Source organism: Semicossyphus pulcher, unplaced genomic scaffold (genome assembly GCF_022749685.1).
Source record: "Semicossyphus pulcher isolate SPU_LCO1_2020_fin unplaced genomic scaffold, fSemPul1.0.p SCAF_19, whole genome shotgun sequence".
NCBI classification, from domain to species: domain Eukaryota; kingdom Metazoa; phylum Chordata; class Actinopteri; order Labriformes; family Labridae; genus Semicossyphus; species Semicossyphus pulcher.
The window spans coordinates 20,104,008-20,248,186 of NW_027211692.1; the positions used below are offsets into that span (position 1 = coordinate 20,104,008).

General features: G+C 41.5%; 2 protein-coding genes across 2 annotated transcripts; both read left to right on the forward strand.

Moving 5' to 3' along the window:
* The first annotated feature begins 6,307 nt into the window (after nt 1-6,307).
* Nucleotides 6,308-15,103, forward strand: slitrk3a (SLIT and NTRK-like family, member 3a). Its single transcript, XM_069668740.1, has 3 exons — nt 6,308-6,634; nt 7,305-7,392; nt 9,238-15,103. The coding sequence occupies exon 3, from the start codon at nt 9,296-9,298 to the stop codon at nt 12,008-12,010; it is 2,715 nt and encodes a 904-aa protein (XP_069524841.1). The 5' UTR covers nt 6,308-6,634; nt 7,305-7,392; nt 9,238-9,295; the 3' UTR covers nt 12,011-15,103.
* Nucleotides 15,104-37,311: 22,208 nt separating this feature from the next.
* On the forward strand, nt 37,312-99,913 carry si (sucrase-isomaltase). The gene is made up of 47 exons (XM_069668250.1): nt 37,312-37,435; nt 38,377-38,462; nt 38,561-38,681; nt 40,096-40,205; nt 40,436-40,587; nt 43,337-43,508; nt 43,873-43,972; nt 44,267-44,379; nt 44,526-44,651; nt 46,910-47,041; nt 47,272-47,391; nt 50,103-50,216; nt 51,393-51,477; nt 52,025-52,142; nt 54,972-55,143; nt 56,225-56,341; nt 58,887-59,041; nt 60,311-60,395; nt 63,998-64,054; nt 66,528-66,652; nt 66,915-67,003; nt 67,159-67,208; nt 67,731-67,922; nt 69,720-69,869; nt 69,954-70,160; nt 70,312-70,466; nt 71,519-71,687; nt 74,892-74,988; nt 75,598-75,710; nt 76,013-76,138; nt 77,830-77,958; nt 78,151-78,264; nt 78,376-78,438; nt 78,646-78,762; nt 78,859-78,949; nt 79,079-79,217; nt 80,232-80,365; nt 80,514-80,548; nt 81,175-81,291; nt 89,199-89,347; nt 90,093-90,177; nt 90,348-90,404; nt 91,198-91,322; nt 91,687-91,775; nt 94,410-94,459; nt 96,501-96,671; nt 99,781-99,913. Exons 1-47 carry the CDS (start codon nt 37,312-37,314, stop codon nt 99,856-99,858), a joined length of 5,475 nt encoding a protein of 1,824 aa, XP_069524351.1. The 3' UTR covers nt 99,859-99,913.
* Nucleotides 99,914-144,179: the final 44,266 nt, after the last annotated feature.

Here is a 144,179-nt window from a genome sequence, read left to right on the forward strand (position 1 = left end):
TGGAAGAAGTTCCCAAAGTCCTTTAGGACTTCTGGGTGCCTCCTCCAAACACCTTTCTCAACTTGCCCTCCCAGCAGCTAAGTAAAGGCTTTACAAGTCTATACTGGTAAAGTGGAGGCAGTTGTACTCTCCAGACACTCTGAGGACAAAGCTGAAATCTCAGATCGTCTCAGAGGGGGGCACACCTGTTTGCTGTTTGAGCCTCAAACTCACAGACATACCGACTGCTGAACATTCTGCCATCACTGCCATCCAGGGGTCATTGAGTACTACCAAGCCCAAAACAAGTTCTGCTGAGGTATCATCTTCTTCTGATCATTTAGGGTGAGTTTATGACTGAGGAGCCGGGCAAATACCTCCTGACATTTTCACTGAAACTTTGCCCAAGAACTTCCTACCATCATTGGCTTAGATCCAGCAGAGCAGCCAATGTCTTACCAAGCACCGGACTCTGCTGCGGTGCAAAATTCATCACCTCCTGTAATGCCAACCGCTGAAGCTTCCTCCACACACACGCACACACGCACACACACACACACACACACACACACACACACACCTCTGCTCTATTCTGCTCACATACAAACCTTAAGCCCTGCTCAAAATGGCACTTAGACCCACACACCTACACCTCTGCTCTATACTGCACATACTCCCACACCTCTGCTCTATACTGGACACGCACACACCGACACTTTGTCTCTATACTGCACAAGATGCAGACATCAGATTACCATACTGTAGGAGCCTTTGTTTGTCTCTTCTCTTGTGGTTGTCTGTCTCTCTCTCTCTCCACTGGTGCAGTGTCAGAAACTTCACTAACAGAAACAACATGTTTCATGAGTTTTATGATGACAGGCTCTATGATGCTATCTGAGGTCAAACCGGAGACACTGTGTGGCCTTACAATGCAATGTTCTCATGAGACACTCCTACACTGACTTTGTCCCACTCAATGTCAGACTGTGTTTGAGAGTGTGTGTGTGTGTGTGTGTGTGTGTTTGTGAGAGTGAGGACAGAGATAGAGCACTTGTCTGCGTATTATATTCGGACGCTCTTTTGTCCTGAACTTCATTCACACTGTTGGGCCAATCACTCTGACGTGACCACATTAAAGTGCAGCTCAGCGGCCAACACACACGCTGAGAGTTCATAAACTTGGAAAAAATTCACCAAAGCAAATCCCGATGTGACATTTCGAAACTTGGGTTGATTTGAAAAGAAGCACAAGGGGTTTAGCTTCATTTCCACTAAGAATAGTCTCCCCCTTCTTTTGGAAAATCGTCAATAGTGTTAAAATTCTTGCATTGTTCACGTTGAATTCAAACATAAATTGATCTTTCCAAAGAATCCTTTCAGCTCTGGTTTCCAAGTCAATGTTTCCCCAGCCACTTCTCGAAAAGTCGAGGCCAGATTCTCATTCTGGAAACACATTGAGATTTCAAGGCCGGGCCCTGAACTACAAAGAAGAACTTTTACAGTGAACACAGCTGCTTCCTTATTCCACACAAAGCCCTTATGGCATTACCTCTAGCCCCTCATACATTCCTCTTAATTAAACTGGAATACACAATCCCCTGATATAGTATGATATATACTGAGCTGAACTGTTTTGTTCTTAAAGCATTGGTAAACAACATGTTTATCTTGTTTTGTGGTTTCACTGTCCAGTGGGTTCTGCAAACATTCTTTGGGCTTTGCATGAAAATCTCTTGATCTCAAACACCAACAAAGTATTTAAAAAGATATGATGGGCCTTTTGTGTGCCAGAGATGAGATACACAGCTGAATATCAAACTGCTTGTTTGGTGCTTTTTTCTACTATGACTGAATATGCGAATTAGTGTAAAAATAAATTCCATTATATCAAGCAAGGTATGAGCTATATTTACAATTTCTCCATTTACATAATCCACTATGGTTTTGAGTATGCAGTGTAAACAATCCATCCATGTCGGCCTATTCTCCTCACGAAATCGTCATCCAAGAATTAGACACGTCCTTACAGCCACATAAGGGAACTCTGTCAGACAGGCAGTCCCGTTGACAAGCACACAGGCAGGTAGGTACGGTGGCTCGAGACAGACCGACATGAAAGCAGGCAGCCAGTCAGGGAAATAGGCAGGCCATCAGGTGGAGAGACTGGCAGGCAGGTGGTCTGGTTGTCAGGCAGCCAGGCGGGGATGTAAGTGGACAGCGAGAAAGGCAGAGCAGCAGTCAGACGTATTGACTCCCGAGCAGTCAGGCAGACTGACAGGAGGAGAGACAGATAGATAGACAGACCGATAGATGGGGAATTATTTGACTGTCCTCCCACAATCCCTTTTGGTCCACAAAGGACTTAGGCAGGTGGCATGAGGCATGTCACTGAAACCCCCGATGACAAGCAAAGACGGGGTAATGGAAAGATTCAAATGGTGACAGCTTTAAAAAAAAAAAAAAAAAAGGAGGGGAAAGTTCTTAATGGAGACCAAACTTTTTTTCCCCTTTAACTTTTTCATTTGCTCGAAGGCCACAGTTTAACAAAAACACGTTAAGCTGTAATTTAGACTAATTATGTGGTTAATGCAGTACTAACTGCATTTAAAGTGATATCCCTCTCTCTTAGCCTTTTCTAATGAAGTATAAGTGTTGCTATCAGACAGGTTAACATAAGTCGCATACCTGGAATGAGTTACATGCAACTATTCTCATGAAATATGAAACCAAAACCAGTTATCGACAGGTGGATGTGCCAGGTATTATAAGCTTGAGTAAATAAACGTCATCCTTCTGCTGTGCGGGTGTCACTCCTGTCCCTTTTCATTCCAGGGTGCGACTGTGGTTGAGCAGTACTCGCAGCCTCCTCCGTCTCCATTGCTCACAGTGCAGCTTGCTGTCCACTATGACAGAGTGTCACTGACGTCCCTCCATCATGCAGTGATGACTTTCAAAGGTCAGCGATGTCTGAGTTGACTTTAATGCCAGTAACAATGTCTAGACATATCAGTCAAACATATTTACTGTGCTTTTATTTTCCTTTTTTGTTGCCCACATTATAGTCATATTATATGTAATTGTTGCACTTATTTTATGCCTAATAGTGGGGGAAGTACTACTCAGTCCTTTGTGGCCTTTAATATGGTTTAGCCCTTTTTATCCCTCTGAATCCTTTTATTTAAGGTTAATCTTGTTCCCATTGAAGTGTGCCTATTAGGCCGCTGTTTAAGTACTTTTACCTAAATGATAAATAGATGGTTTGTACAGTAATTGTTTTTACTTTGGGAAAAAAATCTTGGAAGAAAAGTTGATGCTGCAAATCCCTCAGAAACCGCAACTTTTCCGCTCATGACTATCTTTTTCTGTACACCAACACAGTTATTGTCACTCACTTCCAAGATTTTCATTTCAGAGCGAGGGCTTTTGTTTTGTCATGACACTTGTCAAAACCAAACCCAAACAGATCAATGTCCAATTTTTGCTGTGTCACTCAAAGTGCAGAATTCTAACGGATGATCTCATTAGCCCCGATCTGTAATCTTAAGGTTTAGTACTGCTTCATAGTGACAAACTGGCCCGTCCGTGTCGTGTGAGCTGAATGAAGGATTTGTAGTGGCCTTATGTCAGTCTGTGTGTCATCAGCTGACAGGCTGAAGGAGTGAATGATGGCTTTTTATGAAGAAGAATGGCAGCTTTACAGACCACCAGCTGCTCCCAAACACTCCTCTCTAATCTCCTATCCAATGCTTGTTTATCAGGGGGTGTGTGCTATATGCTGGTTTGGATTGTGTGTATGGGTTGTGTGTATTTCTTGTATTTGTTAATGACTGATTCAAATAAACTGCCAAAGAAAGCGATTATCATTGTAACAAATTAACACACATTTGTTGTGATTATGTCCCACATGTTTTGCGTAGGTTCCAGTGCGTATAGAATTATTTTAATGCAGAGCCTGATTTAGTGCACTTGCATCGTCATTGGTTCTCCCCTGAACTACTCAGCGCTTGATAGATTGAGATAGAGAACAAGATGATGGGATGATGACAATTTCCCATGGGCTTTCCATTTGATCTCAACAGGTGTTACTAATGTGATAAAGGTTTACTCATCTAATCCCAATTTTAGGAATAATCCTAAAGGTCAGTAGAGTCTGTGATCCGTTATCGAGCTGAGATGAACCAATTTTGCTTCTTGTGATTTAAAACAGAAGAAAAACCCCCAAAAAAGATGATTTCAGATTTCAGAAGAAACTCTTCACTGTTCTCTGTGATTATAAATGAAGCATTAAAAGTGTGCATGAGTACAAGTACCATGACAGTAGAATTGATAATATAGTAAACAGCTCCGCAGTCTCAAATTTTTCAAGGAAACTGTGAAGTTTTAATGTGGACAGAACTCTGAGGAGCTTGTTTTACCAGACCTTCAGTCCGAGTATATTGACTTTTTGTATTCGGTGCTGGGGGAATATTGTCTGTACAATCGAGAACAAACTGAACAGAGTTTTTAAAGTGGTTAACAAGATAACTGGGGAACTGTTTCATTTATTGCATGACAGACCAGCATACGTTTAGTATATATATGTTTAAGTTTAGCTTATGAGGACATAGCAGATACATTAAAGTCTAATGTGCTTTTACCTTCAGGGTGAAAAATTAAACTTAAAAAAAAAAAAAGCTATGGGATTTTTGGACCCCTGGGGGGGCTTTAGCTGCTTCTGTGGTTACCCCAATGGATGATTTATTTCTCCTTAATGAATGAAAAAAACTTTAACAATATAAAAGTTGAGCTTATTGCCAAAATCTTAAAGCTGCTGTGAGGAACTTTCGGTTTGTGTTGATTTTGGCGCCCCCTGTGGACAAAGCCGTACCTCTTATCTCTTTGCTGATTGTGTCCTGTACATGCTGAAGTGGTGGTTTTTAGCAAAACAAATCGTATCCTGTTTCTTTAACAGTCATATGTATCACTCACTTTAAATGTTTGCCCTGGAAAATGTAAACAAAGGCAGCATACAGTTAATCACTCCATCTGACACCTACCCTCTGCCAGCAGTTTCAGGCATTAAAAATAACTATACAGAAACAATCTATCTTGTTGCTGATGGTCTGGATTGCTTTTGTCAGTAATATAGAGTAATCAGAATTAATTTCAGTCTGTCTCATAACCAGTGAAAAACTCCTCACAGGAACTTTAAGCTGCTATCCATAACTGTTTAGGGATGTCCTGAGAAGTCAAACAAACGTTATTGACCGCAGATTGTTCTCATGTTTATTCTCCGTGGAGTTAGTGCAAAATTAAACAGCGATCACACCTGCCTAATACCACAGCTTTACTGTGGAATGGCACGGATGTGGCAAAATGTCATATTCTCTATCATAAGAAGAACTTTCCTCTGCAATCAGCCCCCTCCTTGCTGAGTTGCAAGAGCTGCAAATCGTGCTGGAGTTTCAGTCGTGCTTCTGCTTGCTGCTCACTACACGGGCTTGTGTTGCCCGCTGGAGGCGAGGCGGGGGAAGGCACGCAAACGGTGGGGAAAGATGAAGCGCTCCGTATTTCCCTACCTCTCCCCCTGCTCGCTGTAGATACCCGCGGCCATCCTATTCGTCTCCCCAGCAGACGGACGAGGTATTGGCAGGGTGAGGGCTGTCAGATTTAGGTTTTGCTGAGGAAACTACCCTCAGAGGAAGAATTGAGTATCACAGTGATTATTATAGGATCTATTTCAATGCTAAAAATGAAGATCACGTAAAGAGAGACAGAGAGAGAGAGTCGCCTTGTTGTCATCCACAGGTCTGGCAGTCTCACCCACCCCGCACCACGCGCTCCCTGACTCCGATTTTTTTTTTTATTTGTCTTGATGCGCGTCGCCGCCAAGAAAGCCAGAGCTCTCCTCACCCTCTCCTCTCCTCACTTCGCTTCCTCTTCTCCTCTCGACAGCATCCAGAACTATAGCGCAACCGTCCCCATCACTCTTTCCCTCCCTTCCTCCTCTCTCTCTCTCTCACTGCCAGATCTCTTTCCACTGCGTCTCTCACCCCTTTGCTCCCCCTCCACCACTACCACCTCCCCGGCTCAGTCCCTCACTCCTCTCTGACGCACGACAGGGAAACGGACCCGAGGAAAGAAAGAAAGAAAGAACGCGGCAGCTGACCCACGCGTAAATATGATCCACAGACTCCTTCAATCGCTGCACCGGACAGAGACACGGTCCTGAAACCGAGAGGGGAGGACTCTCACCCGGCTAGTTGTTGAGCGCTCGCCCGAGAGGGGGGGGCGGCGACGGCGGCAGAGGAGAAGGAGGAGGGGGAGGAGGAGAGGGGAGGAAGAAGAGGAAGCGGACTGGCACAAGTCGAGGGCTTGCATTTTAAACAAACTGCTTAGGAAAAAAAAGAGGAGACGAGAGAGAAGGGGAGAGAGTCAGAGTCACCGGAGAGCAAGAGTGAGGGAGATTGCATTCCTATCACGTCTTCATTCCTCCTCTCTCCTCTCTTTTGCCTCCGCCACTGAGTGAGAGAGGGAGAGAGAAGGAGAGAAAGAGAGAGAGAGGGGGAGAGAGGGAGAGAGGAAAGATAGAGAACGAGCAGGAGAGAGAGATCTAACAAGATTCATAGTGGTCTCTTTTTTCCCCGATGCTTTCCAATCGCAGTACCAAACTAAGGTGAGTGTTTAGGCTATGTTTGCCTGTGCTGGGGTGTATCATGAGGGAAATCTTCTGCAGATTTGTGTGTCCGTGTGTGTGTGTGTGTGTGTGTGTGTGTGTGTGTGTGTGTGTGTGTGTGTGTGTGTGTGTGTTTGTATGCTCATGTGTCTGCGTAGCCATGGACTTAAAAGGGAACATCAAGCCCTCTCCGTAAGCAGGATAACGGATCGCAGGGATCCAGTCGACTGATCAATAGCCGTTTGTTCTTTATTCACCGCTTCCCTGCCAATGTCACGACGGAAGGCTACTGCATTATGCTTGGCATGTATTTCAATAAGCTAAATGCTATCTCTGCTGTATTGACAGCGAGGTTATTTTGTGTTTAATTCCAGTAATGTGAGTAGGATTTCTGGTTTGGTTGGACGGGAGCTCATTAGATACCACAGTTTCTCAATAACTTATTCTGATATGAATTCAAGCTAGACATCTATTACTGGGTCGTTTTGAAATTGCCACTTTTAATTTATGTAAGTATAATAATCTTCCCACATTGGCTTGGAATCCATGGCTCATTCAGATGCGCATCTCTTCCTCTCTCCCTCCTCAATGCTCTGTTCTCTCCCTCCATCTCTCCCTCTCTGTTCCTCTCACGGCTCCGTCACCCCGTTTCTTCTTCTCTTCCTCGCAGCCCGGCATCGGACGGTGAGCGGGACGTACCGGGCAAAAACAGAACACACCACAGGAGGATATGTGAAGTTGGAATCCCACTAAACTAAGTACGTATATCATCTGCCTCGAAACACCTCAGGGGAATGCAATGTGGCACGCGTTGTTTTTAATTGCTTTAAATCTCGTTATTACTTTTTTTTGACGTCGCATCTGAGCTTTTTTATCTCTACCGTGGAGGCGGGATCGATAAATCCTGGAGGATTACGCATGGAGAAGGGAACGAAAACAGTACATTTTTTTGCATCGGGAGATCGTATTTAAGGATCTTTCGTTCCCTGATTAATCTTCACCTTTTTGGGGGAATTACAATATATTTTCTTTTTTTTCCTCCTTTTCTATTTTTATTTTTTTTTGCTGGGATTTTGGTTTCAGCACCATGGAGAGCGGCAGACGGTCCCAGCGCATTTCCTTTGGATTTTCAGCACCGTCTTTGAACGGACAGCGCCGTGCGTGCATGTTTGTATGTGTGTGTGTGTGTGTGTGTGTGTGTGTGTGCGTGTGTGTGTGTGTGTGTGTGCACGCGCGCGCATGTGCGTGTCTGTGTAAAAAGTCACAGCCTACAGAAAAGATATCGCCTGTGTGATGTGTTTATGTGTGTTTCACTTTTTCCTATTTAACACTGTGGAGATAGTGAACGGAATCTTCGATAAGCCTCTCTTTTTCAATCAAAGCGAAGTTTTATGGGCCTATCATTGTCATTAATTGTATTATTATAATTGTTATTGTTATTATTATTAAACGACATCAGTTATTTCAAGGCCAGAGGGGTGTACTCAAACACAACCTCCTGACTGAGCTTCTCGGGGCACTGCGCTTTTCACTTGTGCCGTTGCTCCTCTAAACCTCAAAAGGCATCACCAATTGGGAAAGCCATAAAAGGTTGTATTGAGTGATTTTTGTTTCTTTTTTATGCAAATGAAAGACTCAATAACAATGCAACAGTTAAGAGTTTCTACTGTTAACTGGGTTCGTACGTGGGACATTTATTCAAAGAAATCGCCGAATGCAAATAGAGGCTCTGCTGTCGTCTGCACCACGGAATCATTGGACCTACTTCACTATTTTCTTGTTACTGACATCTTTACACTGCTAAAAGCAGCCTTTGCAACCTTATTGACACTTTATATTTTCAACCTTTTTTTAAACTTCCATGAGCCATAGACGAGCGCATATGCATGTGTTGAGGTTCATTTTAATGTGCTGGATGTTCAAGTCCTCCAACAGTCCCCATCTCCTCCCGCTAATGTTCGCTAGCCTGACACCTTTTCCATTCCCGTCCTCTCCCTGCGTTAGACCTTCGATGCACCTACTCTATTTTCCACCGCGCTTTCCTGGACTCTCATTTACCAAAAGAGGGATTGAGGTCCCTGTTATGTTATAAACACTGCCTGGGGACGGCGTCTCCTCACCGCTAACCTCGCCCACTTGCTGTTGCCTTCGTTTATTCACGGCGATAAGCATCTCTGAGCTGATTTATTGCGACCTTACCCGCACATCTGCTCTATAATAAATGGCGTTTCCCCCAATATACTGACGTTCACTGTCTGAATGCAGAGATTTGTTTGCGTAGCCGAGTATCATATTATCCATCCAGGAGTGCTGGCTTATATTTTGTTTGAAATAGCCAGCAATATTGCAATCTAAAGTAGTTTCCAATGTCATTGTATTATTCATTGGTAATCATTTCAAAGCTGTCTTGTATTTTGCTTAAACTAATGCACCACCTCTCTCTCTCTATCTCTCTCACTCTCTCTCTTACACTTTTGTCTGCCTATTTCTCACCTCAAACGTCACTTTGTGAGGGTTTCTGGGTGTCATTTGTTTGTCTATTATCTACCCGCCATTCCCACCATCCTTTCCTTACATTCTCTCTCCTCTGCTCTGTATTGCAGTGCTGTGAAGTGGCTCTGTCCCTGGAGCCGAGACTTCATCCCCGTGGTGTCAGCAAGGATGCTGTGGGTTACCTTGCTGAGCACCATAGCCTTAGGATGGACCACCCCAATCCCACTTCTAGAGGACTCCGAGGAGATCGACGAGCCCTGCTTCGAGCCCTGCTACTGCGAGGTCAAAGAGGGCATTTTCCATGTCCACTGTGACAGCAAAGGATTTACAAATGTCAGCCAGATCTCCCAGATGTGGAGTCGGCCCTTCAAGCTCAACCTGCAGAGAAACTCGATGAGGAAGCTTTACTTTAACAGCTTCCTCCATCTAAACAATGCCATATCCATTAACCTGGGTAATAATGCCTTGCAAGATATCCATGCTGGAGCGTTCAACGGCTTAGGAATACTCAAACGGCTGTTCCTACATGAAAACAAACTCGAGGTTTTCCGGAATGACACTTTTCTTGGGCTGGAGAGTTTAGAGTATCTCCAGGCGGACTACAATGTTATCAAAAGGATTGAAAGTGGTGCTTTCAGGCACCTTCACAAATTAAGAGTGCTCATACTAAATGACAATCTGATCCCCGTGCTCCCAAATTATCTATTCCGGTCTGTGTCTCTCACACATCTGGACCTAAGAGGAAACAGACTAAAGACATTGCCGTATAAGGGCATGCTGGAGTACGTTGGGAGGAGCTTAATGGAAATCCAGTTAGAGGAGAACCCTTGGAACTGTGTGTGTGAGATTGTCCAGTTGAAAACATGGCTGGAGAGAATCCCTTATACAGCGTTGGTCGGTGAGATCACATGTGAGTACCCATTCCACTTACATGGGAAAGACTTGCGGGAAATCAAGCGCAGCGAGCTCTGTCCGCTACTCTCAGATACGGAGATCGAGGCCAAGCTAGGAATTCCCCGAGTCCCATTCAGCAATGAGAACACATGGCCTACTAAACCTTCCTCCATGCTCTCCTCTTTTCACAACACAGCCTCTTCTGTGGAATACAAGGAAAGAGTTGTAAAGCCTACCAAACGACCTCGGCCCACGAAGAACCCACCAACTCCTCGTAGCGTCTACCCAGGCATCAACCAGCCCCCTGTTGCTGGCTACCAAACAAGGCCTCCAATCCCAATAATCTGTCCAGCTGGATGCACTTGCAACCTTCACATCAATGACCTAGGACTAACAGTGAACTGTAAAGAGAAAAGCTTTCACAACATCTCCGAGCTCCTGCCGCGCCCTCTCAATGCCAAGAAATTGTATCTCAGTGGGAACCTAATACAGAAAATCTACCGTTCTGATTTCTGGAACTTCTCAAGTTTGGATTTACTGCATTTAGGGAATAATCGGATATCCTACGTCCAGGAGGGCGCCTTTATCAACCTACCAAACCTAAAAAGTTTATATCTGAATGGGAATGACATTGAGAGGCTCACCCCTGGGATGTTTCGGGGGCTGCAGATGTTGAGCTATCTTTACTTTGAGTATAATGTCATTCGTGAGATACAACCTAATTCGTTCTCCCTGATGCCAAACCTCCAGCTGGTTTTCCTCAATGACAACCTGCTGCGCTCCCTCCCCACTGATGCCTTTGCTGGCACCAACCTTGCACGCCTCAACCTCCGTAACAACTACTTCCTCTCCCTGCCTGTGCGTGGTGTTCTGGAGCATCTGACCTCCATTGTCCAGATTGATCTCCATCAGAACCCCTGGGACTGCTCCTGTGACATCATCCCCCTGAAACAGTGGCTGGAAAAGCTCTCCTCCGTCATCGTGGTCGGAGATGTCATTTGCAAGACACCTGAGTTTGCTTTTGGAAAGGACCTGCGATCACTGGAGGTGGAGGTCATCTGTCCTGAGCTTAAGTATTCTTCAGGCCCCTCACCGGCCCTGCCCGGTGGGGATGACCTCACCACGGGGAGCTCTAACATGGGAGAGGCAGGTGGGAGAGGGGCTGTCCCATTGTCTGTCCTCATCCTCAGCCTGCTCATCCTCTTCATCTCTGCTGTGTTTGTGGCTGCTGGGTTTTTTGCCTTTGTTCTTCGCCGTAGGAAGAAGCTGCCCTTCCGGAAACGTTCTGAGGCCGATCTGACAGGGATCCAAATGCAATGCAGGATTTTTGAGGACCCACCAAGACAGAGTTGTGCTGGTAACACTGGCACACCAGAGAAACCAACGCCCAGTATGCACACACACACTCACACTAGTCACACACATGCCCACGGTCACGTTTATGATTACATCCCCCACCCTGTGACTCAGATGTGTAACAACCCCATATATAAGCCTAGAGAAGGGGAGATAGCAGAGGAAGACAGGGCACAGTTTTCAGAGAAGAAAGACAATGGCAGCAGTAGCAACAGTAACTACAGAACCTTGTTAGAGAAAGAGAGAGAGTGGACCCTGGCCGTCTCCAACTCTCAACTCAACACCATTGTCACAGTCAACCATAGCACGGCCGACATGGCAGGATTTCACGAGAATGGAGGGCTCTGCCCTACAGTTATTGACAGTCAGAGGCCCACGCCAACAGTGGGCTTTGTAGACTGTTTGTATGGGACAGTACCCAAACTAAAGGACATGCATGTGGCGCATGCGCACCCACCAGGCATGCAGTACCCAGATTTGCAGCAGGATGCACGGCTGAAGGAGACATTGCTTTTTACGGCGGGGAAAGGCTGCTACCCCGACCCGTCCCAAAGCGATTACCTCGAGTTAAGGGCCAAACTTCAAACCAAGCCGGATTACCTCGAAGTCTTGGAAAAATCTTACCGGTTTTAACATCTCTAGCCCGTTGGGGAAAGAAAGCAAAACACAAAATCAACACATTCACTTTGCCACCCTCAAAATAAAATCACCCAAAACCAATATCAAAAACAATAACTTGAAAAAGCAGCATGATAAAAAAGAAATATAATATTACGGTTACAACAGTTTCCCCCCCAAATCACTTTGGAGGAGAGGCCATTCTCAGATATTTCAATGAAGTGCCTTTTTTTCAGAGTAGCCAGCAATGTCAACAGCCGTTATTTTTATAATATATAAATATCTCTATATGCCCGAGAGAGCAAAAGAGGAATGAGAGGGGCACCGGGGAATAAAACATACAAAACATCCTAAAGTACATCCCTCACTAAAACCCCTTTTAATGGAGTTACCATGGTGTGAAAGACACACGGGAGCTGGACGTCTCCCTGACTTGGGGGTTTTCTTTCTGTCTCTTTTACCCCTGACTAGGATGTACAAACACCCGGAGGCCGTGCACATAAAGTTTGTAGGAAATGATGGAAAGAGAGAAAAAAACTATATATTAAAATGAACTGCAGTTTGCTGCATGCACTCGCTTCAGTGCAGGAAGCGAGGGGATTTACTCATAACTCTCACACCACATTACGAACAGAGATACTGCAACGCATTTACAGTTCAGTGTTCTATTTAATTTTTATATCTTATTAATATGGTTATTACTATTAATGAGGACTTCTGTCTATATCAGGGTGCTTCTCGTAAAAAGGACGCGCCGACGTACGGATGGTAAAACATTTGTGAATATTATTATAAGACAACGCTCAAGGTTTTCTGGATATTTCCATGCACTTTGTTGACCCCCCTTCCATTGCTTCTGGATTCCCCATTGTCACCCACTAACGGCTTTGTAGGAAGCACTTTTAATGTTTTCTCTCTCACAAAGATTTGAAGAAAAATGTGCATATATTTATTCTGTAATTTCAGTGAAGAATTTAATTGTAAAGGTAATGTTAAATCAATGTATAGTGATTATGCGTCTGGTATAGCCTTCTTAATAAAAACAAACTCTTCAATCAAATGATGAAAGGGTTGATGCCACGGGAACCTGTGTGTGGAGCGCTATTGACAGGCTGTGTATTTGGTGTCTTGTTTCAATGGCATGTTGGAGCTGTGGCCAACCGTCATGAGATAAAGCTGCTGGAGATGGAGGAATAGCTACTGAACCAATAGAGTGCTAGACAGGAATGTGGTGGAGGGCAATAACATTTAATCTCAGTTCAGCTCATTACTTTTTGGATTAGTACAAAAGTAATTTATGTTTTAAGGGAAAGGTTTTCTTTCTTCTGAGAAATAATCTCTTTTTCTGTCTATTTGTCCTATGATGTACACCTGCTGGACATCATAGAGCACAATCTTTATTCGCCACTACATGACTGGTCCTGGTTGGATGTAAACTGTAGGTAAAAGGTACAGGAAACGCCAGCACAAGTAAAGTCACTGCTGCTGGATTTGAAGTGGATGATGTCACAGGATATACCAAATCAGTGAGGCATGCTGCAATTTTAATTATCTTAACGGGTATTGCTGATGTAGGCTAATTAACAGTAATTGGGAGGCCGTGAAAAAGTAATTTGAAGTCGCTCTTTGAATTTGCGCATCTAATTTTTTTGACTCTCTCCGAAGTAGCATTGTGGACTGAGTCCACTGGAGGGCGATAAAAAGGTGTTCACATTCAGTGGGTATGTAGTAGATTGGATGCAGTTACAGTATTATGTAATGCACAAAATGCTTATCCTAAGAGGTCATCAAGTCTTGTATTTTTATGAATTATTTTCAAAATATCAATATAAAAGCTTAAAGTTGCACAAGATTACTTTATTCATTTCAGCGCAGTTTCACCTGTTCCATGCTTTTCCCCGTACACACTTGATTTATTTCAACCAATTGTCTTGAAAATGGCAGAATAAAGCAGCTCTATCAACAAAATAAAACTTTATTTTCAAAAAAAGAACATTTTGAAAGAGCTTTATAATGCTTTTGCTTTTGGGTACATTAAGTTTTGGATTGCTTTGTTGTTGACATAACTTTGCTTTTAGATATTTCATATGTCCCTTAACTAGCCTGATTCATATTTGGGACCAAAAAGTACAAGCAGACAAAAACCAAGATAGGAGCAGCTGAGGTGTGAATATGGTGTTAAAAGTACATCATAACGATGTTTCTTTTTGTCTCTCAAGAAGGACAGAAAAAATATGATGCAATCTAGATGTCTAAAAATGTGTGAATATGTCTGGAAAGGAGGGTCAATTTACATTTTGCTTCAGATTGGCATGATATGCAATTTGCTTTGTTTTCAATAGGTTTGCTAGAAGTGGTGATCCTCAGTTACAATTGGTTGTTACAGTATTTCACATGTGTCAACTTATTCTGGTGGATGAAATGTAGCAAACCACATACTTCCCTGTTAAACGGGAAGGCCCTTAGCTAGTTTAGTCTCCAGTATTGATCATCAATGATCCAGTCTATAAGTTTGACTGATATGGGACGTTTTACCTTGTGTTGTATTCACTGTTTAATTTTTTGGACAAAAATTGTTGCTCAAATGAGTGAAGGTCACCTTGACATGAAGCCTTTGTAAGCATGGTAGCATTACGTCAAGGCTTTTGTTTTCTACTCGCAGAGACTTTCACAATGCTGTACCCCCATGTTCTGCTACCCCCACTAATTTGTCTGCTCCTTTTTTTTTTTTTACTTAAACACTTATATGCACACACACACGCACACACACACACACACACACATAGACACACACAAAGCCTTCCTTTCCCTGACCAAGAGGTTAGACTATATGGTCAGCATTTTCAGTGTGCACTCAGTTTGATTAAAACCATAATGCATTACTCTGTTAACCCCGACCCTCCCCATCAACCCCTCCCCCAAATGAATAAATAAATAAAGTTTTTGGATCATTGATGATTTTGCTATAGTCCCATATCTTGGTAACCTTTTATCCTCCCCCTGCCTGGCACCCACCCTCCATAATAATTCACAAATGAGTGCTGGGCTTTTGTCCCATTATACCATGCTGAGTGGTTTTATCCCAATAAATCCTCTTGTTATCCTGCACTAATATCTCCAAGTGATTTCATACTTTGGTGGAGTATTAGATAGGGGCAACCAATGCGACTGCAGGTTGGCTAAATGTTTCTTTTATGTGTGAAATGTAAACATGCGCTGCTGGTTCGGATCGTTCTCTATTATCTCGGTGGTATTTGAATTTCGCAGTGGAGTTAACCTTTCCTTCAACGTCTCTCTTGTGGTTTGTACGTTGGCAAGACTTCAGCACGGTAAATGCAGTGTGTGCCTTTTCTTCTGTCCTTTGCTTTCTCTGTGTCTCTGTCGCTGCAACTTCTTTTTTTTTCTGTCTTTTTGAATCTCCCTCTATCGCTCTCAGCTCTCTACTTGTGTGTCTTTATTTCTGCCCTAATGTTGAGTTTGTATTCTGGTCTGTTTTGTGTGTCCAGTCTTGAACCGGGCTTTGTTGCTGTTAAGCTTTCCTTAAGCTTATGTCTTGGGTTAACTTTGAAAACTAGTACAATGAAAGATGGAGACATTCTCTCTAAATGTTTCCTTACAGTTTTATTCATCTCAATTTCAAATCCTTCTGTGGAAACAGATGTCTGCCTTGGATTTCCTGCACACTCTTGACCCTTTGATATACATCTCCTAGTGGTCATGTAATAATTGAAGTGGTTAAATTATTGTCTACAAGCACAGTTACGGGGATCAGAAGACATAAACTTTAATAAAAGACGATTAAGTTGCTGTGCTCTTAATGTTCTGTAAGGTTTTTTTCTCTTGCTCTTTTTGCACTGAAGTTAAATTGTAATAATGCTTGGCACACATCCCTTCAGGCATTTTAAAGACAAACTAGAATAAAATTCAGGGTATAATAGAGCAACAAACGCTTATAAACAGACACTTAAAGACACACAACTCTATATAAAGTTAACCATGACAGTTATTTCAAATTGGCTCCTTTAAGTGATATGATACATTTTAAACCTTTTAAGAAAGCTTCTGCAGACTCACACCAACTCACTCTAGCCATTTGTTGTTGGTGACTATAAGCGGATATTTTTTTCTGTTGAGTGGAGGCAGGAACTGGATGTAACTGTGTGGATTACAGGAACACTTTTTAGGTGGTCTCCAGGGATTTGGTTTCATTTGTGTTGAGGTGTTATTTTTCCTCCCTCTCCTTTCCCCTGGCATTTTTCCTAAGGATATTTTTGGGCCTGTACTGTGTGGCGGAAGAAGGGGGCTGTCAGTCGTCAGTTCCCCTTAATGAGTGCGCGTGCACATGCATTTGTATGTGAGATAGAGAGATAGAGCACATTTGCTGTGCGTCTCTGATGTCTTGTTTTTCTGTGGTCTATTAGTGTGTGTTAGTTGTTTTGAATCTGAGAGTCTTGATTAGCCCAGACATGATTTGGAACAGAAGCACAGACTGGATAGTGAGAGGAATAGAAAATGGGAAGGAATCAGTCGGAGAGCACTATTGATGGGAGGGGGAGCACAGACAAGAGGCTTAGAGAAGGGTGAGAGAACATGGAGTTGTCAGGAGAGGATTGTGAAGGATGTGCCACTTAGAGAAAGTAGGGATTCTTTTTTTGCTCTTTTGTCGCTGAAAGAAGCTGTAATTGTCCAATTAACCAAAAAGAGAGAGTCCAAAGCAGAGAGAGAGTATGTTATAAAAGGGACTGATAGAGGGTTGCGAGCACTTAAATTCTGCATTATGTGTGTGTGCATGTGTTTTGATACGCTCTCTCCATTTGGGAAAAGGGGAATTATCTCCAGTATGCTGAAAAAGCCAATCTGTCTCTGGCCATGGTGCTGAAGTTGCAGTATGCTGCAGGTGCTGCATACAGAAAGACACGTTCCACTTTTTGTGCATGCGTGTTTGTTTGTGTGTATGGTGGGAAATGTAGCGAAGGCTTTCTTGGGCGTTTGTGTGTGACTTGAAGATTACTTGAGTTGTTTGTGATTATGCTGATGGCACAACTTAATTTTGTTTCTTTTGGGTGCACTAAAGTGCTGTGTATCGCCATAGCTGAAAGTGCAGTTTTGTGTTATATGTATGCACTGCATTTACAAGCCATTCTATACTATATGCTCAACCAAGTGTATGTTGACTGGGGTAGCCCTCAGACACTGCCAAAAAAGCCCAAATGTTACTGTTAAAAACATTTGTAACAGGAACACATCTTACATTACAAAACAACAGAGAAGTTAGAGGAAGAGACCAAAAGAGACAAGAAAACCACTCACAGTGGTACAGTTTCCTTAGTCCTGAGATCACGAGAAAGCCTTCAACACATCACTTGACTATGCTGCAGTGCAGAAGCTCAACTGACCCGCTATGTTGAAAGAGAGAGGGAGGGGGAGGGAGATGAGAAAGAGAGAGAAAAGGGGCTGCAGAAGGAGAGTGCGAGCTGTGTGTGTGTCTGAGAGAGAGAGAGAGAGAGAAAGAGGGTAATTCTCAACCCTCTGCTACTTCTGCTGCCGTCTGCACCGTAAAAGTCATGAGTTCGTATTGTTTGCTTTGTGAATTTTGGCTCCCTGGAGATTGTGGCCCTCTCTCCTGTCAAAAAAAACAAAAAAAAAACATCTGCAAGTTTGGGAAAGTTGCAGTCATTTGTGCTGCTCAGCATTGTGCTACAGTCTTAGCTTCGGTGTGTAAGAAAGATTAGCAATCTGTGTCGTTATCACTCATTTGAGGGGAGGGGAGGGAGGAGGGGGGAGGCATCATTTCATAAAGTAAAATATGGAGCATGGTGTCCCTGGCTGGTGTTCTGAATAGCCCATCTCTGTCTTTGTTCCGCAGTGTGGGGCCTACTTTGTGCTTCAGTATGGCCTGTACTTAAAATGACTGCACTTCTGCTGTGCCTTGATTTATGCATTCACACAGCAATGAGCTTGGACACTTTTTTATGTCACTGTTGCAAATGAAAAGACATTTGCACGATTAGTCATCTGTATCCTCCCTTCATTCCCTGTTTCATGTGGATTGTTGTATTCTCTGCTACCTTTATTGCACCTTTTTTTCACATCTATTTTTCTTCTCCATTCCTCTTATCACACTTCCCCCTTCTTTTATTCTACCCTTACCTCCATCTGTACCATCCATGTGTCTTACTGTTGACCTGCTGACCTTTTTTGCTTGGCTTGGTAATTTTCCGCTGACACTAGCTTAGTTCAGTCATGTATCCTGTGCTTTAGCTGACACTCTGCAACTGTCCCCTGGGGTTAAATCTGTACGTATGTGTCCATCTATATGTGTGTGTGTTCGCCAGGTGCATTTCTTTTAGAGGGTGCTCCATCACCTCTACAAGTGACCTGAGAGAATAGGTCAAAGTGGTTGAAATAAGAGTCTGATAACTGTGTAAGAGAATAAGCTAACTTCCAGGGTCTCTTTCACATCCAAGCAAAGACTGACTGATGTTAAAAATGTTATATTTAGAGGTGTATAAATGGTCTTAATTCATTGACGTTTTCTTGAGAGAAAATCTAGTTAAAGGTAAAGAAGGCTGGTGTCTTGTGTGTGCCTGCTTGTAGTAGTTTGACATTCAGCTGCTTTACTCAGATTGTGAATACTTTAGTTGGCCAAGGCCACCTGCTGGCGGCTTGTGTAGCTGATGTGCCTGCTTGTTTAAGTGCATAATGCCTCTTATGTAAAAACAGCTTTCAGGGGGTTCAGTGCTGTAACAGATTTAGGAATGCTTGGTATTCAGAGATTTGGTGAAAGCAAGATCTAGGGGCCGATTTAAAAATAAAAATCATGAAAGCGTGCGTTAAATTTATGCCAATTGAACAAACTCTGAATAGTGTAATGTAGACTGATTTGAGTGACACTGGAATTGTGAATGAAGACGAAAAAGAAGCGGAGTTGTTGCCTGAAGAAGAGACGGTAAAGAATGAAAGAGAGGGGAAGAAGAAGGGGAGCTGAAGGGAGAGGGCTGGGTCGCTCTCATTCTGCTCTTTGTCGGAACAGACCAGTCAGTCCTTTTGCTGCACTCACCGGCTCCTCGGACAGAGTGTGTGTTTGTGAATGGAGCGACTCACACTGCTGCTCCAAAGTATATGCAAAAGTATATTAGCATGTGAAATAAATGATTCATGCTTTTAGCAGTGTCAGTGTGATGCAAAGGCGAATTTATGAGGTCAAGGGGGGTGTAATGTCATATACCTTGACATTAATATTGCTCTTATACATAGTTATAAATTAAACATATATATATATGTCTTTGCTTGCACACATACACAGACACACTTCTCCTCCACAGGAAAAACTGCAGGATTTCCAGAATGAGTTAATCTGACTTATACCTTCTTTATCGTATTTTTATTACGGTGCAATCAGCCTGCCTCTGTTAAGCTATGCGTGTGTGTGTCTGTGTGTGCGTTACTGGCTGTGTCTTTTTCAATCAGCTTGCTGACATCCATTAGCCCCAGGTTATGGTAGTAGCACGGAGAGAGGGCAAGTGGAGCAGGAGGAAGCAACAGAGGAGAAGAAGCAGGATGGCGTGATTCAGGACAGAGAGGACAAAGGTGCATTTAATGGGCCGCATTAGAAAGAATGAATAATGTGTTTCTAAATGATGGAATGATCGATTGCTAAATAATAACACTGACTATTGCTTGGAGTAAATGTGATGTACTTAGCAGCAGTTTTAGCAATAAGAATTCTGCAGCACACCTGGTTCTTATGCTTAAAGGCCCAATCTACAATGTATTTGGTGTTTATGTCAGTTACATACACACTCAGGGTGCGAGGCCTTTAACAACATCAAATGCCAGAAACTTCTATATACAGTAACTGTTGCTAGGTTTTTGGATGTGTTGTGCATTCGGGGGTTATCGGAAGCTTCGGTAACATACCATATTCTTACCTAAAGAACCAATTACATGTTGTGTGTCTGCATGTGTTTGTGTGTGTAAGTCAGTCACTGCCTTTCGGCCCACTGAGACAGACCCCTGGCATGTCCTCGCCCACTGACCTGATGTTAGCCAAACATTTCTGCTCTGTTAGCGAGCGTAATGATGCGTAATGTCTCTCCACGCTGCGTGTGTGTATGGTCGTGACCGTGTTTCCGCGTCTCGTTGTGTGCGTGTGCAGAGTGTGTGTAATGATGTGGATCTGTTGTTGTGCTAGTGAGAGTGCTCTGTAACGGCTACTACAGCAGAGTGGTGGAGAGATTTGTGGAGATTTTTTGCCTAATGAGCAGGGATCTCTTGCATTGTTAGCGATAGCTCAATGATACAGGAGTTAGCTTAATTAAGGCCTGACTGCTTTTAGGGGATCAGCACTCTCCCACACAAACACACACAGGCTTATACATTTCTATAGGTAATGAGTGTGTTAAAATCCAGGGCGGCTAAAGGATTTTCAGAGCAGTTTAGCGAGGCTTTAATGAGATGAGTTAATTCCTAATTAATTTCTTATTCAAGTATTTACTTTTTACGAATAGGTAAAGCTTTGAGGGCACAGTTTTGTTGCTCATGTGTTGTAAGACTTACAAAGTAAGTCGCCTGTTACAGTCATCTTTGCAATAATGGTTTTGAGTCTTACACAGTAGAAACTTTAGTATATCTATTCTTTAAAATAATCTGCATAACCTCTACCTTATCCTCTTCCATCCATTAAACACCATAGCATGGTTTTAAATGTGCATACATTTTTCCCTTAAGCCCAAAAGCAACAGATAAAACCATCACTGCTGATACACAATCCGGAAGAATATTGCATAACACATGCCCCAAGAGCACAGGAAAACAATAGATAATAGACAATAGATAGGTAATTCTGCTAAACTAAATGTTAGCCTATTACATTATTTGGAATTGATGTGCAGCACTTGTTTGGAACTCTGCCTAGGAGGAGGAGAAATGTAGGTGGAGCATGTATAATTCCTGTGTTGGTGTAAAAAAGTCTGTCTCAGAAATGTGGGGAAATTGATGTTAAGCACTTGTTTTTCTGTTATTTAAAGGTTTCCACTGATGTCTGTTGGTGTAATAGCTGCAGCTGTGTGTGCTCATGTGCATGTGTTTGTTTCTCTCAACAATGTCTAGAGAGTATGTGGGATGTGGAGAGAATCCATAATGCAGCCCTATAATTCAGGCAGAATGCTGATTCATGCTCACAGGCAGGACAAAAGCAGTATCTCTGCGTTAGCACACTGCATGGCTGTATGGGTGCGGGTTTTGCAAATCAGCATGCGTGTCTTACATGCCCGTTTTGCTTGCAAGTGTGCAGTGTATTTTTGAAGATATTCCCTGTCAGTGTGTATTCCTGTGTTTCCCTGCAGGCTTATGTGAGTGTGTGTAGACAGGCAGGCAGGCAAGGTGCACATATAGTTGTCAGGCAGCGAGGGCAGCACCAGGCAGATCTCAGCTGTGTGAGTGAAGCTGAGAACCCTTAAGGAAACACAACTAGACGTAGAGGACCAGAGACCCCTGCAATGTGTGCGTGTATGAGACAAGCACAGAAAGCACAAGGGAGAGAGAGAGTTGGATAGCGAGATAGAAAAATAGAGAGGGGAAAAAAAGAGGCCCCCACCCACTCCCCCGTAAGCTGCTGTCACTCTTCTCTCCGCTATCTCTTCTTCCACCCTGCTCTTTTTTTTTTTTTCACTCCTTCTCTCCATCTCGCCTGGAGAGGAGAGGGCAGGGTGTGATAAGAAACCAGGGGGGAGAAGAGGGGAGAGGGCTGAGATGGAAAGGTGAGGAGGAGAAGAGAGGATGGTGAGATAAACAGTGTAGACACCGCAGACAAGTGAAATTATGGACACCTTCAGAGAAGAATAAAGCTGAATTTGAGGGGAGACGTGAGGCAGAGGAGACGGTGAAGTAAAGGGTAGGAACTATTTTTAAATGTTTGATGTATGAGCGTGCTTAACTGCGCAGACTGAGTAATTTTCGGGGCTCCATGAATAATTTGCTCTCTGGAATGATTGAGCGGTGAAGAGAGGAGCCGAGCAGGTGATGGACAGGCGGGTGACGATGAACTAAAAAGTGTAATACTGTACATTCTGTCTACTAGAAGAGAAACGTGGGCCGGCACTAGAGGAACAGCACAGGGAGATTTATCATAATTTTCACTGGTCATTACACTAAATTATTTTGTATTAGAAAAAAAAAGACATCACAGAGGATTTGCCCAGAGAGACTTCATTTAATTGGAACATTTAGCATTTTTGCTAGCAGTGCGAAGACAAATGAAGGCAGACAATTAGCAGGAGAAGTAGGAGTTACAAGAATGATGAGAGAGGAAAACCACCACCTTGTCCTCAGCCAGTCCATTGTTTAGTTGTATCTTGGAAGCAGCAAACAAGCTTGGCCCTTCTTTCTAACCAGTCTCTCTTTCACTCTATTCTTTCTTCTCCTTTACCTCACATGCTCATCCCTCCCTCCGTGTCTTGGAGCAGCAGCCGCAGCAGTGGCTGATGGATCGCTCAGGTCGGCGGGGTTGACAGGCAGGTTGATGTAAGAGACAGAGAGAAGGAAAGACATGGGGTTCATGTTTGTGTGTGTGCGTGAAAGAAAGAAAGAGAGGTGGCTACCCTTGTATCTCCCTTCACGCTCTTGTTTTTCTGTCTATCCTTTCTTCATGCCCTCACCCTTTGCACTTCTAAAATCATCTGGTGACATTTTGACCCAGTCTATTTTTCCCCATCCCTCCCCCTCTTTCTGGTTCATGTGTCATGATGCTACAGAGGTGTTTGGGAGCAGCCTAGAGGCTAGAGAAGCAGGCCAATGACCAGAGGATAGCTGTAAGCCTACGCCACTCTGGCCTGGCAGGGGGAAAAATGGTGGTAGATGCTAATGAAAAACATTAAATTTACTCACTGATTAAAAATAGAATTTGTTGAGAAAGTTGGGAAGTACCTATTGGTTTTCTTGCTTGGAGGTAGAAGATGGGAAGATTAAAGATAAAGCTACAGCCAGGAGACGGTTAGCCTAGCAAAAAGGCACCAAACACTGTGAAACTTTGCCAAACAAAATATGCCAACCATCTTTTCTTCAGCTCATATGATGTTATGTTTTATTTGTTTATCAAGCTGTGGTTTTACAGAGGTTTATGTGCGGGGCTACTTCTTGGCTAAGCACAGTGATATGCTAGCTGCTTCCCCTACTTCTTGCCTCAATGATAAACTAAGCTAATCTGCTGCTGGTGGTAGATTCACATTTAACAGAGGGTTAACGGGGCTACTTCTAGGCTAAAAGCAGTGATATGCTAGTTAGCTTCCCTTGCTCCTAGCCTTAATGCTACACTAGGCTAACAGAAAGAAATGAGTGTGGGCCTTTTCGTCTAAATACAAAGCTGCAGCCAGGAAACAGTTAGCCTAGCAAGAAGACATGATGTTATGTCTCATTTGTTTAACAAGCTGTGGTTTTACAGAGGTTTACGTGCAGGGCTACTTCTTGGCTAAGCACGGTGCTCTGCCTCCCCTGCTTCTAGCCTCAATGCTAAACTTAGCTAATCTGCTGCTGCTGGTGGATTCACATTTAACAGACGGATATAAGAGTGGTATCAACCTTCTCGTCTAAATACAAAGCCACAGCCGTCTAAATACAAAGCTATATTAATATAGAGTCTTGTTTCTTTAACAAGCTGTTGTTTTGAAAGGGGTTTTACGGGCTAAGTGCAACAACATGCTAGCTGCTTTCCTTGCTTCCAGCCTTAATGCTAAAGTAAGCTAATCTGCTGGTAGAGTCATATTTAACAGACTGATATGAGAGTGGTATCCACTTTATCATCTTTCTTGGCGAGAAAGCGAATAAGTTCATTTTCCAAAGTGTCAGTCTATTTCTCCGAAGTGTTTGCAGGTGCACTTGAAGAAAAACACGATAAAGATTTATAGATGTCTCTCTACCCTGAATAGTCCCTTTTCAAAACAGATTAAATGGCATTTTTTGTTTAAGTTTGTCTGGCTGGGAGCTTTTATAATGTCATAATGTAATGCCCATTCACAACATGTAGTGCATTATTTCCTATCATAACCATGTAATAGGCCTACTTCTACATTCATTTAAATGCTAGTTAGCTAATCACATTATACTGCCTTATCTTAAAGGAATGTGTTCCACCTTTAATTTAATCCTAAAGCTTCTTACTTTACACAATTAACCCTTTGACGCATATAATCCTATGCATGAAATGTAAGTGTAGTGGCCTCAGCAATGCACACATGAAATACTAAAGGACTTTTGATAGAGCATTTTTGTTGCAATGATCTTTGGTGAGTCAAACTGGGAGCAGAAAATTGTTCATTACCTGCAGGGGCATTAAAGCTCATACAGTTTTTGTGCCTGCATGATAAAACTGATCTTTATCTTCACAGGATATTCCTTGACATCTACAGTATATCAAAGCTTTCTACCTTCAGTTTTCCCCGTTGCATCTGAGACCACGTTATCACACATGAGAGGAATTGCCCACAGTGTTTACACAGTGATCATCGTGGTGGAACGGATAGGGCTGAAGTCACAGGACAAACAAACATCAACTTTCATTTTTTCTATGTGTTTTGGATTTTTAACAGGATGTAATTCGAGCATTCATGAGTAAACAAAGCAAGGGTCTTTGAAAGGTTGGTGAGGGCTGACATTGAGGTTGTGGCCAAAAGCTCTAGGCCATTTAATGCAGACAGAGGGAACTAGTACAAACCATACAACTGTGAGTAACAGAATTGCATAGAGGCCCTTCAGAAAAACAAAAACAGGAAAGCATGACTGTACTCACATTCCATTTTTTAACATTCATTGAAATTGTATTTTTGGAAGTTTGAAGAAAAAACATTGACTAAAGATAAGAAATTGTAGATGCATATCAACGACCGTGGAGTTTGTGTGCATCTGTAGGCGTTTGCAGTGGATCCAACCTGGCTTTTACACTTGATTCCCATATCCAGACCCTCTGTCACAGTATTAATGAGCTTTTTGTGAGGACAAGTGTGTAAGTGGATCTTGCAGTCAACACATAAATGCATGCAAGATGTTCAACATGTTTTTACCCCCCCTCATTTTCTTCTCTGTGCCTACATGCCTGACTGCTTTCATGTGCATGAATGTGAGCACGAGTTTATTCTCAATCCTGTATGAAAGGCCTGGGACGCTATGTGTGGAGGTTTTAAGTCCAGGGACTATCTGTGAGTCACTCAGTCATGAAAGACGCATGCCTCAATGATTGGATGTGCCTGTTTATAAGCTCTTTGTTCGTGACTTCTGTTGTTACTTGACAGTGTGACAGCACACATCCAGCAAGCTCAATTCATGCCTGTATTCTCAGAGCGAGTATGAAATTAAAGAGGCTCGGGCTTCTTTTCTAATTTTTACCTTTCTCATCATCTTAATTGAGAGAACATCAAAGTCACAGTCAGCACCTTTCATATTCAGGTTTTATCATCTCGCAGGTTTCCAATTTATATTCCCTTCTAATACTGCTCCAATACTTTTATGACATTGCATTTTTTTAATTTCACTTTGCTCGGAAATTGAAGTTTCATCTCTGGCTAGCAGGATTAATGTTAAGCCAAATAAATTGAAATTTAAAAGATGCTGTCTTCTCTTTTTGAGTCATCCAAAGGTTTAAGCGGTGGCAGCAGATTATTAAATTTGAATTTGATTCTGATGGTTTGATCCAGTCAATTTAATTTTGTATTGACAGCTGGCCCAAGTACAGAACCAGAGAAGTAGATGTACGTAGGAGAAGCTATGTGTTTTTCTTTGTGTGTGTGTGTGTGTGTGTGTGTAACATGTTGTGTAGATTGGTATTGTGGGTTCTGATTGAACCACTCCTCTGGATTGAACTGGACATCAGTAAAGCCTGACATGGCAAAGGGCTACTGCTGAGCCCGCACTGCTTTATTTATCACCCCGGAGTGAGCGTGTTGGATGAGTATACTGTGTGTGTTCACATATTTAAGCATCGTGATGCATTTGAGGGTGTGTTGTGATTCGTGTGTGTGTGCGGGGGCGTCCGAATCACACATGTGTGGAACTGGACTTGGTCCAAGTTCTATGTTTTCTCCTTCTTTTTTTATACGTTATATTTATACCACAAGGACAGCAGCGATGAAGTCAGGGACACATTTCCGGTGAGGTGTGTGCGTTTATTTTTCCTTCGTGGGTGTGTGTGTGTGTATCTGTGGGTGTGTCTAAGTATTTATAACACAAGGACAGAGATGCAGAGATGAGCTGCATACTGATCAAGTGAAGTCGAAGAGAGGGCCTCTGTGTTGGCAGGCAGAGCCGCACAGCAACAACAAGTCATTCACCTAATTTAGGACACACACACACACACACACACACATATACACAGACATGTCTCGCTTCCAAATCTTTATAATAACTCTGCAGGCAGAAGCTGCGCTGCAATGTTTCTAAAAGGAAATGTGTCTTCAGCTGCGGTGCTCTTTGCCGTTTAACTTTTAGTAGAAAGTTTTAATAATCATCATTACACTCATGTTGAAATAAAGATATACTCTAGATCTTTATGGCTACTGAATCAGCAGAGGGGTCATTAGCGATGCAGGAAGAGAAGAAAAGAACAGAATGAAGGGAGGATAATGGATAGAGGGAGCAGAGAAAGACAAAAAGAGTATGAGGGAGGATGGAGAAGATCAATATGGTGTGTACTTTGAGAGCTAAGACTCAGCATATCACGGAACAGGGCGAGGGAGGAGAGTAGGTGTACAGAACCAGAGATGGACGCACAATAAGTTATCATGTTTGTGTTCGGGATGGAAAGAAAGAGAAGAAGACATGGGAGCAGATGAGAGCAGCTGGGGGTCTGCAAAGATGAACAGTCCCTTTGAGTCATTTTCAGTGATGTGAGAAGTGTGCAACAATGGCGCTTCTGAATGAGATAATGGAAGATACAGAGACAGAAGCTGAGAGAGAAAAGGGAAGAAGAACGCTGCTGGAGGAGCGGGATTGACAGACCGAAGGGGGATTTGCGGTCTTTCTCAAAGATAAGCACACTGTTTTTCTTTCTATCCTGCTAACTCACACACTCACAGAGGCACTGTGTGCAAGCGTGAACACACACACACACACACACACATACGCACACACATATGCCCAAATGCCCATATGCACACATAACCCACACTATTCTGTTGCAGCAAGCTCTTGGCACCTGACAAAAGTTCACCCAGCTCAGAGTTGCCATGGCAACGGGGAAATTCGTTGTTGCTACCCGTACAGCCCGACTCCCAGCCTGATGAGGGAGAGAGAGAGAGAGGGAGAGAGATAAAACAGCAAATTAAACTTTAAATGAGGATGTTAATTTGATTACAAAACGGAGCAAATTGGAATCTCATGGTACAAAAAATACACATTTTTTTGTTAAGTGGTTTTAAATTAAAGTTTGATCAACATGTTACAACATCATACCCTACAGTTTTGTTTTAATTGTTTGTTGTTTTTTTATGTCAGAATGTCAAAATGTTTTATTTATAAGAGTCTGTTGTGGTGCAGTGTTATTGGAGATAATACCAATGCTACTTATACAGTTTGATCTGAATAAGTCATCAATACTGATTTTCACTATAACCAATAATATATTGAAAATACTTAAAATAATCACCAGTCATATTCTGAGAAGAAAAAAAAGATACCAAGTATAAAATTGGACGTGTAGTTTTGTTTGGACTTCAAATTATATTCATAAACTGCTTCCTTATTTGAATTATTCTTAAACTGTTCTGTTCTTACTACATTACACAAAGTTACAGTAAACTTCAGATACTTTCAAACTTCTGTGGCATGCAGACATAGGATTAATTTCTAGGATTAATAAATTGCATAATAACATATTTCTTAAAGCTGGAGAGAAGAAATATAAGACTCTTTTCAAAAGACTTTATAGTCAATAATGAATTATTAGGATGATACCAGTGTACAGTTATTAAGGTTAAAGTGGTAATCTTAAAGATCTCAGTTTCGTTCTCTTTGGCGACACCTATGGCGATAAACTGTAATTGCGGGAGCACGCATCCCAGATATCCAAACCGTCCACGGTTGGCTCCCTTTGTAACGGTTGTAACTCTTAATTTTCCTCACTGACGGTCGCTTTCCTTTTTGGATTGTTTGCCTTCATCCAAGCGTCGAATTTGTTTCTTTTTCTTTGGATTTTCACTTATTTTTGAAGTTGTATCTGTAGTCATCAATCTTTTCTTTGTTTGTTCAGCCATAGTAGATTACTTTTTACTTGCAACACTTGCAGAGACCGGAAAAGCAGCTGCTTAGCTCCGCCTATCCTCTCTGGCAGACCAACCACTGCTGGCTGATGGAAAACGTGTCACTAACTGGGCGCCGCTTGTCAGTCGCCACAGACACCCAGTCCGTACTTCTGCAAATGCAAAGGCTTTCATCAGTGAGCCATAGGCTCAATCAAGATTGTGTTACCTCATTCTGCGAGTGATAGTGACTTAACAGACATTTATTCAAATGAAAATATTTGAGATTATCACTTTAAATTGTTTTTTTAATTAATAATCATGTTCTGTTCTTTTTAACTACACTACACAAAGTTCCAATATACTTAGATACAGGATTACTAGGTTGCATAATAACATATTTTCTCTGCATATTTCTTAAAGCTGGAGAGAATAACACTCAAGAGACTTAATACTCGTATTAAACTATTAAGATGACATCCCTGTATACAGTTATTAAGGTTAAGGTTGTTGAACAATCTAAAACATACATGTCAAATAGACATTTTCAAAGTATGTGTAGACAGTAATCTGTGAGTAAATACAACAGATAGAACTCCTATAAAACACACAGAACCAGAAAGATCGTGTCTCAGCAACGTGTCAGAAAGATTTCTTGATGTTTAGTTTTTCTTTGATCTTTTCTTCTCTGAGTTTGCTTGACAGGCGGAGACACGGTGAGGGAGTAAATGCTGCAGAGCGCTCCCGCAGCAGAGTTTAACAATGAAGCAAAATTGTCATGTCGTAGAAAAGATCTGACATGTATGATATCGCATGCATAAATATGAAATGACATGACAACATGTTGTGTTGCTACAGGATCATAACAAGCTTTATTGATCACCCTGGGAAGTTTTTTTTTCCTCAGTCAGGCTGAAGGACAGGATCAGCTGCACGACAGGGACTCAGGAGGGAGCCCTTCAGCAGGGCAGCTATTTGTCAATGCAGGAGCTAAACCAGGTTAATCTGGTGATTCCTTCCTGCTTAAGGCGTGCACATCGATCATAATGGATAACAAAAGCCTGATCCATTAGTGCTCACATCAACTTTTGCTAATGTCATCTTCTATTCTTTTACCAACAAAGATCAGTTTACCTTTACGGGAAATCTGAGTGTACTTAAAGTCGATAAGTGCTTCTTGTAGACATCCTTCTGAAAGATTGTGTATGTATGTATGTATGTATGTATTCTTTTAATGGAATTATTTTCTATGGATGATTCAGTTTGTGCAATGTTTATTTTTTAATGGCAAGACTATTTTGCTACCATCAGCACATTCAATTTCAGAGAATTAGCTGTCAGATTTTATTAGATTTTAAATCTGAAATGCAATCTGAAAGAACTGTGGGATTAAAGTGGGAAGTAGTCCAAGAACTATAAGACACACACACACACACGCCCGCACACAGAGGGCTCACTTTCTTCCTCTGCGAAGCACACACATATGGAATAATGAAATATTAATACCCTTCAGATAGTGAGCAGTTAAGGAGAAGAAGTAATTTTTGAGACTCCATCGCAGTTCTGCTTTTTTTTCTCCTTTTCCTGCTTCCTGTGTAATTTTCTACACCTCCACTGACCCCCAGGCCTTCTGCAGTTCACAAGGTCACTGCCGGCGGTTCACAGCATGCCTCATATAAAGACCGTGAGCTGGAGGCTTGTAAGTTACTACTATCTATCTTTCCACAGATAGTAGTAACTGCTGAGCTTTGTACCGAACGTGAATAACAACACGGACCCAGAACACACAAACAATGAAACACTGGTTAATGATTATATTGGAGTGTAAAGCCTTGATAGCTGCTTCAAATCAGTTGTTATAAAGTTATTATTTTATATGAGAGTGTGTGTGTATGTGGCCATGTGAGAGTGGGAAAGTAGTGGGAGTCTATTGCTGTCAAAACATGCAGTCAATAACAGCAGGGATGGAAGACATTTCCCTTCGAGAAATGACACAGCAGAAGACTGGTGTATGTGTGTGTAAGTGTGTGTGCGTGGTTAAAGTCGTACATTTGCATTTTCCTCTTCACTCACGATGCTGTTTGTCCCCCATAGGGGTCTAACATCTGTGCCATGCTTATGGGGAAAGCTGCATAATGGGAACACTTAGATGGGCCACCTGCATATTATGGCTTGTGCAGCCATTGGTGATATAACAGAAACAGAGAGAGAGAACAACTGCAACAGCACAGTATAATTGCTTGATGACTTTGTCTCCTAGGAGGTTGAACGACTATATCAACAAGAACGGTTCAGTGTTATGTTGCTACTTCCTCAGCTGGATTTCTGGGTGGCAGGAAGCAAAGAAAATAATTTTTCCACCACTAAACTTTCGCCTGTGGCAGCAGTTAAGCTGTGCCAGGAAGGGGTTATCCATTTGCCATCACAAGCCATCTCACAACACAGTATGAGGAAATGCTGATGTGGTGGGAAATCAATCATACTTTAATGCAAATCAAATGCCAATAAAAGTGCACATTAGTATTATTTGAAAATATCTGCTATATGGATGTAAAGCTTTTAACCACATGGTCTTACACTAGCCAGACGCAAACAACGTTCTCATGCAGAAGCCTGGAACACCAGGTTAATTAGTGGTTGTGCTATCTGAGTTTTGATTATGTGTGCATGGACTGTAATCACATCCCCCAATTATGCTGATAACCAAACAAAGAGGCTTGTTAAAGAAGTAAACCTACATTTAAGAAAGCAACACGCTACAGTGCAGAGTCCTTGTGAGACTCCTCATCACTGGGGTTAGGTTAGATGTGAATGTGCTGTAAAAGGAGGGCGTTAATTGAGAACCAAAATATGTGATTTTCCCATTGGCTTTTTGTTTTCCTTCGCGAATGCCTTAATTGCAGCCATCAGACTAACACAAGAGGGGTTAGAGAAACCACCACTGACTCACAAGATTGATTTTGTTTTGACCTGGAATAAACAAACCCAAACAGTGCCACAGGTCTCTGAGCAAAGGCATCTAGAATTACATGTGTGGGAAACAAAAATTGAAAAGAATGCTGACATAACGGCTTCACGTGCAGAAGACTGTGAAAATGCAACCGCCATGTGAAGAGGCGAATCAACAACTGAATGGCTGCTGAGAAGGCCCGGTGCTAAAGGCCCAGCAGTGACAGATCATCTGAGCACTACAGACCCCAGAAGGTAAGAGGGTAAAAACAGCAGTATTTTGGAGTCTATTTCCTATTAGCATAACTTTGTGCAGATATTGATAGAAAAGAAACAATCCTTTGTATCTTGAAAATAAGGATTCCAGTACTACTGTAAAGTACTATATTGCCACACAAGTCTGTCCAAAATAAACTCCATCTTTAGACTAAATTGACCACAGCTTAATGACCTCCAATATTTATTTTCCACTGTATTACACAGCAGCATAAGTACACTCACCAGCCAAAGCTAACCAACAGGGCAAACAATGAGTGTTGAAACAATGTCCATCTGAAAAATGTATGAGAAAGAGAGAACAGAGGGGATGAGGACAAATCAGTTGAATAGAATAAGTTATATTGTTTGTCGAAATCAAATCAGGAGTATCAGGAGACCTAAGCGTAGCTTCAAGCCACCCGCTAACACTGTAGGTGTTCAAGCAAACCTTCTTCTGAGATGATTTGACAGCATGAATGTGAGGAACAGTGACTCATGCACACTTACCGAGCATTTCAAGGTTTAACAATCTCTGAATTATGCAAACATATTACAAAGTGTACGTTTATACAGAACAAAACAGTGGGGGAGTTTTCAATTCCAGCAACAGCATGATGATTATTTTGTCATAATATGTGGATAGTTTTGTTTGGATTAATGTAAATGTAGAAGCTGGAAATTACAAGACTGATTGTGTGAGAGAGGAAAAAAAATTGCCACAGCATGAAAACATCTCCAATTCCAAGCATTCGACTGAGACTGTGACATTGGAATAGCAGTCTTCCTCAGTGTATTCACTAAACCGTCATGTGGTCAATTATTAATAGGCCCGACATTCATCAATGGAGAGGAAAAGATAGTGTGGAGACACATAGATGTCACAGATAAAAGTCCTAATAAACACATTAATTGCCGGTATATTGAGATCTTGATGTTTTTTTTATTGTGCGCCAAGAGTCACATTATTGAAATGAAAATGATTAAGCACTCTGAAGTCATAAAAAGCATAAAAAAAAACATTGCAGCACACGTGCTCCAGCTCTGAATGCTACCAGTAAGCGCTTCTGGCTAAGTAAAGATAAGTGGCTTCAATTTCCTCTTGGTAAGATCTTGTTTCATGCAGATCTGGTATCAGGTAAACAACTTGCGAAACTGGTGTAGGTTCCCCGCACACAAACAAAAACACACACACATGAACACACATATATGAAATTGGTTGGTTGGCAGCTCTCAATGTTGAGTGCCAGGTTTTAAAGTGACTGGATCGATACAGGGGAGTGAATTGCCAATTTCAGTTTGTTCTATTGAAATGGGCTGGCGCTGCATTCTGGAGGGAGCGCACCTGAAATTGGCATTGGCAGAGTGGAATTGGATTTGTAAGGGAGAGAAAAGAGAAAAGAGAAGGACTTGGACACCTGCACATATACACATAAGACGTTCTTATGTCACTGATTCACGCATGGCATCCAAGCCAAATAATGGAGACGGCTATGAAACCCTGTCTTTACTGTGTCTCTCACCTTTCTGGAGCCACTCACACACCCTCACCCAGGGCTAATCTCGGGTTCTTCGATTGTATCGTCCACCGCATCAAGCTCTGAGCTGGAAGAGTAGATGATTGTGTCTCTTCACAGTGAATAGCTCATTCAGCTGATCTTCTGTGTTCTGTTTATTGGGATGACATGGACTGAAGCCATCACCAGGCTACAGCATGTATTGGCATGGAAGGAAGTCTGGCCAGAGAAACTATACACAATTTAAGCCATAGATTTGCAGTCCTTTCTAGCCTGACAAACCAAATCAACTGAACGCAGTTCAGGCTGAACAGAGCCTGTGGCGCTGGAACACAGAGGCACTTTGAATAAGGGACCCATGGAACTTCATGACTTCATCTTGTTCAGAGGCCCTTGTCAAACAAATGGTGACTGCATCCTGTCATGTTAAATCTCTGTTTGGGAAGGCAAACTGGGCGAATATTTGCATGAAATCTGAAAGCCAACTCTGCTTTGGTTCTCTACAAGTCCCAGCGAGCCCCACATGTGTGATGACCAGGGAGGAGGTGGGGTTCTTTGCTGCCGACCTTCTGCGTGATTATGATTGTGTCATTGTGTAGGTGTCACTGCAGAGGGTGCAGTCATCTGTCTTACCCCCACAAAGCCGAGTGAGCATTGTTACAAGACAAAGACGATGGAAAATGAGCAACAGTTACACAGAGTAACTCTGGCTCTCTGTACCTCTCTAAATAAATACCTTATTTACTTTACTCTATTTTAGAAACAAACTAGTTTATACAATGTGTTCAAGGTGTTTATACAGGACTCAACAGTAACAATTGCCAGGTTGCCATTGTCAACCATTTTGCAAAACTGGCAACCAGTTCTTGGCCTTTGCCATCAGTGGAAACATTCAAAAATGGGACAGTCCTTGCTGCGACATCAGTGACATTCAAATATTGCTGCTGCTGTCACAACAGGAGCCTGTCAACACTGCACATGTATAATATTTACTTGCTTTTGAACAGGGTTTGATTTTAAAGACATTGGTGAAGCAAAATAAGTTGTTCTATTGTGGGATGAAAGGTTCAACTTATCTGTCAACATTAGAAATGAAATGGACTGTACTTATACAGTGCTTTTCTAGTCTTCCAACCACTCAAAGCTGCTTTTACACTACATGTCACACACTCATTCACACACTGATGGCAAAGGCCTAAGTGCCAACCCCCAATCAGTTCTATGCCCATTCATACTTCGGTGTTCGGTGACTTGCCCAAGGACACTTCAACATGTGACTGTAGCAGTCAGGGATCGAACCCCTAACCTTCGACCGACGATCGACTCTACCACTGAGCCACAGCTGTAAGAGCAACCAAAGACAATACAACTAATTAGTTAAGTGTTGGTCTTGATCCAGCGTACACTGCAAGTACAACATACACATTCATAAGTACTGCATCAAGCTCAAACTATTTTGGTGATCATTATGATCACCTGCCAAATATTGTGTAGGTCCCCCTTTAGCCTCCAAAACAGCCCTGACCCGTCAAAGCATGGACTCCACTAGACCTCTGAAGGTGTGCTGAGGTATCTGGCAGCAAGACGTGAGCAGCAGATCCTTTTGTTCCTGTAAGTTGCTAGCCGGGGCCTCCATGGATCGGACTTGTTTGTCCAGCACATCTCACAGATGCTCGATTGGATTGAGATCTGGGGAATTTGGAGGCCAAGTCAACATCTTGAACTTGTTGACGTGTTCCTCAAACCATTCCTGAACCATTGTTGCAGTGTGGCAGGGCGCATTATCCTGCTGAAAGGGAATACTGTTTCCAAGAATGTGTGTACTTGGTTGTGTCACGTGTCAAAGTAACATCCACATGAATGGCAGGACCCGAGGTTTCCCAGCAGAACATTGCCCAAAGCATCCGCTGACTTTCCTACTTCGCATAGTGCATCATCATAGCGCATCTCCAGCCATGAAAGAGACAGTGATCCAGCCAGAGCTGGTTTGTAAATGCTGAAATACACCAGAGGAGGAACAACCTCTGCACTTAAGCATATTAGTTACAACAACAACCGTTCAGCCAACATTATCTAACAACTAACAGCCCAAATGCATGAATGAATCACAGCTACCAGTCAGACATATCTTCACTGAATAACTGCTCCCTCACTCACCCGAACAGATCAATGCTCTCTCACCCACACAGAACAGTCAGTGTTTGAACTGAGAGGGGATCAGATAAACATTTCAGTGGCTCAGTGTGCTTTGTATTTGATTGTATGTGTGGAAGTCAGTGGAGCATATTTTCCCTGTGGTTTTAATGATGGGAAAACAACTAACGTCAGTGTATTTCAGAGCACATAGCTGCTGAATGAGAAGACTGGACCATGGAAGTATTTAGGAACAACATACAGTATGAGAGGCATTTATACAAAAAGCTTACAAATATTCTTAATATATTTTAATTAGATACTGTAAAGTATTCCTCCTTCTACATACTGCTAAGTGTGTGAGTGTGTATGCACGGGTGTGTCAATGACTGAGACGCAACGGAGTAAAGATTGCTTGTGCTGAGTCACATTTTACATAAACCAACAATAAATACACAATTATCTCTGGGTAAATTATAAACATACAAGCTCTCTCACACACAGAGACACACATGCACACGTGCACACACACACACACACACACACACACACACACAGTGTGGAATCAAACGTGATAGCTGGGGTTGATTGTAACAACCTGATATGGGGATTTGAGGCTGCAGTTGTTTCCTCACTCTGTAGATGCTTATCTGACATTTTATGGCTTTGGGGTCTACACGCTGAGACTGTAAAACACACACACACATCATGTTCAAGCACACCCACACTAAGCAGTAAAGGAGTGGTGAGCCCCTATGACCACAAATACATCCTGGGGATTATAAGACGCTGTCTCAGTTGAACTGGAGCATTTGCACCCTGGACATAGGAGAGAGACGAGGTAAGACGGCAGCTGAAGGCTGTCCAGCTGTTCAAAGACCAATGATCTCTTTTTTATATTACAAGTATTATTCCATACTAATCCATTTGTATGTCATTCACTGATGAAACCGAATGATTTTTACTCAGATATTTCAACTCAATTATCAATGTGTGATTATACTGAATGAATAAAATGACTACCTTGAAAAATCCTACATGTCTTTTAGACTTTGCAAAGCTTGCAGATGTTTGTATTATGCACTTCAATCCACATTCTTGTGGACACACCAACTTTGTTAATGATAGTGTTGGTTATGTGAAGCTCTTTGCCAGTGGAGTAAATAATTCACTGTAACTTGCTACACAGCCTTGAAGAACAGATGTCTGTGGAGGGCTTTGAATACTGATGAGCAGTCAGATTTTTTTTTTTTCATTCAGATGTACTCGGCACTGATGCATATTTTTATTCCAGTCTTGGACATAATTATATTTGACAAACCTCCTCTCGGGCTCACACTAACTTTTAAGAATAAGTTCCAAAGTAACCAGTGAATTAAAGGGATCCAATTAAAGTTCAAATGCAACATCAGGTAATATTCTATACTTCCTGCACTCATGGGAAGCTCAGCCACAAAGTGCCCTTGTTTGTTGTTAATCGTGGATGCATTAACATGTATCATAATGTCTGCGTAATGGGAGAAGGAAAATGATATGCAGCAATGGTTGGAAGCTATTTTAAATCAATTAGCTAAATGATCTACAGGAAGTGTTTTTTTCTCTACGAGTGTCTTGGTGTTACATTTCAAGATTACAGGCACTTTTCAGTGCTTCTATATGATGTGCAGGGAGGTGTGCACGTTTGTCTCTCTCTTTGCCCTCGCCTGCTCTTCACAGCACATTAAACCGGGTGGCTATAAGCCTCTCATTCAACCAAATAGACACATACCCACACACACACATACAGACATTCACCTTGTTTTTGTCTCCAAGAGTACACTGAAGTGACGCCTAATTGCTTGACTGATATGACGGGTGCCTTTGCAAATACTACACCCGGCCTGTCTGGCAGATTTGTCGACTCCCTGTTTTGTTCTTTCTCTTGTTTTCTTTCCTTCACTGTATGATTTATTTTCCAAGTTAGTGCCTTTTTTCGACTTCACAAAGCGTTCGCACAGTCCAAGGTTAATGCAAGGAAAATATGTGTGCGTCAGATCTGTGTTTACTATATTTTTGTTGTTTTGTGCATGTGTGAGTGTGTGTGTGTCCTGCCAATGGGCCTCATTAAGCAAGGGAAGTTTTTGAGACCTTTGAGACCTTGCCTTTAGTAAACTTGGTGTCATTATTGGGTGTTAATGATCTTGGCCTTGGTAATCACTCACTGTGTATATGTGCGTGCACGTGTGTTTGTGTGTGTTAGATGGGGAAAAGGCGGTTCTCCGGTTTGGAGGTGAGCCTCATGGTCATGTTCGGATTGATTTCTGTGGCAGCCATCGCTCTCATAGTTCTGTTTGCCACCGGAGAGCCCGGAACCCTTACAGATGGTAGGTGAACACTCTTACACATAAAAGATGTATATGTAAAAATCAACTAAAAAAATAGCTCTGAACCTTCACCATGTCCTTAAAGTACTTTTAAAACTGTTAATGCTTGCTAGTTTCTGCAAACAGAGGAGCCATCCCAAAAACTTTGAACTTGTTTTGTGCAAGCTAGCTAGCTACAGATAGTTCCTGTCCTTATGGTCTTTCCTTTGAACACTACTCTTCAGAGGAAAGACTGGGAGGATGGGTGAGCTGGGAACCTTTCAAGTGCAAGTAATCGATCACATTTTCCCTGTAACGTAATGGACCGAGCTTGCCGTCAAGCATGTACGCTGGACTATTAAAAACTGTATCTTTTCCTTGACCCACAAGTTTATTAAAAGACATTAAACACCACATATTGCTAATCATCAACCTACAAAGAGCATATTTTTAGCCATAGTAAAAAGAAAAAAAGACACTTAACCTTGTGATTTTTAAATGTGTCAACATGTTGAATCATTACTGGTCCAACATGTTGGGTAAATATCCAACAAACCATTTTGTTTGTCGCTACCCTTTAAAAAGACACATATAAGCCCATTGTAACAGTCTTGTTGGGAGGTTTCTGTCGCCAGGCCTCCCAAAACCTCTACATATGGATTTTGAGTAATACACTACATGTGTGATTGTATAGGCCAAATGTACAGCTGCCTGTTGCTTTAAAGTCTGATGAACCTTCATCATCATGGTAACCATTATCTGTATCCAACGTTTTAATCCATCTCACCCCATAAAAAGAGGGAAGGTGACACTATAATACTGTTCACGAGGGCTATTAATTCATTGCTTTCATGGGTTTAAACCTAAAACTACTTTATAGACTGTATGCTGATTAATTATGGCAAGATCACTGGGTTTTGGCTTGAATTCTTGTTTTCTGTGAATATTTCATCTTTTGGCAGACACTACTGAAGCCTTCGTTCCTCAGTGTCCCACCATTCCTCTGGCTGAAAGGGTAGACTGTTTCCCTGATGCCGGAGCCTCAAAGGTATGAGTCACTGCATTTCCTATGATTTAAAGTCATATTTTTTGATTTCCAAATACCTTGCAAAGATGGTCATTAAAACAACCTTCCTCCTTGAACAGTTACAATGTGAGAAGCGTGGATGCTGCTGGAGCCCACTGGATGAGAGACATGTCCCCTGGTGCTTCTTCTCAACCAACCATGGATACACAGTGGAATCAGTGGAGCAGCCCAGTCCTTATGGTAAATCCTCATTCCCCTCTCGGTGTACCCTGCTCATGCACCAACCAGCTGATGAAAGTATTTGGATTTCTGTTTAGTTTATTTCCTCATTCTGCTCCACTTTCCTTCAATCTGTCTGTCTGTCTTCCTCCCATCAGTTTCCCCCTTAGTTTGCCTAAGGCTTGGTTTGCTGTGAAATATGACATGGATGGCATATCAGAAAACATGATTGACTTTGCAGCATGCAGGTTTTTCCATTTTCTGCTTGATTTCACTGCCGTATGTGGACTCAGTTATTGTGTATAAGCAAGGAGAACCATTGGACTTTTTCCAATCACATTTTTTTTTAAATAGTATAAAAACAATACTTAAAAAAAAAGAAAAATCTGGGAGCTTGTTGTGTGTGACAAAGGTGGTTAAATTGAAAAATGGCAAATGCTTAGCGGAACATTATCGAAGACAATTCAACAAGGCCTTGAGCTGATAAATAGGAATGAATGTACCTCTTCTTATATAAGTTAAACAGTGTTCAAATATATTCTTTACAAGCTTTCAGCCATGGAATGGCTCATAGCTGCTATGCAAATTACCCACGTTTACCTCAGAGGCAACCGAGGAGCCTGTAAGCTCTGTAAGCATGCTGCACCCTTTGATCATACTGGTAAATGAATAACTTGGGAATACATCTGTGTTAGAGCGAAATCCCATCCAAGTTCACCTGTCACATTTTCAGTCGAGTACTTTTGCACTGTTGCACTTTTATTTCTGTAGATCCCAGATCATTGTAGGTGATAAATATTTGTCATTTTCTATATATATTTTTTTACAGTTATGTTGCCAGTCAACTCATGCGGTTGCATGGCCTCTGTAATATTAAAACAGAATATTGGTCTGAAATGAGTCAGAAAATTGTATAATTATAAAAAAAATAAAGGAAAAGTTTAAAATCTGGCAGTCGAGACCTCAACATATATTTGCCAGGCTATTATCAGAGATTCCCTGAAATTACTGCGCCCAACAAAGAAATAGTCCCTCACATATTCCTCATAACATTTGTATGAATTAAAGCAACAATATATAACATGTAAATAAGTGAGCTTTATAGTGATTGCACCACATTTAGTTACCTTTTGACAGAGCCAGGGTGCGCCACTCTTTGTGGTTAGCTAAACTAGCCCACTTCTTGTGTTAGCTTTATATTTACTGCACAGTATCATTCTTGCCATGTGACTCTACGGAAGTGAATAAGCTTATTTACTAAATCGTCCTTCTGCTCCAATAAAACATCAGATGTTTTGTCAATAAAACAAAGCTTAAAATTTGGATAAACTCGCTTTATCCAGTTTTACTGAAGGAAATGAAAAGTGTATGAGAAACATATACAGTATATTTGTTCATAACCCTAATCCTTCTGCTGTTGTGTTTAATTCTGCAGTAATGAAAGCCCAGCTGAAGAGAATGGTCTCTCCGTCTTTATTCGGGGCCGACATAAAAGAACTGGCATTTCAGGCTGAGATGCAGACAGACAAAAGACTCCGATTTAAGGTACACACTGACGGACACAGTGTGTCTTTTTTCAGCACATTTCTTTTAAGGGCAACAAAAGAAGATAAATCTATTCCAGTCAGATTAATTTCAGAAGCAGTCTCTTCTAAAGCATGTTTAACATTCTGTGTACAACAAAAGAGAGAAAAATACAAATATACAAGTACGAACATGACCGCGAGATATGGGGCCACGCTCATATCGCCTGTGTGCTTCTTTCCTCTCAACAGATCTATGATGCCCACAGGCAAAGGTTCGAGGTGCCCCATGAGCACGTCAGCAGCCTCAACAGTAACCAAACCAGCCCCATCGGCAACACACTGGAGCTGACAAACAAGCCCTTTGGCCTGACTGTGCGCAGGAAGGAGACCAAAAAAGTCCTGTGAGTGCATACTATATGTTGGTCCATGTATTTGTTGTGTATGCAGAGGAGGTTATTTATAGCAACAATAGCACATTGCATGGCATGTGGACAGTGAAAGATTTCCAACGCATACTGTGTATATTGAACAAAATAACATAATGTGCATTCAGGCGTGTTCTCCATGATTACTATACACTGTAACACATAATAATATATGCATACATAGGGTATATATTACTCTATAGCTGCACCTGTACTGAGGGCTGAAGACATTTTGTAGCTGATACATTCATAGTAGCAGCAGATAGTTATGGTGAATATTATTAAGATAATACTGCTAGCTATATTCCTAGTAGATTGTGTGGATGTATTTCTGGAGGCAAAAGGACTGCAAGTGCCATCGTGCCCCAAAAATATTATGAGACAAGCTGAGCTGTTGAATATTTAATCTGGTGTTTGACCTCATGCTCCTCTCCTACACTTGTTATCCACAGTATTCTCACAATCACGCTATAGACGATTGGCAGCAGTCAATAGATCTGTATCGATTCTTTGTATCTCATGCAATTATGCCCCTCTATGGTGGTTTGTGCGCCACATAATCTCATTAGCATGCATTATACCACATAATGACATGGAACACCTTCCCATGCTAGTTTCCCACGGCAACAAGTAATTATGCTCACGTCAAGTTTGTGAGCCCTGGGTGACAATGCATTGATCAATTACCCCAATGTGTGTGTGTGCGCACAACTCACACACTTCATATACGACATCAAAAGGCATTAAACCATTATTATCCCAGGTAGCAGGGTACGTTCCCATAACATTGTCTAACATTACCTACAAGTTCAAATTACGTTTGAATCTACGTTTGAATCTAATATTCGAAGAACGTTTTAAGGATGTTTATCATTTCAAATAAAGTTCTTGTAACGTTAAAAAACGTTTTAACTGCAATATTCTGCAATATTACCAGAACATCTCACATAACATTCTCAGAACAAAACATTTCCAGCTGGGATCCTTGATGCAATGTAGAATACAGCACTCTGTGATAAATACCTGCTGTTAGGGCACAAAAACCCATGGTTTTATTACTACTAGGATGTAATGCACGCAAAATCACGACTTCTTCACTAATGATGTTTTGCACACCGCTGTGGTTCATTGTTGTGAATCAGAGCTGACTGCAAATTATGGTGCATGACAAATGCTCTTGCAAGGCAAACGTTTATCTCATAGATGACTCAGATGTCTCTCTTATGGAAAAGGTGAAAGCCAAAGCTTGTCTTTTGACATTTTAGCACAGATTGTGCAGCCAGGATCAAACATTTAGCAACAAAAATCCTCTCCTAACATTATGATTTCACTGTTTATCACCGTCCACACTGAAACAGTTTATTTCCATTGTGAAATGTTCTCGCATCACGAGACAACCTTGGGCTTATCTCTTTAACTTACATCACATACCGGTGTACCAAGCAGCGGTGCACTGCACATGACCTTCAACCAGAAAGAGAGAGACTGTTTTGTAGATTAGAAGCTGTTTAGCAATCACAATGCTTTAACTTTCCTTTGCTCCCATAACCCTGCCTTTATTAGGCCACTTGTTATGTGAATCCCCATAACCACTCAGGGTGCTTTCGTTTGGATCCGTATTAGAGGGCAGACACCCGCTGCTCATGCTTAACCTATTACAGAAAAATTACTAACGTGGCAAAAGCTGAATGCATGTAATTCGTCAACATTTAAAACTGCATGATATTAATCATTTGGTTACATTATTAAGCTTACAAGTGACAGATTTTTGGGGTTTAATGATAAGTAGTAGTAGCCAAAACACATAGAACATTACTTTTGGAATAGGCTGTACTGTACTTGTGGACTCGGCCTTAATGTCCTGTTCCTGCCTTGGAAGTTTTTATCAATAAGATTGGATCCAACTTTTTTATGATTTTACAACTATTTGATATTTCTTGATCACATTAGCAACAACTACCTGCCGTTATAAATCTATAAAAATTGAATTGATATCAAAGTTTAGGGCCACGTATTTAGTTCTGACATCATTAAACTGCACCAGGTCATCATCAAGTATTTATTAAGGTATCATTTCCTCAGATATCCAAAGTTGCCTTGATAGATAGAGATAATGCACGTGTTATCACAAATGCCCTGCTCTTTGGCCTGTCTGGCTGGCGTGTGGGTGCTCCTTCCAGTAATATAAAAAGCTACTGATAAAACGAATTGTCACCAAACATAAATATAAGAAGTCAATCTTTATTGAAGGTTAAAATAATAATAAGATGAGATTAAATGTTCTTTGTCTAGTTTATGTGTGTGCTTGTGTTACCGTTCATTAGGTTTACCGCGTGTACAAACTTGACTCCTACATTTCTTCTCTCTTTGCTTTGGCCGCTGTAGACAGCTGGAGTATAGTCTTAGTATTTCAACCACCGGTGTATGTCTTGTTTTGAAGGCTGGAGAAAAGCTACCCAGAGGGCTTATTAGAGTTTGATGGGATGGTCTGTCTTCTCTCTGGTTTTTCTTTCTACAACTCAACTCCTCCACACGTCCTTGTCTCATTCCCACTCCCACTCTCTCTTCTCGCTTCATCTCACCCTCACTTTCTTTCTCCTTTGTCTCTCACATTTTCTCTCTCTCTCTCCATCTTTTTTTTCCTCTTTCCCACATCCCCCTGCTCTTTCACACATCACTCTGTCTTCTCACCTTCTCACCTTTTTTTTTTTTTTAATACATGTAGGTTCGACACGACAATGGGCCCGCTGGTGTTTGCAGATCAGTACCTACAGCTGTCTGCTAAGCTTCCATCCAATAATATCTATGGCCTGGGAGAGCATGTGCATAGACAGTATCAACATGACACCAACTGGAAAACCTGGCCCATCTTCACCAGAGACGCTTTCCCCAATGGGGTGAGGAGCACACACACACAAGCACACACACATTAAGACACCTGTGCATTCAGTGTATCTGCATCTATGCATATGTCAATCCCTGTAAATCTCTGCTGTGCCAGACATATTGTGTCCTCAAAGGCTTACACTTGACAGCTGTACCTGTGGTGTGTGTATGTGCACATGTGTAAGATGCATGTTTACATGTGCTCGCAACATGTGTATTCCCCCTCCCAAAGGGCTTATAATTGAATGCCTTCTAAGCTGATTAGGTGGTGAAGTCAACCCCACAGCCTTAGTGAGTCTACCACATCCGCCCTGTGCCTCACACGTCTTCCATTTGTCTCTTTATCCTGTCTGTCTCTCTGCGTCTTCCCTGCAGGGGTCCCATAACCTCTATGGACACTACCCGTTCTTCCTCTGTCTGGAAGATGAGAGTGGGAAGTCATTCGGGGTCTTCCTCATGAACAGCAATGCTATGGGTAACTATGAACACACGTGCAAGCACACGTGCTGGCTCGGAGAAACACAAAAATGCATGCATAAAGGAAGAGTACAGATACACAACCAAACAATTACATGTGGCTGCACAAATTAGGACACATTAACAGAACCTATGAGATCACATATGCATAAATTAGGCATCCAAATAAGCTCGAAATAGAGGTGTTGCAGGGGCACTCTTGTTTAAAGGGCATTTAAGGGTTATAATTTATAGTTGAGGATGTTATTGGGACTTATTTGGCAGTGTTTCCGTCTCTGGTGTCATTTTTCAGAGGTGACTCTGCAGCCGGCTCCCGCTGTGACCTACAGAACGATCGGAGGAGTCCTTGACTTCTACATTCTCTTTGGAGACACACCAGAACAAGTGGTGCAGGAATTCCTGGAAGTGAGGCACAAAATAATGACTAGTGATTTATTTTTAACTCATTCTGTGTACAACAATGTTTCTAGTACTCTTGTTGTGCAAAAGTAGCTAGGGAGTTGCCTTGGCACAGTGAGTGAATTAAAAACATGTCCTCTTGTGTTGTTCAGCTCATTGGCAGGCCCGTCATTCCTCCCTACTGGTCACTGGGTTTCCAGCTTTCACGGTGGGACTACGGCAGCCTGGCGGAGGTCAAAAAAACGGTGGAGAGGAACCGTGCTGCAGGCATCCCATATGTAAGTCTGTCTGCCTGCTTTTTTTTTCTTTTCAGGCGGCCTACCTGCAGTATGTCTGACATATTTTTGTCTTCAAGCGTATCATAAATCTGAATTTACTTTACTACATGAGATAAAAAGTTTTATCGGATGAGATATCACATATTTCTGGTGCACGAAAAAACTCCTCACGTGTCTGACAATTTGACACTTAATATCTCAGCCCTATGTTGTAGGTGTATAACTCGTCACATTTTGTTCATGCTGTGTTTATAAGCACAATAAAGTCATATCAGAGTTGGTCTATGGTGGTGCTGCGAGTTCTGCAGATGATTCACGCTGCTCTGATTTCATGAAGAACAGGAAACTGCTCCACCCAAAGGATCAGGAACATGAGAATACAGTCCAGTAAATTAAAGCATGCAATTGCTCTGACTTTTGCACTTCAGGCATTGATACGCTTTAAAGGCAAGCAATAAAAATGGGGCACAAAATAGGGTCAAACCTTTAAAATTTGTATTTTGGCGCCCCCTGTGGACAAAGTGGAACCTCTTCTCTCTTTGCTGTTCTTTTGAGCTTCCTTTTTACATTCAAACACATCACTCGCTGTGAGTCTTTGCCATGTAAAATAATGCAAAATGTTAACCGTCCCCGTCTGACCCCTACACCCCGGGCAGCAGTTACAAGCATTCACAATAAATATAAAGATATAATCGATGTTGTCGCTGACGGTCTTGTGTGCTTTTGTAGCTCATATAGAGGTATCAGTATTAATTAGAGTCTGTTTCATAACCAGCTAAAAACTCCTCAAAGGAGCTTTAAGACAAAATAAGCATTTCAAAGAATCAAAAAAATCATGCAGTGACAATGCACAGTATGCACATACATGGGCTATTTCTTCAGCAGCTGTATAGCTTTTGGGTGGGAAAGCGAAGGGAATCGATACTTCACCTAGTGCACACCTTGTTAAATTTGAACCACTCATGCACTACTGTGTAGCTCCAGAGGCGAGCGCCTTAACCACTACACTATCTGCCGAGACGTGATATGAAGGTTGAAGCAGCAGTTGGATAGACAGTCAGAGTGATAGGGATGGCCTTTAGCTTAGACGGGGTAATCCAGCTTTCTGTCAAATAATGGAGAGTCTGCCGGGCTCTACAGGTTCAATCCCGGGACAACTATTTTTCAAGCATCGCTGAATGTTAGCGCTGATCAAAGATCAATCGACTGAGTTCCTTTCATTATCTCATTCATCCTGATCTGAATGTTAAAACTACTTCAACACCTCTTCCCTTCTGAGACACTTGATAAATACCAGTTCTGGTTGACATTTTCCTGGGAATGATTCTCACTGCTTATCTTTCTCTAAGCCTGCAACTAGTAACTATCAAAAGTCCATTCCACGCAGGGCACTGATGTTTGGTATAGTTGCAACCCTTAATTACTTAGGCAAACTCCTCGCTCTTATCTTTATATGGCTCCATAAAACACTTCAACTCTATCACAACTCAGCAACGACTGCACGAATCAAGGGCGCGGTTTGAACTCTGCCTTATTTAAAGATCAAATACAAACAGATTTCAAACCCATCTCAATGTTTTATTCTGATAATCTCCAATCTCTCTTTCATAGCAAAAGACATTAGGATGCAGCTGCTTCCTCTCCTGCCGTACTCAGGGACATATTTGATAACCATTAGATAGACCACAGAGGGCATTATCACATTCAGCCTAATATGTCTGGAGCTGATTACCATTAGAGGAAGGATCTGGCAGAGCCGTCCAAACCATCTGCTCTATCGATATGAAGTAGACTTTGGCAGACAACAGACAGACTGAGAACAAGCATAAAATCACACCCGCACCAAAAAAATAGAAGAATGTGTTAACATTCCCATTGTCCTCCCAAGGTTTAGCAGCACATTAACCTGGATGTTTGCACTCACAACAGGCCTCCAAAAGTCCAACAAAGCCAGGTCAGCAGACAAGCTAGCTGTTAAACACATTAGCTCACAGTGCAAACGCTAAACAGTGTTTTTTCTAGCCTTGCTGAGACGATACACTGTGTTAGGATGACACATTCATTGAATTTTGAGTGGACGCATCCAAGTTCTGCACAGAATTTCTGGGTACATTTAAGAGATATTCAGAGCAGGTTTTTTATTGAGTGGATTCATGCATGATGCAAATGTGATTTTAATGCATGAAAACCATGCCAGCATTTTAGCATTTCCAATGAAGCTTTGAATATCAAAAGGCATCTCTGCTTTCTGCATGCAGGACATTCAGTACACTGACATTGACTACATGGAGGACAAGAAGGATTTCACTTATGACCGAGTCAAGTTCAGCGAACTGCCTGAGTTCTCCGACTACCTCCACGAGAAGGGGCAGAGATACATCCTCATCCTGGTAAGTAGTTCTTTACTGTGAATGAAGAAGTTTGTGTATTTGTATCATTAAAATGTTCCCTTTAAACAAGCCTGTGCTGCAACAGATCAATGTACCTTGCATTTCTTGGAATCTAACTCCTAGTTTGATAGCACTGTTATTCTTGGATCAGCTTAACTAACCAACATGTGAATCTTTTGAATGCAGCAATGAATGTTTAATGTTATTATATGTGTATTTCTGTGTTCCAGGATCCTGCAGTAGCTACCAGTAAGAGGGTTGGGAACACTCCATATGAAGCATATGATCGTGGGAATGTGAAGAACGCCTGGGTCACTGAATCAGATGGGAAAACTCCTCTGCTCGGAGAGGTGAGCTGTCCTTTTATCAATTCTCAATTTAAGCAAACATTTCCCTCCTCCAGCCTCCATCCAACGTACGTCCTATGACTCCATCTTTTCTAAATGCCTCGTCACACAGTTGTTCATGTCATCAAGATTTCTCATACAGGCCAACCTTAACGCTGGATAGCGAATGTCAAATCCTAGCGTAGGATGAGCATAATGCGTCACGCGGCTGTATACTGTAGACCAAAGAAACAAGTGATACATATGTTTGAGAGGTCAACTCAATGTATATTTGTGTGGCAGCTCATTATCACAAGCTGCCTAAGGGGGCTTTATAATCTATACAGAGCTACAGTGACTGCAACAACAATATATTAAGTTCAAATTATGATGGAGTTTATGTTGGTTAAGGTAAGAGATAAATGTGATTATCAGTGGCCTTGTGTGTGAATTATTGTATACAAGCACATGTTCGGCCCTATGTAACCATTGACTCTTGTATTGCACTTTTCCGGGTGAGATACAAGGTCAAAGTCTGGCCTTTGTGAAATATATACTCATGATGATTGCAGAAGGTTTGAGCCCAATAAAACATTAATGCGTTGAGGTACGTTGAGAGATTCTAAGCATAAATAAGAGATCTAAGCACCTGTTGACTTTGCGTGTTGCATGACTCATCAAAATCGTTCAGCGCTGAAGGTCAAGACATTATACAACATATCATGCAACATAAGCATGTATATATGCATTCCCTGTGTGTACTCAAGTGTGTGTGTGACTGTTTCCGAGTCTCCGTCAAGCCATAATATTCCCTAATGGAAGTTCAAGCCGCCGTTATGTTATTTCTGATCCTTTTTCCCACTGAGCTGCTGTTTAAAAGGCTCTACCCTGCAGAGAGGGCTGGAGGTGGGGGGTAAAAGTCTGTCGCTCCCGAGCTTTTATAGTGTTGCTTTTGATTACGCACACGATTAGGCCCAGTCCCTCAGCTAATCGCTTTCTCATGCTGTTTATAACAGGTCAAACATATGCATTGATTCCACATTAGTGTTTAATCTTAAAATGTTACGCGTCACCGCATCACGGATTAAGTGTGCATGTGCCGGTGAGACGGAGACGGGGGGAATAAAAGTCAGTCTGTGTGTGCACCTATGTGTATCCGTTTCCATAAATGAGAGGCTATTCTTGGTTGTTTGTGCTTTATGTCTGCGCACGCATGTGTGTGATTATAATTGATTCTAGTTTATTTCCATATGAATGTATGTGTCCCGGTTATCAAAACAGTGGGGTCTTTGCACGATGACCTTTGCGGTAGCTGTTTCAGTGATAAAGGAGATACAGCGACAGGCTGCTATTTATTCTGCTTTTAAGACGGCTAATTGCTCGCAAAGATAAGGATGAAAGCATTTCCTGGTGGCCCCATATGTTTCGGTGTGCGAGTAAAAGCGTAGCACGACCTCATGCATTTCTATCCAAAGCTCACAAAAGGGATGGGAGTAAAGACAGCGTCGCAGAGAGATAGGAGTCTACGTGGGTTTAAAGGTAGGAATGACAGACAGAAACATGGGCAGAGAAAAAAGGCAGGTGCAGGTAGACCGACAGTCACAAATAATAGATTAGAGAGTAATGTACAGGGAGACAGACTGTCTGTCTTTCTGAGCGGTAGAGTGACAGGGATGTACACAGCAAGGGACAAGAGACAAAGAGACAGATTATCAAGTAAACACAAAAAACAAGAGACAGACCTGCCTCTGTTTCCGAGCACAGATATAAAGCAGAGACAGACGGGTAATGACATAGACAGGCAGACTGACAGACAGGAGAGCATAAAAACAGACACACAGGCATAAAGATAGAGTGAGATACGCTGCTACAAATGCCAGCAGATTTGTTGAGAGTGTTTACTGGAGTGTCAGTGTTAGTAAGCAGCTGGAGACGTCAGAGAGACAAAATCTAGAGATAAAATGGGAAGAAACGACTGTAAAAAGAAAGATGGAGACTGCGGGGGACTATCAATAAGCTCTGACCTTGCAGTTCTGACCACCTGCCAAAAACATCTGCCTGTAAATCTACCTGTGTGTGTGGGGGTACGTGGGTGAATGTGGGCACGTGAGCGTACATAACATGATTCATGTCTTTGCTACAAACTGGGTTGTAAAGTTATTGGCAGTGGAAGTAAAAGGTAAAAGATAGCTAGCAAGAGCAACCTTGAGATTTAATATCTACTTTGTTCTATCTACGGGAGGGTTCACACAAAACGCGCACACACACACACACACACACACACACACACAAAATCTCTGCCTTTCTCTGTGGATTAATCATTTTTTCTCAATACATGTCATTAAGGACGACTTCTAACACACAGTCACGTCTAGAGATTTCTATTGCATTATCGATTTCTCCTCTCCTCTTTTCTCTTCCTCAGCGTGTCTGTCTCTCTCTCCCTCCTCTTTCTCCTCAGACATCGCTCTCTCTCATCAATCCCGCCCCCTCCCTTACTTCATTTCTCCTCTTCTGTTCTTTTTTTCTTTGTCATTTCCATATCTCCTCAGCTGTTACCGTGACATTTCCATAGGCCCACTTTTTGCATCTGTGAAGCTCACTGCGGCTACGCCCTCTTAGCTGATCGTGCACCATGATGTTGTTCGCATGTGCAGTATTGTAGAGTTAAAAACGTGTTGCAGAAGTCTTGTCAAAAACACACATTCACCTCACACACTCTCTCTCCCTCTCAGGTGTGGCCAGGAGAGACTGTATTTCCAGACTACACCAGCCAAAGTTGCATCGACTGGTGGGTTGATGAGTACGAGCGCTTCTCCAGGGAGATCAAGCACGATGCCCTCTGGATTGTAAGTCAGTTAAAATACATAAAATGAAGATTTACTTACAGTTTTTTCTCTGACCAAGGATTCTGAACCTGACAATAATCCACAGCCACTTACGTGCACATCGGGGCAGCTTACATTTTCAGAGGCAATTACACGCCTTTGGACAGAACACCCGGGCCTGTAAAGAGCACCAAACAAAAGCTGACACAACAGGCTGAAATTCGTATAATACTCTAAATGATTCCTTGGCTGAAAAGTTGGCTTCACCTCACTCATTACCTGAGCTGTTTGCTGCAGTACACACAATTCCACATTTTACATTAAACCCCTATGCTCAACCCAAGTCACTTTATTGTTGTCAATGAGGGGTGAAACTTTTAGCATGTTACCACTTAAAGTGGTAATCTCAAAGATCTGTTTCGTTGTCTTTGGCGGCACCAATGGCAAGAAACGATAATTTCAGCACACTTCCCAGATATCCAGACAGTGTTGCATGTGTGACGTCCACGGTTGGCTCCGGTTGTAACTCTTTATTTTCCTCGGTGACAGTCGCTTTCCTTTTTAGACTGTTTGCCTTCATCTGTGCGTCGAATTTGTTTCTTTTTCTTTGGATTGTCACTTATTTTTGAAGTTGTATCTGTCGTCATCGATCTTTTCTTTGTTCTGCAATAGAAGATAACTGTTGACTCGCAACACTTGCAGAGACCGGAAAATAAGCAGCTTCATGTTGCTTTAGCTCCGCCCACCGATCTCTAGCAGACCAACCACTGCTGGGTGATAGAAAAGGCATCACTAACGGCTTTTATTAGTGGGCCATAGGCTCAATCCCCATTGTGTTACCTCATTCGGCGATAGATAGTGACTTAACAGACATTTATTTTTGGTTTGTCATGAATTATCATTATTGTATATATATTTTTTTAAGATTATTTTTCTGGCTTTTTGACTTTATTAGATAGGGCAGCCGAAGAGAGACAGGAAATGTGTGGAGTAGAGAGTGGGGGATGATGATGATAGGCAGACAAGTGGGTAGTCGAACCTGCGATCACGGCATCGAGGACTGCGGCCTCTGTATATGGGGCACCCGCTCTACCGACTGAGCTAAACCAGCGCCCCATGACCCTCGTTATTGCCTTAAATGATTACTTTTAACATATGGGCTTCTTTATTAATCAATGCTCTCTGGTGCACTTTCAGGACATGAATGAGGTGGCTAATTTCAAGAAAGGGTCCATTAAAGGCTGTGCTGATAACAACCTCAACTACCCTCCCTACACTCCAAGTAAGACACTTCATGAACAGCTTTAATATCCATCATAATTGTGATTAAGATTAGACACTTTATCATAATGTTTGCCCTTGCTTAAATAACAGAGCATAGTGCACTAAGGTAACGGTACTGCAAAAAACCAGAGGATGTCACAGGCCTGCAGCTTGTGCACCAAATCCTGTGCACAAGTTGATAAATTTAACACAAAATCTCATAAAGAAAGTTCAGGTCCAGAGGAAAACTCATCTAAAGTAGTGGGTCCCTGGTGGGGAATTTTGGAAATGACTCGTTTGCCATGTCTTTTACTAGAACTGTATCCCAGACAGGCTGATCATAACTGGAGAAAGCATGTCCCCTGATGCCTCCTTTTTATTGCACTTCTCCTTAGTCATCCTCTTCCCCCATTGCTCTTTCTGTACCTCATTCTCCCTACTTCCTGCTGTGGTATATATCAATGTCTCTCCTTCCTCCCTCACTGTGTCCTATATTTTGTATTCATCCCATACCTCCACTGAACTTACCCCATCTCTTTACCTCCTTCATCTCTCCTCTACCCCAGAGATCCTGGATGAGGTGATGTACAGTAAGACTCTGTGTATGGATGCCAAGCAGGCCTGGGGGACCCACTATGATGTCCACAGTCTGTATGGCTACTCTATGGTGCTGGCTACTGAAAAGTGAGTGCATTTACAATCAGTTATGACCGTTTGGCTGCCCTGTGCTATGGAGGCCAACTTGCTCTCACCCCTTCAGAGCAACGAGCCACTGGCAGATTGGAGTAGTGTCAGAACAGTGTAACACACAGAATCTTTAAAATCGAGTGTTGCAGGACAAGAGGTCATTTGGAAAAGGCCCTTTTGGAGTTAACATGCAAATGTGCAACTGAGAAATCTGTCTGTTAAGAGCAGCAGTGACTTCTGCCCTCTGGTAAATCATTGCACGTGACTCTTGCAGACCATTTGCAAGTTGCATCCCATGTGCTTAGTGCTGAATGTGTTTTAATGAGCCCAGCTCAGAAGGTTAGTGAATGAATTCCTCATCTGGGTCTAATATTGAAACGGTTTAAAGGCCCATTAGTTAAACAAACCAACAGGGAGGCATCAATATAAATATAGCATATAATCAATGAGATTGAAATTGATGAAGAATTAACCAAATTAAAGTTTATATGAATTGCTTTATGCTTAATTTATCTATATCAAGGCAGAATACTTCCACTAGTTGAGTGCGCACATGCTAGCTTAAACACAGACTTTTGACCTGTTATACCTTTAACCCCCCTCAGTCTGTGCATAATTCTATATGCATTGTTTACAGAGGTGTAAGTAATGAATTACAAGTCCTCATGTTACTGTAATTGTTTAGGGCGGGAAAGTAACTAAGTGACTTACTTTAAAGGGCGGGTTCGCTGATTTTCATCCTCAGTCCTATCATGCTATTATGGGGACACTATCCGCTTCTCCAGTGGGCCCCTGGAAAACCTCCGCCAGAGGACGTAAAACGCGTCATCTGGCGGGGGCCAGGGAGCTTGCTAAACTACGCTTCCTCAATCTAGGACGCCTGACTCCGATGTCATGTCTCGTTCAAAATCGTCGTTGAAATGTAGACTGCAGACCCAAAGATTTTTTAGACGATCCACCGGTATATTCTCGTTGCATTTCAGATTCTGTACCGCTCTAAACCATTGCCTGCAGCGGTCAATGTCTTTGACTGGAAAACAGTATTATTTCACTCCAGTGTGTCTTGCTTGGCCATTCCTTTCAGAGGAAGGGGCGCACTGCGCGCTGGGTGTTGTAGGAATGTAGAATGGGCAAAACCATGAGCTGTTTGTACAAATTTCTCCACAGCAATGGTGCCAATGTTGGGTATTATTGCTTCTGTCGACTACAGAGAACACCAGCTTTGAGTGAATCAGAGAATCAGAAATACTTTATTTATCCCCAGCAGCAGTGGTTTTTTCCAGGGGCGAATTGCTCCTTTAAGTACTTTTTAAGTGAGCTACTTTTTGAGTCATTTTTTAACACAAGTAACAGCACTTCCACTTGAGTAGAATATTTCAGTACTCCTCTGATTGTTGATGCAGGTAGCAAACTACTTTTAGTTTAGTGTATAGTCCAATTAGCAATTTGATGTAAAGCCTCTGAAGTTACATGTAACAAACAAAAACATGTTGCCTTGTATCTGCAACTATGCTTGGATACCACACAATTTATTCCAGTCATGATATTGGGCTGTGTGACCTGAGTCTAAAACTCGTCGTCGCTAATTTCTATTTCCATCACAAAACTTTAACAAGAAATTTGAAAAGTCAGAAGCAGAAGTCAGCATAGTTAGATGAGTAACTTTTACTTTAACATCATAGAGGTATAAAGGCTGCAGTTACATCGAGTTTAGTGCAGTAATGTCTCTAGTCTGGAAGCCCTTAGCTAGTCATTTCACACAAGGCTAAAAGTTGGCATCAGTTGCTGGAATTGTAATTTGCTCTAATGGTGATGGTATGGGAAATTGCATCAATTAGAAGGAAGCACACACCTGCACTAATGGGTTTTCAGCCGATGGAAAATAACCTCCACTGAAACTAAACAAATGCACATACATCCCTTGATGCAGTGATCAAGACTATACCAGCGCAAGAGAACTGAATTATAAAAATGTTGGTAAAATGTAACTTTAGGTTATATATTTGAAGCCAGTATTACAAGATTCCATCACTTTTTTTTCCACTTATTTGCAACTATTTTATGATGATTCATCTGTGCCATAAGCTGTCGGATGTACCTCAGATGCCAGTCAAATCATTGCATCTGAATGAAAAGCCACTGTAACCTCTCATTTTCCCTGAATGAGGACACATTTCTTTGTACAGTGTCTGCAGAGCCATATGAAATTCTTTCACTGTGCTACCATTGGCATCATATTCTGATAGATAGAATGTAGTATTCACAGATGACACAAAGAGCCACAGTATGTTTGCACAAAAGACAACATGATACATACACGGGGTCACACACACAATCACACAGAGATTTACACATCCCGCTGACCCTTAAATACAAGCCTGAAGTGGATTTGCTGATTCCGCACTTTAAAGCTAGTTCATCTTTCTATTCTTCACTCCCTCCTTCTTTCCCTCCCTCTGTCCACTAATTAAAATGTATTATTGGCAGGAGACACATATTGTAAACATCATCAGGGCTTTGTATTGTCATGGAAATCGATGCTGCATCGATTTACCCCATCAAACAAAATAATAATGAACAATGGGGAAAGAAAAGTACCACTTCTTCTGGCTTTGTCCCCATCCAACAGCTCTCTATCTCGCTCTTCTGCATGAAGATGCACGGTGTGTGCTTGCTTGTGTATGTGTTTGATATCTCTTAATCCCTTGTGGAGTTTGAGTCACCCTCGCTCTCTCTGTGTCCCCATGTCCTTTTTATCTTATTGACCTCTTTCCCTCCCCCTTCTTGTTCTGCTTCTTCCCTCGCTGCTCCCTCTCCCTCCCACAGAGCTCTGCAGCGTGTCTTCGGAGGAAACCGTACCCTGATGTTGACCCGCTCCTCTTTCCCAGGTGTGGGAAAGTATTCGGGTCACTGGCTGGGGGACAATGCTGCCAACTGGAACGACATAAAATGGGCCATTCCTGGCATGCTTGAGTTTGGGCTCTTTGGGATTCCCTATGTGAGTAACACTTTCATTTATGCCATAGCTTCAGACAAACAAATCTTAGACAGTAAGGAAGAGCCAGTCTTCTGTGTTTTAGTTGAGTTAACATGTCGTCCTGGCACTCAGAAGAGGCTCTCTATTGACTTTTTAAAGAGGATTCAGCTGCTAATTGAGATCTATGTTCGAGCTTAAGCATGAAGACAGAGGGGCAGGCAAGAAAAAGTGTGTTTGGAATGAGTTCCATTAAATTGTCTGGAAGCACACTGGTTTCTTTTTGCAGGAACACCAAGTACAAAAACTTAGACTCCAAATCAACACTGCTAGTCAGTGCCCAAGTGTACTCTATACTTGTATGTGTGTGCATCTGCAGTCTATAGAGTTCATGCAGCGGTAAGAAAACAACAGGGAGTCGAAGGACACGCAAACACACACACACAAATTTGTCCAGCTGTGCACGTCAGGTGGTCTTACGGATGCCAACTACATCCTGGTGGGACTGTGTCAAGCAGACTTTAGGTTCTACACACACACACACACACACAAATGGAGAGAGACAGAAAGAGAGACAGCAGGAGAAATGGGATTTGGATCAATTCCCCCCCCTTTGAGTCTGTTGTAAAATGTGACCAGTAGTAGACAATAGAAGCAAGCAGTCTCTGTGGACTGGCCTTTGACTCAAGCCTCTTTCTTGGACTCCAGTGTGCAATTAATGTAAATAAAGATCACTGCCCGCGTACACTGTCTGCCAATAAAGCTTGATGGAATTGACGTCAAGAAAGACATTTTAAGACCAGTACGTGGTCTGCTATCACATCACTGCCGCTTTTTTTTTTTTTACTACTTTTTTTCAGTTCTGTTTTCCTTCTGAGGATGCCTGGATTGACATTTCTACCATACACAGAGCTACTTTATTATATTGTTGTTTCAACATACAGTCCTAAACTTCCCACCCACAGCCTACCTCTTTACTTGTGTGAGTCACATGGCACGCCATCTGATGGATTCCAATACATTGAGTTTAACATTTAAGACCGTAATAGAAATATACTGTAGTTTCAACCTAAATGTCAAGCTGTCGTACCCTCGTGCATTTCAGATCGGAGCTGACATCTGTGGATTCTTTGACGACTCCAGTGAAGAGTTATGTCGCCGCTGGATGCAGGTGGGAGCTTTCTATCCCTTCAGCCGGAACCACAATGCTCAGGGCTACAAGGTACAGTAAAGGCACTCTGTTCTACATTTCCTATATCAGCCTGTCACGACTAGATTTATGTATCACACCGCCATTGCTTGGTGTAAAGCGCTGCGGGGTATACCCTCCATTTCACAACATTGCATAGGTGATATGGACTCCAAGTGGTTAAAAATAGATGTGTTTTTGAGTTTCCATGGACATTGCCATCATACAGGCAGAATAGTAGCAGTGGATCCTCTGAATTAAGGTTTAAACTGGCCTCTTAGCTGTTAAAATCATTATAACTACTGTGGATATTGGAACATCTGAGCCTGAAGTAAAATGTAGCCCAGAAGCCCAGTGCCAGACTGATACTCATCAAAGAGGTTGAGATTTTATACTTTTAGTAAAAGATAACGTTAATGGAAATTAAGCTAAATTGCTTTAATATGATGTGCCATATGGTGGCCAGGCAGCCGACGTATTGTAAAATATCAAGTCAATTTCATCTTAGACAGCCCCCATAGGCATTGAACCTTAACAAACCTTTAAATAGGTAATGTTATCTCTCTCACTCATTCACAGCACCAACAGTGCCACTCCAGCTGTGGCTCTGGTTGGATAGCAGCATGTGATATCTTTACTAGCGTCTTGACTTGCCTGAGATTTTGGGTGACAAATAATGTAATGAAGAGTTTGTTTTGTTTTAAAAAGTCCTCCAGTTAATAACCATTCACTAGTCCTGCCCAATAAGTTACAGTTGCTAAATCAGTCCCTTATTCAATTTTATTTTCAGGACAATGTAGCCTTCATTTCAGACAAAAGCAGACAAAAGCAGGCCTTGCATTTCTAGTGGCAACCATTAATTGTGCTAGGTAAAAATAGAACTGTGATACACCACATTAGACCAAATTAGCTGTATCTAACTAGCTAATAGAGCTAGCTCATAGGTTGGTAGAAACGCTATCCCCAACTGACTTTTTGGTATTTAAGGTAATGCGAATATAGGAACACTGTAAAGGGATCTTCAAAATGCTCTTCATGACATTCTTAAGAGATAACATAACACAATAAAGATTTACCAACATCTTTGGAGAAAATAATGCTACTTTTAATATTGACTCTAGCTTGAGCTGCAAGAGCAACATCCAGGATTAGCTTCCATGGAAAATACATCTCAGTGGATATGTTAGCCCTCAGAGCAGACCTATTTTTTTTTTTTAAACAAACACTTAAACCCCACAATGTAATGAAGTGTGAAATGTCCCAGTCAAAGTTCCAAAGTTTCTGTAGGTAGTGAGTGTGTTAGCCGGACATGCTAACGTTAGCATTTAACATTCCCTTACGCCACCTAAAGCAAAGTCACACTGTTTTATCCATCCTTTACAGTTTGCTCTTGTATTTCTTGGGTTTGGAGAAGGTACAACGAAACACATCAAACTCTACTTGTTTCAAGTTGTACAGCCCAATGCACCCCACTTGAAAATGGTCACTAGTGTGTTATTGTAAAACCCATAGGCAGAAAAGGAAGGGATTCATGGTGACAGCAGCTCTCAGCAGGTCTAATGAAAATATGGCCATATTTAAGTTTCTTTGAAAAGCACATTATAACGGTAAATGTCACAGTCACATGAGTGCAAATGTTACAGAGAGACACATGGCAAGCACCCACTGAGCCTACAACAGTGTTTATATTGACGTTACATACTGTGCTATTATTGTAGATGAACACAAATAACTCGGGAGAAAAAGTCAGACTCCAGCGATGAATAGCGTCGAAATTGATGCTTTCGCTACATTCTCCATGTGACATTTCAACACTCATCACTGTTTCAAAAATAGCTCAGTGTCGAGGTAGAGAACGGGGGGGTTGAGTAAGAAATGGTGTCTGTTGGAAGGAATGGGGGTGGGGTGCACTTGCTTGAGGACAGGGACATGATGATGATGAATTTGAAGTACAATTTCCTCTAAACGAGACAGCTAATGTGTGACCTTTGCTTTGCCCTAATCATGGCTCTCATCACACAGCTATGCAGGCCAGTCCAAACACACAGACACACACACACAGTTCTCATCACACTCTCAGAGGTGCCGAGGGCATAAATGATTAGCCAGATGAGAGGAGCACGGCCTGTTAGCAGCTAATCACCCTCTCGCTCTCTACTATCATAGAAATTAAATCATACTTCTGTTTCTTTCTCACACCCTTTCCTCCTGTTTTTTTTCTGTCTTAGAAGTTCTTTTGCTCATTTTCTTGGCAAACTCTTCTGTTAGATTAGTCCTATGTAAAGCTAATTTCCATTTAAATAATTAAAAATAAGGTTAATGTCCACTTATTCTTAAAAATAAGAAAATAAGTAGTCCCTTGTTTTTCTTCCTCCCCATTTCCCCCAGCGTCTCATCCTTCTCGTCTCACTTCAACTCCCTCTCCACTTACCTCATTTTCCCTCCCTCACAAGTTCTTTCGTTTTCTATCCCATCTCTTTTTTTTCCTTCTGTATTGATACAAATCTTTACTTTCTCTCAGTCCTTCTTCTTTCTCGTTCATCAGCCACATCCATTTAATCCATCTTTCTGTCTGCAGCCCCAGGATCCTGCTGTGTACGGCCCTGACTCAATGCTGCTGCGGACATCTAAACATTACCTGATGATTCGTTACACACTCCTGCCTTACCTCTACACACTCTTCTACAAAGCCCACACCACGGGGGAGACCGTTGTGCGTCCTGTCATGCATGAGTAAGTCATTGAACATATTGTTACCATCATGTGAAGTTCGAATAATACCAATTCAGACACTGGTCGAGGAATTGGCCATTTATAGCAAATGTTTACACAGTTAGATATGACTCGGCTGTTGGAGGGAGTCCTCACGGAATCCAAGAAGAGACAAGGCATCAGGTGTATTTTTCAGACCTAGAAACTGGACCCAGAAATGGCTCCTATTTAGTCCAATAAGAAATTTTGCCTGGTCTGTAAAGTTCCTTTCTTCCTGTTAACTTCCGGGTTATTTGGCCCACTGAATATGCGCAGCAGTGTTTTTCCCCACTGGTCCAAGCAGCAAGGTCCGCTAAACTTTTTGACACCACTAATTACTAAGTCCCTTTTTTAATACAAAAGCCCTAAAGGTCATTCAATTTTACTCTTCTCAAATTGAATGTTGAAGGAGCAGCATAGCAGCAAAGCTGGCCTGAGAAACATCTTAAGTCTCAACAATGCAGACATTGCTAGCTTAAGGGCAATGCTAATGATAAACAAGCAGGAGTTATCCAATACATGCCATGCCATGCACAGCAGCAGACATTTAGTTCAGCCCAATGAAAGTTGAAATTGGATGAAAAGTCCCTTGACACAGTGATCTGTTGGAAATTAACACTATGAACTATCTGTCCCTGCCTCTGAAGTGATTTCTGGTTGTGATGGCAGACGGTGGGCGGCGTTAAACATGAAGAGATTATTACACTTTAATCAAGTCTTCTAAAACAAAAAAGCACAGACTGCATTGCATGAGTGCATCTAGCAGAGCAGTGATGGAGAGTTGCAATGTGCGCGCTGTAGACCTGTATTAAAATAATTTGCCACAACAGAATTAAGTCAGCCAATCACTGTGTAGCTTTAATAACAGCTCACGCCAGTCAGCCAATACAAATACAACCCCGGGCTACTAACAAAGCTTCATTTAGAGCTCTTTGTACTGTGGAATGAATAAGGCAATTATGAAAACAATAATGAAAAAACATTAATAAAATTGATTGATTAATTGATTGATTAATTGATATTGTTATGACAACTAGCATCCCAGGTAAGAAATCTTACATGTAAATATAAAAAAATGACATCTAAAATAGACTCAAAGCCTGTGTATCTGAGAGAAACAATGCATGTTCTTTTTTTTCTTTCACTTTTTTAAAATGGGAAAATCTTGAATGAATAATAACACCAGAACATAATAAACAAAGGAATAAAAAAGATGATCTAATAGAGTCGATATTCTTTGTCACCCTCCAGGTTCTATTCTGACCGGACTACCTGGACAGTGGACCGTCAGTTCCTTTGGGGGAAACATCTGCTCATCACACCTGTGCTGGACCCGGTCAGCAAACACACAAACAAAAACATTCCAGTACACACGCACATTCACATATGAACAACCTGTGGTCATTCTAACCCATGCCCTCACTCAACTAACATATATTGTAGACATTACAGTAATAACACACCTTACAGAAACGTGGATGTAGTACACAGAGAAATGTGTCTTACAGAAGATGCAGATCAGTTACTAACACTCACTAAGACAGCCGCACACACACACACACACACACACACACACACACACACACACACACTCTGACCTCCACTGGGAAAACATGACATGGGATTTTCTTTGTTGCCCTCCCCTCCTCTCATCCCTCTTTCTTCTCTCTTTCATATCCTCCCTCTTTTCTCTCAGCTCTAATGAGAGCACTGACCTCATTACTAGCAGATTAGAAGTGTAGATAGAAGTGTGTACATGTGTGTTTGTGCCTGTTTGTCTCAGTGTGTGTGCGTGCGTGTGTGTACATTTAAAAGTGCGCGCCTGTGCTTGCACGTGCATGTGTGCATACACAGCGATTGCGGTCATGTCAAAGTGGCCTGATTAATAAGCAATTTAGCGTAGCCTCTTGTGAATTACAGAATCGTGGAAAGCGAATTGGATTCGTAGTGGGGCCACGGATAAAGTAACTTCAATCAGAGTGATTGTGGAAAAGTTTCTAACGCAAGGAGTGGAGGGTTCATGCTTGCAGGGACTCGGGGTTTGAGCTGTCCAAAGGGTAGTGGAAAGGAAGGTGACTGCACAGGTTGTTAGTTTTGTGAATCAAACGAAAAGCAGCACAAATAGCAGTCAAAAGGGCATCAGTGTTGGCTCCTTCCAAAGCCTGGGGCACAGCTTAACTGTAGTTGCTGTTGGAAACAGGATAGGATAAAAAGAACTCCATTTCCACTGAGTGTGTTATGGGCTGGCATCAATTATGACCAACTGCTTGTTTTGTGTCTCTTTAAAGGCAATGTGCTCGACAACAAAACGCCCTGATAATTGAATAAGGGGAGACTGCACTGCCAAAGAGGAATATTAAGACCTTGCAAAATGTCATGCATGAATTGAAATTATGTTCGATAAAGTTATTGAGGGGTAAGTTGTGTGACACTATAAGGAGCTGCAGTTAGTTAGCTTATAAGGGAAGTACTACTTCTGCATCATGGCACATTCTCACAGCTTTATGTTACAAACCAGTCACAGCCACATGCACACTGTATAGTTAGAATGAAAAGTAGTAGTTTTTTCTCTCTGCTTGAGGGAGTTAAAATCAATTTGGCCAGCATGTTATCTACAAACAGAGATAGTAAGCTTTGGAGTAACACCAAAAACCCCAAAGATGCAGCATGCTGCTTGATCAATAATGTGAAGACCTGTTACTGAATCCTCCCCTCTGACTTAGTAAACTGAAGTTCATGGCGGGTAGAGAAGTACCAAACAGGCTCGTACAAGTGAGCAATGGAAATTCTACATTAATGTCATATTATAGTCAATACAGTCATAATTTATGCAGCAAGTGTGAAGGTTGGTCAGTAGTCTCTTTATAGCCTACTTGGATTTTACTCATGAAACCTTAGTCTGCTGCAGAAAAGAAACACACAGTAGTAGAGTAGTTTTGCACGGTGACATTGGCTTTAAAGGCATCTCAGACCTCTGCTGCACCACTTGAAAAAGATTCTTTCAAAATGAAAGATCTAATGTGCCTGAATATTCATCTTCTGGGGCGACAGGTTACAGCTGAGCCGTGGTGTTGTGGTGTAAGCCTGGGTAAGAGCAGGCATTAAGAACCGAGTGCCCGCTATCTGTTCCAGATGCATCAGGCTGTGAAGGGCCACATGAAGAGATAGTGTCAGCCACTCGAGTGAGGTCACCAGCTGATCTTTAACAACCCTTCACATCCTACCTTCAAATTCCTTTTTCATTATTCTCGTCTCCCTCTCTCTCTGTCTCTTTCTATTTATCGCTCTGTCCGCCTGCTACTCGCTGTCTCTAATGATGCTCTCGCTCCATCATTCAGATCAGTCAATGCTTTAACCTTGATCTCTGTGATAAACCGGGGAGATCTCCTGCACTCTCTCTCTCTTTCTCTCTCTCTCTCTCTCTCTCTCTGTCATCCCCTCTGGTCTTCATCCATGTTTCCACTCTCCCGCCTCTTGCCCATTACTCCCTTTTTCTTTTTAGCTCCTGCTTTCATCAAACGTTGGCTCCCTTATCTCATCTGCATTCTCTTAATCAGCTGCTGTCAACTCACCCTTGTGATCCCATTTCATTTCATCCCATATCTCTTCCCCCTCTCTCTCTTTCTCTCCCTCTCTAGCCCTATATCTCTCTCTGGCCCTCTCATCTACCTCAGCTACCATCTGATCATTCTGCCAGCATGAATCTTTGGCCCACCTGATCAAAACTTACCTCATGGCTAACTGAGCTTCAGTACTCTAAATGAGGATACAGGCCTCACGCCTTGTCCCTCTCAATCACAGTTAGCAGCCGTGCTAAGTCCTGCGGTCCCTTCCCATTTGTCAGCGGAGTGAGTGATTGGCGCTGCGAGCAAATCAGACACCAGAAAACGAGGTATAGGGGGAAGAATCTATTTCCCCAGGCTGTCATACCGCAGGCCGTGCAGCAGTTGTGACAGGTGATCTGCCTCCAAATGCAAATTTGTCCCCCAAAGGGGACATTATGTCATTTAATTTGCTTAGCAGGCCATTAAAGAAATATGTCTCTATCATATCTCACTCTTTATAGAGCTGATCATGTAGTGTTTTGATTCAAATTTGCTCTCATGTCCCTCTGTTTGATTATCCACATCCTTTTTTCTCCCACCTGTTTGTTTCTCTTGGTTTCCTGTCACCTCTTGTTCTTGTTCCTAATACAGGGACCCAGAGGGCCACAAACTAGGACATGCTGCTGTAGAGAGAGACAGAGAGATATGACAGACAGCTATGGCCTACACAGCTGACATAGCGTATTTCACAATTGGGTCTGGCTTGAGAAGGACCTGTGCTTTGCTCTTTCTTTCGCTGTGCCCTCTGTGTTTATCTTCCTCTCTCTCCCTCTGTTCGGCCCCGTCAGAAAGAGCAGGGAAGTGACAACGCTATCAAAGGCTTTGCGCTCTTCTATTGATTGCTCCTGTCTGTCCGCCACCTTAAGCCATCAAAGGCTGTCACCTATCAGTTGTCGCTTGATGCTGTCTTTCCCATCATCTGTTGCATCAGAGCACCGTAGACTGAAATGTCACAAGGGCTTTGTGAGAACTTTGTATCAGATGACAGGCTTTTTTTTAAATAACCCTTCTTGATGGAAACTTTTTATCTTTTTCGTGTTTATTATTAAGCTGCACTGATTTATAGCTGCGTGGTGTATCCATGCTTCGTCTGTGGTGTATGTAGCTTCTTTCACAGCGTTTAGCCCTGTAAGATTAAAGCGTCAGGATTGGTGCGCTGAGGTAAAGCGGGTCTCACTCGCAGCAAATACGAATCAAACACAGGCACGCTTTCATACAAAATAAGACATTTAGATGTCTACACAACAAATCAGAGGCATTGTATTTAATGTCTTTAACGCAACACAATTTAACACAAATATTTTATACTAGACTTTGTTCTTGTTTTCTGCAGGGTGTGGACATTGTGAATGCGTACATCCCAGATGCTGTTTGGTACGACTATGAGACGGTAAGACTATTTGGCCTTTTCCTTTAAAGCACATTCAATTCTGTTTCAGATGTGTCACAAGAGATGAAATAGTGTTGATCATTCAATCTGGTAACATTGTTGTTTAATAGGTAGGTTATTTAAAGGGGCCATATCTTAAATGGATATTTACATAGTTTGCATGGGTTTCACATTTTTGGGTGCTCACAGTGAAAAAGAAATCGACCAATCGTCATTCACCGTCATTTACCTCAGGCTGCCTTCTTGCACTAGCTTGTAGTCAAGTCATTGACAAGATTTCAACTTAGCATTCTGATACCTCCTGGTGATTCTGGCTCGTACATAAGGCAGAATAACTGATCCTAGAGCAGCCATGTTTTCAACAACTTTGGAGTGACATTTGGGGGAGGGCTTGTTTGTTTCAGGAGGAAGAGGCTCAGAAAAATAATTAAATTAAAATATATGTATACACAATTTTTAAAATGAAACAAACTTTACCAACATGATTCAAAAACACATTAGAATAATAGAACACTGATTGCATAGCTGAAATATGTCCCCTTTAATATACTTACAGCTTAATTTGAAGACATACTTCTTGAAGAAATCTTCTCTATTAAATGTCCTCTTATAACTTTTAGATATCTTTTTCTAATAGTCGTGTGACAAAACTTGATTGATACTTTAATAAGACAGCACAGTGTTGGTGTTTCTTGTTATTTTCCAACCCAAATTAACATGTGGGCCCCTGATTATATATGAAAAATACCATTTAATTGTATGCAATTAGATTCATTCAAGGCACAACATGACTGTAGAGCAGAATTAACATCTTTGTTAGAGTCTTAAACTGAAGTCTAATAAATCATAAAAAGGAGAATGGGATGACAAATAGGCAAAACATGTACCTAATTAATTAGTAACATCAGTGAGCATTGCTCAAGAAGAAATATTGCAAACAGACTTAAAGGTGCTATGTTACATCAGTGGAGTGAACACATACACAAAGAGTCCCGTGTATCACATGAAAGTCTTTGCCTGGAGTTCTTTGTTTGAGACTGAGAGACGAGAGCGATAAGATGGAGCGAGAGAGAGAGGACAAAGATAGAGTGAAAGAGGGGACAGGGAAGAGAGAAGAGAGACTATCTCCTTGACAGAGAGATAAAAGAGGTGTTGAGCTCCTTTGGGACCTTATTTGGGCGTCACAGTGGTGATGTAAAGCGCCCACTGATCAGATGAACGATTAGATTTGCTGTCTTGCCGCCGGCCCCTTGTCCTCGTTGGTCCCCAGTGATTATCTGGGTAGGAGGATGGGAGGGTGTGGGGGGGAGGGTGGTGTATTGATGTAGTGAAAATGACCATGAAAAACAAGTTACGGAGGGAGGAAGTAAAGGAGAAACAGAAGGATGAAGGAGCAGAAAATAGAGGGGATGGGAGATGAACAAAGAGGACTTATGGGAAAGACAGACCATGACATAAAGTGAGAGAGAGAAGCAGGGGTGTGCGAGAAGATGAGAAGAAGAAAAAAGAGTGGCAAGTACAGTACGAGGAGGAGTGGGTAGATGGGAGGATCGGCCAGCAGGAATAAGGAGAAGAAGAGAAGGCTCTAGAAGACCTCCTTAAGGCAGACAATGAGGGGGTGATAAGATCTGAAATTGCTTGTAGACGCTCCACTAACTCCGGCCCACACACTCGCCTATGCTCTACTGTACTGCGTAAAATAGTACATGCACACACAGTCTCACACATACATGCACACATACATACTTCCATGGGAGTGGAAGAAAATGGGATAAAAAAAAAAATTAGAGCACCTCAAGAGAGAATAACAGGACGCAGAGAAGGAAGTAGGTAGAAGGAGCACGAGAGGAGAGAGTTTCAAATTGTTTTAGGCAGGTCTGAGGAGCCTGTCCTCGGGGGGTCTGAAATTAACTGTGCTCTATCTGGGCCCTCAGAGAAATGAGTGGAGGCGCTGAGAGAGAGAGAGAGAGAGACAGAAAGGGAGAAATTTGTTTTCTCATCCTAAATAAGAGCTGCTTTGCAGAACAGCACAGTGTGACATTTTATCATTGTAATATAAAATAACACACATTCATTCTGTACACTTTTGTGTAAGCACTTCAAAAATTCAGTTGGAAAACTATAAGCAACAAAGACATGAAATATTGTCCAATTAATGATTTATATTTAAAGGATCAGGTCACCTAAATTACAAACATGCAGGATTACTCCCTCAATGTGTATCTTTGTGTAGCTATGTGTTTGGCCTGATTCCCTTTCATTTTATACATCTACTTTATTTCCGCTGCAAACCACAAATACAGTGGAGTTGAATAAAAATGTGATCTTTATTGTGGAGCTAACAGGTTCAAATTACAATTAAAAAAACTAAGTATTATAGTGTCCACCCAACTCTGCACAATACACAAAGCTCTCATCATTGGGGACTATTTTTTCAGGTAAAATTAATAGATTCTGTTGTCCTACCCATCAGATGCAACAAGTGGCAGATCGCAAGAGATACGTTTCTATGTATCTGCCTGCTGAAAAGCTTGGTTTACACATCAGAGGAGGTGCAATCCTCCCCACACAGACACCTGATGTCACCACCACCCACAGGTACAAACACCATGAACACACACAGCTATCAAACAATGTTAAAAGATGTCATCACTCTATCACACAGTAATTACATGTGATGTACATTTATGAACATGTCCAAACTCACAGAAGCTTATCCACATATTAAGAGACACCTTTTTACTCATGTAAGCGTAAATGCATCCTGTCAGACATATTTAGCACCCATTTGATTAATTGATTGGTGATAACATGTGCGTATGGTCTTTGTGCTCTTCCCTGTGTTAACGTGTGTCTCTAGTCGGCAAAAGCCCATGGGTTTGATCGTTGCTCTTGATGACAGAGACCAGGCAGCTGGGGAGCTATTCTGGGATGATGGAGATTCCAGAGGTATTGTGTGTGCAGATGTGTCAGTGTGTGTGACACAGAACCTTCTTTATCTTGTTATTACTGCTAATTACAGGCATGTTTTATGACTGTACCACTGAAACACCGTTAGACACATTAACAAGTGAAGGTCACATCTGCTCTTTCTCTTTTCACAGACACAGTTAAAAGCGGCAACCACATCCACTACCAGTTCTCCGCTGTTTATGTAAGTCTCCCCGCACGAATCCATCTTTTAAATCCAGCCCACATATTCCTTCTGATCCAAACTCAAGTTTAAGGTTCAAAACCACCAGAGATTTCAGACTTTCCCAGTCCAGAGCACCGAGCGTAATTGATCCAGGGTACTCGGCTGAAGCTTTGTTAGATCAAGTACCCCATGTTCCACAGCGCTGAGGACTGCCTTGCATGCTTAAAACATGCTGGTAATGCTCTTTCTGTATGCCAGCATTGCAGTGTGGTGGCAGGAAATCCATTGGAACAGCTGTTTGACTGATGGATACAGGCTTTGGGAGTTGATAAGCTAGTTGCTTTACAAGTATACTGGATAACAGCAAGTGTTGTGAGCTGTGATTGTTGTATATTGTGAGGGACTCAACATATCAATCTTACCTTCTACCTATCTTTAACAGCAAAACAGAAAGAAGAAAAGTGACATGTTGCCATATGTAAATGTATCAATGCAGTCTGAGAAGTTTAAATTAAGCATATAACTGTGTGCTCTCTGCAGGGAGTTCTGACGCTGCACGTGACCCGTGCTGGCTACAGGGACCCAGCCAACCTTAAGTTTGAGAGCATCACAGTCCTCGGTGTTTCTCATGCAGCCACAGTCGTCACTGTAACTCATGTTGGCAGTGGATCAAGTGAAAACTCTACCACCTCTGTGCCAAACAACAACATACAGTACGATGGAACAAAGAAGGTAAACTCACACATGTTCAGAAACACTGCCTTGCCCAAATGCAAAGAAGGAAAGCAACCATTGATTTCTAAATACAAGGGGGGGAGTTTAGAAAAGCTTTGATGAGCATTAGTTTTACATTAGAAACTGATTAAATTGCTGTTTAATGTGGAGCAATCACTTGTACGAATGAAACCACACAGAGCTATCATGTGATCCTGCTGCTCTCCTCAGCTGTGCAAAACCTTTGCCTTTGGTGTTTCGGTTTCAGCTTTGCCAAAATTGTATTTCCAGCAGCAGCGGGCTGAGCAAACAGACAAAAATAGCCACTAGCCAGAAAATAGTAAAGCATTTAGCAAGCAGGGGCACAGATATTTCCCTCAGGAGTCGATGGACACCAGATCAGAGCTAAACAGAGGCTTTAAAATGATCTCAGTCATCAGGTGGCGAGAATTAAATAATAATTAAATTTATTATGTTTGTTATATTAACTATGCATGTAGTTACAATTAATTCTTACACAATATTTTTGTTATTGCTGGTGCTGAATAAAAAGTGCAGCACGTGAAAAACTCCCTCACATATTTTCAAGCATTTCAGCTTCATCGGGACAACCTTGCTGCAATGTTGCAGGCTGGATCACTTCCACACTGGTTGCTCTCGTAGGCGTCTGCCATTTGTTTCAATAAGACCAGAAGTGAAACCATTACTATACTTTTCAAGGTTAGCCTCTAAGTGTAAGAAATGATAACAATGTACATAAGCTGAGGACCATAAAAGCTCTGTGTGTGTGTGTGTGTGTGTGTGCGAGAAAGACTAAAAAGGAATGAGAAAGAATGACTAAGAGCAATGATCCCACAGAAGGCGCCCGGGGTTATGAGCAGGAAGCAAGAGTCTATAAAGTGTCGAGAAGTAATACGATAAAGATTTGCTTTGCGTGTTTTTGCGTGTGCACGTGCGTTCATGTGTGTGTGTGGTCGTGGCTATATGCTTGTGCAGATCCTCAAGGTCTCTCTGGTCACACACACAAGCATGCATTTATCAAATGAGCCTGGGCTGTAATCATTTCCTGCGGGTGAAGGGTAAATGTGCTGTTAAACCTAAACTCGGGCTTGTCATGTCCATCAGTCTTTGTAAGCTGAGTCGGTCTGGGCCTTGAATGGAGCTCACAGCCGCCAAACATCATTAGCTCTGTATAGAACACATTCGGCTCCCTGTGTTTTATTTTTGGACTTGATAGTGTGCTTTTTGTTCAAACCATCCCTGGCTTACGATGTGGCCTTCCTGCCTTCCATAGTGTGCACAGAGTCTGTGTAAAAGCATTTGTTTTCTTCTCCCATCCCTCTTTTCTTTTGTCCTTATTTTCCTTTCCTCACCCTTAGCAGTGCTTTCTTTTGTCTCCTCTATATTCCGCCTTGTGTGTCGTGCAAGAGGCATTTTCCACAACAGTATTACTGAAGCATAATTCCAAAATAAAATGACACAAGGAAAGAAAAAAGACCAACGAACATCCCGGGAGCATGCTCACCAGCTGAGGATGGTTCAGATGGTGCCTGTAGTGGATAGAGTGAAGGGGGCTCCCCGAGATTTGTTGTAAGAATGACTCATAATTCCCAGCAGAGGCTGTTGAACCAGCGAGGGAAATTAACAGCTGTGTCTTAATTGATAGCACACGCAACGCCAAGCACGCACTCCGTCTCAAGGAAGCATGTCTGGGCTTAGTTGCACTAAAAAGGCTGTTCACTTAGAGACAACTTGGACAGAATGTTCTGGATTTAATATAACATAACAATGGATTTAATACTCACACACCCATAGGTTCTCTCCCTGAGCGGCCTCTCCCTGACTCTTGGGGAGTCCTATCTGGTGCGGTGGGAGCTGGTGGCCGAGGAGTACCAGCGCTTTGACTGCTATCCAGAGGACAATGCTGACGAGGCTAAGTGCAAGGCTAGAGGATGCTTATGGCAGGTATGAGTCTCACATACATACATATGAGAAGATTTGCTTTTGAACATCTGTAAAAATTCTGCTCTCCTCTCTGTCCCCGTTCAGCAAAGCATTCTTGAAGGTGTTCCGTGGTGCTTCTACCCAGAAGACTACGGGTACACAGCTACGACACCCGAGGTAACCGACTCAGGCATGACAGTCGATATCACTCGGAACCGCAAGTACAGGAGCAGCGGTCGCCCAGACTCACCGGACATCAACACACTCCGTCTTGAGATCCGCTACCACACTAGTGAGATGTTGCAGTTCAAGGTGTGTGTTCAATCCTTTCTCTTGCGTATACTGTTTCTTATTCCTCATTGTCTCCCCTTGACTGTCTTCATTTTTAAAGCATCAACTTGCTTACATGCTCCACATAAACACACTCAAATACTCACACACTGAACATCCTGTCTCTGTCCAGATCTGGGACCCGGCCACAGATCGTTATGAGGTTCCGGTGCCGCTGTCGGTTCCTGCCAATCCTGAGACTGACAAGAACAAGAGACTTTATGAGGTTCAAGTTACCAAGAGCCCATTTGGCATCCAGGTCATTAGGAAAAGCACAGGAACTACGATGTGAGTACTTGTACGCATTCTTCAGGTGGGCTGGTGTTATTGAGTTTTTATTCTGTTCATGAATTTTCAGTTTATTTTCGTTGTTTTGGGTTTATTTCAGTTCTTTCAGTTCACTTTCCATCTTCAAGGACTTATTGGCTTCCACTAGAGCACTGGCTAGAAACTAAAACCCTCTTGATTTTACCAAAGAACACAAATTTGTGAATTTATCAGCACCCAAAAACAGGACCTGGAAGGCTTCTCCTTCTGTTTGGATGTGACTTCTTTTTGTCTAATGGGCCAATTTATTTAAGATTCTACAAGAGTGATGTTTTATAATTCATATTTTTCTTAAATTCTGATGTGGTCATCTCTTTTAGGTCATTAGCAAGTGTTCTTGCTGCCTATATACGTAGGGGAAGCACACAAAAAGATAATTTTAACCATGAGCGGTTATTCTTGTTAATTAAAGGTTTTTTTTATAGAAGTAAATTAAAAACTGTCGTAATTATTAAGTCAAATACATTCCATGCTATATTTTGTTTCAATAAGCACAATGCAATCCTGTCTCGTTGTCCTCTAAATTACCTCCTTTAGGGATTTAGTTGGAGGCTGTTTAAGGCAATATAGATGCTCCCATTAACAAGCAATAAAATGAGACATGGGATAAACATTCTATTAAATTATTTCCAGGCAAGAAACTCTTTTTCCTGTGAGATTAAAGTAACAATGCTGAGTCAACTCCTCTGGCACTGTTACCCAATCAGATAGGCTTAGAAAAATGTGCCCTATGTATCAGCGCCTAAAGTAGTTCCCTCTTGTTCAATCATGATGATGTCACGCAAAGAGTCTTTTTAAAGCATATCTCCAAGCCAGGGTGGCATTATTTTGTAGCTAAGCCTTCCGTGTCAGTTGAAATGGTCCTAATTAAAATGTATGAAGTATATTGAAGGGACGCCTGCAGTTCCTACTGGTTATTCTGCTTATTTGTGTCAAACGTGTTGTGACAATAACACCCTGTCCCCCGTCTCTCTCTATCTCTCTCTGATTTAATCCTCTGTCAATGTTCACAGTTGGGACTCCTCCGTGCCAGGTTTCACATTCTCAGACATGTTCATCCAAGTGTCAACTCGACTGTCATCAGAGTTTGTGTACGGCTTTGGAGAGACGGAGCATCCCACCTACAAACACAACCTGACCTATCACACCTGGGGGATGTTCTCCAAGGATCAGCCTCCTGGTGTAAGTATCACACTTCAGTACGTACTGTGACTTCACACACATTCATACACGTGTGAACATGAGCACAGCACTTATGCTCATCTGAATTACCTGTTACTTCACACTGTTGATGCATATCCTCATTTTGAAAGGATGTTTGGCTGGTGTGACTTTGAACCAAATTATTGTTTACTGCAGTGCTCCTTTTCAAAGCATTGGCATGTTCCATCAAATCCAATTTTGAGCTTGTTATGGCAAACGTAACCGAGCACCCTGCAGTGTCTTTAACTTCAAACCCTCCAGAGACTGCGGAGGTGACTTGTAAACAACCTCCCTGCACAGTATGTAAACTTGTCTCTCTCACATTCGTGTCACTTTGATGTGTTGCTCTTGATGTGATCGGCGGTTATAGAGTGTCATCATGTTTTCCCTGCTGGTGTCAAGGCCAGACAGGATGAGGTTTCCACCTGCATCAGCACTATCAGGCCTAATTGCTGAGCTGTCAAGACAGCTCCACAGGGTTCAGACTAATGTTATGGGGCCCCTCGGAGAGCAAGGGAATTAGAGTTTTGGGGAAAAAAGGGAAAAGTGGATGGAAATTAGGGAAAAAACGGAGCAGACGGATCAGAGCAGAGGATGCATTATGCAGAATTTGATAGACTAATATAAAACTGGAAAAAATACACGTTTAAAGGGACAATGCTCATAAACCCATTATTTTATTAGCTTAATCTAAAGTTAAGAAATAAGAGCATTAACTTTGCATTATTTAAAGTAATAATCTCGAAGAGTTTCATTTAAATAAATGTCTTTTCAGTCGCTATCAATCGCCAAATGAGGTAACACAATGGTGATTGAGCCTATGGCCCACTGATGAAAGCCTTTGCATTTGCAGTATTATGGACTGGGTGTCTGGTGGAAAAAATCACAGGGGGCGGCCAGTTAGTGACACGTTTTCTATCACCCAGCAGTGGTTGGTCTGCCAGAGAGGGTAGGCGGAGCTAAGCGGCTGCTTTTCTGGTCTCTGCAAAGTGTTGTGAGTAAACAGTAATCTACTCTGGCTGAACAAACAAAGAAAAGATTGATGACTACAGATACAACTTCAAAAATAAGTGACAACCGGAGCCAACCGTGGACGTCGGTGTCCCGCAATTACCATTTATCGCCATAGGTGCCACCAAACAGTACGAAACTGAGATCATCAAGATTACCACTTTAACGACTTTTATGAAATATTTTGAGTATTCAAAACACTGTTCAGTCCTTTTAATAAGCCACAAATTACTCCAATATTTTAATGAAGATTTATTAAATTAGTTGTTTTGCTTTTTTCAGAAAATCCATTAACTAAATTAAGTTAAATATCTACATGCTTTCTTACATACCGAGCTTTGAGGCATATGTAAGGAGTTGTATTTGCACTGACATAGAGAGATTGAGAGCTTGTAAATGAGAGTAGACATTTCTACTACTCCTTCAGATAAGCTTAAGTAGCAGTCCTTAACAAGTCTGACCTGCCATGTTGGCTCTCAGTGAAGATGGAGACTTGACTGATTGAAGTCACTATCAGTTATTTAAATGGCATCTTGAATCTTGAGCCATGGCGAGTTGGTACAGACTTTAAAACAAGGTTACACACAGTTCACTGATGCCACCAGAGGCAATAAAGAGCTAAAATGAATGATTTTTTCTTGCTTTTGCCTTCATTGTATCTGACAGCTGAAGAGAGACAGGAAATGTGGGGAGTAGAGAGTGGGGGACGACATGCACCAAATGATTGGCAGACCGGGAGACGAACCTGCGATCAGTGCAACAAGGACTGTAGCATCTAGACATGGTTGCTTGCTCTACCAACTGAGCTAAACCAGCACCCCATAGCTCTAATATCTGAGTGGAGGGAGCCTGGGTTTGAAGGATTTTTTGTAATTGTGAATTGGAAAAGGTGAAGCTTAATTGGGATCAAAAGGATACACAACTGCAGCATCATGAAAAAAAGAAGTGGTTCAACTTCCATAGTTGTGGAAAAGTTAGTTTGTTGTGTACTGTGGAGGGACTACTTTCGGTCCTTAACTCGATTGTGTGCCATGAAGTTTGAGTGTCGTAATTGGACGGCTACAGTCCATACGTGTCTATTGTGATTGTCAAGAAAGACCCTCAGAGAGAGACCCAGAGACCATTTTCACTAGCTGTCAGTCTGTGTTAGAGGCGGAGACAATGACCTTTCTCCTTCTCGAGTCAGGCCATAACACCATGCAGCAGGGCCACGAGGACATCTGCACACAAAGCAAGAAAGGCACGCATCCCAGCAGAACTGGCACAGAGAGACCGGTACTCAGAGCTATTGTATTACAGTTTAACCACTTCTTATGAACCAGAAGAGCGAGAGGCTGATGGGGTGTGACGTGCCCGTGAGTTTTCTTTGCAGGACTTTGACATCTGAAAGTGGCAGGTCTCCTGTCCCCCGCCACCTTTCTATCTGTTCCTCTCAGCCCAGTCTGTCGAGTTCCATCCTCATCTAAACACTGAAGGACACAGTGGGACCCTCGCAGTGCAGAAGCACAATCATAAAGTGCACACGCTCAAACTTAACTTCACACAACAGGACAGTATATTGCTACATCGGCATTGTTACTATTGCAAACTATTGTATGTGCAGAAAAACTACCTTCAGCCTCTCAAGCTGATGGTAAAACATTTTTAAGTATTTCAAAAGATGCATCAAAAGCTTTGCTCCATTTAGTGAGACAAAGTGTGATTGGTAACCACAATGTTACAGATCTGTCTTCATTTTGCGTAGCATGCTTACTTCTGATTTGTTTTAAAATGCAGCTGCAACTTAAGTCTCCAAATATCTTCAAACTCAAGCCAGAAGAATCTTGGGAATTTGGGAAAACTTTGTTGGGCTTGAACCAAAACATGAAGTATTTATTACAATAGCTGTTATAGCAGGTGCACACTCATTTGCATAGAGGATGGTTGCAGGAAAAACTTTTCCTTCTTTTGGGAAACTTTTTGTGTTATCTTGACAGCACTGGGAGCAAGCCCATTGTAGCAGTGTTGTGTGTCACGAGGAATGAGAAATGTCCTGTCAGGTGTAAAGAAAAATGCTCATGAATAAACAAAGTGGTGCACAAACAAACATGAGAACAAATCACAGAAAAGACCAGTTATTCAACCAGCAGTCACAGTTCCTCTTTCATTCTGCTCTCTGTCTCTCCGCTACAGTACAAGATGAATTGCTACGGAGTGCACCCCTTCTACATGGGCCTTGAGAACACTGCTGATGCTCACGGTGTGCTGCTTCTGAACAGCAATGCCATGGGTGAGAGAAACAAACCTAGCACACGAGCACAAAGGCACACACATGCTTGGACAAACACTTGGATTGCTTGTGTATTCACACGCATTCACACTGAGTTTAAGGAGTGAGCACTTATGTATTAATGAGCAGGGCCAGTATGTTTTGAGCACATGTCCTTTGACGGCGAGTCTTATAAGGCCAACCGATTAACCATCTCCACTTTTGTATGTCTGGATAATGAAGAGCAATACACATTCTGAATAATGTACGCATTCATATAATATACTGCTCTATCCTTACATTTCAAGAGCTGAACTACTCATGCTTTTCAAGTGTCTTTCTAAAGCCAGATTAACAATACAGTATTTCACGTAGGGAAGTGGTCTAATTCCATTACTTTCATTTAAAAATGAAAGAAAGACTGACATATTTAACGTATTGCAACCAGTAAGGTTTTTATATTCATATTAGAGGCCTTATTTTAGTTTTTTGTTACTATCTTTTTCTAAAGAGATGCTAAAACGTACATGTGCCACACACAGTTCATGAACATGGAAACAGACACACACACACATACCACTTTATATAAAATATTAAATGACATAAGTGTCTTCTTTACTATCTGTCCAGATGTGACTTTCCAGCCTACTCCAGCTTTAACCTACCGAACTCTGGGAGGCATCCTGGATTTCTACGTGATCCTGGGACCCACGCCTGAGATGGTGGTGCAACAGTACACTGCGGTAAGTTTTGTCGGACTTCCGGTTGGTTTGTGTGTGCGACTGCATGCATTTGTGTGTTTGTGTGTGTTTTGTGTCTGGCCCTGGGCCGCTGTTGATGGACTGCAGCAGCTGGGAGTTCCTCGCTTCATTGCGCTCTCTCATTTAGCCTATCTAAACACACACACACACGCGCGTTCACAGACACGCACACACACTCAAACAATCAAACAAACACTTCATGGACGCTGTCCCGTTTTCTAGCAAAAAAACCCTTTTCTGTGCTGAACTGTTTTGACTTCCATGTTTGTTTTTCTTCTTAACAGCTGATTGGACGACCTGTTCTACCTGCCTATTGGTCCCTTGGGTTCCAGCTTTGTCGCTATGGTTACGCCAATGACAAGGAGATAGCAGATCTATACAAAGATATGAGGGCAGCTAAAATACCCTATGTAAGTTTCCAGCCTAAGACCTTTTTAAGATCTAAACAGGCTGATGAGTTTTGTTTAAGTTATGTCCAAAAGAGAATATTGTCAACAAAAAAAAGTTCCCATTCAACAGTTAATAGCACACAACAAAAAATAATTGATTGTTGATCTTTCAATATTTATTTAAAACTATAAAATCAGAAGAAGTAAAAACTCTTTGGAAAAAATTAATCATGATAGTATCAGATACATTTTTAAAGGGAGGGTATTATGCAAATTTCAAGCTCCATATTTCACTCTGTGATACCTGTGGAGTAGCTTAGCATAATTAAAAAAGTAAAAAAAAAAACCTCAATTTTCTCACACTGGTGCTCTGTGCAGGCCCTCATACAGCCTCTGCCTGAAATGACTCAGTCAGCTTTGTCCATTTAAAAAACCCTGCCCCTAGAAGCCCACTTTCGTCTAAATTGGCCAGCTCTCTGAAGCCTGCTGAGGCTGTACATATATATATATATATATATCTATATTTATATATTTATATATATGTCTTAAAATTTGAAACAGCATAGTACCCCCTCTTTAATGATCATTTTGTTCAAGTTTATTTCTGATAAACAAAATGTCAAGCCTCATTTACAAGAACTTCATAAAAGTGATTTAAATTAATATTGGTCCTTCCTGCATATCCAATTAATTGCAATATGTTTGCAGAAAGACTTATATAATTCAATCAGTGTCTTTTTGCCCCCGTCTGAACAAATGCAAATTGAAAGCTTCTTCTTGTCTTATTGTACAGTGTAGGGAAATGCACTCAGTGGAATGGACTGAGCTAAATCCAGTATCTAGCCATATTTAAGTTAATATGATTCATAGAATGCAGACAGCAAGTACATGAAACTAAATTACATTATATAAATTATTGGGACATTGCAAAATGTAGACATGACTTCATGTTGAGTACATCCAGTTTAACCAAATTATATGTGACCTGTAATTCCATTTGGAATAGCAACCTCTAGACATTTCCAGTTTGTGCAGAAACTGGTAACTCTATCTGCCAGTAAATCTGGGCTTCAAGTTTGAATCATGCTAAGCAGTATAAGAAACAAAGTACAATACAGAAAATAATATTCATGTATGAGAGCATTGTTTGACCATGGTAAGGTATCCCATGTGGAAACAGGCCATAATCCCAACCTCTCTATTCATGCAGAGTAGAACGTAAGAACTTCCACTGATAATCAAGTGAATATACTTTCCCAAAGCCCTAAAACTGCAAGCTGCTGACGCCAGCCAAAAAGAATCCTGCCTCATTAACTGGAATGAAAGAAGCTGAAAATGCAGCTACTTAGGAAGGCTATACATCAGCTAGCTTTACAGGCTAACCAAGCTTAAACTGCTGCAGACACTAGGAAACCGAAGCAGATGAAGTTCTGTTCTCTTGAAAAAAAGACTCCTCTCTGGTCTCACATCACAGGTGTTGCATGCCATATGTTGAGACAAACATTCCAGATTTCCATATCTATAAGTAGGAATCCAAACATTTCTAAAGAAGAAAAAGTGCAATTATTTTCCTTTTCCTTTTTAACTGAATTTAATACAGGAAGATGTTTCTTCTGTGTGTGGTTTTATTTCCTGTCTGGTTTTGACATATTTCACAAAACAAAGTCAGTTTAACTGCTGTTAATTTGAGCTTTAACTGGTGTCCGCTGTAGGATGTGCAGTATGCAGATATTGACTACATGGAGCGTCAGCTGAACTTTGTCCTTAACCCAGAGTTTGACGGACTGCCCGCACTGGTCGACCGCATGAGGGTCGAGGGCATGAGGTTCATCTTCATTCTGGTAATGCCACTTCATCATAAACTTTTCATATAGTCACCTGATTTGACACTCAAGCAACCATAGTGCAGGTGTACATATTAGACAATGAATTTAAAGATGTGCAAAGCTTATAAATGAAGGCAGAATGATAAATAACTATACTACTACACATGTAACACATGTAATACACAAGTTGTGTGTGTGTGATTCCAGGATCCAGCCATCTCAGGCAATGAGACATCTTACCCTGCCTTTGACAGAGGTAAAGAGGCGGATGTCTTCATTAAATGGCCCAAACATCTCAGTGATGACATTGTGTGGGGGAAGGTAAGAGGGAACAGATGGGAGGGGACTAACATGTTGAAATATTTATTGATAGGGAGAGATAAAATCCCAATTTGGTAGTGTGCTGGTGTGATTCGTTATCTTTTTTTGCAGGTCTGGCCAGATTTCCCCAATGTCACAGTGAATGATTCTCTGGACTGGGACACCCAAGTAGAGGTAAATCATTTTCATATTAACCATTTCAATATATTGCAAAGTGTGACTGAATACAGCTTCTCACAGACAGGATGTGACATTCCCCAGTACGCCATTATTTAAGAAGTAGAGTGAGATGCAATTCAAATGTGTGACATCTTTTGGACATTGTTGCGTTGTTTAGCTTTTCAGAATTTAATTTCCCTATTATTTGACTGATATTTCCAGAAATACAGGTCATACACCGCTTTCCCTGACTTCTTCCGCAATGTAACAGCCGAGTGGTGGCTTAAAGAGATCTACGATTTCTATCACAATACTACAAAGTTTGACGGCATCTGGATTGTAAGTTAAAAAAACTCAGAAAGAAAGTGGCCCAATAAGTGACCTTATTCCCCCATTCAATGCCTGACTTTGTTACTTTCATTTCTTCATCTGAAGGACATGAATGAGCCTGCCAGTTTTGTGCACGGCACAGTTGGAGGGACGTGTCTTGGCAATCAACTTCTCGAGTTCCCTCCCTATATGCCACGTAAGACACACATAATTATTTGTTTTTTCTCCTCATGATGTAATAAGATTATGAAGTCTTCACTGCCAACAGTAGGATAGTACATTTAAAGAATTCAATGTGATTGTTTATTGTCTTTGTGCCCAAAAGCCCTTGAGTCTCAACATATGGGCTTAAAACACAAGACTATGTGCATGAACAGCGAGCAGATTCTCAGTGATGGGAAGAGAGTCAGACACTACGACGTCCACAGCCTGTACGGCTGGTCCCACGCCAAGCCCACCTATGAGTAAGTCATGTGTATTATGTATTTTTTTAAATGCCAAAATATTAGAATGTCCATATTGTTGGGATTTGATTTGAGCAATCTAGGTATTAATATAAATTATTAATAGTAATTGTGATTATTAACATTAATTACAATTATCAATCAGAAAAATAGATTATGGGGCACCACCCTGGGATCAGGGAATAATATCCAAACAGCAAGGTCAGTCTCAATATTACACTTAATGACTATCAATATAGTTGTTATGTAATCAATATTTCTAATTAAAAGTGAAAACGAAGGGATGAATCTGAGCATTGACTATCACAACCAGCTGTTATTACAACAATCAAATCCAAACATGTTGGTGCCCCATGTGAGGTCCCAACAATATGAAACAGTACAGATGTAGAATATTTAATCAGTTCTTGTGAAATAAACACATAAGACAGAACACAGTTGTGTGTGATCCCAAAGAGATTTGTTTGTATAACTTCTGTACCATTCTAAATGTGGAAATAGTCTAATTGGTATAATAATGTCAGTTGTACAAATCCGAACACAGTCAAATTAGATGTAGGTGAAGAGACAAGAGAAGAGGAAGAGCAGGAACTGTTATTGCAAATGTATTTGGGGGGGAAATGCAGCTACGGGGAATGCATAACTGATATATTCCAGCCATCCACAGAAATACAGCCTCATCAAATCTTTATGATAATAATCACCAATGTTAGAGTACATTGGTCCTTGCGGTGAAATTTTCCTCTCACCACAGGGAGGACAGATTGCAGAGCAAGCTAACAGAAGAGCCAGGGAATGCTTAGCACCGTTGGGCCTTGAGCCCAGGTGCTTTATCTTCAGTTTCATTTTAGCACCGTGCTGAATTTAACAGTCACAATTAATTGGCTACTCTGCTTCTATAATGAATGCGCTTTATTTAAGGGGGATCATATACTTTTACATTCTACTTGTTGCTAGTTTATATATGTCTTTGTGTTGTTGCCATGTGTAAGACAAAATCCCTTCTTTGTGCAGCGCCCTGCTGAGTGTGACGGGTAAAAGAGGCATCGTGGTGACCAGGTCCACCTACCCCTCCAGTGGAAAATGGGTCGGACATTGGCTGGGAGACAACTTTGTCGGCTGGGACCAGCTGTACAAATCCATTATAGGTAGACATACTGTTAATATAGTCTTTGAGGGAAAACTTCATAGGGTTCATAATTGGTAGCAGCAGTCTGAGGGAGATGATGTGATTTATGCAACAAGCAAAAGGAATCTTTAATTTGTCATAACACCCCGTCTCTCTTTGTTCTCCAGGCATGATGGAGTTCAGTCTGTTCGGCATCCCTTACGTAAGTATCATCATCTGATGTTGGTTTTGACAAGACATAATCTCATTGATGTGACCTTGTCTTCTCTAAGTAGATTACAGCCGACTGACTGATGTTATTTTGTTTGTGGGACCGTTTGATCAAAGGACATCTTGAGATACAATGTGAGGCATGTCATTACAAGCCCCACCCCGACCGAGAGGCCCAGCGCGAGTCCAATATGACCTCAAAAATACTGTCATTAATGAGACGTCTTTAATGTAACTTCTGAAGTGTCTTTCCTTGTTTGCCCTGCTGTCTTTTCGCCTTTATGTCTGTCTCGTCCTCTCCCTCACACGCTGTCCTTCTGTCTTCTCTTATCTCCTCAGCGTGTCTAATAATAATGATAATCTGACACCTTATCGATCCCTGTATTTTAAACCATCTGCATGCCCCCAGTGCAGCCACAGGGTCAGATACACAACATCCCTCACTTATGCAGTGTCATGCTCAAGGACACTTTGGAAACATGACCCATGCAACAAAAGTGGTGTGACCCTGATTCCTGTGGCTGAAGGCGACACTTTTCGAGCCACCCGTTTTTCTGTCTCTGTTGCCTTTTTGTCTCACACGCACTTTTTGACACTTCTTATCTGCCCTTTTTTCAGACTGGGGCAGACATATGTGGGTTCTTTAACAAGGCTGAGTATGAGATGTGTCTTCGCTGGATGCAGCTGGGTGCCTTCTATCCATATTCACGCAACCACAACGGAAAGGGCAACCCGGTGAGTGGATTCAAAACGAGAGAAAAGACACTCACATGGAGATGTACTGGAGTGTAAACCCACTAAATTCAGTTTCCCACTAAAACAGCCATTTATGCTTGTATTTTTAAATGCTTCTGGCAACCTCAGAGGTATAACTAATCCCAGTTTCTTTTGTTCATTATGCTAACTGAGATTTCCAGGAAATACCTGCGGGGGTACCTACATTTCAAAGAACGGTATTGCTTCTGTAATTCCTCAAACCACAACATACCAAAAAGGCGGCATGCTTTAGATTTCTGTCTTCTTCTTCACACAGTATAGCCTTTGATCAAAATGAAAACAGACATCCTACCTACTGTAACTACTCCGGCATTTTAAAGTGGATTTGGTTGAAGAATAATGTACAGGGATTGAAGGATTTCACTGGATATGTTTGACATTGGGTGTTATTCTAGATCAAAGATACATACCAATAACATAGAGTGATATAATGTAATTAAAGATAAAAATAGCCTTTTCAATAATCAGTTTTGAATTGAGCCTTCGCTAAGTCCCGCCCCCCTTGGTTACTGTTGCTACGCCTGTCAAGCTTTCGCACCAGCATTTAAATATTATGGCATTTTCAACTTTAACAGTGTTGTCCAGGGGAAATAATTCGCACAATTCTGGAAAAAAAATTCCCAAATATCAGAGACAAGTAGACAGAAAGGATGACAATACGCATTTGAAAGCTACATCCAGAATATCTGTCAGCAGAGTGTTGAGAATGAAGAGGACATAGAAAACGAGGCAAAAGCTCACTGGTCCTAATGCAAGCTTTAGCCACCCCACGACAATTCTTGTTTAGGACAATCATATACAGGAACAATAATGTTCTTGCACAGCAGGGTAAGTCAATATATTGTTTTATTTTAAGCTAATATGACTCCCTATAACTTTCATTGTCTTATATGTTTTATCCCATTGTTGGCAAAACTAAATTATCCCACTTTATTACTTTGTTTAAAGCGCATCAGGATATTGCTTGCTATCGTGGGCTTGATCCATACACTGGATCTGGATACACTTATGATACACTTATAAGTTGAGTCGAGTACACTTGAGTTTTTATTGATATTCGATGGGTTAAGCTGCGAGTGAGGTCTTCCACAATTTATAATCCATGTCAAACATCTTTTTGAGTTTTTGGCTAAGGAAAAGCTAAAAATATGACCCCCTCCTCTAAACGTTGAGGAAATCTGCGTTGGACTTGCAGATTCCATATGCACAACGTTACGGCATCTGAAAGCTCGACAGGCCTCCCTTGCCTAGTTATGTTTGCTAATGTAGGATTGGACATTGGCCGTTCAAGGGAGGGGCTTAGCAAAGGGTCAATTATGTGTTAAAACAAATTACATTTTCAGGGAGAATTAAAAACAACTCCTTTAAAATTCCCTTTAAAATCCTTGGTATTCATTCAATCCAAAGCACACTACAACTGTTTCACTCTAAAAATGTGCTGGAGCTGTTTCCACTGGCCTTAAATGACACCAAGCCGGGGCTGACTGTAGCTCAAAAGATGACCAACAATCCGCTTTAGCTCACATGTTCTAGCGCTCAAAAGAAAAGGGGCTCAAGTTGTCCAAAAATACATTAACTTTACAAAACACTCGCTAAGCTGTTTTCTCTCCCCGCCTCTCTCTCATTTTGTGTCTGACATACACAAACACACAAAGAGATAGACCTGTTTGGTGCTGTAGTGTTGGTGGCATTCATTCTAGCAGTGACCTTTTCGAGCGTTGGAACACATCTGAGAAATCCAATAACGCCCGTCTGGAGATCGATCCCACCGGGCGAACTTTCTCTGCACTGGAGTCTGCAATACTAGACAGGACACAAATGTGTGTGTATTTGTGTGTGTGTGTCAGTGCCTGTGCTTTTTAACAGCATGGAGTGGGGATATAATTGAATTCTCAAGGTGATCTGGGCACCAATACACAGCACCTTACCTGCACTCCACACACACAAACACACACACCATGATTCATTCTGATCATTTAATAATGGCTTGCAAATGGGTGTTTAAACATGGAGAACATTGACAGAAAAAACACACACAGGGCAGGAGAGGGCGGCTCAGAATGACAGTTCTAGAGGCAAAGACAAAGTCAGGGAAATTGGCAGGGGAAATGTAAAGGTATTTATAACTAATAGGAGTGAAAGAAAAGAAGGACTGACAAGCGAGATATTGACGAGAATACAGATAACGAAACAGGAGGAGGGGAGGAGGGGAAGTTTTCATTGGATGTGAGACAGAGAAAAAGAAAAAATGAGAAGAGAAAATTGGAATAAGATGAGAATTTAGCAAGTTAAATGGAGGTGGCACAAAGTAATGATGAAGATGTTAGAGCTGGTTAAAGGCTGAATAAACAATTTACTGATTTTTAAACACCTATAGGAGAGAGAAGGGAAAATATACACAAACCAGGACTGAGGGATGGGAAAGGAAGGGAGCCAAGGTCAGCTATTTATGAAGTCTACTGTAAAAACTGTATTATTTTCCCAGTCAGCCATATAAAATTCCCCAATCATCAGACAGTTAGTGACTGTAACCTCCAGTCTGCTTAACAAGGCATTTGACAACAAAGTATTAACACCACAAACCAGACCGGAGGGTGCACAAGGTCAGAGACAGCAGAGAAAGAGAGAGAGAGAGAACGAGAGAGAGAGAGGAGCGTTTTTGCAGAGTCATTCCCAGAGCTCCGTCACGCCTAGTGTCTCTTTGCCCTCAGACAACTCTCAGTGTTGACCTTGAGACAATTTCCCTGCACCAGCAATACACTGCAGTGACTACAGTCACATTAGAACAATGCAAAATTAATTAAACCAAGAAGATATTTTCTCCACCAATAGTTGTTTCAGCAGAGTAGTCATATTCGCCTCGTGTATATTGTTACTCACCCAAAGGGACATATTTTTCATCTAAATATATTTCCTTTTTCATGATATTAGCTCTGCAATGCAAAACAGAAGCTCAAAGGTTTATGAGATTGTGCGAGGGAGTAGATTTCAGACAGATAAATGAAGAGAAACACCAAGTAGAGGAGCGAGGAGATGAGAAGGGCTGACACAGGCAGATAACCTCATTTTTCCTTGAAGCCCGTGCGCGAGTATGCGCCGCACACATACATATCGCTCTGCAATCAGTGTGTGTCACAAGGCCTTTTTGCCATCATAAATGTGGCCATAAATTAGGTGGATTCATAAGATGGATTCTCTGTCTGCTTCTCAGTCTTCAGCAATCCCTGCTCGCATATCTTCATCAATCCCTCCTCTGGTTTTGCACTGATGAAAAGTCTACCTCGAGGGCCCGACAGACAGTGGTATAACTGTCAGTCATGCCAGATTTGTGCGACTGAATGTTTAAAAGTAGAGAGTGAGTTTTTGGGAGATTATCTTGTTGGGGAGTCTTACATTTGGCATGTGTCCATGTTCCCAACCCAAAAACACAGTGACAACACATATTTACAGATGGTGGAACTTAACTTGTAATTATATTTAATCATATAACAAATACTAAAGGAGAGATAGGATTGTTTAACATTTCAAAGACGAGGCCAAAATCACGGTTCAGGGCACAAGCAGGATACAGCCACTTTCAGTTAACTCTGAGCTTTGGGAGGAAATGTTAAAATTCACACTAACACTAACATTACTTTGGATGACAAAGTGCTGATTACCAGATGACCTGCCAGGCAAATTCAATGCTACACTCTATTTCCACTTCCCATTGTGCTTTGCGTATCTACCTGCAGCATATGACGCACGTGGACACAGATGATTGATACCTTATACATTCTTTGAAATATCCATCCATCCATTATCTATACCGCTTATCCTGTGCAGGGAGCCAATCCCAGCTGTCATTGGGCGCGTGGCAGGGTACACCTTGGACTGATCGCCAGTCAATCACAGGGCTGACACATAGACACAGACAACCTATCACACTCACACTCACACCTACGGGCAATTTAGAGTCACTAATGAATATAAGGAGCGTGGCTTTGGACCGTGGGAGGAAGTCCAGGCATGCGCGGGGAGAACATGCAAACTCCACACAGAGAGGTCCCATATGTACGATTTGGGATTCGAAACCAGGAACCTTCTAGCTGTGAGGCGACAGCTTAGACTACTGTAACTCTTTGTTTGTTGGTCTCGACCAATCAGCATTGCGCCGTCTACAGGTATTCCAAAATGCAGCGGACCGCCTGCTGACTGGAAAGGAACGGCGTGATCACATCAGTCCCATCCTTGCATCTTTGCACTGGTTGCCCGTTAATTTTAGGATCCAGTTCAAGGTTTTATTAATTGTTTTTAAGTGTTTAAATGGTCTGGCACCGTCTTATTTATCAGAGCTCATACAGCCTCACAGTACTTTCAGAGCACTTAGGTCGTCAATCCAGCTGCTCCTGGCAGTACCCTGTCCAGACTCTCTACTCGTGGGGACAGAGCCTTCTCAGTGGCGGCCCCAAAGCTGTGGAACAGCCTACCTTTCCAGGTTAGAGCTGCACAGTCTGTTGAGCACTTTAAAATATTACTGAAAACCCATCTCCTTGGCGTTTAGTCCCAGCTAAGCGACAATTCTTGGCTTCTATTTCTATTTTTATTTTTATTTTATTATTATTATATTTATGTATGATTAAATTGTATTTGTATTGTATTTTAATAACTGTACAGCACTTTGGTTGACTGAGGTTGTTTTTAAGGTGCCTTATAAATAAAGCTTGACTTAACTTGACTTGACTTGACAGCACTAGCCACTGCAACACCGTGCAGCGCCTATATATTTGAAATGAATCACACCTGATTTGAGGCTAAAGCTTAATGCAACAAAAACGCTATAAGCCAAACTTTGGACATTTTCCAATTGGAGTCAGCAAGAAGAACTTTACTGTGTCCCCTGACCTCCAACTGTATCATCTTTGTATAAACTGTCCTCTCTCTCTTTGTTAAAGCAAAGCAAGCTCACACTCGCTCATTCAGATTCCTCTGATCACTCCCACTCTCTTTATATCTCTTACACACACATCAACTTCCGAAACTTACCATGGTAATTACTTTCGGTGAACACGTCTGATTGCGAGATGTGAAGGTGCGACTAAAAAGGGAGGAAGGTAAAAGAAGTCCCGGGTTTCCAGATAATTACTATCTTGTACATTTCCTCAGAAAATTAAATGATAATCTGGTAAACTCCTGAGGTCATAAGATAATGGAAATGTTCTGTATTCAATCATGTGCTGTTAGGCCTGCACTTAGTAACCACTGGGCTACAGCTAATAACTATTATCAAATCTGACCCTGCTAGATTACAGCTGGGAAGAAAATGTCTGTCATTTTATTGGTCTCTTTTCATGATAATATCTCATGATTTATTTTTTTAAATTAAAAATAGGGTCCCCAAAACACATGCATGCACACACAGTTATATGCAAATGCAGCACAGAAGAAGACACGCACACACGGCATCATAGGGAGGAGCATATGGTGATGACACGCTTCAGATGAAAATCTTCATGATTCTCTGCGCCTGTGTGCATGCGTGCGTGTGCGCGTGTGTGTGTGTGTGTGTACTAAACTGATTATTGTTCCCACCACAGAAAATGAGCCAATTCATTTAGAATGGCCCAAATCTACAGAATGACAGTACACCGTGTCCTCTTTTCTGTCCTTGTCTCTTAAAGGGGTAAAACACTTGTTGCTAATTAAAGTTAGGTAAATGTCAGTGCACTGTGGGAAAGAATAGTTTGGGCATCCTCTATCTCGATGCAGCACACGGGCCATTTGAATATCTCTGGCATGCTACAGACTAGCTAGTGCTGCTGTCACTTTTTCTTCATGCCTGGTTTCAGTTTCAAAGTTATTCATTTTCAGCATGTTGTTGAAATCCAAATAGGAAAGAGTCAACAGAGCAAACACACTGACAAGATAAGAGAAACGCAGCTGTGTGTAAATGTACATTTATTTCACAGACAGGTCTAAACGTAATACATTCATACTCCACTGGCTTCTGCCTGCATAGCCCTGCATGTCTGTGTTTCTCTGCACTTCTAACGGAGGGAAATGAACCATAGACAGAGCTTTTGAAGTGTTAATCTTTTGAAACAGTGAATCTGTTCACTCAGACACTGAGCACTTGTCTCTAGCTACATGTAAACAATCTCAGCCAGTGGGTGTAGTTGAGGTGTTTTGACTTTTTTACATTTTGCACCCCCTAAAAACATTTTTGCCGAAAATGTCAACTAGGGGATATAATCATTTAAAATGTAACCATCAGGTTTCTGCCAATGATCTTTCACTAAACATCTTCTGCTGACAGTGTCACTCCTGATTTTTAGCATGTCAAACTCAAAGTGTAAGGAATGGATTTAACCATCTGTTTATCTGCTCTAAACCTAGAGGCAATTATGAGCATGTCCTGTAACTAACTACAGAATTTAGTGATTAACAGTCAATGCTTTTTTTAAAACCTGCATTTAGAACAAGTAAATGTGCATTTTCATCCTTGTTGTGAACACAGTTTAGAGAAAGTTAAGTGCAGCTTTACTCTTATGTTTTCTCCTACATTCTTGCAACTTGACCCATTGTAATCAATTAGTCCCTATGGGATCTACTCAGGCTACGTATTTGAAGCGCGGCAATGTTATTCAATGCTGCAATCTCCACCAGCCGTGTATGCTGTGCGGGAGGCAGCCGTTATATGCGAGTCATTTTCTGCTGCTCCGTTCGTTTTACACGTCAAGTCTATTTTTCCCCGCTGCTGCCCGTCAGTGAAACATAGAAAGCCATAATAATAATAATAATAATAATAATAACTTTAATTTTTATAGCGCCTTTCATGGGACCCAAGGTCGCTTTACAAGGAGGAACACAGAAACACTCACAAACAGACTAGACACAGTACATTGACTGCTATGTAAATACATGCCCACAACCAAGGAATCCATGTTAAATGATGTGATCCGTTTCAGTCTCCTATTAAAGTTATTGATAGGCTGAATGAGCAACAAGATTAATTTGAAAGAGCAATGAATATGTACATCTGGGTAAACCAATCTTATTAATTCATTCTCATTTGACCTGTACATCCGACACAAATACAGAATTAAAGCACAATTCAGAAATAAGTCTAAACATAATTTTGTACTGAGAAAAGTTTCTCTTAAATTATCCTGATGAAACCACTGATGAAATGACTTGACAGAGTTTGAACCAACAGCGAATAATAATTCTGCATTTGCTCAGTGCCATCAGAATTATCCTACTTTAATTCATTCACTACACTTCTACATGCTGCATAAATACACTCGGCCCTTTGAGACTCATCTTTGCTGGAGTCGCAGCCGGTGTAGATCGCAAAATAGATGCTACCGTGACGCTTATGTGTCGCGCATGTTCGTCTGACGCTACAGTATCGCTGTAGATTCCCAGTTATTTCTTGTCACTTTAAACATCCGGTTGGAAAATACAAATATAGACACCAAACACTTAGTTCTAACAGAAACCTAACAGTTCAATAATGCACATGACTCTCGGACTAACTAGTTCTACGCTGCAATACAATAATGATGCTGTTGCTTAATGCTGAGTTTTTAATTTTTGCCAAATACGTGCATCTTTACCATCAGTCTTGTATCACAATATTATGCATAGTAAATAGATGCATAAAAAATTGCATATTCAAACCGTGGACAGAGGTGGAACCACTGTTTTTAACCATCTACCTTAAGCTGATTAGCTTAATTAGCAAGCTTGACATGCATGATAAAACCTGTAAGCAACAGTTTTTATTCATGCCATAACAACTAACTATCAAAGGTTGTGTTCATTGTAATTGCATTTTTATAAACCTGTCTGCAATAATGACCCTTATTTTTCTCTTCCAACAGAGACAAGATCCTGTTGCCTGGGATACCCAGTTCGCCGAAGCATCCCGGGACGTCCTGAACATCCGTTACACCCTCCTGCCCTACCTGTACACTCTGATGTTTGAGGCTCACACCAAAGGAAACACAGTAGTCAGACCACTGTTGCATGAGTAAGCACACACACACACAGAACATACACAGGCCTTATCTTTTGTTACACCATGGCTCAGGCTCACATGTAATCACTTAATCAAATCATTTAGTTATTACGAGGATGTTTTTTTTCTCCTGATTTGCGACAGGATAAGCTGATTTTATACTACATTGCTTGTCATATATGGATGATATCACAAGTGGTGGTTTCTGGACTAAAAAAGCAATATGGGTAGAGTTTGTATTTGATTGCGCCAACACGTTTTCAGCACCACTCTGTTTTTATGCCCAAAACATTTTCAACAAGTTGTCAACATGTAACCATCAAAGCTGCCCTTATTAGCTACAGATACTAAGAGGACAGGAGAAAAAATAAGTAACTCTTTGCACTTTTGAATAACTTGAACAGGTTCCTTGCCACAGCCGCTGCAGTAAATAAGAAGCCCTTGGGCAAGGCACTTCCTGTTTCAAATTCTGCCTGTTTAGAGGCCAACCACAGATGACTTTGGCAATACTTGGCAGCTCCCAGATGCAAATGTGTGGCACTGTGTGCAAAAAAAAAAGGCATATTTATTCATTTTAAGAGGGTCTTATAAAGTCACAGATGGTATTTAAGGAGCTGGCGGGGTGAGTCTGGCTGCATCTTCAAACCACTGAATTCTCAATGAGTACTTGAGCAGTCGTCTGGGCTGAGGACACAGGAGAGCGTGTCAGTGGCAATTTTTCAGTCAGCCTAATGCCGTCTGTGCTGGTGTGTCGCAGGTTTGTGAAAGACAAAGCTACATGGGAAATCTACAAGCAGTTCCTCTGGGGACCAGCCCTGCTGATCACTCCTGCCCTTGACGAGGTACGCACACACACACACACACACACACATGCACACATGCTATGCACATTATAAACGTATCACAGATGCAACTTGCAATCATTTTAGGGGTAGTTGTCAGTCTGTATCCTCTACTATTGTACTATTCGAGTCTTCACCTTCTTGTAATGAACTTATTTTGCAATTCACAGGGAGCCAGGCATGTGGATGGCTATGTTCCTGATGCACGCTGGTATGACTACCACACGGTGAGTCCATATCTGCAACCAACATAGACAAATTGGATAATAAAAGTCTCTACAAATGCACCTAGACAGTCAAGCTACAATGCAACAATACAGCAGCAAGCACAACAGAATTATTGTCTTATGGACACAGGTGACCACATCTGACTTGTTAATTACTGTATGCATATTGATGTTGATACTATTCCTAACATTAAAAAGTCTGATTATTTCTCTGTGTTAATAATGCACAGCACTGCATCTATCAGTTGCTTTATGTCTAAGAACTAGACATCCAACAAAGACTGAAATGATGATACTAACAAGACGTCTTTGACAACATCATTAAAGACTTCCAGCTCAACAACTGCAGAAGGTGTCCCAGTGACAAAAACAAACATCCAATCGCTCTGTCTCTTTCTAGCGAGGGGACCCCCCAACTGTCTGACAGCATCATAAAGCCAAACAAGAAACAAGTGTATAAATGCGGGCATGGGAAGGTGGGGAGGAGTGGTTGCCTCCATTAAACTTGCACACAAAAAGGTATGAGCTGTTAGAGAAAGGGTCAAGGACAGAGTGGAAAATACTGGGAAAAAAGCAGTTAGCAAAGAACTCTTTTGGCGTGTAATAAATCACAGAAATGTTTCAGATGTAGCCTTTATAGATGTCACATATTTTACTGCGTGCTTTGTGATTTAGCGGTGCACAAATGTCAATATCCCCACAAAGGAATCGCTGAATAAAATGAACCAAAGCTGAATTTTCATGTAGTATTTCTAGCTCTTTAATACGATGTCATTTTTGCTGCTTTCATCAGGCCAAGGATGTCGGAGTGCGTGGCAAAGTTGTAGGGATGCCCACACCTTTGAATCACACCAACCTTCATATCAGAGGAGGATACATCTTACCCTGGCAGAAACCAGAGAATAACACACAGTTCAGGTAAGTACACACATTTGATTGACACATCATGAAAGCTACAGGTCAGCATCTTGTGTTTTCAGTGTGCGTGTGTGTGTGTTTCCTGTCTTTTTGTGCCTCAGTGCCTTTGCAGAGAGATAGGGTTAATGTTATGTGTGACCAACTTACAGATTAATGTCGCCTATGATTCAAAGTGTGTGTGTGATAAAAAAAAAGAGGGAGTGAGAATGAGCGAGACAGTTAGAGGGTGACGAGTGTTCCCGAGCAGTGAGATCAGGTGGATGCTCCCAGCAGGAATGTTAATGCATTTGTCCTCAGCAGCAGGTATAAATAGATGTTGTCCTTTAGCAATCTGCTATAAGCCTCTTTACCCCTCCTGTTTCAGTCGCAAGAATCCTTTAGGACTGATCGTCGCCCTGAGTGACAGTGGAACAGCTCAAGGATCATTCTTCTGGGACGATGGGGAAGGAATAGGTAAGTGTGAGGTCGCCCTTATACATCCACTGACATATCCACAGAAAAGTGCATCATTTCATGTTTTAACGTGTATTTATGAATGATTATTCATGATAGTCACCATTTGTTTAAATGGTGATTATCATAACTATCGCGCAATATCTATTTGCTGATATAGTTTATGTGAGGTTTATAACGTCATAAAAATCTAAGGTGGTAGATGGATTGTCATGTACAGTTAGTGCACTGACCTAAATGGGTTTTTAGCCATTCAAGTAGAATGGTTCTATGGGTGGTATAAAACCCTCTGGTCTGTTGGTCCACAACCTTGATCCAATGTGAAATATCTCATCCAACATTGGCATGATGGGCTGCACAGTGGTGCAGTGGGTAGCGTTGTTGCCTCACAGCTCAAAGTTTCCTAGCCTGAACACCAATTCGGACGAAATGTGCATGTTCTTCCCGTGCATGCGTGGGCTTCCTCCCACATTCAAATGTATGTCTTGTTAGGTATGCTCTTTCGGTGACTCTAAATTCCCTGTAAGGTGTAACTGTCATCCCTGTAATTGACTGGTCCAGGTCTCGCCCAATGTCAGCTAGGATAGACCCCAGACCCCCTGCAACCCTGAACAGGATAAGCGGTATAGGTAATAGATGGATGGAATTTTGGCATATTGTCCACTTAAAACTCATTTCTCAAGACCCTTCATTTGTTATTTATTTGTGTAGAACTTATGGTTCTGACCAAATACCTCTTAAAACTAATGGTATTCCCACCAATCACAACATTTCATATCAGCATGTTAGCATGCTTAGCATTTACCTTGATGCACTGCTGTGACTTTGTACAACCTCACTAAGCTACACGCTAGCACTGACTCCTTTTTTGTCCAATTTAAATATTTGCATGACAAACCAAAATGTGACCCCGAAACAGCTCTTTGGAAGGTAACATTGTACAAGCTGATCCTGGATTACAGTACAAAACCCTTTATCATGGACAAGTTGACCCTGAACAGCAGCGAGAGAGTTTTTAAAATGAATACATTTCACACACCCTGCAAAAGTCAGTATAGACATGCTATTTCCCTTCTTTTGAGCCTTTAAGTTAAGACAAAAACTAATTGAAAACATCAAATTTTGACGGATCATAAGCACCAAATTGACATAAGGACAAACGGACATAACAAAATGTTTTTATTTTGTAATTTATAGATGGAAAAAGGAAGGTGGTTTAAACTGCATTAATCTGAATACTCAATAATTTTTTTGTAGAGTTTAAAAATCAGGTACACCTTAAACTTATGTTATAAAGCACATGGAGTTATTCTTACTGAATATGAATTTCTTCGATGATGTTATCAGATAGACACAGAGAAGTACATCAAAGTCCCTCTCCACTGTCTCCCTCTCCCTCACTCTCTCTCTCTCTCTCTCTCTCGCACTGATATACGAACAGAATCAGCCTCTTGAAGTGCCTCTGTGAGAGATGCACTCCTCTGTGAAAGGCATGTTTGTGTTGGGACAAAGAGAGGGAAGGGAGAGATAGAGAGAGAACGAGGGATGACAGAGAAGGGGAGTGACAGAAACTATTACAGTAATTCCCCGTGTCGCTGCCTGGAGATATGCTCTCCATCACTCCTCTTTTATCTGCTTGCTCGCTTCCCTCGTCTGCGTCTCGCTGCCTGTCTACAGCCGAGCCTCCCTATGTCTTTCTTGTTTGCTTTGCCTCTCCTGCTCACCTGTATTATCTGCTTTTCTCGAGTTGTGCATGTTTGAGTTTCACTTCAGATGGTTTCAATCTGCTGTCAGTCAGACTGCGCATTAGTCACTCATTCATCAGCTACTCCCTCATTCATTCAGCCTCATTCATTTAACTAGTCCTAGGCTCAAACTAACCTTGTTCTTTTATTTGCTCATTTAATCAACAAGTAATAAGTGGAGGTGATGCTGTGTGATGAGTCAAAAGCTGTGTCCCAATCCAGGGGCTGCAGCCTTTGAAGGAGGCGAAGGATGCGTTATTCATAGCCTGCGTAGACCGTTAAAGCCGAACTGAAATGAGACTGTCTGGTCCACGGAGCATTTCCTGTTTTTGACACCCTTACCCTTGCATCACCAAGTGCTGCTCCTGTGTCTAGCAACAGGTAGCTAGCGGGCTAACTAGCTTGCATAACTAAAGTTGAGTAAGTTAACTTATATTGTTTCCAGGGCCCTTTTGTTTATTTTTAACATGTGTAATGCTAGCTAGTCAATTGAGCTGAAACCATTTTACATTTAAACGTTTATTCCAAGGCCGCGTAAAATGCGCAATGCATCTCTGGATACGTTGGGCCGCGAAGGATGCACCCGATGGATCCTTCGCGGCCTGGGAAACGGAGGACGTATTTGTCGGCTGCATCTGAAGGAGCCTTCAAATTGGGACAGCCTTCAACGCGCTTCTGTGATGCAATCGGCCTTCAAAGGCTGCAGACCCTGGATTGGGACTCAGTATGGTTGAGTCTATTAATGAGTCAGGACTGGACTTATTAACTCATCTATTCAGTCACATGCACTTCTGTTTTACATTCAGGTAGTCACACACCCTTTTTCTCTCTCCCTCCATTAACTCTATCCCTCACCCGCCATGTAATACACTGTTATTTCTCTCCTCAGACACAGTCGCGAAGGAACAGTACCTGCTGACCACCTTTTCAGCTGCAGAGGTGAGTTCAAGGATCAACTACATTTCTTGTTTCATTTTTTCTTCATCCTCATTATTGTTATTAATGCAGCGAGACTGGAGAATAAGCCCATTGTATTGACCTGCAACAGGGCTGTGGTAGGCGGATGTTAGAGGCTAAAGCATTAGCACAGAGATTGTGTCTAACTCTGGGTGATGAGTTAGGAACAAAAGGCTTTTACCACTTTACTTTTACAGCTTTGCTTCTATTTTTTTAACAATTAGAAAAAGAATTTACATAATCAACTAAGGTTAAGTTTAACCACAATATGCAATAATAATGATTTTACAGTCTTTAATGCAACCAAAAACATGAGGTAGCAGAGATGATTTTCAGTTTTATTGTCCTGCTCTACACATTTCTTTTGATGTAAGATTTAGCAGTCATGCGCATGTCATGGTGACGTTATTTTAGAAGATAAAATAACAAAGCAGATATTGAAATCAAATGCTCCATTTGCAGCAGCAAAAGCCTTTGGTTTCCTGCCATCACCAGGCCAACAGCCCTAATGAAGTCACAATGTCACGTTCACCAGGTGCGGGGCTTTTGTTGCGCGCATACCTGTTGAGCATTTTTTATGGTTCCAAAATAACACGCTTGCATGGAGGTTGTTGGAGTGGAGCAGCTGTGGTTGTGTTTATCAGAGAGCATTTCTGGTACTTGTTTTGGCACAAATTGCACTTGCATTTATGCCTGCTCCCGACAGCCTCTTATCACAAACACAAGCACAAAGAGCAATTTTGTGGCTTCAGTTTTGAAAAGCACGAAAACTGATTCCAAAATGACAAAAACAGCAACAAAAGAACTTAACCGATTACAGATTAAAATGTTTTAGTATGGTGAAAGCAAACTCTTTGGTAAGACTAATGAGTCTTTTCCACAGAGGCATATCCTCCACCTAAAGTAGATTGAATATCAGTAGCCATCCTGCAGTATCATCTAGTATTAGAGGTGTTTTAAACAGCAGAAATTTGGGTGCAATTTAGAGCAAAAATTAACACCAAAATGCACTGTACAGCCCCATCAATATTACCAGTTAAAATGAGTTAAAACATAGATATATCAAGAAGGACAGCAAATATAATAGTGCCTTGTGTTTGCACCTCTGCTGATGTTGTGTATGCCTAAAAAACAGCCTTAAATATTGTGTGTCCCTAAGTCTAATGGCGAAGTGCAGTGAGAAGCCACAGTGTGATCGCATTTTCAGTAGGACATGACAGACACTCCCTAATCACTGGGACTAATGGGACTAACCCAGCCCTATATGCTTCTTAGCCAAGCAAAAGCACACAGACACACATTAACGAGCACCCGTTCAATCTCAAACATACACACACACGTATATGCACACATCCAAAGAACACACATACCCACATACAGCGAGCATGGCCAAACATCTGTGGCTGTCCTCTGCCTACCATCAGGCTCATTCCAAAGCAATTTCACACAGCGATAAAACAGGCACACTGTCTGACAGCCAAAGGGGGAGAGAGCGAGAAAGGGAGCCTAAGTGTGTGTGTGTGCACATGTGTGTGTTAGAACAGACAGATGTGAGAAGATGAGGATAAGTTGGGCAATGAGGCTAGTGCTGCCTGGCAGATTAGCAGATCGTATGCCATTTTGGATCGCAATCTGAATCATGTGTGTGTGTGTGTGTGTGTGTGTGTGTGCGCACACGTGCGAGTGTGTGTGTTACTTTAGCTCCATATGATTGGACCTTTAGAGCGAGGCCATTTTCACAAAGTGTGAACATTTAAGTCTTCCTCAGTTTTACTTTGATAAATTGATGATCAAGAAGTGAGTGTGTGTGTGTGTGTGTGTGTGTGTGTGTGTGTGTGTGTGTGTGCAAGTATGTGTGTCTCTTACATTGTGATCTTGATAGAAGCATGTAAAACTATTCAGACAATTAAAATCTACAAAGAGCAAAGCATAGAGTAGAATAATACTGTGGATATTAAACTAATGATATAAATAAATGATCTAATAATCATCTGTTTGTGTCTCCTTCCATTTTCTCTTCCAGAACAGTCTGACCAGTAAGGTGGAGCACAGCGGCCTGGCTGTAGCTGACCGCCTGACCCTGGGAGTGGTGAAGGTCTGGGGTGCAGGTACAGTTGGGATCACACATGTGACCCTCACAGACGGGACAGGAACAGCGCATTCACTGACCCCGACGCACAACATCGACACTCAGGTGAGAAGACTTTTGGCTGTGTTAAATGACAAGTTGAAGTCAGTATAGTGCAAGTTTTATCAAGAACAGCTTAAAATTCTGTTTTTTAAAGCAGCCTACAAATGTTGTTAAAGAGGGGGTATTAGGCTGTCACATTTTAAGAAAGAATTTTACAACGCAGGATGTCCAGACTAAACGTGGGTGAAGTTTCAAATCTGTAGGTTAAAATATGTTGGAGTAATCCCCAGGCTTCTCAGCTCAGTCTACAGGCTGCTGTGAACGCCGGGTTTCACACAGTTTTTTCTACACCCTGCACGTTGTGACGTCACAACGTGCAGCCTCAGCAGTCTTCAGAGAGCTGCCCAATCAGAAGAAAGTGGGCTTGTAAGGGGCAAAGTTTCATAAAGGGACGGAGCTGACTGAGTCATTTCAGGCAGAGGCTGTATGAGGGGTTTTTTTAAATGTAAATTATGCTAAGCTACTCCACAGGTATCACAGAGTGAAATATGAGGCTTGGAATTAGCACAATACACTCTCTTTAATGATTTCTGCGGGAAATGGTCCATGACAGCAAAAGTTCTTAGCGTAAATGAAACGCCAGTGTCTGACTAATAATGTTTAGTAAACCCTATATATACGCTTTAATGTTAAATTAAATACATTTCATATATATCATTTTATTTAATATTAAACCGACTACATTCAGCATCTTTAAAGCCTCAGAAAAAATAGGAAATGTGAAATTCATAGTGAATTGTCTCACATCATTAGCTTAAAATCAGCAGTAGATATTGTGATTCAATAATAACTTTTTTCTGCAAAATATTATTCACTCATCATTAAGACCATAAATACTAGGCATCTGCTTGCAGGGAGGGGAAACTTAAATGATAATGGGACAACATAATGTAATGTGTATACAAGTGAACACATGCCGCTGCATCCCATAAAATCCACTCAGCTAAAATGTTTGCTCTGATTACCTGAAAGTAAACACATTTATAACTGCCTTACATGCATTCAGTCAGTGTCATTGCATGTAATAGTTCACTTTGCACATTAATATCATAGCTCAGTGAGCATTTTTCATCCCTGCATGCACACATTTCATAAACACGCCCCAGGTTTCAGGTTGATGGAGCGTTTCCCTGCCCGTCAAAAACTGTCACTGTAACAGAAAAAACCTCAGGTTCACAACCCAACCCCTGCTGTGCCGCACTCATCTAATAGCTGTAATCAACTCTGCATTCCCCTCTGACACTGTTGTTTTGTAATGAAGACTTGACTCAGGACAGCGATTTGAAAGCCGCTCGTGTAAAATGATTGTCACTTCCTCTAGCTCGCTCAATCATCTGCTCCGATGTTTGAGCAGGAAACAATGATAGAGAATGGTGAGGAATTGTGTACACAAGGCAAAGCCAAGTGGCCTGTTACAGCACCAGCTCCGTGGTGATTCATTTGTCCAAAATGCCTCACAGTACCAGCAGTCGCTTTCATTTTTGTGACGGTAAAAATGTTTTAACTTCTTCACATCAGGGAAGCCCCATTGTATCTATTTGTGAATCTCCTCTGTAGCCCTCTGAAGAGGGTCAAGGTCAACCGCGACATTCAGTTACAGCAAGAAGCTAGTCAAAGGATGCAAAAGTGGAAGTTGAACAGTGCTTGAGCTGAGGTCGTGGAGCTGAAGGACAGCTTCTTGTGAGGTTACAGAGACAGTTGGTCTAAAAATGTTAAAAAAGGAAATGGGAGGTAGTAAAATTCTGGTCACATGAGGGTCAACTGGATAAGAGAGGCATATAAATAGGGTAGGTAGGGAATAGAGTTTTCTTACATAATGATATAGAGGATGGGTGCTACAGGGGTTTTCGACTACAGGTGTAAAGCTGAACAAAAGGCCAAGTTTAAGAAGATAGCATGTGTTCTCTTTTCTCATTTGGCCTGTGATAAAATATTCCTGTCTGGCTTGTGTACTGTACTCAGTGCACTTATCGCGAGCATGAAAATGATTGCTGCAGCAGCTCCATAAATAATCGTAGGTGAAAAAAAGCCGGGAAGCATTTGATTTATACTGTTCTTGGAGAAGACAGACGGGGGAGAAGCAAGCAGGGACGGTAAGAATTGCAGATGAAGAAAGTCAGAATGACGGAGGGATTTTGAGAGTGTGTGTGTGTGTGTGGGGGGGGGGGGCATGCACGGATGGGCAGAGAATAATGAAAAGACAGAAAGACAGTCCATCTTTGGAAAAGGAGGGGAGGAAGGACAAAGAAAGCAGATGGAGAGAGGAAAAGAGAGGTGAAAGAGATAAACAGGAAGAATGAAGGATGGGTGGAGGAGAGCAAGAAGGGCAGAGAGAAGGGGAGCGAGGGAATGAGGATGACACAGTGTGCACATGGTAATAAGTGGTGTTTCAGTGCAAGACAATCCATTCATCTCCTTAAGTATTGTCTGATAGGGTAACAACTTGAAAGAAGCAGTGAGCAGCTGGTGCTGTGTCATTTGAATACAGTGAGGTGGAGGAGCTATTTCTGTCGGGTACAGGACAAGATGTTTTATTCTGAACCTATACAGGCCTCTTCATGCTGTCATTTATAATATCTCATCACATGGATAAGCCCGGGCTTGTTTAACTCTACCAGGGACCCATGCTGTTTATATGGCAAAAGAGAAATGGGATTAGTCCCCTTTAAATCGGATTCAAGGTACAGAGAAGAGCAGGGGGAACGTACTGTACATTTCCATATCTGTCACATTTAGTAGACTTAACTCCTGAAGGAAGTTACAAAACACAGCAAGTTCTGTGTCTTTATTATCTGTGCTGAGCACAGGCCAGGTACAAACTAACAACCCACAAATCCATCATAGGCCGACTAATACATTGTACAGGCAATCACTCACGTTCCCACCTTTTGATAATTTAAAGTCGCAATTTTGACCATACTTGCATGTCCTGGGATATGAGGGCTGTATATGTTTAAGTACAACCGTAACCCTTATCCTATATGTCATGATTTAATACCTGTAAACTGTGATATTTAAGGAAACTATTTAAGGAAAGGCCATGTACGGTTTTACAAGAAAAGATGGCTCCTTCTTAACCAAACTGCATACATTTTTCTTCTTGTGTCTACAGGAGCTGATTGTGGATGCTACTTCAAAGTCTGTCCATGTGGATCAGCCCTTTTCCATGGTATGGAGAACCAGCGCCTGATCAAATGAGTCATTCTTGTGTTTTGCTGGTAAATAATTAATGTACCTGTACAGAATAATGGTCTTTTAATAAATTATTATGTAAAATAAATGTAATGTATTTTGAACATGGATTGATGAGCCTACCGCGAGCTGCATGTTGTTTTTCGTTTTTGAAATCTTTTTTGAAATTTTGACATCCCAAAACATGTTGGGTTTTTTTAAAAGTAGCTTGATGGAAACAGTTGTCTTCATTATTGTTGTTGTCTTAATACCCACAATATAGAGCTAGAAATGAATAAAGCGATTGATTGTGAAGGAAAATATATGTTGACCGTCTTGATTTTTTCAAACGACAAAAAAATGTTAGTAGACACATTACACAATCCTGCAAATGGTTTAACATTCTTCCAGTGATCTAAAGGTGGTGGTGATGTGCCAAGAAAAGTAGGATCAGGCCAACAAGGGCAGGGAACAAGTCTATCTAGAAGAATCTAGTAACATGGACATAGACAACACAGTATTATAAATATTTGGCTTTCAAATATCTGTAAACTACGGAGCCCCTGAAGTCCTAAAAGGTGATACATTTTGTGACGCCAAGATAATTTTGTGAATGCAGAAGATAATAACTTGCTCCCACAAGATAATTATCTTGATACAATTTTTCACTTTCACTTCAGGGGCTCCGTAGTAAACTCAAAGTTACAAAAATACATTTTTGACCAGTTTTTGAAAATATAAACAGAAATGTTGTTTGTTGATTTAAAAAAAACTCTAAAGGGCACCTTAAAACATGCACCTATGCAAACGTACTCATTAAGCCGAAGATATACTTGCTTTTTCACCTTGCGTTCGTGTACACAACTGGCTGTGTCTCGAATGTAATTGTTCACATACTTGGCTATGCACTACCTGTTAATGGAGCATACCTGTAGAGGGCACACCAGAGAGCTCAGGACATATACAACCAATGGATTGATGTTAACAACAGACACGGCAACACTCGATGTGCTTTCACACCATTATGAAAATTGATCATGTAGGCATACACATACATTAACTAAATATATTGACAAATATTGCACTTTTTTTATGCTAATTCAAGTCGCCTTTCTTATTTTGGATTTTACTTCCCCATAATCCATTTACCTGCAAAGGAAATAATGGTTCACCCTAATTTGTGACTGCAACACATTACCTGCAGAGTGAGAGATTTTATGAGATTGTTCTGGCCCTTCCTCCAGCCCACAGAAGCATCAGCAGGCAGCCAACTGCTGTGCACAGAGTGAACAGGTGTCCCAAATAAAATAACAAACAGCCAGAACTAATGACCAGTGGAAGGAACTGCACGCAACATCTCCAGAATTCAGCTTTGATAATTGGGATTTCTTTGATGTAAGATGAACGTGATGCTGTGATGGATTCCCTGCTGTGACACCGGCCCCCAACACAGTGATGATGGCTTAAGTGGGATTGTTAAGTGCAGCTTAAACTGTTGTGCACATTGCAATATGTGTGGGCATGCATGTGTAGGGCTGTGTGTGTGTGTGTGCCAGGAAAAGACACTAATAATAGCTCTCACCTGCGGCAGGCTGTCTACCTGAGCTTTGTCTCATCACATTATATCCCCATAATGATACAGCCACCCATTATTCAGCCTGCAGTAAATGTAATGATATCAATTTAGCCATGGGCAGCTTAAATTGATTCCCACGCTAATCGCCACTCCATGGTTAGGAATGAACTGAGTGGTTTGTGGTGCATGCCAGATGTAGGTGTTTGTCTCTGTGTGTCACTGAGATTGTGTCCAAAAAGTTTGCATTCGTGATGATTCATTGCAGCCCCTGTCGCAGGTAATGTTTTATTTTGAAAAGAAAAGTTCTCTGTTTTGACTTGAGAAAACAAAGCCAGCCACCCACGAGCGCCAGCAGGACTAATTGAGCCGGTGATCTGACGAGGCATTCTTCCTGGTATCATACTGAAGTCATAACACTGCCGGTGGAAGAAATCGAAGAGAAAAGACAACACAGAAACAATCGAGGCTTTTTTTGTTCTTCCACACTTGTGGTTTCTGGTTTTATCAGTTGTTATAAAAATAATATTACCTCTCTGATCTCACTGAAGAAAGAAACTTGATATTGAATGCCCCCTGACACTACCGTCACCAGAATGTGCCGGTGTGATAAGTGATTTTACATGTTTTCTCTTCTGTCAAATATTTGTATAAACCACGGAGGCAGACAACACCATAGGACACTCAAATCCGTCTTTCTTCTCAGACAACAAGAGGAGCTCACATCTATTTATGCCTGCATGTGTTTGACTCGAAGTTTTTAAGAAGCAAAAGTTGTGCACAAGCAAGACAACTGTCTGTTTCAATGCGGTGGGTCAAAATATATGTGGCCTATAATTCGCCTACCATAGTTTCAGAAAGTGTAAGACAACAATGACGATAAGTGGAAGGTAGTACTCCTTGACAGCTGAACTTACACATGTACCTGGGATCCATCTCAAGAGTGTTTGTTTATGTAAAAAGAGAGAATAAAAGATATAGAGAAATAATGTGGCGTAACACTTTCCTCAAAGATTCACATTTCTGTGTTATTGTCGATACATCGATGTGTTTGCCGCCGACTTTCTGCAAGAGAACCCGTCTTAACAGACAACATGCTTTTAAATGAGCTGAAGTAACAATGTGTCTTTGTTGCTGGGTTGACTGACAGATACAAGTGTGTCACAGATGAAGGGGAAAAAAAGATTAAACAAAATGAGAGAAAAAGAGATGCTTTGACGACTTCAAAGACTGTCAGATGTGACGGATGCATGTGTGTAAGTGTGTGCACGAGTTTACTTAACTGACATACGTTGCTGTGCGCGTGCGTGTTAATGTATAGAGATGTAACTTGTCATTATAACAGGTTGCCATAATTCATATGAGCCGAGTTGGGCTCGAAATAAACCTGGACTTTAATGTTAAAAGGAGATTGTTTCCTTACTGGATGTGTTGTTCTTCGCTAAGTGTAGCTCAATTCTTTAGATGAAGGTCGGGAGTGCGGGCAGTATATAAACAGATAAGAAATATATGTAACATATAGCAAATATGAAAGCGTCCTTATCTCACTTTTTTCCATTGTGTTTGCGCTTTTAAATACACTTTAACACACGCATGCACACACACACATGCCTCTGTCCTCCTATTTCAAAGCACAGCTAATGTGTCGACAGTCTACCCGACCAGACATTTTACTCACACACACACACACACACACACACACGCACACAATCACTAACACATACACACACAGACGCAGTGTAAAAATCTCACCTGTTTGTCACCAGCCGTTTCGTGTGTTTGACACTATGCCTCGGCGATGCAATTTCCCTTTCACCTTCACTAATCTGACGCTCATTTAGGGCAGTCATGCACAGCGGCCCCCTGAGAGTCATGCTAATTAGCGTCTCTGCACTGCATTGAAGGAACATCAGTTTCACTGACCAAGACCAAAGAATAAAATGAATCTTCACAGAATCTGTAGATGATAAAGAAAAATAAATACTAAAAAACCCCAAGGGAGGTGATTCAAAGAGAAACGCTTCCTTCTCCGACAGCTCGGGTGCAAAGAGAGCCATGGGCAGAAAAAATATATATTCTAAGAAATATTTTAAAATGTTTAACTCATTCTGTATTGTGCACCACCATGGCTGATTTACGTCTGCCATTTCTATTGTCATCACATTCTTTCATTTCATCCTTATGTGTCACCGTGCCCTTAAAGTAAACATGATGTTTCACATTTCTGGTGGGAGGGCTATTCTTTCCCTTCAAAAGTTTGCAGATGAAGGTTTTGTGCAGAAACGATTAGTTTGTGACAAAACTGCGCTTTACTACTTGATTGAAGTTAAATCACATTGCGATTACTAATGTTTCACATTGGCTTAAGTCATGTGCTTTCTACCACATACACTGTGAACAGTAACATGATTGGCTGTGAGAGCAACAAGCTGAAGAAACGTGCATCAAACACAGTAACTTGAAAGTGAAACAAAAGTGGCCCTTTTAAAGCAGCAAAATGCTAATATAAAGGTGTGCAGATGACAATTCTTTTCCACTCAGATCAGCATCGAAAGGTCAGGGCCGAACAATCATAAATCCGCAGAGAGGACTAGACAGCCATTTTATTAAAGAGGGAATAATTTTAAAATGCCATTAACACACATCTGTCGACGCTGGAGCTAGCGCTTCAGGTGGCATGGTGTTCATAATTGCAACAATCACCATCATCATCATCATAATGATCACCACTGCCATCACTCTGAAAATGCCTCAATAGAGAGAAGGCACATTACTTACCACAGAAGAGTCGAAAGAAACAAAAAGCAAAAGATTGGCCTGAAACTGACACTTTAATACTGCATTGCTTAAATCTTGATTTTAATTGAGTGTCTTTGAATGTTAGTTATATAACATTTAAATAAAAAAAGAAAACCAAGCAGGGACCCTTCAAACTGATATTATTCAGCTTGTAACTTGCAGATTAGTGGACAAGAGAAGAGATACTTCTGTATTCTTTAAAAGTACTTACAAACCAATTACCCACAAAGCTTACAGCAAGGTGGAGTCAGATGAACAAAGTGATATATCAGACGTTACAGAGTGAAGCTGTAAAGCTACTTAGGAATCAGTGCAAATTGAGAGAGAATACTTTATTTCTTGAAAGAGCGTTGAGGCAAAAAAAAAAAATGGAATTTCTTCCTGGCAGACAGCAGATTGTGGATTAAGCACCAAAGGATGGCCACACGCACACATCTTCACAAATCACATCAAATGGCACAACGGCACACCCACGCACACACACACTCGCACAAACATTCCTTACAAATCAAATCAAAACCAGGGCACGCACGGAGGAAGAGCGATTTGCCAATTGGCCAGACCATCCACGCAGAAAAGGATTTAAATATCACTGGAAATGGGGCCAGTGTGATTGCATCACTTCCGGTTCAGCAGAGCCAGTCAAATGCCTCTGGTGGCCAAGTAATTCAATACTCCAGATAGTATGCATAATGTCACAAATCACGCCGCACGTGGCATCTCCAGGAAATTGGAGATGCAAATCAAGGTCGCCCGGTTGTGTCGTCGTGCGTATATGTGGTTTGAGTCTTCTCAGTTTGGATATTTAGATTGTACAAAAACTTCAGGGGGATTTTACACAGAACACTTAAAGAGTTAAACTTTCTGCCCTTAACTTCTGAATTACAATTCTGAGACTGAGCTTGCCTCATCCGACAATGAGAGAGAACATGTGACAGCTGCTCCCTGTAGCTGTCAGCTGATAAAACGGGGACAAGAAAAAAGAAAGAAGACAAACGAATGAATAATCCCTTCCAATTATATACACACAGAGCGCTGTGATCTCTCTGTTTATCCCGGTTTCCTCCTTTTATTTACAGCACCACAATGGAAACATGGGGACTGGAGCAGCCACCTCTGGCTCCACCGAAGATTACAATCAACCCCAGAAAATGACACATACATGATTCATTCACACACTTCACACACTTGTGTGTGCTCGGTATAAAGACTGTTTGTGAGAAATACACGTTACATTTTCAACACAAGCAGAAATATGTGGCAAAGGCTGACAGCCGTGATGCATGGCAGTAATTGCAGAGCTAAAACGGGAAAGTGTTTTCTTTAGTTTGTGGATAAATGTGATGAAGACACACATTGCGACACACTGACATTTATAAAGGACACACCGAGATTGTTCTCCTCATTTTAAATTCCATACAACATACACACACACATGTTCTCAGCCAAATGCCAATTGGGCATTTATGGTTCAATTACAGGCCAAATATTGCAGTGTTAACATTGATCTGTTTTGGCTCAACTTGCAACGCTTCCAAAGACATCAATCCAAAGGGGAGCTGGTTTAATCGCCTATGTTTAGAAACTCTGATATTTAAGATGATGGGAGAAATTAGGAAAGAGAAAGAAAGAACAGAAAGAGAACAAAATTAAATCGACTGCGAGAGTTATTTGCGTAAAAAGTCCTAAGCATGTCATTGCATAAAAAAAAGTCAGAAAAAAATTGCCAAGTGAAAGTGCCTGATACAATTGCAAGTGTCTCAATGTAATAGATTATTATATAGTCTTGTCAGTCAGACAAGAAAAAAAAAACACAAGACAAATGTAGTTGAAATGTATTGTGATAAAACTGGCTTCAGGGTGAGCCAGAGCACAGTAAGAGAAAAAAGGTACACACATACATAAACACACGAATAATTACCGAATTTAGAAAAGTAAACAAAAATATTGTGAAAAATATTCTTGGGTTGTTCTTTTTTTTGGTGGCTGATGTTTTTTTTGATACGTCGGAGGCCCTAACAGGCACACATAGATGACAATTTACCAAACTTATTTCAATAAGGAGAGACTTCATTAAGATTGAACAATTATTTATTTCTAAGTTTGGAAAGAATGAAATGTGCAAAGTCTTTGGCGATTAGACTCCATGGTGATGTCTTCATGTACTTGAAGGGGTAGAGAGGCCGAGAGCAGGACAGGATGCCCCCCCGATGGAGTGTAGTGTGTGGCGATGGAGGTAAAGACAGGATGAGCGGAGGACGGAGCTGCACTTGGACACAGATGAGATGGATTGGAGGTGAACGGGGTTGGAGGAGGGTCGCAATGATCGAGCTGAAACGACAAACTGTCTGCGGAAGAGAGGAGGACAGCTTTAAAATGTGACAGCAGAGGGATGATTGGTCGACAGACGTCAACACTAACTCTGGTTGGTTTAGTACTTAAATAGTATACGCCCATAATCAGCTGATCACCAGACAGTAAGGATGGAGAGAGAGAGAACGTGACATGATGAATGATGGCTAACGGATGAATGAATGAGGATAAAAAGTCTTCCTTGTGGAACTTACGCTGAGCTAGATTAAAACTTGCACGACGATTATGCTTACCTTACTGTTGAAACAAAAAAAAAATTGAATCACTTAAAAAACATAGTTTAAATGATCCAGTTAATTCCAATCCCTGCTTAATTTACTGCATTATCACTTGGCTAAACTAAATATGTAGCCATGTGAAGCTGGCAACTAGTAATTTTATGTTAATAAAGTTGGCCTCACTCTTAAAGGGCTATAAGAGCAACAAAATAATCTGATAACACAATGACAATAGAGAGAAGTCAAGGTGTCCTAATATTGCTTTCACTCTGAGTTCTGGAGCCAACCACAACTTATTGGGTTTGCCTGTGTTCTAATGTCGTTCACTTTAAAAGTTATCTGTTCACAACATCAGGCAGATGCATTAAACCGGTTGGAAAATGTTGCAGTTGCCAATATGACCCACAAATTGCTCATGGGAACTACATTGAGTGGTTCAAGCTAGTAGTACAACATTGAGCATGAGTCCCAGTTTAGCTAGCTTAATGAGCTCATTTGCCACACCTCTGTTACACTGAATGGTAAATGGACTGTACTTATATAGCGCTTTTACACCACATGTCACATTCACCCTTTCACACACTGATGGCAATGACCAAAGTGCCAATTTCAAATCACTCACATCATTCACATCATCATTCACATTCCAATTTGCAATTTGGCCATGACACTTCGACCAACTCTACCATTGAGCCACAGCCACCCCACACAGTGCATTCTCTGTTCATAGCCAACAAAACAAGGCACCACACACCTGTAACTCAAACAAACATCAAACAGAGAGGATAACAAGAAAAACTTTTAAACTAATCATACAATTTACTCATTATTTATCAACTCAAACAACTAAAACTAATTAATTTCAATAAAAGAGAGTCTGAATCATTGAACACAAAGCATTTCCTAAAAAGTAGACATTTTTTAAAATATGAGGTTTCTCACACAGCTGATGATAGCAAAATTGAGAGTTCCCCAGCAGGATAGATTACCATCACAGAACAATGCAGCCGATGATGACAAATTGAGAGTGATCAGTGAGAGTGGATGGGGGAAGATGAGAAATGAGAGTAGAAAGCTGGAGAGTGGAGATGAGAGATGGGGAGCACTGACATGGCGAGGGAGCGGGTCAGGGAGAATAAAGGATGGTGGATGAGAGTCAGGAATATACTGAGTAGGAGGGGTGGATGGAGGGAAACTGAGAGGACGGGAGCATCCTCTTGGTAGAATAGTTCTGATTGAGGTCAGTTTTCCCACCAGATGAGACTCCACTTTAATCACCCTCAGTCGGTCTCATCACCATGGAGGGGCTGGCCTCATCAGGCAGAGAGGAGAGACAGTGCTCGGAGAGAGAGAGACATATCGACAAGAGAAAGAAAAATTACGATGAGAGAGACACATTCAAAATGTAAGCAGGATGTGCCGGATGGGAGAGAAGGCGTCCTACAAGAAGAGGAAGGGAAAGTGTAGGACAGGAGCTGCAGGAGAAAGCAACAGATATCCTGCATGGACACAACTTTGGACTTAAAGAAAAGAAAGGGCTGCACAGAATATGAGTAAAAAGAGAGGGAAAGTTTTTTAAGTAATAACTAAGAGCTTCAACATTATAAATAGCAAGGCATCGAACTGAATGAAAAAAAAAAAAAGAAATATAGGAAGCCAGAGATACACAATAATAGCAAAAAGAAAAGATTTATAGTTTGTGTACATGAGAGGAAGAAGATTAAGAGAAGGGGAGAAAAACAGAGACCAGCAGGGAGGAACGCAGAGAGGAAGAGGCTGACAGGGTTAGAGTTAGAGTTCACTGGTCTGCTCTCTCCATATAACCCTGCTGGCCTCCTCTACCTTATCTGTATTGTTATTCTGATTAATGATATCTTCTTGTCTAAGTGTAGGTGTGCACCACCATTGCTAGGAAGTGATGCTGGCACCGGAAAGAACACTAACTCAACCTTATAGGCAACTATTGACAAACCACCAAGAGTCAGCAAAATTTTCAATTTGCCTCATCAGAAAAAATGTCAAAGCCACTCCCACAAACATATAAATGAGCGCTGTCTCGCTTTGATGCAGGACAAGTCCACTAGAGAGTGTTGGGGAGAGGAGCCTGTCTTAATGATGGCATATCTACCTACATTCCTCTGACATTCTCAGTCAGCTAGCTCACTAGTTTTAGATGGCGGAAACTCCCCTCAAGCTAAAAAAGTGCTCGCAGGTAGGCAGGTACGCAATCCACTCATTTCATTCAGATCACATCACAGGCCTGTGACAGCTACAGAACATTCGATTTATTCATTGCTGTTGAGATGTAGAGAGAATTTTTCAAATAAATTGTCTGTCTTAACTTTATGGTTCTCGAGTATTAGATGTACATGATTATTTGTATTTTATGCTTCTTTATACTCCAATTATACTCCAGTACACTTTTGGGAGAAATATTCCCCCTCCACTTTATTTACCTGACATCTATGTACAAACAGTAAGTCTGAGATTGTATAAATTAGCAAACATTAAAGTTAATGCTACTAACCCATTAAAACACAAGGGATTATTTAAGTTTATTAAACAGCTGTGTTAAATACTTGATTCTTATTGGTTAATTACAGCATTCCGAGGTCTTCTATTTTTCAATAACAGATCGTTGCTATAAGGAACAGACCTTTGCTAGGGATTCGGTTCTAATCACACGATCCAGAGGACTGTAACCATATCAATCTGCCAAAAGAAGTCCAGTGACGTTAGTCTAGGGAAAATAAAAAAGAGAGAAAACAGCAGAGAGAGAGCAACAAAGGTAAAAAGATGCAAATACGGTAGTTACAACAGAGAGATCTACAAAACTGAACACAGCACATTAAGTAAACATTAAATAGAACACAGTACGGGATACAGCGGTGTTTAAAGACGGTGAATTGAAAAGAAAGAAAATAAGAAGAAAAGAATCAACAGAATGACAGTGAGGAGACAGAAAACCTCAGTCAGGTGCTGCGCTGATTCACCATCAGTGGAAATGTTTCAATTTAATGTTAGTAACAACAGCTTGGTTAGCTCATTTTCATGTGAGTAAAATTAGCTTGGTAAGCTCCTTTTAAGAAGGCTAGAGTTAACCGTTGCTATGGATGCAGCTCTCACTGTAAGTGTAATAGACTATTTTTAAATGGAAAGCAGGCTGTTATCATGGCGGAACCCCTTCAGGATGAGACAAGACCTGCTCACCCTGTCGGGGCATACCGCGATAACAACCTACTCACTATACATTATCCCTTATATAAACAATCGCACCTTAGACAATCAATTCAGCTTAAAATAACTCTTACTTTTTAAACTTTTTATTTTTCTTCAAACTGCACCAAACAATATTGTTCTAACAACTGAAAAATGGGGGAAAATAACTACATATGATGTGAGGATTTCAAACCTACAGACACTTTTCACCCAGCTCTGCATTTTCTCTCAGCTCCACAGAACCTTTTATCCTCTTTGACCTTGTTGTTTACTTGTTCACTTCCATTGCCAAAATCAGCCAGGCTGACAATGCCAGAATGCCACAATGAATGCTATCATGACATGCACACATGAAGCTTCTGTGGTTTTCGTGTTGAAGTACAACTGTGTTCTAAATGCACCTTGAATGCACAAGCAGTGCGACTGCAACCTGTTTCAGACAGCTTCTGATAATGCACAGTGTTGTGTATTATTCTTTGCTGCTGAGAATAACATTCATACCATAATACAATTTTTTGGTATTTCAGTTTGAGAGATACCCCACTGGATTCTAAATTGTCAATATAAAAGCCCCCCCGAGTGAAACGGCAGCCTGTACCGATGCATGGATGGAAATGGAGAGAGAGGCAAACAGAGAGAGAGATCAGAGAGAAATAGATGAGACGATAGCATTCTGGTTTCAGCATGAGGTCTCCCATCTGTCTGCAGCCAGAGTGACACCTGCTTAGCTTTGATTCAAAATTGCACACTGAGCTTTAACAGGAGGCGCATGTTGTGAATGATAAGAGCGGTGGCACTGTGCACACATATGCTCAATCTCACATATGTCAACATAAAAAGCAGAGAACTCAATGGCTCACTCAAAGGTACTCTCATCCAAATGCTCAATTGTGTGAATATTAAGGAGGTATACAGAAGGAAACAGCGAGCACAAATACATTTAAATAGCATCCCGGCTTGCAAGAGCAAGGACATCATGTTCTCGAACGTTCCTGAATAGAAACTCCAACTTCAGGCACTGAGAACGGTTTCTTCTGTGTCATTCTTTGTTGATGATGACTCAGTTTTATTTAAGAACTCTGAATAACTTGAAGCAGATGACTAACTCCTTTGCTGAACTTCAAAAGATATATTGATATGTTTCGCCTTGACCACCTAAAGTTTTCTGATGGAGTCCAAACTGAGGAGATTTCATTCACAAAAGTCTCTTACAAAGACCTTTCTATGAGCAAACAGGAAAAAAAAATGTTAGTTGAACCAACTTCTAATAAAAGGTGCTAGTCAGGGTCTCTAGTCATTTTGGTGCCTCGGCTCAATGAGGATTTGGTGGGTGTAAGGTTAGATATAGTTATTGGGTTATTCTATCCTGTCATGCACACAAATGTGCCCAGCCCACATGGGCTTACAAGACACAGACAGAACAAACAAGAGCGAAGGCAAAATGAGAAGAACAGTTACACCTCAAAATATATCAAACAATGTCTTATAAAGTATGAATACATAAAGCGTCCTTCTACGCTGTTGGAAAGCCTTTAACACAAACTCAGCCAACTGAAATACTTCATGTGTGAATAGGTACTGAAGTCTGCATTCATCAGACATGGAAAACAAATCAGGACGATCTGCAGACATTTTGCTGAAAAGGGTTAAAATTGAACTTGTAGGCCGCTTACACTCAACATCATTTTCAAAATGTTCAGGTCTTAAACCAGTACCCACACCCATGCATTTTACATGAAATTATACAAGTTGGAGGTCAAAGGATAAAGCTTAATGTCTTATATATATCATTGTTATTGTCAGGAAATCCCAACAATGACAGCTCTCTTACTACTTTTTGACTAACCAAACCGGCCTGTATCACATGAATGATCACAAATATTACAATGTTACAGTAAATAAGTAAAATAGAAGTAAATATTAAGTTTCACTTTTAAATAAAGGCTGAATAAGTTAGAAAAAAATTGTTGACACCATACTTTTTTTAGCAAATTTGACTGAAGTAAGTGGTGCATTTGGTGCACTATGAGGTACTTATGACAGACAAAAGTTACAATGGGCCTCATTCACTAATATCTGCGCAGAAATGTTCTTACTCTCCGCAAAAAATAAGTACTTGCACAAAATCACCGTGGGATTTATGACACGTGCGTACCGGCCAATTTTGTTCTCACCACCATGCGTACCATTCTAAATTGACAGAACGTGAAAGATGGCCTCAAAAGGTAAAAAGAAAAATTTCACATCAGCAGAAATAGAAACAATTGTGGCAGAGGTGGAGGCCAGATAAGGCACACTCTTCCGGAGCATGTCCACGGGAGTTACAATGCACAAACAAAAAGGAAGCCTGGGCCGCAATAACAGAGGCAGTGAATGCTGTGTCCCCTGAGGCACGGACGGTGGCACAGGTGAAGAAGAAATGGTTCGACATAAAAGTTGATGCCAAAAAAAGTCAGTCAGAACAAAAACTGTATTTAAATGAATGGCATTGCTGCTTGCAACTGTTAATTTGACCAATTATCTTGTTGGCCCCGATGATGGAGGATCTGAGGATAAATCGGAGTCGACCTCCCCCTCCCAACTGCCAGAGCCAGTCACGCCATCCACAGATTACCTGCACGTTGATTGAGTGGTAGTTCTTTCTATTCATAAACTGCATAGAGTTTGTTGATGGAGCTTTAATGCGCACGTGGGTGCAGTCTATCGCTCCAACAGTATTTGGCATTCCAGTAATGCCATGGAAACCCCTCTTCACTTCACTCTGCCGTTGTTCGCCATAAGGAAATGTTAGGAAGATTGGCATTAGTCTTATGATGCCATTCAACACCTTCGGGATGACATGGCTCAGAGTAAGTTGTGAAATCCCAGCCCGATCCGCTTTTTCCCTCTGGAATGTACCTGTAGCCAGGAAACCGAGGGTGGACAGGACTTGAACCTGAGGAGGTACAGGGTGAGAGCGGTGTGTCGGGTGATGAAGATGCGGCTCCAGGGAATTGCACAGCTCCAGCAAAACATGCCTTGGCAGTCGGAAACGGCTCATAAGCCATTGTTCACTTTTGTCAAACATGTTTTGACGGTCCCTGAAGATGCGCTCTCTCCTGAATGCACAGGCAGCAATATCTTCCAGCAAGGCTAGATCTGCCATCTCTCCACTTGGTTGGAGGTAAATTGGAGTCCTTTATATATCTTCCATACCAATTAATCAATAAAATCAACTACATATGCGCACAGTCATGGCACTACAAATTTTTGGGAATCACCTATCAATTAAAAAATTTAATAAAGGCCATAAGTGTTACATTTCAATATGAACATTTTCATGTGGTGATCTCTATTCAACTGCTATAACTGAAGATCTTAATTATATGACAATAAATTATGAGGATGACACAGCATTTACGTTTGGTCCATACATTAGTAAATTCAATTAGTTTTACTAATAGTATGCATTTAGTTAAAAAGGTGTGTGTTAACATTTCCTAGGACCTTTCTTTCATCATTTGTGCGTACGCATGATCTGAGGGAGTTCTAAATTTGTTCGCAGAGTACGAAGAAATTTAGGTAAGGACAAATTGATGAATCCAAGATTTGTGCGTCAAACGTGCGTACGCATAGTTCAAGCACAGATTTGTGCGTACGCGCTGTTCGTAAATGAGGCCCATTGCCTCTAAATAATTCTGCAACGCAGTGCCCATGTTTACTGTCATGAAGGAACATATCACAGAGTGCAATGGTGTGATTTACACAGGGAGGAATATGCTTTATTGGGCCATGGCTTCATATGTAATATTCGTCAGTTATCATGGTTGGCTGTGGTCTTGTAATGGGGTTAGCTGAAAATAATAAAAAACAAAGAATATTTCTGGTGCTTTTCCTTAAAGGGCCAGTTCACCGATTTTCAACCTCAGTCCTATCATGCTAGTATGGGGAGGTAATGCCATTATGGTAGGGAAAAAATGCTATTTTGCTCTATGCCTTTGGAGGATACTATCCGCTTCTCCAATCGGACAGACCACATAAAACGCGTCATCTGGTGGAGGCCAGGGAGCTTGCTAAACTACAATTCCTTAATCTAGTACGCCCGCCTCCGATGTCTGCGGTGTTTAGTGGAAAAAAAACATACTGTAAAATGTAATCATTTGTTCCGTAAGGTGCTGAAATGCTGCCTGCTCTCCTTTTTTTCCTCCCAGACATTCCACATGTATAACTGAGTCAAGTCTCGTTCAAAATCATCAGGTTTGAAATGTAGACTGCAGACCTGACGTTTTTTGGGGCAATCCATGTATATTTCGGATTCTGTACCGCTCTGACCCATTGCCTGCAGCGAAAATGGTAATATTTCACTCCAGCGTCTCTCGCTGGGCCGTTCTTTTCAGAGGGAGGGGCGCAATGCAAACTGGGTGTTGTAGGAATGTAGAAACCATGAGCTGTTTGTACAACTTTCTCCACAGCTATGGTGCCAATGAATATGAACTAGAGAAATTCAGGTGTACTAACTAAGTCTAATAGTTCTAATAAGTGCTCTAATACATGACAAATGAAAAGGTTGAAAGTTCTCATCCACTTTGCAGAGTAACAGGGTTCCACTTGGCTGGGTTCAGGGGTTTCAAGCCCTGAACCTTATCACTCCAACTCCAGCAGTTAGAAGTGGTACTTACACAGTGGAGGTGAAAACATGGGGGAAATATGAACAAGAACATCCTGCATTATGTCCTCCATGTGAGGCTTATATTGCAGGCTGGAGGCAGATGATGACATGCAATGAGTCATGGAAGGTACAGAAGTATGAGGCAGAACAGCAGCGACAAGAGGACCCTTACGTCAAAACAACCATCAATGCTAGCAGGCTAAAGTGGTGGTCCTTCCTACTTCATTTCCTGTGTGTGTACATTACATAACACGGCTTTGCCTTCAGTGCTATTCTTGGAATTGAACCCCTGCAGGATCTGCTGTCCTACACCTCCATTCCCTCCAATGGGCAGTCTAATAACATCACATAAACCCCCTCTGTCTCAGATGCTGATGAAAGTAAGAGCCGTGGTAGCTATAGATGGGGATGGTGACCAAATCCTTCTTCAATGCCGCGGTGACGTCACTGGACGACTGAGGTGGGCAAGAGTTTGTTGTGGATTTAGAGCACAAACTTTGTGAGCTTTCTTCAAAAGGTCACACATTCATAGAATGAGTCATTTCATTTGTTTCTGATGACCTTGAATTTTAACCTTCAGGATACAATGTGTCATTGTTTACTGGGAGGCGTTTATTGTTACAGAGATAAGAGTAGCAGCTAATTAAAATAATAAAACACATCTGCAATACAATGCGAGCCCAGTGTCGATGTTTGAGTGCCGACATGATTGGTTTGAGTTTATTGAGTTGCATAGGCTCGACTTTATGACAGAGGACATCATTGAATGTTTATGGATGTCTGCTAATGCGTATTTATGTGATTTCATGCATGGTTTGTAATGCAAGTGCCACATGGCAATGTTTCTATAAATGGCTATATGGCTCTCTCTGTGTGTGTGTGTGTGTGTGTGTGTGTGTGTGTAGGGGTGTGATATTTAAACACTATGGAAATACACAACAGCAATCGCCATTAAACAAATTATATAAGCTCTATAAATGACTCAAATCTGATCTTTCCAGCTCACACAAACACTGGAAATTTTACTGTGTAAGTGTCTGCAGATGTGATTAGTGCGAGTGTGCTCCTGCATGCTAATCTAATAGTGCGCAGCCTGTGTGTGACCCCGGTTTGACCTTGGGGCTGGTGTCATCCCAGAGATAGATCGGTTTGGGAGGAATCTCAGGCCCTGCAGTCACATTAAGGGAGTGCAGCTTCACTGGAGGATTACTCTGCACAGCGGGAGCATGCCTTTAAACGTGTTAGCATAATGCTGGAGACAGCTAGGGAGAGAGGGAGAAGACGAAAGACAAAAGGAAGAAGGAGACGGAGAGAGGAGAGGAGAGAGCGAGAGACAGTTTGTGTGAAAGTGAGCTGTAACTTTTGGGGATCATGGTTGAAATTCAAGAAATAGACTGTTGGAATGAAAAAGTCCACAAGATGTAATTTTACAAAATATACAATCACGTCCAAGAGGGGACAAGATTATACACCATATCACACACATAAAGGAAAGTCATACAGCTTTGGCCTATTAATTCTCTCACAGTTACATTAAAGAGAAATTCCCATGTTGCGTTTTCGTCATGCTCTCTTTTAACTCTGCTTATGCTCTTTTTTTAAATAATAATAATTTTGCTCCTAAGTGACCTTGTGGTAGTCTGATCAAATCAAGAAGTCCAAATACCTGAACATCACACTGCTTTTTTGGCTTAAGTGGATCACTGTGAATGCATTTTTTATCAGCTTGAGTTATAATTTAACTGAAGACGGGCAATGTCAAAGCAATCCAAAAGCTACTCATGGTTGTGTCTTCACTGACTGCTGATATTTTAACAGCAAGCGATAGTTGGAGAAAATGAACTTAGAGTCTAAAACATGAGTCTTTGAACTTTATTCTTTCACCTTCCTTTGTCCTTGATTCTACAAACAACATGTCACTGTGTTATAATGAAAGTATTATGAGTCTCTTTGATTCACAATTTGGCAAATCTGTTAGAACAACACAAAGCCGACTGTCCTTTGTTTTTGCGCCTGGTGATAATATTGCTCACCATGTTTTTACCATCTGCCCCGATGCTCTTGATGTTTGTTGGTGCAAATGAAGCGTGGGAATCCAGTAAACTCCATTCATATGTTCTAGCCCGAGTGAATGGTACGTTGCTATATTGAGCATTAATTAGCTGCAGGGTGAAAAAAATCAGTAGCGAAGGGTTGTGTATTGAGGTTGATGTGCCAAGAAGTATGAGCGTATGTTACAACTCCTGCTATTTTAATGAGACAGGGTTGTGTTTGTGTGTGGCTATGTTTGGTATTTTGTTTCAAACCTCAAAGGATCATGTGTGTTAAGTGTGGAGTATATGGCACACATAATCTTAGGCACATGTAGTATGGACATCTATTTCAGTAAATGTAATTCTTCAAAAAAAGTAAAAACGTGTGATGTGATCCTAAAGATCGTGCTTGTTGATTTGGTAACACCCAAAGGGTAAATTTGTAACAGCAAAAGCAGCTTGACTACAGCAGACAATTGATGAGCAGGTACTTTGTCAAAAATACATTAGGACAGCAACACATACAGGCAGTTAATGAAAACGTCAATCAATAATTAAATCACAACCACATCCTGGTTTCATGCCGTGCGCTGTCAGTCGCCGAGGAGTTGAAGGTGTGCAGCCTGTCACCTGCAGATCTTCTCTCTCATCTCATGACTGCTCCTTCTCGTCTCTTACTTATTTGTAAAATATAATTAATCACAGTGGCAAACAAATTGCTTTAAACTTTCACAGTGGTTTCAATTGAAGGATTGTGACACAGCAGCAATAGTATGTTCTGTCTGCATTCACACTAACTTGTGAGCGCTCTGGTATGATGTAAGAAGAGCGAACAGTAAATATTGAGGGACAACTGCGCCGGATTACATGCATGTAAACACATTTAAATAAGATAATTCAATTTGATTTAATTATTCAACAGCATGTCCTGATATCATAAAATATACTGTATACGCCTTGTTGCTGTAGTGCTACAAACAGTGAACCATAAATGAAAAAACAAGTTATTTTTCAAATGATTATGGATAAATGTATTGATATAAACATCTATACATCTCTATATTAAAAAGGAGGCCGTTGCTACTATATGCAATGCTGATGTCTTGGATGTGAACATCCAGAAGTCATTTCACAGCAGGCAGCAACCTTATAGAGCCGGGCACAATGCACTAGCAGTGTAGCATGTACTGTTAGATAAAACCCTTTTTCTCATACATGCCTGTCACAGCAGCTTATAGGAAAATGGCTTGGTCTTTCACTCACACACACACACGCATGCGTGCACACACACACACACACACACACACCCACACACACACACACACACACACACACACACACCACACACACAAAACATGCACTTGCTTTGTAAGCTTTTGAGTGAGTGCTGTCCAAGGTGCTGAGAGTTAAGCTCCTCTCTTGGCATTTGCCGTATCACTGAGGCTGCCACTGGCCATGGTGCTGAAGTGGCAAAGTGTGCGAGTGCGCCAGTGTGTGTGTGTTTGTGTGTGTGTAGACTGCAGCTTTTGTAACAGGTATGTGCCGATCCAGTGAGGTGGTGATTTCAGGTCACAACTGCCCCTTTTTCAACACTGCAAATCCCAAACAGTCAGACTAGAAAGAGAATAATCTTTCGGCTATAAGGACTTTTCTAACCTTCTCACAAAACCATACTCATACGTACACTTACACACACACACACACACCCTCCTTTCAGGGGCTGCAATGGCACTGCATATCACCTGTTTAAAAGACACAAGCCCAAAGATACGCGACTGGTGGAGAGAGATAAAAACAACATGTCGACTGACCTCCTGACCCTTTGCATCTCTTTCCTTTCATCTGTCCTTCCCAATCCACCATGCTCTGCCACCCTGAATAGGCATCACTCAGATGTTTGACAGTAATCAGGACAAATGGAAGTCTTTGACTGTCCATTCAGTATCATATGGGCTCCTATAGAAATGTCAAGCTGGTGAAGGGAGCAAAGGAAATGAAAAATGCAGATGTGAATAATGCAACAGGCTAGATGGAGTAGGTAGGAAACAGTAAGGTGGAAAGAGACAGGATAGGAAGATGATTGACAGAGGGAGGGAAGAGATGGAAGCAAAGCAGAAGTAACTTGAAAACAGGACTAGAGAGTGGGAGAGAAAGATGTAAGGAAGAACATTGAGGCAAACAGAAAGGAAGGAGAATGGAAATAGAGATAAGAGGGGAAGTGGAGGAGGGATGGGGAGGAGATATGGCAGAAAGAGGAAAGGCGGGATCACAGAGTTGAAAATGGTGTGTAAAGAACAAGATAAATGAAAGGAAGAAGAGCGAGAGCGGGAGAAAGCAAGACGAATAGTGGAAGTGGAAGAGGGAAACAGAAAGGGGAGGAGGGAGAGAATCTAGGAGGCGACAACTCTGTTCCACTTTTGGCAACAAGACTGCAGAGCAGAGAACGAACAGAGGACAACATTGATATTCCTTTCTTCTCTCTGCCATGTCCTCTTCTTCCCTCAGTGTAGCTCCTTGTTATTCTTGATCTGTCTTGCTTTTTTGTGGTTTTTCAATTGTTCGTGGCTTTTCAATCACACCTATTTCAATACCCTGCTCTCCTATTGCATTCCTTGGATTGCAAGGCTTCCTTTTCCCCCCACAGCCTCATTGTCTCTTCTCCCTGTCCAAGTGCCTCTTCCATCTTCATCCCCCGGTGCGTCCCTACTCCTAACCTCCGCTGTTTTGTTTGATAACTAAAATGGACCTCTATGATTTGGGATGTCCACGGACTGTTTAAGGGCTGTTCTGTGTGTCGGGGAGGGAGAGAAAATAGGAGTGTGACTGTGTCTGAGTGTTGCGCATGTCTGTGTTTGTGTGCCTCCATACTCTATTGTTTGTTTTGAGCCATCTGTCACATTTCAAGAGCCATGCCGATATTACAAAGCAAACACAGCGTTGGGTAGAGGACATAAAAGCATCCAAAGTTGTCGACTGAAAAATAGCTGTGTGAGTCAGTATAGCAGCATTACAGCACTGATATGAACAGGGTTTTTTACTATTTTCATTGACCTAAGTTTACTTAGAGTACTGTTAAAAGGACTGTTATGACAGAATATAGTAGTTTTGACTGTTTAGACGGTGAATAACACGGTTAAAATGCAAGACAAGGATATGTGTATGTGCTGGGAACTAAGAGTTTCTCATTATTTAGTAATTAAATCATTAAAAAAGCAAGCAAATGCTGCAAGTGTGTGTGCTCTAGAGTCTTCAGGTGCTGCACTCTCTCGCCAAAAGCCCAGCGAAATGACTCGCTTCACTTTCAGCATTTCAATCAGGAGACACTTCATTATGAGTGAACAATTATTTATTTTACAAGTTTAAAAAAAGAATGAAAATGTGCAGTGTCTTCATGAATTGGAAAGTTGTAGTGAGGCAGAGAGCAGGACCGGCTTACCCCCGATGGAGTCTAGAAGAAAGGGCTTGAACCTGGACTGTGAAGAATTGGATTGGAGGTGACTGGGGTGGAAGAGGGTTGCAACGATCCACACTGAAATGACAAACTGTCAGCAACAGAGGGGAACAGATTTAAAGTTTGACAGCAGCAGGATAATCGGCTGATTAAGGTCATGGCAAAATCTTGTTGGATAAATAGTTAAAAGAGTAGGTGCTGATCAGAGAAGCAGGAAGAGACAGAGAGTATGAAAGTCAAGTTGCCGGTGCTCATGCTGTAAGGAGACGACTGGCTGGCTGATAAGGATGCCATTGTCTATAGCTAATGGCTAACAACCCTCAACCATAGACTGAAGACTGAGTCAAACTATAAAATCAAAATACATGTCAAATAAATGGTTCTCTAACATGGTTTCTGTCATTGTAGGTAGTTATCATCATGCTGATTTACATCCAAGTGTTCATTTTGCTGAAGTTTAGTTTTGATTAGTTAATTGATGCTGTCAAAAGGATGATTGACAGCTCTGTTGTCAAATATGGCTCCTGCAGCCGATCTGTTCTGGATTAGCAGAGTAGAGGAGGATCAAAGAGGATAAAACAATCACTACAGTCATTGAAGTTTCCATACCTGTGAACGTCTGCTTCAGACCAACACAAAGAAGCTGTTCTGCTGTTAAATACGTTGGCATGCGGGATCCTGGCTGGTTTTTGCAGGATTTAAGTGTGTGTTTTGGTCAGCGGAAGTGGCTACGGTGGCTCCACCTGCCGATCTCTACTGCACAGCTCTGGCTCCAAATGATGTCACCATTGTAAGATCGCAGCGCCCGTCATGGGGGCTATTTTGGCTTTACGTTTGTACAATGAGAGCAGATGGAGACGCGTCGTCCATCTATAGCGTCATTGCCCTCAACCGTAACCTTGTGATTTAAAAGCCATTGTCGCTGCCTGTGCCTGAATTATTGTTGCTCTTTTGATTCAGTTCATCACCACATTAAGTAAGTCTTTGGTTTGGGCTGTGACTCTGATTTAAATGCCTTTCTTCCTAATATGTGTTGTTAAAACATCAGATTTCCACACAGTCACAGTAAAAACTGTGTCCTGCTCATATTCCGTTTTAAAATCACAGAGAAACAGACTATCTGCACCAAACATAAAATCACAGGGCACCATGGAGCGCCTCTCCTGCCGGGTTCCTGACAGCACTGGCAGTTGAAGAGTCAACCACAGCGGACGGCAGCAGAGCAGGTTACAACATAAAGTTACCGCAGCCTGTTTAAAAAGAGGGGAATTCTCTCACAATTCTCGCTGGAGCAGAGTGCGCAGGGGAGCAACAGACAGATGGGAGTCATGCTGCCCTGTCTCACTCTTTCCTCGTCACGCTGCCCTCTGTTTTGCTGTTTGTTGTTATGTTGAAACACCCCCTGGGAAAGGAAGAGACAAAAATAAGGATAACACAAGGATAATAAAATTAACTTTCCTCGGTTTAAAAATAAAAAAGTTTATTTCATGTCAAGCCAGCAGAAATAAACTAACAGGACTGGCTACTTAAAAGTCACCCAGCAAAAAGGGTTTTTAACATGAAAACTATTTGAAACAAAGAGCATTGTAGACTCATACAAGTGTGATAATGAGAGTATATTTAATGTGTTTTTGTACATTGTGTTTTTTGTACATCGTTTTTTGTTGAAAATCAAGTGTTTAACCTTGTAAACATCTCCATGTAGTGTTTCTCATGTGCTACAAGACGTATCAGGGATAACATAAGCAGTCATCTCCATGGCTGGGCTTGTCTGCATTTAATCTGCAGTGTACACAACACGTTTTGAGATTGGCAGGTTTGAGACATCACAAACCTTAGGAGCCAATCCTGTTAAAGGACAGGGTGATGCTATGCATATCATTATGTGCAACCTATGGCAACCACTTCAGTGATGCGCTAGTCAGCTGTGACCGTCTGTAATTTTTAAAAAAGCTGTAATTTTTGCAAACTCAGTACTGACTACTAACGTTACATTACTACTCCTAATTACTACATTTCAAGCTAGCTAAGTTTCAACAAGTTGCCACTAACAGATGGCGTGTAGAGACGTGTTTTGTTTTTGCGACGGAGGGGCCGGTTGGAAATTTGCATAGTGGGCGGGGACTATGTAGATTCAGGATTTTTTAATGAGGGAGAAGGAGGAGATGCCTTGGGAGGATATTTACAAGGTAATTAAACGTATTTTGCAGAAAAAACATATCAGACCCAATTTATTATTTCAAGCAGAGCATTTTATGTCTGAAAACATGACTGGAGCAGGTCTTTAAATATAGGTGGTAGTGAAATTAGATGCACTGTTAACTATAGCCTAAATGTGTTTTGCTATGAGTTACTAAATCAGCTACTATGATAAGGTTTAGCTGAACTTTACATTACAGCCCTGTTTATCTAGTAATAGAAGAGCGTACACACATCGATAGATCTGTAATGATGTAAGAAATGTTGCTCACTAAGTAAGTAAGTAAATCTGTTGCAGCAGTCCAAGCCAAGTGTTCAGGGCACGTATCACTACCATTAGCTTTCTTTTATGCATATTGTTTTATTACATTATGAAAATCTGGAGAATATTTCTGAAAGTCTGACAGCCTCTCTTCCTTCCTGTCTTGTTTCAGATCATCACGCCATCCTCTAAATTAAGAGTTAAACATCTTTGATGTGTCAATTTTATGCTAAAATATGAGAAAAGAGAGTCTGAGCAGGACCGGGGGGGATGTAGATTGAGGGGACATCACGCTGAATAATGCAATAACACACGCCATGGGCTACTTGTTGTCATTATTTATTTATTTATTTCCTGCAAGAATAGTGCATCCATTCCTCTTCGCAGGCAATTACTTTTAATTGGATAACCTTTTCGTTTGCTTAAGAGCACTATTTTTAACTTAGAAAGCGCAAGGTGTTGAAGCGCCATTCTCTCCCTCAGGAATAGCTCACTACACAGAGAGGTAGACTGACGAAGAGAGTCGCTGTTAATATGGAAAGGAGATGCAAGAAGTGGGAGGGAGACGGGGAGAAGCACACACATCAAACAGATGGAAATTCCTTGTTTAGGGTGATTTCATATGGAAAAAAAAAGTTTGGAAGGGAAGAGATAACAAAAACATTCACTCTTAATACATATGGAGGAACTCCACCTCCATGAATAAAAGTGGAAATTCATAACTCAACAAAGTTTATGCCTCATGAATAGCATTGATGCTATCAGCCGGTGAAGTCTGAGGTATTTCTTACCAGGGAGGACTGACGGTGATATGAGACTCAATTCTTCTGTTCAAGTATCTCATGGACGTTTGGGATGAATCTGTCTACTTCTGACATTTATAAAAAGAAGATGGTAATCCATTATGTTAACTCCTACTGGACTAAAATGTTTGCAATGTTATATTAAACTCTATGTGAGGGGTGCTCTGGAATTACGCCTAAATTCAATCAACGTAAAAGTTGGTCTGAATATACGCTCACTCTTACGTTACATCTTCCATCTGTGTAGTGATTTAAGGAACCAGAGCAGTCTGTCAAAGCCGATTAACTTCAGCACGGAAATCCAGAAAGCAATACTTTGACATTTGATGTATAACGGATTACTGAGCTGTTCATGTATGTGTCTCTGAGAAACAGAGGGAGACAGATAGGGGCAGCCTGTGCCAAGAAAATGTTCTCCTCTCTGTGATATACGTTGGTGGATGTCATTTGCTATTTACCAAGCATCAGTTCAATTGGACCGTTTAGTGATTGTATGCTCTTGTTTGTCACTTCACATTGTTTGGCGCAGCCTGTGTGCGCTGCAATTAATCTGAAAAATGTTAGGATGCTCGTGCCTAAAGCTCAGTTCTGAGGTTAAAGATTAATGCATCTTATCCCTGCCATGTTACTTCTTTAGTATATTTTACACATTGCTATGATAAGAAGCGCACTGTTGGAACTTGAGGTGCCTCAGGTGTCACGGTTTCAGATCAAACCAAAAAGGTGAGGACCCAGGTGCAGACAATGATATTTATTAAAACAAACAGGCAACAAACAAAAGCTTACTTCAAGAGTCCCGGTAACAAAAATCCAAGAAAAGAATCCAAAAACACGAGGAGCCATGACAAGGAAGGACACTGGTAACATAGAGATCATATACCTGGACAAAAAACAACGACGAACTGACACTGAGACAAGGGAGCACAAAGACTAAATAAACTTGGGAGGTGATGCTAATTGGACACAGGTGAGACAATCAAGAGAACAGGTGAAAACAATAAATTCAGAGCACATAGTCCAACAGGCGGGAAAACACACAAAGGCAGGAAGTAAAACAAGACAACACATACATGGGGCAAGAACTACAAAATAAAACAGGAAACACTAAAAACCAAACTCAGGACTGTGACAGCACAACTCCAGGAGATAATCTCTAAACAATGAAACACAAATGAATACACAACTAAACAAGACTAAATCAAGACAAGAACACAATATACTAAATACAAAACTAAACAATGAAAACTCATGACAAGGGACAAAGTGACAAGGTAAATCAAGAAATAATAACTGAACACCGAAATACAAGACTAATACTGACTGATACAGAACTAAACTAGGAACTCATTACATCAAGGTCAAAGCAAAAATGACTCGGAGATCAAAGTTTTAAATATATTAACCTTTGAAGAAAAAGTGTGCCCTGTAAATGCCACGGAGGTATTCGTGCAGACACAGATAATGCCCTGTATCCTTGAAATATATAACAACATGCATGTGCTTAAGATAAAAGATAAATAGCAGGTAAAAATAACCCTATGTAGAGTGCTTATGTAGACTGACAGAGCGCCAATAAGCAGGAAACAGTCCAAGTGCAAACAAAGTGATTTTGTTTAGGTCTGGGCGGCCCCATGAGTAGTTGACAAGGTGTGAAATCAGAAGGAAAGGGCTACAAACAAACGAAGCTTTTGTGATCTTGTTCTCTGGACTGCCTTCAGTCTGTTTTCAGGATTATACTGTTTTCTGCACATCCGTCTTTTACTTACTTTAAAATTAACATGTTTCTTTTTTTCATGTTGTAGCTAAGACAGAAAACTTAAGCAATCATTATATAGGTTTAAACAAATATATCGCTGTGTACAGTGGAGCAGCCATTGTTGTTGAAATGTGCTCCCTCCAACAATATCCAAACGGTAAGAGGAAAAAAAACAGTCATGAAAAAGTAAAAAATAAATAAATAAATAATAACCCAAACCATAAGTGTACAGCAAGGGTCGTGTTCGATGTATAACTAATACTATAAAGCATACAATTTTTACATTAGCTCAGCAGGTAGTATTTGAGGTCTAAAGCTAAGGGGACTGGCGCTGCAATGGCGATTTTAAAAATGTAAACAAAGCGGTACTTTACATCTTTAAAAGTAATTCATATAGTAATCAAGCTGAATTATTTATATGAATAAAAAATCCCACATGAATAATTTAGGGTATAAAACTGTTTTAAATGGGTTAAAAGTCGAAAATGTTATGATGATAAGTATATGCAAGAAGTACACAATATTGTCATTTAAATTCCATCAAATGTTGATAAGACTTCAAATTATAATTTTATCAAGACAAATCTCAGTGTTTTCACATTCCCTTGAAGCGTGTGCATAACTCCTACAAAATAAAAGCGTACCTTAGGGTCTTTATGCTTGTTCTCAAATGTCCCCCCCACACACACACACACCCAACAAGATTATTGTGAAAAAGTTTTTTGTATCTTTGTGTGTTGTTTTCCTTGTGATCATTTCTGTGTATTCATGTCATTGTTGATGTGTTTACAGAACATATTTGTTTGTCAGAACACGATTGGGATTGCTTCAGGCACGACATTGATCTGCTGTGACATATATGGCTTGGCAGACTGTAGTTGATTGTATGCTGATATAATTAATTCTAAATCAATAGTAAAGAAAAAAACTGTCAAATTCAATGGCAACTAAAGAATAATAAAAAAACACACTATATTGATCAATCTTTCTCGCATACATATAAAAACATCCATGCATATTTATGTTTATGTTTCAGCTCATTGTTCCATTTTGTAAACATTTTCAAAGACTTATTTGTTTTTAAAAAAAAGAGGCTGCTTTATTGTCAACCTGTTGAATGACAGTAATTTGAGAGTGGCCTGACTTTGACAGATTGCTGATGAACCATCCTAGCATTGGCAGATTATTGGTTGGCAGTCACATATGTCCTATTTTAAATGGTTAAACTAGATTAACCACTGCTAAAAAGAAGGGTTTAAAGCTTGTCTTGACTTTAATGTCACTTACAGCTTCTCTGAATTATCAGTGTCATCGTAATTAATGCTTTGCCAACATTTTGCTATGTGCATGAGAATGCCCAACAAGTTGTAAAGTAATCATAGATGGATATTCAGTAAAAGGTCATTGCACTCAGCTTGTCAACAATTTGTTCACCTCAAGGTGGCATTACCATTTATCAAGTTGACAATGTATCAGTTAATTGCTAAGTCTCATTCTCTGTTGTTCTGTCTTCCCTGTTCTCTTGCCTGCATGCCCCCGCCTCTAGCAGATGTGCAGATGCACATATGATACAAGTATAGTACCTTATGAGTGTGTGTGTGTATGCGGCAGGGGGAGCAGACCAGTGTTTCTGATAGGCATGTGTGTAATATTAATTAATTAACTCCTGTTCCTATTGGCATGTGCGACACAAATGCAGGTGCTTGTATGATAACCCAGTTCTGCACACAGCGCTTGCGAAGTCGCTCTTTCAGCAAGCCTTTGATCATAAACTGACTGCTGCTTTCATGATAGTCGATCCTGACTGCACTGAAAGTGCAAATGTTTCTTTAACTTTAGCACCTCTCGTTGCTGTGCCTCTGGCAGACTGTGTTAGCTACATTTTATTGTGTGTGAACTTGTTTGAATTGATTATAAGAGTGTAAACACAGACTGAATGATTGTACTCCAGAGTCGGGACCAGAATTGCAATGCATAAATGACAGAGATAGTACTTTCCTTTTGTCTCAAAGGCATTGGGGACAATGTTCTTTGTCTTTCTTTATACCACACAGACACACTCAAAAGCACGCAAACATACAAAGAGTACATACTGTATCACATATTCTCCAGATTGGGGTCTTTAGGCCTTTGTTGTGCTGTTCACACAAGCTATTTCTTCTAATAGCAATTTTTTAGGCTTGACCTCTATGAATCGTGGAAGTTTGTATGTCTGTGCCTATTCAATCTTGTGGGATCTGCCCATATAAAATGGCAAAGATCAACCCATTCCTCATGCACTTTCCTTCAGTAACAGCAGATGACAATATAGCTGAAAATTGGTTTCTCTGATGCATATGTAGCTGTTCTTTTATGTGCTTCAGTGCTTTGCAATCTGGCTTCTTAGGACTGGCCGAACTGTACTAGTTGGCAGCAGTGGGCCTTTTTCAAGCAATCTCCTTAAATTACAGTGTTCATGCCACTGCATCGGACCCACCACTTACTCCTCTGGAATGTGATGGCAGATTGTCAAATTAAAATTCCTTCATCACTGCGTCCTCAGATCTATAGTTGGTGGGAAGCGAATTGGGAGACTTTGATGTTAACCTTGTTAAATCACAAAACCATATCCGTTCTGTCCCACCAAGCATTTTTCCTCCCTTAAAGCTGCAGTAGGTAAGATGGAGAACAGAGCGGACTTTGCTTCAAAATTTGAAAGATTACAACCTCCAGCTCCCTCCCTCTCTCTCTCAGCGGCGCTCAGTCCCGCCTCCAAAGCCCTCCCCGGAGGCTGTCATGCACGCACAGGCTAGTAACCACAGCACCCGAAGGAGCCAGGTATACAATATGGCGAACACACCGGTAAAAACATGTAATGACAAGAAACACAGCCATTGTATTACAACACCAACACTATCGAAGCAGATACACATCAAACCAGTGGAAATCAGGGTTTTTACTGTGAACTGTAATCTAATCTAATCGGCAAAACCACCAGCACTTAGTTTGCTAACAGAGACTGTGGAAAAAACTGTGCCAACTAGGCAGTAACACACTGATGTTGAGATCATTTAACCGTGAGAGCACAGGCACACAGGACTATCAGGAGAAAGTCTGAAACGGTAAGACTGCCTGGGCTCTTCACAAACATATTTTTATCCATGTCCATGAAACAACGTTGAACAGTAGCCACATTGAGAACTAGCTAACGTGAGACCGACTGCAATACCAACATCAAACAGCCTCACAGTAACCGCAGACATCTTAGCAATGTGGAGAGATTTTTTGAAAACAAATACAGCAGAAATAAACCTGGGGTAATTACCTGACAAGCAGAACTGTGTCTAACTCAGCATCACTTTTTAATCCTTTCAGGTCCCGTAGCTCTCTCCACCTTGGAAATGCAGCTCCAATGTTATTCTGGTGTTGTTTCTGTCTCGGTCCTACTCTTTCTTTTTAGCTTGCTTTTCCTCATTTCTCTTCTTCGGTTCAGTAATGGCAATGGAGGGATGGGCAGTTTTTTCATTCCCAGTGCTTGTTTTTAACACACACTGAAGAAATTGAGCTTGACTGTGTGAGCATGCGCGGACGAATGGTGCTGCGCAGCATGTGATTGACAGCAGTCTAAGAGACAGCTCAGCTCTGATTGGTTGTTGTGTTTCTTGAGCGTTGGATTCTTACAGATGCCATTAGGAACAGTAGGAGGAGCCAGAGGAACATGTTTCTTTTTTTTTTTTTTTTGTTTTTTTACAGATTATCTCTCTCATGTACTATTGCATGTTTAAAGTGACAGTTTGAGCAAATATGACAAAAAGTTAGTTTTAATAATGTTACTTGTTACTTGTCTTGTTACTCTTTTCTGTCCACTCAGTGCTGCTATGTTCTAATAAAAGGTATTAGAGTTCTGCAACACAAGAACTACCCTACATTAGGCCCGGATATACATTGAATGAAATAAGTGGATCTGCTTATCTGCTCATTAGTTCGTAGCTGTTGTATTTGAAGCCTTGAATTTGACAAAATCTTTTTCTTTTAAGCCCAAAATTATCATATTTAGACAAAAGTGTGGATACATTTCTAGGCCTTTCCTGTGATTGACAGGTTCCTATGGTAGCAGCTTGTCAATCACAAGCTAATCTCACCAACATCTCTTTAACTCTAAATGGGACCATAGTTTAACAAATCAGCATCATGCTGTATCAAAGGAGATGAAAAATTCCTATACAATCAGACTTCTTTTTGCAAAGTGAAGTGACCCCTGCTGGCCAATAGGAAGAATCCAGGTTTTAAGCAGTATTGCATTTTTCATACCCTGAGGCTAAGCCCACTACTATTATACAGCCCTTGAACCTGCTCCAGGACCTGAACCTTTGTTTTAGCTGCAGTCTATCGGTCACCATTGGTGCACCAAGCTAATATTAAGCCTGGGCCACTCTTTCGTCTTTCTCAGTATGCATTCAATATTTACTTCCTCTGCCCAACATAATGTCTCAGATTTGTTCATAGAACTAGAGTTACAATACATACAGCATGTGTTGTGAGAAATCAAATCACGTTCTTAACTTGACAACAGCCTAAAACGTAGAAATTCAAATACAGTATTCTTCAATGATGACTCATACTCAGGCTGCAATGCTAAACTGTTCCTCTAAATATTTCATAGTAATACTCTTCTCTAAATAATGCAATGGTATGTTTCCTGCTACATACTAGGTAATAACTGTCAGAAATGACATTAGTGCATACTCAAACTCACTGAGTGAGTAAGTGAGTGAGTGAGTGATAAGCCGATGGGATCTGTACTATCTACAGAGAGAGAGATTTGCCACATCGCAATGGTGGATTCTTTGTTGGGGGAGTAGGCGGGCTGCTCGTCCGCAGCGCACACCTGCTTTTAAACATGTTGCCATCGGCCTCATAAGGACAGTCCTTGTAACACATTGCCCACAAAAGCGCACACTGACCTGATGCGGTCAGCCACATATTAGGTTTTGACCTAGTCTTGTTTTGGAAAAGTTTGCTTTTGTGGACTTGGACTTTCTTACAGGAACACTGCTTCCATTAACCCTCATCACGGCTCTGACCATTTTACGTCGCAGGAGTTTAATTGTACCCTAAAACCTCAATTTCACTTCCATAAACTGAAGTGATCACCAATTTGTATGTGAGAGATTATTGGAATGTATGTGCTGTATCTGTGTAAAAATTACTCTCAGCACAAATGTGTGCTGGACTAAGCCCAGTAACCCACAAATCAACTTTAGCTGTGTTTAATATTGATAACGATGACTTGACTCATGGCCATGATCGATGAAGTTTTCAGGTTTTCAGTTTTCTTATTCTTTCTGATCTCACTGCCCTGTAACTGTGAGTTAAATTGGTTCTCTAAAGATAAGGTAAGTGCTGTGCTACTGTGTGTGTGTGTGAGCATTTGTGGCATATATTACTTTTTTTGTCCATTTTATGTAATGAACTTATAACAACTTCTTATATATTCATGGAAATGTGGGCACAGTGATTAAATGATGGCCTGACTGTGTGGATGCATAGATGTGTTAAACTATATTCTTCAGAGAAGTGAGGAAAATATATGTATTTTATAATAGAATGTGCAGCTGAACACTTAAAAATGCATTATGTGCCTCTAAAGCTGTCAGGCAGGTCACAGCGACATGCCTCACAGAGTTTTCCTCATAACGTTCAATTTCACTATGAAAGGTCAGGGCAAACACTTGCACAAAGCGTTGCTAATTGATATGAACCAAAAGGGAGTGCATTAGAGACACTTAACTGAATATAGACTGTATGGGTAAAGCATTGTTTGTGTGTGTGCATCAGTGGGACGGGGAGTAATTTCTGGGAGAATGCAGGGGGGTGCAGCTCTGTGAGCATCAAAGTGTGTGTCCACGTATGTGTCCATGCGTATGTGTTTGCGTGTCAGTGTGTGTAATTGGCCTGACGTGGTTTGTGTATTTCAGCCCAAGGGAGGTAAGTTATTGGACTGACCTCTGTAGTGTGACAACAGTAGAGTCTGAGGCAATCTAAAGGCCCAAACATCAGCAGCCACCAGCAACCAAAACACATTAAAGATTAAAGCAGTCGCTCAGAACAAAGCCACTGGTGTGTGGTTTGTTAGAGGCCGACTTTGTGTGTATCGTTGTTTCCAATGGGGCTGTTCGTGTATGTGCCTGGTTGTGTTTATTTAGAAATTTGAGTCAGTGTTGTGTAGTTTGTTACTGTGGTCGGATAATTGTGACTGTTTCTGAATCCATGGTGGCCACTTATGAAAATACTTTTGTGTGTGTTTATGTGTATTTTTTTCAAGTTATGAGTTATATGGGGACGTTTGGTGACCTAGGCAGTGTAAAGTGCTTCCGAAACTAACTCTGAATTTCCAGCAAGGTTTGGGTCTGTTTTTGGTCACACAGTGATGTTTAAATGTTAAAGCAGCAGGAATGAGTCTCTACTTTGGTTAGAGACATTGTGATGGCCACAGTGACTTATGAGGGCAGTGTGGGTGTAGGTGTGTGAATGTGAATGATGAAGGACATGCTTTTGGCAGAGCTGACGGAAGATAACACTTTCTCGTTCACTTAGAATTTGTCCCCTAGTTAACAACATCTTGAGAAGAAAGGTGACTAAAAACAACCTTGTTGTCTCCCCTGTTAAAATGGAATCCAATTGCATGTGTGTGTTAGTTGAGTATGTGTGTTTGTGTGTACACACGATTTGTTTTGTCATGCCATGATCTGTGAAAAAATGTCTAAAGTGGAAGAGGAAGAGAAATAAGGAAAGACAAACTATGAGTGCGAATGAATGTAAAAGAATAAGGAGAACACATCAGTAGACGACAATCATTATACGTTTAGACACAGTCAAAACGTCAAAAAAAGCTTGAAAGGGGAATCAAAGCAGAGATAAACCGAAAAAACTCTACAGTTGCAACTGTGACAGAAGATATGAGAAGGATAAGAAAGAGTATTGATCGAGACGAAATAAAAGATACGCTTTCACTACATCTAAAGATGGAGTTCTTGCCAGGGAATAAGAGGGTCGCCTCTATGGAACTACAAGTGGCTAAGGGGAAGATTCTGAATGCTGTGTGTTAAGTGTCGAACAGCAGGTCGGAGTATCTTGCCTCGCGTTGAGTCTCTGGTCAGAGTCCTGGAAAGGATCCCATCAATGGATTTTTAACTGCTACTGGTAGAGTCCCTAGAGTAGTGTTTTGTTAAACTTCTGCACTAGTCTTGGATTAGCCAACACTAGCTGTGAGATAGGGTGGTTCATAATGTGTTAGCTGTATTCAACTCCCAACTCTGAGGAATGACTTGTGCAGCCCAGGGGAAGTCAGAGACATGGAATCCTGGTGTGCTGTGTTTAAAGACCTTCATTGTTGAGACAGCTGATAGGAGATGAAGTCGGAAGGTCAGTCTTTCCTAACCTAAGAGCCCTGGGATACCACAGCAGACAGGTACTGGGAAGTGCAGGGTCTCAGCATTTGCCGAAGTACAAAACAGGAAGTGTTAGGAGTTCCGGAAGGCTATGGATGAGGTCTTAGTTTCACTTCCAAGAAAATTCTGGCCAACCTTTCGAAGCCTAAGGAAGGGGAGGCAGAGCTTGGCCAAGGCTGTGTTACTGCAGGAGTAAAACTGTTGTATTGCTTGACTGGGGATATTGTCCAGCCATGGAAACAGCACTTTGAGGAGAACCCGAACAACAGATCCTCTGTATATGAGGCAGCCTCTGACGACTCTCCCTTCAGTGGCAAGCCACCAGATGTGGAAGAGAATTATCCTGAGATGATAAAGGCTTTGGAAATTTTTTGGGCTACCTTGGCTATCACACCCCTTTAGTGTCGCTTGGAGATTTGGGGTAGCGCCAGTTGATTACTAGGGTGATTGTTCTCAGTTTCAAATAGAGGTATTGAGGGGTGTTCTCCAATTATTGGGGCACTCCACTGCTCAGCCTGCTTGGTAGGTTTATTCAAGAGTGCTGCAAAGGAGCCTTCGACTGATTGTCAAACCTCTGATTCAGTAGTAACAAATTGGATTCAGTCTTGGTTGTGGAGCAGTGGATTCAGTGGTTTCTGGTCCTTAAGAAGGCATATATCATGTTCCTTGGGAGAATTCTGGAGTAATTGCAGGGGTATGGGATACCAGGGCTATTGCCACTAGCCTTCCAGTGATTTGTACAACCGGAGTCAGAGCTCTGTCCATATTGTTGGCAACAAAGTCAAACATGTTATCAACTGCTAAGGACTTCCCCTCATCTCCGATCCTATTTGTGACTTTCATGGACAGGATCTCAATGTGGAAATGAAATGAAATAGTTCTGTTGGCTTCATCAGACGGTGACCTTCAACATCCACTGGGGTGTTTTGTAGCCAAACGCGAAGGGCGGGAATGAGAGTCAGGTCATGGTTCTCTGCCCGTCAATTGATCCCTCCAAGTTGGGAGTGAGTTCCTGCCCTGAGCAAAGGAGTTGAAGTACATGGTATCTTGTTCAGAAGCTTGTTTTTGCAAGGAGCGTTATTATCTGTTTCAACCCACTGAAGGTTTGGGTAGTCACCAAAAGAATGATGTTGTTGAGATGAGATTGGTATTATTAAATGATGTCGTGAAATAACAAATGTTTCTAAATTAGAGAATAAATCATTAAATTGATGTTCAATGTGACAATGTCAAAACGTCAGTGACTAATTTTAGTGGTCTTTGATTAAAATTTGCTCAGGATCAGTAAATCAACTCAACAATGACAAATTATGTTTGTATTTTCACAATGCAATGACACTTAAGGTTGTTAGTTTATAAATAATTACCACTGAACGAGGTTGTTCTGCATATACTTTTACTTGTGAGTATTTTAATGATCAGGTATTATTACTTTCACTTTAAGAGAGAAACGTAACACTTCTTCCAATTTTTGTTTTCCCATGAACACTGTCAGATTCCATCGGCTGAGTACAGCTAACAAAGCTACACATAGATAAAGTGAACAAAGACACAGTTGCACACACTCATACACATAGAGAAAAAAACACTGACATACACAGAGAGCGTGAGGTGGGAGAGAAACGCACACACACATACGGTACATGGTTATTGGTCTTGTAGTTTTGTCAGAGCTGTGATGGGTTAGGAGAGATGTGGATGCCATATTGACCTGGCTGGCCAGTCAAGCACACACAAATACATGTGTAGTTTTTCACCCACATAATAGTGCACTCTTCCTTACATTCTACACACCACACTCTCTCACACTAACACACTTCCATGTTGTATTTTATACACACAGGGAAACTGCTACCCTCACCCAACACAAATGGCTATCCTGCTAATCGTGTCCGCTATGGACCAACTTTATTTTGAAAGGGGAACTTCAGGACACATTTTTGCAGATAGAAACTTTTGTACATATAAATCTCCAAAACTTTGCCAACACCTCTCACTCACTCCTTTCCTACCTCTCATCTTCCCCCTTAACTGTATTTAGGTGTAACTGATGCTAACATCACACTAATGGGGCTTTGGGTGGTAGTAGAGGGAAAGGGGAAGAGACAGGTTATAGATAGATATGGGGTTAGGTGCAAGGCAATTGAGGTAAAAGATAAGGATGAATGTAACGGGCTGACAAGAAGGATACAGAGAGGTGAAAGCGGGGCTGTATAGGAATGAATCATAGAGGTGGTTGTTGCCTTCAGCAACCTCGGGCGCACTGATCAATACAACTAATATTTCTGCAAGTCCATTCATCTATCTGCTATATTTATCTTCATTTGTTTCTGTGACCTCTCCCTGCAGCTTCTGTCTGCCTCTAACCTCTTTGTTTATTAACTGAGTGACTCTTCTCTTGTGTGTGTGTGTGTGTGTTTGTGTGTGTCCGTGCTACAGTGTGAATAGGTTTGAGAAAGTTAATAATGAAAGATCATGGATGAATTCCATAGAAGAAAACATGTAGTAACCGCAAGGGATTGTACAGTAAAGGGGCTGCAAGATGGTGCAGTGGTTAGCCTCACACCTAGAAGGTTCCTGGTTTGAATCTCGGGCCGGCCTTTCTGTGGGGAGGTTGCATGTTCCCCCCGTGCATGCGCGACTTACCTCCCAGTACTCCAGCCCCCCGTGACCCTGCAGGATAAGCAGTATAGATAATGGATGGATGTACAGTAAAGGTCAACTTGTATCAGAAGATAAACTGACCTTAATTAATGGGAGGTTGCATACCATTCATCTGGTTTAAAAAATCTTCTTTATTATCCTCACTAGGAAGTCTCTTGTTACACAAGTCACATATTAGCAATGGAAGTGTAGGCTACTCATTGCAAAAGATCCGTTGACATAAACTAAATCATTTTATTTGTTGATTTGGGCAGGCAAGTTTTGTTTGCAAAACCTTGCACCATATTGACTGTTCACGCTTGGCTGCGGTTTGGCTTCATGGCTTCCTGTACCGTCCCTATTGGGACTTAAGACAGGTGCGAGTGCATGTGTTTGTCAGTCTTTGGGAGTGTGAGAGAGCGTCAGAGATGGAGAGGAAGAGACTGTGAGAAACAGACTCGGAGGATCGATTTCTGTATGAATGTGGCGTATTGATTTGTGTGTCTGTGTTTAAAATGCCTCAGCGTGAAAAGTGTCTGCAAATCCATATTGAATCCATATCAGCGGGCCTGATCCTCGGTATTAAATGGCTGCAGTATTTGTGGTCATGTGTTCCAGGTGCACATGTGTGTGTTTGGATGCTGGAGTGTGGGCTTGACTGTCCCTTGCTCTAATTAGCCACCTGTCATCAGTTAACTGATATTTTTCCATGCTATCTCTCTCTCTTTTTATTGTTTTCTCTCAGTTCCACAGTGCATGATTCCTGCACACACACACGCACACACACACACACACACACATGCACACACACACACACACATGCAAACGCAAGCAAAACAACTGATCACACACAGAAAAGTCTCCAGAGCTCTGTGCCAACAGACCGTCGGCAACTGCTCTTGTTTACGCTGGAGATGAATGAGACAGATCGTTGCTCGACTTGCCTAAATAGTTCCCCAAACACTCAGACAGGTGGTGTGTGTGTGTGTGTCTGTTCTGTGTGTGTTTGGTGATTGTGTGCATATGTGTGCGTGCAGTTGGTGGTTTCAGAAAGTGTGTGGTTGCATGTATGTTTCAAAGATCTAGTGGCAGGTGGCACCATCTCGTTGTTTGCCTATGCTCATCCCTCTCGACTTCCCTCTCCTCCTCTCCCTTTTCCTCTCTTCTTTTTCAACCTTCTCTGTTCCTTTATTTTTCAGAAGAAGTGCAGTTCTTAAATTAAAAAACAAAACTGAGGTATGCGAAGAAGCATGTTAAACATTTATTCTGAGCAAAAAGATACAGAGCTGGCTCCAGTCCAGGCAATTTTAATTGCAAGTGGTTGGTTAAGATTCCAAAGATGCTGATACACAGAGCGCTGCGGCTCTGTTGGAGTCTAGCGAGGGAAGCAGAATAAGTTTTTATTTCCTCAAGTTTATCAATTATTAACTAAGGAGGCGAGCAAATATTGTAAAAAATAATCGGAAATGGACACTCTTTCTGCTGCTAAAGGAAATGTGGTGTGGAATACCACACACAACCTAAGAACAAAAATTGTATTGAGAATCTGAAATAAAAGATGGAGGAGAAATAAAGCTGCTAAAGCTGCATTTAAAAACAGATCAATAAGGTTGACTGGGGAAGGATCACCAGAGACTTAACCCCAATAAGGGAAAATTTGAAGTATAATTTTCGGAGTCACCGCTAATAGATCTGACAGGAATCAATACACTTGACTTGGTGAAGAAATGTAGCCTTGAATTAAGACCAATCATTTTTGTTGATGCACACACATGAAACCCTGTGACCCTGTGTCTGAGAGGATTCAGTGTGGTGGACTCAAACTCAAACCCTCCATAAAAGACAATGACATCTAGCAGGCTCTCTAAGGTTAGGTTTTGTTAAGTTTGAATCAGATCATGCAAGTATTTCAGTGTTTAAAATATATTAGTTCATGTGGTATAAAATATGTTTCAACCTTTTAATCAATGATCACATGAGGCTGGAAGATTGATTGTTGTATTAAAAGGGGTGACACCATAGACTGTATAAAAAGATGGACGACATGCAATTCCCTAAAAGGGAAGCAAAACATTTCTTATCATGCTGATTCACGTCCAAGTGTAAATTGTTCTGACAATTTAGTTTTAATTAGTTATTTGATGCTGTAAAAAGGATGATTGACAGGTCTGTTGACAAATGCGGCTCCTGCAGCCAATCTGTTCTGGTTTGGCAGAGTAGAGGAGGAACGGCGAGAAAAGACGTAACTAAAACAATCACTACAGTCATTGAAGTTCCCACATCTGTGAACGTCTGCTTAAGACCGACACAAAGAAGCTGTTCTGCTGTTAAATACGCTGACGTGCGGGATCTTTGCTGTGTTTTATTTCCCGGTAATTTAAGTGTGTGTTTTGGTTAGCAGTGGCTACGGTGGCTCCACCCACTGATCTCTACTGCGCAACTCTGCCTCCAAATGACGTCACCATCGCAGGATGGCAGCACCTATCACGGCGTATTTTGGCTTCAATTTCAACAATGAGAGCAGAAGGAGACACGTCGTCCATCTCATTGGGTGACACAGATTCAGCTGGTTTGACTGTATAGCACTACACTATTAATACCACTGTTCTCTTTGCTAAACAGTTGCCAGCTGACTTGCTGAACAGATACTTGCACACATACACAGACATGAAAGACATGCAGTTGTTTAACGTCTTAGATTCACTTTTCCAAATGTCTCCTCTCAGTAAACACAGGCAGAAATAAATCAACAAAAGAAATGGTACTTCAAAACCCTCCTACTCCATTGATTGGCATTTGAAACACACTAGGAGGAAATCAATGGACATCTAGCCTTTGTTTGTAATTGTTTGAGCCTGGGGACCAAAGTTACTTGTTGACGTACTTCGGCATCTTTAATGCACTCTAATCTTTAAAGCTTTGTCTGTCACTTTCAGATGATAAATGCCTTGTTTTAAAGGTGTATTTGAGATACAGTTAATGGGCAAAAAATATTTTGTGTTCCTCTTCCAGGGACCGAGAAACACAATTCCCCTTAATCCACGTCAGCGTAACCAACAACAACAACACAACGCGACACAGTCCTAAAAACTAACCTAAAAGACTGCATAGACCATGAGCAAGTGTGCATCTCTGTATACAGCTGTTTGTGACTGAATATCATAACTGTACATTATTGTGAGAGGCTAAGAGCAACCTTGTGTTTGTATATGCGTGCAAGCAGAAAGCAGGTCGTGTTTCTGGCTGTCGGTCCGTGTTTTTCTGCATATTTCCTCTGCATGAAATATTAACACAAATTACAATGAGACCTCATCAACTATTTACAGCAAACCTGCACACACCTCAGAGTACTGACTCATGATGTTAAATGAATAAATGTAGGAATATGGAATCATGTTTTTCAGACCATCAATTATGGAGTCATTTTACGCTTTGTAGTATACAAAGTGGGGATTATGTAGCATAAAGTAAAAATAAAGATATCCATTGCTAATCTGTCAAGAACATGCCCTGTAGGTTATTTTCTTCTTCTTTTCACCGTCATTCTTCGGAATAAATCTGAGACAACAAGACTCCCTGCTGTTCAAGTGGGTTTCCAAGCTGTGTGATCTGTTTGATATCTTATTTAGTGTTGCAGGAAATAATTCAAGCATTTATGGCGCTGCTTTCTTCAACAAGTGGGCCTGGAACTCGAGCATATGTGCCCGCATGCAACCTGCGTCCAAGGCTCTATTGTCTCGGAGGCTTTCCTGAAACATTTGACCTACATTATTGATCAGTGTAGTACATTAAAATGCTTGGTTGAAAACAAATGAGATGCTAATCCGTCCATAGGTTCTTCTTATATGTGGTGGAGATGGCATGGTTGGCATGCAGCTGCAGGAGGGAGAGGTGTTGGGGACAGCTCAGGAGAGCAGTGCCAGGTGAGTTGATTGGCACAGCTGGCGCTCAGTAGCTAACCTGCTCTGCCCTTTTTATGCAGTAGCGTGCTGGACCTCGGGTGCATTCCCACACGAGAGGAAGGATGTCTTGTCGACAGATGAGGTTCATAATGATGTTTTGCTGAACTGTCAAACTGTTTCTTGAGTTGGAGATCAGGCCGGTGTGCCAAGGAGGCCAGGCAGGGGAGAACTCACGGTGGCATAAGACGTGCCCCGTATGTGTTTTGCCCAGAGCATATCTCACCTTTTACTTCATTCATGCTGGCGTAAGTTCAAGCCTTCCACAACCCTGATTAGGATAAGTAGACTTAAAAGGGGCTAGACAAAATGTAACATAATTGGGTACAAATGAGTGTGTTGAAATATAACAAGGAATCCATTTGGGGGAAATTGTGCCAACATTGCAAAAACAGACAAAGGCAATTTTTTCCAGGTCCCATTTTGTGGTTAGATTCAGAGAAAAAATAGACATCCAAACCCTTTCAGCTCCTTCCAATACTATTAGAGTTCAGTGCTCTTTTCCAAAGAGTCAGGGAGTTTTATATGCACCTCCTGGCAAAATAATACAAATTATTCGACAACTACAGCAGTGGTGTCTTTTTAAGCTGCAATGAAAACTAGGCCGTAGGCAGAAAAAGACAGACAGATAAGGACTGAAATGAGGAGGGAAATCAGGTTGCAGACAGAGCTGCAGACAGAGAGACAGACTAAAGGAAGGAAAAGGGGGGAAGTGGTAGACGAAGACAGAGAAAGTGACAAAGTCGAAAGGAAGGTAAGCAGGAAAGAAGTGTGTGACAGGAAAAAAAATGGCACCATTACAGGGAGAGGGAGTGCAGTGTAAGTCCAATAGTCCTATAGAGAAGTTACTTGAGCTGGAGTACAAATCAAGGTGACTGTTTACTGTAATATAGCTCACTGTGAACTGCTTTCCACCTCAGCCGTTCAGCTATAACAGAACATACTGAACCCTTACATGCACAGATAAATGAGATACAAATTTGATAAACAGTGCCATTTGAGTACACATGCTCACGCCCACTGTTACATAAGTGTGCACACAGATCCAAATATCCTCAGTTTGCAACCACTCCTACCCACAGGCACCCCTAGACAAACACACGCAAACATCTTCATTCACATGCTCAAACGCTGGCACGACCTCTGACACACAGCTGCACCCCGGCCCAGCAGTGAGCTGTTGAATATGTCCATCTGCAGTGAACATTTATGACAGATGGGAGACGCTTTGAAGAGCCGTCGGCCATTACACCTCCCAAAGGACAAACTACCTGGAACGACAAATCACTCCCCTGTTCGTTTCTCCTCCTCCCCCCCTTTTTTTTTGCTTCCTTCTCCGCAGGCTCCGGGCCCTGCAGGGGGGGAGATTTAACATGACACACCGCTGTAAATGACAAAACTGTCAGGCACATGAGAAGAGAGAAAACAGGAGGAAGGTGGAACTGCAGAGGGGATTTATATGTATTGGCAAATGAGAGAAAGAGAGGAAAAATATACTACATTCAGCCAGAGATATCTACTGTAGGTATGCATTATCCATGGTGTGAAAAAACCCAAGCAGGGAGAGAACCAGAAGGTCAAGGTGAGGAAATAATGCCCGTTACCGCTCCAAAATAAACATTCCAACACTTTGCGTCCAATCTTTTTGATTACATGCTGCACTCTGGAGGCTTTGCAGCAGCGTTGTGAGCATTAGCAGGTTTGTCCTTCAATGGAGAGCATGCAGGTCTCAGTCAAGCGTCCACTTGTGAATAAAGGTTAAAAATTCTAAAAGTGCAACTACTCTTTTCACTGCACAAAAGGGAGAGCCGCAGCGCGTTGTTACTGTCAGGAATTAGTGTAATTTTCTGGCATTCAAAGTGAATTATATATTTGAATGAATAAGTCAGTCCTATTCAAAAGCTGAGAAACGCCATATGATATACAGTGTGACTCTTATAGCTATAGATAACAAGAACTAATAGAAATATGTCAATAAATGATGTACCATTAGGGGTGGACAGTAACAAAGTAAATTTACTTGTGTACTTGAGTCAATTTTTTGAGTATCTGTACTTTAGTTGAGTATTATTTTTTGCAGAAACGTAATACTTTGACTTCTATGAAGGTTCTCCTTACTCGCTACTTTTGCTCTGCTTCTTTCTTCTAAAATCCAAAACACAATAAACTGTGTTTGTGTAGTTCTGCGTGTGGTTTGTCTAAGTGGTGTTGCCATACCTGTTCCTTGCACGTCCCCATGGATGGATGTAGAGCACACGCAGAGCAAATGCCACTCAGGCAGTTATATAAATGGTAAATAGTAAATGGACTGTACTTTTCTTGTCCTGCGACCACTCAAAGCTGCTTTTACACTACATGTCACATTCACCCATCCACACACACATTCACACACTGATGGCAAAGGCCTAAGTGGCAATATCTAATCAGATCTATGCCCATTCGTATCCAATGGCCTATGCCACCGGGAGCGATTTGGGGCTCAGTGTCTCGCCCAAGGACACTTCAACATGTGACTGTAGCAGTCAGTGACTCCACCACTGAGCCACCTGGTCATCAGCAACTTTCACCCGTAATGGAGTCATATTTGATCATGAGGATCTATACTTTGACTCAAGTAATGCAGTTGTTGACTTACACATTGTCCTACACTGTGTACAATGCAATTTAATGGACAGAAAGTCAAAGTTTTATTCATTCAAATGATAAGAGTGAAGAGTAGTGATTTCTCCTCCGTCTAAAGACTTACATTTGTTTTTGTAAGAAAGGAACACGTTCAAAACTATTCAGCCAGCCTTTCCAACATTGATTTTGGATTGCTATATTTAGCGAGACATTAAAGTGTTCTTCACAAACAAAACAGTTTCCTACCAATAAATCCGCTGTAAAGAAATTGTCATACTTTATAAGTTCTTCTACGCTGGAGTGGCCATTTCAGTGGGCCTTTATTACAGCCCTTAAAAAGGTACATTTTTGAAAGGTGATTGGTTAGCGGTCGGAATGTGCTTTTGTTCAAAACAAGCAAATCAATTCAAAGCCTTCCCAAGCCAAGCCAGTTTGTGTGTGTGTGAGTATAATGATGTGAGAGCATGTGACAGTGAGAAAGCAATGGTTGAGAGGTGAAGATGGCCAAAGTGACAGAGACAGATAGAGATTTCAAAAGGCTACCGTCTCTTATCAGCAAAGGTCACTCAAGCAATTACGTGACACATTGATTTATATCCCCTGAGGCAAACACTCCCACAAAAGCAAGAACAACACACAAACACCCACGCACAAAAACTCAAATACTCACACACAGACCCGGTATCAATCTGCCGCCCACCTCTAATTATTATTGTTTTCTGTGGAAGTCCTGTGGTTGGCTCAGATCATTAAGGTCTTGGCCGCTGGGATGGGGCTGTTTTTAGTGTCTCCTCTAACTCTTTCCCACCTCCTGACACACCACTCCTCCGATCATTACATTAAACATCAGTCAGTCACTCCTCGCTGCTGGCAGCTCCAGCTGCACCTGTATGTACTGAGTGTGTATGCTTAACAGACAGTGATAGTGTGTCTCGTCCTCTTAAACAGCCGATGTATGTGCATGTGTGTGGAAGAATTATAGTAACAGATGTTCAAGGTGTGTAGTGAAGGTTGATAAGATCACATGCAGTAGCAGGATTGGATTAGAGGGAATTTTTTCTCACATAAGACTTGCATAGGAATGCATTACTGCTGGTAATGAAATAAAGGCCCGATGGCCTGTGATGCCCTCGGTGATATATCTGTAAATGGTTCTTGTAATTACAGACTTTAGTCCATGTTGCTTATCAAACATAAAATTTACATTTTGAAATTTAATTAAAAGAGAGCTAAGCAATACGTCAAGTTGTCAATGTGCCAGTCACTCATTTCAGAAACCTCATCAATAGTCACATGCTGGATGAGTGAATGAAAAAGATAAGATTAATGGCCTGTTCAGACTGACTTCGGCCCTGATGGAAAAACGCAGCAGTTGATACACCACGAAAAAAGTAGAACATGACTAAACATTTAAAGGCACAGCGAGAAAGAAAACAGCCAGGTGTTGCAATGGCCTATTCCATCAATGTATGCACACATTAATGGTAGATGCTGCATTACTTACACACTTACTTATTTTAAGTGAAATGATGTCTTCCGCAACGTTAGTCATTAAGCATGAATTGCGGCCGCTGATAGCTCCATAAATTGCGCATCATTTTCACCCGCTATCTGCTCCGTCCCAAGGTTCACAAAGCAAATTGCACGTATGATATTCAAGTGCAAACACACCCATAAAGTTTTGCAGATCTGTGCACTTTGCTTTGTTTTGTGTCTGACTGTGGGGAGAAGCCGTCAGCACCTCCACTCTCTGCTGCGCAGTGCTGCGCACACTGACGGACCTCAACTCCATGCACAGATCGATGATGAGCGAGGAGGGGGCAGCACTTTTAACAGTTTACTGTTCAGACTTGACAGGTGTCTACTAGTTTAATTGTCTGTAACGCAGCTTCATTTTTTTAACTGGCGTGCGCCAGCAGCTCTTCCATATAATAATCCCTGTCCTGTGTAACAGCTCCAGACCGTCTCCACACATGTGGACAAAGTGTGCCCGTGTGTCGGGGTTGAGCCTCGCACAGCCCCAGACTGATTGATCTCCCGATTATAATAAATGACAATATATTATTAATGGATTGTATTTACAGACAAATAAATGTTTTGATCACACAAAAGGTGGAATTGTCGTCACCATCAGTGGAAACTCAGAGCGTGACGGCCCTTTTAATACTGCGCCACAGTTACCACTGGGCTCATTTGCATAGAAAGGGGCCAAATTTGCCCTGAATGTTTGCATGACTCGCTTAAATATGCGCAAACGGTACCGGAGTACAGAGATGCTGTTTGCTCTACAGGACACTTTGGGTGCATTCAACCTTCTACATGTGCTTGGAGTATGAGGCGGAGTCTTTTTGT

Bases quoted from the DNA above. Each gene is read 5' to 3' on its own strand.
- slitrk3a (XM_069668740.1), top strand. From the start codon at position 9,296: ATGCTGTGGGTTACCTTGCTGAGCACCATAGCCTTAGGATGGACCACC.
- si (XM_069668250.1), top strand. From the start codon at position 37,312: ATGGGGAAAAGGCGGTTCTCCGGTTTGGAGGTGAGCCTCATGGTCATG. The intron at 40,206-40,435 runs GTACACACTGAC...TCCTCTCAACAG, and splicing joins ACAAAAGACTCCGATTTAAG to ATCTATGATGCCCACAGGCA. The intron at 75,711-76,012 runs GTAAGTTTTGTC...TCTTCTTAACAG, and splicing joins TGGTGCAACAGTACACTGCG to CTGATTGGACGACCTGTTCT.